Source organism: Festucalex cinctus, chromosome 15, assembly GCF_051991245.1.
Source record: "Festucalex cinctus isolate MCC-2025b chromosome 15, RoL_Fcin_1.0, whole genome shotgun sequence".
Taxonomy (NCBI): domain Eukaryota; kingdom Metazoa; phylum Chordata; class Actinopteri; order Syngnathiformes; family Syngnathidae; genus Festucalex; species Festucalex cinctus.
Genome location: NC_135425.1, coordinates 10,364,068 through 10,485,963, shown reverse-complemented (window position 1 = coordinate 10,485,963; position 121,896 = coordinate 10,364,068). Strand labels below are relative to the sequence as shown.

The following is a 121,896-nucleotide window of genomic DNA, read 5'->3' as shown; positions in this document are numbered from 1 at the left end:
TCCTAAAATCCTAAATTTGTCGCTCTTTTACTGACAACTTAAAAATTTGGACTCTAGCAATGTTTGAACGTTTAATTAATCTTTCTTTTTTTTTCTTTGTTTTTTGTTTGTCAAAATCATCAATTAATTGAAGAAATATTTTACCTAAAAAAATAAAACTAAGTATGTCAAAGAAAATTATTAATTTCTATTATTATTATTATTATTATTATTATTTTTTTTTTTTTTTTTTTTTTATTTTTTTTTTTAATTTAATTTTAAGACATCCACAGGGAGTCACAGGAGAGGGACTATAGAGTCTGGCCTGGCGATATGAAGATTGCCAACACCCTGAAACTGAGCTGCAGCAAGTGGCCAAAAGCGTCTAGTGCCTTAGCAGAACAGGATACACTCAGAACAGGCCTCGCCATGGTCGGCCAAAGAAGGTGAGTGCACGTCCAGAGGTTGTCTTTGGAAAATAGACATATGAGTGCTGCCAGCATTGCTGCAGAGGTTGAAGGAGTGTCTGTTGGGCTGTTTTGTCGGCCTGTCAATGCCGCACACTCCTTCAAATTGGTCTGCATGGCTGTCGTCCCAGAAGGAAGTCTCCTTCGAAAGATGATGCACAAAAAAAGCCTGCAAGCAGTTTCCTAAAGACAAGCAGACGGATTACTGGAACCATGTCAGTGGCCAGTATAGTGATGTGCAATAAATGTAGCATTCTGTTTGCCAGACTATCTTCTTCGGAGGGAGAAAGACCACTATAAATAGGATACAGACAACAGAGCTGATGATGAGAGAAGCTTTCTGCATCTTGGGTAAATCCCCCTTAGTCTCGTCCTATGGCAGCATAAGGGATGATTTAGGTCAAGCCTAAGACAACTCTAAGCATAATTTGTCTGCTTAAAGTAGATTTATTATCAAAATCCAAAGTAAATTCCATGGCCTTTTAATTTCCACTGAAGCTACAGACTCACTTTTAAACTGAACACAGTTAATTAGAGGTCCTGTGGAATGGCAAGAAAACAAGTTTTGGTTGTATGGCGTGGTGTCTGCCTTATTATTGACACGCAACCATTCCAGTATTAGCTCACCCGCTATAGAAAATGGATGGATAGATGCACTGCCAGCTGCAGAACAGATTTTTCCTTGAGGGGCAACAAAAGTTCAAAACTGGCGGTCGTGATTACATTTTTTTTTTTTTCAAACTGCAATGAAAGAAAGCTTCACAAGTTATGCTCAAACCAAACTTTGCTCTATTTAGAATGACAGTGATGTCACGGAGGTTAAATATGCTTCTAAATCACACTTCAGCTCTGTCTTTCAAATTTATCACAGCAACTTTGCAAGTCTTGACTCGCATCAATGCATCTCGTTGGCCTCCTCTGCACTTTTTCTTGTCTTCCTCCATCCTCCATCATTTGTTTCCACCCATTCACTCCCCTCCTCTTCACTCGGCCGCGCTGTCCACACACCCACTTCCACACTCGGGACAGTCAGCAGTGTGCTGCCAGTCTGTGAGCTGGAGAGACACTCAGACGACAGTCTGCAAAGCTGAAGCGGAAACTTTATTCTTTTTTTTTTTCTGTTTTTCTTATCTTATCAGAGATTCCAACTACAGATGATTGCAATGCTTCCGTTCTACCTTTTGGCACTAGTTGGTGAGTACTTTTCAATGGTGGTGCCAGTGCTGATGCATGGGGATATATTTGTTTAATGCCAATTTGTGTGATTCATACTTGCCGTTCAGTCTGTTTTCTCGCTTTCCTCCCCTCTCCCCTCAAGCCGCTGTCCAGGCCCACAAGCAGTTGTTGCCGGGATCCTGCAACTTTGAGGCCAACACCTGCGGTTACATGTCAGATGCAGACTTTAGTAGCTGGACTCTACACAAAGATGGTAATTGGGCTGGTTTTATGTTATCCTCTGTGCTCCTATTTGTCATTTTTACAAGTTTACACACACACAAAAAAAGCAGGGTCCTTTGGCATGCTGAATGTTGCATTTGTCAATGGAGATGGCTCACACTTTTCATGCTGGTGAGAGGAACCACATCTGGTCTCCATTGACTCCAACATCCTTGAACATCTGGACTCTGTGCAAGAGCACATTTCGGCATTCTCATTGGGTCGGGCTCTGCAGTCCGCACAAGAGAAGAGAGCTGTGAACAATCACATCGTGACGTCTCTGTTTATTTCAAGCGATCAAAGCTTGCTGATGAATGATTATCAGATTATTTATTCAGCGGCGGAAACAAATGACTTATTGTTGACTTAGCTATAATTCTCATTCAGTATTTGCACATGAGAATCTGAGCAATTGGATACGGTCATTAAAACAGTGATTCTGGTGCATGCTAGTTATTTTTTATGTAATCATACTTACCAAAATGTCCTTTTTCATGTGTGTGACAGCTAAAAAAAAATGTGAATAGTGGATGTGTCTTTTCTTTGTGATACTCGGCCTTATTTTAAGGTATCGGTACTTGTGACGACAGCCAACTCCAGTATTGAGCGCCGTCTTGTTCTGATTAGGAATTACAGATTAGAAGGATTGGGATAAACCATTTTTAAAACTTTGTCATTGTTTTTTTTTTTGTTAGGTTTTTTTTTTTTAGGGGGTGAAATTTTATCAATCTAGAGTTATCGATACCTTGGTATCATCAAATTTATTGCATTCATTTTGAGTTAATTTTTCTTTTTTTTTTATCATAAATTACGTCATGTTAAAGATTAGCTCTTAATATGAAAATAAAAATGCACTGAGCTGTCACCAACGTCTTACAAATGCAATTCTGCCATCTAGTGGCAGAAAAATAACCTCAACACAAATCAATATCACACTTGTTTTTTGTTTTTTTTACAGTACAGTACATTTTTTTCATTTTAACTGAATTTTATGAATTATCATGATATTACTGTATCAATCAATTTCTATTAGTTTGACATTTTTTGTCCACTTTTATGTTAACACAAGCATGAAAATTTAGAAAGAAAAAAAATCATTGTGCATTTTATTGTATATTTAGACCAGATATAAAAACTGAGATTACGGTAATCATGAGTTAATTATTGCAATTAATTATGATAAAACATTTTTTTTTTAGATATATTCCATATATTTATATTTTTTCTTGCAGGCCGATTCATCGCTGTGGACGCTGCTGTGAACGATGACCACGACGTAGACACGCCCGCAGATTTCACGGGGGTCTTGTTGAGTCCGGTTCTGGAGCAGAGTGAGTGGAGCTGCCTGAGGTTGGTCTACCAGATCAGCGGCACAGGAAGTCTGCAAGTCTTGCAGCGCACAGAAGGACGAAGCTTTGACAGGCCGCTGTGGAGCAGCCAAATGCCGTCAGACAGCTGGGTCATTGCAAGCATGGACCTGTCCAACAGCACTGAGACCGCGAGGGTAAAAGACATTTTTAGTTCATATATGTTTGGAGTTTACATTTACTAAATGATATGATAAGTTGTTTATTACCTTTTCCTCGAATGTTAAACTCAATTTTTATGCTGCAATCACTGTTGCTTCTAATTATTTCTGATGAGGTACCTCCAAACCATACAAGTCCCACAGCTATTAAGTGGCAAACCTTCTAAGTCAAAACAGCTGCATTGGTCGTGAAACATGTCATGTGGTGAAAGGAAAGCAGAAGTAGGTCGACATTACACACGCAGGCCCTAATTGAGCTCGATACAAAGAGTGTGGCAAACTACTAATGTAAACACTGTGTGGGAACAGTGGAGCATATGTGTATGTTGAAGGCAGGCGGCTCTGATTCTGACAAGGTCACGACCTACACGAGGGTGAGCCACTATACATGTAGGCTTCTAAGCACATAAACAGATTTGAGACCAGATCTGAGGGGAAGGAATATGACAAGTGGGACTATCTATCTTGAAATCTTGCATCATCTTAAACCAAACTAGGTAGATAGGTTTGTGTTTAAATTCTATGAACATATAATCTGGTTTGTAGTTTAAAGGAAAGATATCATTTTCTTGACCTAATTTGGTCCTGGCTTTCTAGTCACGAACAGCTCTCTAACAGTACAGTCTTAAAGGGGAAGTCAACTTTTATCATTTCTTGACAATAATATGTTACATGTGACCTCACTAGTCTAAACATGACATTCTGATTAATATTACATTTGTGAAATAAGAGTTATGCAGCAAAAATCCAGCCGTTTTTGTCCATTTCAGGGGGCGGCCATTTTGCCACTTGCTGTTGACTAAAGATGACATCACAGTTACTCAGTGCTCATGCAATGACCAATCGCAGCTCACTTGTTTTCTGAAGCAGAGCTGTGATTGGTTGTTACCTGAGCTGCTGTGATGTCATATTCACTTGACAGCAAGTGGGAAAATGGCCACCTTCTAATATTGATAAAAAACATTAATGGATTTTGCTGCTTAACTCATATTCCACTAACATAATATTAACCTAAATCCCGTATTTGCACTAGTGGGGCAGCATAGAACATATTATTGTCACAAATTTTTGGGGGGGTTGACTTCCACTTTAAGGTTTGAAGGCACTTGTAAAATTGGTCAGCTCCAGTAAAGATGTTAATTTTCCAAAATTAGTTCACCAGTTGCCCATTACTGGGCTATATAGTTAGGTCATTGTTTTATTGGGGGTTTTTTTCTAAACGTAAACATTCTCATAATTTTTGTTTTGATAGATCAATTTGAACCTCTACACCTTTAAAGCGGAAGTCAAGTCAAAAATGTTCTTCACAACAGTCACGGAATACTTTGTAGTTACAGCTTCCCTTATTGAATCATAACTATTTAAACATCAAATTATTACATATACACACCAAATTGATGGCTTGCCGGTTTTGAAATCAGAAGCAAAAGATAGTTTGTTGAATTATTGTTCAAGTTCAAGCCGAGACTTCTGTCACATTCAGGCAAGTGGCAAAATGGCCGCCCCCTGAGATGGATAAAAAGTTGTTTTTTGTTGCTTAATTCATATTCCAAAAATGTACTTAATTGTAATTATCTGAATATGTGGTATTTTGAGGTATTAATCATTAATCAAATTAATGGATCGCTCGTACTGTAATTTGTTTTAATCCTGTCTTCCAACGCTATGACTTTTTGAAAGAATATTTTGCATTTATATCTGACATCACAGCATGGTAACTCACATTTACTCGCCATGTGTTGTCTGTTAGATCGTGATCGAAGGGATACCTGGGCGGACGTCTGGGAGCAGCGTGGCCATTTTTGAGATGCACATTAGCCCCGGATACTGCCTGGGTCGGTGATGTCACCGCTTCACTCGCACAATATGAATTCAGTCCATCAATCAAACTGAATTTAAAAGGATTTCCATCAATGTGTTGCACATATGACCTGACCAGCGCACTTCCTTTCGGACTTCGGCGCTAATCAGTATGACAGGTGTCGTGTGTTCTCGCCATATGGTTCTGCTCAGCTCTCAGCTGGTGCTCATTTACAAGACTTTTGGGTGGACCACATACTGTATGAAACTTGAACGTGGTCCTCGAGTCATCAAGGATAGCTGTGGAAAAACATGGGCAGGAGAGTTTGGATTCATTTAACAGATGCAGACAAACAATCGCAAACACAGACTCTAAAATATCCGCTCGCTCTCTTCTCACTCTCGTGCTTGTAGATTGCGACTTTGAGGAGTCTCACCTGTGCGGGTACAATAACCAGTGGAATGCTAATGTCAACTGGTTCGTGGGTGGCGGTGGTGGAGGCCAGCTGCTTCACAACAACCTGCCAGATGATCACACACACAACAACAGGACAGGTCAGTGACAAATGACTTTAAACTAGGGGCGTCAAAATTACTGTGTTCACTTTGAGTTCATTTAAAGTTCTTTTAACGCCACTAATTTTTTTTTAACACGCGATTAATGACTCATTTCACAGCCATTTTCACAGAAGCAATCCCGTTTTTGACTGATTTTGGAAGGCCCACAGAATATTGTGTTCTCTTGTTATAAAAACATGGAACCTATGAAAAGAAAGATTAAAGTCTCTTCTTTCATCAAGAAAAAGAAAGTATATTTCTAGCTGTTTCCGTTTTGCAACAATTAGCATTGGAATATAGCTGAGTTTAATCAATTTCCACAAATCTATTTAGAATTGTGAGTAATTGAGCTTGTTTTTGATCTCCTTTGCTCTGCTGCCACCTGCTGGCCGTTTGTGCAATAACTACCAATTCTGCAACCGTTCTTTGTAGTTCAGAGGCTGTAACAAAGCTAGCATAAAATAAATAAATAAATAAATAAATAAATAAATAAAAAAAAATAAAAAAAAACATAAATGTTTTTTCTGTTTATAAATGTTTGAAGTGTCCCAAAGACGTATTTATAAGTTATTGGGAGCAAATGAGTTGTTAATGACCGCCCCTTACTTGGAAAGCTTGTACTGGGGCAATGTAAAAGACACGCCCACGTCAAAATTTAGCAGTAATAAATTTAATAATAATGCATATATTTGTGGAGACTAGGGTCGAGTTGTATTTTCCAATATTACAAATGTGCAGAATTTCACAAGTTACTTCATGTTAAAGATTAGATAGCTGGTAATATGAAAAGAAAATACACTGAGCTGTCACCAATATCTTTACAATGCAATAATGCCATCTAGTGGCAGAAGTTACCTCAACACAAATCAATATCACGCTAAAAACATTTTTATAGTACAGTTCATCTTTTAATTTTAACTTAATTTTATGAATTATTATGAAATTACTGCATCAATCACAAAAAGATGCAGCCTTATTTCTATTAGTTTAACATTTTTCCTTCTCACTTTTATGTTAACAAGTGTATGAAACTTGAAGAAAAAAAAATTGAACAGATAGAAAATGTATTGAAGTGATGTGATTAATTACAAATATAAATTTTAATCGCCTGACACCCCTACTTTAAACATTTAAAAATGTCGCTTTGTTGTTGTTTTTTAAATACCTCCTGCATCTTTCATTCAATTTGTTCCAGAAGTATTTTGACAATGAGAGCGTTTTAGCATTTTCATGATTTTTCTTCATATGTAAACATTTTGGTACTGTCATGCTTGTGGGACTAACTTCTATGGTCAGTGGTCCCAGTTTTTCATTCTTCAGTGAGACCAACTTTCTTAATATGGAAAACTTGATGGAGCACCAACGAGCAATGTTGGCGACATACTAGGAAAACTGTGCTCTCGCTTACTGTCTGGAGTACGTTTTTTTTCAATATTCCATTTTTTTTCTTCCAATGGCAATGTTGAAAATCCCACACACAACAACAAAATCCTGAGTGACTGATTCATTATATAACTGCAATATGTAACATGTAATGTAGCTCAGCAGCATTTCTATCGACTGCATATGTTTCGGCACTGCCCTGCAAGCACAATAAGAGCAGTATAGCAATAACCACAACATGAGATTTCCACTGCCCAGGCTCGTTCACCAATATTCCATCAGCAAGTGCAACATCCAAATTATTGTGAAACTGCTGCTTTACCACACACTGTGGATTTAATGAACTACATTTGTTGGAATTGTCTAAGAAATGACATGATACGTTTCCTTTCAGGGTCATTTAGCTCAAATTTTACTGACAGCGAATTGAGTTTTCATAGGCCTGGCAGCCTATGTGTTTTCAAAGTGTTTTCAAATATGACTCACATGATTTGATTTGCTTTTTGGCCAACATCTGTCAGTTCTGAATAGCCGAAACAAACTTCTGAGGATGTCAGGTTCAGAGCAACTGGAAATTTTCTCCAGTTTTCTCAAATCGGTAAACAAAACAAAACGTGGTAATAGCAATTATCAAAATGTACAAATAATAATAATAATAAAAGGGCAATCCACAATGTCAAAGCTCACCAGTATGTGTCTCAACATTATGATTGCATTCCACATGTTGCTCTAGTCTGCATGCACTAAATTCACTTGAGGCCTCTTCTGTTGTTAATAATGTCACCATATACATTCCAATGTGGATCAAAGTAGAGGACAAAACATCTGAGAGCTCCATGATGCAATAGCATTTGCCTAATTGTGAGAATGCTGAAGCATTCCCACATATTTTATTGTGATTTGTATTCTCAACACTTGTTTGCCGTGTAACAACTCCTATATAATACTTCCAATTTACATTGTTCAAATTTCAACTAGCTTAAAAAATTCACACCTCCCGGGGTCTATATTGTTTGATTCCACATTACTTACAGTATTTGCACAATTTAACATTTAATATAAACTTTTTTCCCATTCATTTTCAATGGGACAGACATTGAACTTTTTCTAAGTATCACTTTGCATGCCCACTTCCATACATATAACTTATCATTACCAGGTGTCTGAAACTGCTCGGTGGTACAGTTGGTATTGTCCAGTAACCAGGAGGTTATAATTTCAATTTCATCTCAATTTACTTCCTAAGCATTCCACATGCATTCAAATCTTAGCATTCAGCTTTCAGCATTCCCACGCAATTTCTCAGAAATTGCACTTAGTCTAGTTAAAAAAAGGTTCTGGTTCAAATATACTGTATGAGGTTTGTATTTCAAGTTCTACCAATAACATGAAACATGGTTCTTAGGTCATTTTATGTATGTGGACTCCATCTACTCCAAAATGTTCAAAGAAGTGGCCAAACTGGTGTCTCCCATGACCATGGTGCCCATGTCTGGCTGCCTGACGTTCCACTATCAGCGCAGTGACGAGGGAGGCAACCTCTTCTCTGTTTACACCCGCGATCCACTCGGTCAGTACCAAGAGCTGTGGAGGGCCGAGTCAGAAACGTCGAGTGACTGGAGTGGGACGACGTACGGAGAGTGGACACCTGTGCAGGTGGACGTGAAAGCTCCGTATTCTGTGCAGGTCAGAATCAAACAAGGAATGTAAATTGCAAGCACTCATTTTGTGTATTTTTTTTTTTTACATGTTATTATTTGAGATTAATTAATTTATTTACTTTTTTGGGGGGGGGGGGGGGGGGGGCACTTGTGGTCCTTAACTCATTCACTCCCAGCCATTTTCATGTTCTATTGCTATAAAAACATGGAACCTAACAATAGAAAAATGTCTCTTCTTTCATCAGGAAAAAAAGAACACGGTATATTTTTTTATCTGTTAGAATTAGCGTTAGAATTAGCGTTAGAATTAGCTAAGTTTCACCATTATTCACAAACCTGTTGAAAATACTTGGTAATAACTACCATCGCTTTAAGCGACCACTTCAGGTCAGAAACTGCATCAAAGCCTTCATACAAAAACTCTAGCAAACAAAAAACCTAAAAAACGTATAAATACGTTTTTGGGAGTGAATGAGTTAATATATCCTGCATCAAGTAATCAATGAATGTACATAATGTTATCTATGCAAGACACACCAACAACAACAAAAAAAAAGGCCCATATATACAAAGAAAAAGCTTCTTCACTGTGTCAAGTGTGGTGTGTGCATGTGTCATACCCCTCAGGTGGTTTTCGAGGTGGCCTTCAATAGTCCAAGAGGCGGCCACGTTGCAGTTGATGATATTTCATTTTCGCCTGAGTTCTGCAGCTCAGACACAGGTGAGCCATAGTGAATTTTAATGACTCAAGGCTGTCAGATTTTGATCAACTGCTGCATGTTAATGTATCTTATTTCAATATTTACTCATGTTTCTGTGAAATAATTAGCTCTTCCGAATCATAACACTTTTAAATATTCATACTTTATCATTTTAACCATACATTATGGCTCACTATAAGTAACGCTCGTCTCTAGACGGGACAGATGCATGATAAACATACCGTGATGCTGCCTCTGTAATAAGCCAATAATCATTTTTCACAGAGCCAACTTTTGATGCCTCCATTGCCAACTGTGACTTTGAGTCAGATTTGTGCCAATACACTCAAGACCAGGCAAAAGGATCATTGTGGAGGAGAGTGTCTGTCAAACCCAATATCTTTAGGAACGGCGACCACACATCCGGAGCAGGTAGGATACGTAAATTCCTGGATCAAGCTGTTGCAGCAGAACTCAATCGCTGCCTTTCGACTTCAATGTCTCCATTAAGACGTATGCATCATAGTCCTTAAACTACAGTATGCTGATGCAGTAATTAGCAAAAATATCAGTTATTTGCATGAAAAATATTTTAGGTCAGAAAAAAAAAAAAATGCATCAAATTATGAGACGAGGAGATGAAGGCGAGTTGTCTCATTGGGTTGTGCTGCCAAAATTCAGTCAAGGCATTTGTGGTGTGGTGTGAATTGAATATAGCTGCCTGGCTACCTCCACTCTAAGTGTCGTGTTTAAGGTGTGGTTGTGGACCAAAATGCAGGAAAGCAGGACGAGGAGGCAGAGGTGAAGTAAAAAAAAAGAAGTTTAATTAAACAAAACAAACGCAAACTCCAAAAGACAAACGTAGCAAGACACTGGCAGCATGAAGAGGAAAACAACAATGAATCAACACAGACAGAGCGGAGACAAGAGACTAAATAGACACCCACACACAAATTGACACAACGAGACACACTTGGGCTAGACACAAGTGGCAGAAGGTGCTGATAGGTTGACACATGAGGAAGTCAGGCAAACACAGGTGGGCAGGACAATGCTTGACGAGACAATGGGAGACACACAAGGAAAGCAGAACAAAAGAGATCATAAGAGAAACTTAAAGGGATACTTCACTTATTTAGCCCATTATAGCAATAAAAGTTAATATTTTGTCTATAATTAATTTGATACTTTCATTATTTTTCATGTACAAATAGTACCTTTAAAAACACATTTTGCAATCGACTGAAAATGACATCACAAGGGCTCAGGTAACCAATCACATCTCACCTGTTTTTTTTAGCTTTAGTCATGTGACATTCACAAGCTGATCTGTGATTTTTGATTTCTGTGGTTACCCGAGCCCTTGTGATGTCATTTCAGTCGACAGCAAGTTGCAAAATGTGTTTTGAAAGGTACTAATTGTACGTGAAAAATAATGAAAATGTCAAATTTATTATAGGCAAAATATTAATGTTTGACTACCAAAAATGGCGAAATAAGTAAAGTATCAATTTAAAAGGAACATGATGACAAACTCAAACAAAACCCACTCAAAACTAGAACCTTGACAAAAGCAGAAAATAAAAAAAATTAAAAAATTAAAAAACACCCAAACCATGACACTGAGAAGGTACGGCAGATCCGTTTTTGCTACTGTTGCGTCCTGATTAGGGATGTAACGATATCCAACATCATGATACAATATCACAATATGAACGTTATGATATGATAATTATCACGATATTGTGGCGAGGTTGGCGATACAAATAAAAGTTTTGTAAAAACAAATTGTACAAAATTAGCTCATCCTAAAAAAAAAAACCAACAACACAATATTGCACTTTTGTACATTGCAGCAATGCATCTAAACACCGACAATCTCTAATAACACTTAATATTGAGACACTTACTTGCTAATATAAGCACATATTGAGTTCCTCCACATATTGACTCTGTTCACAAGCACATTTCGTTCCCCTTCGTCTGACCATTAGCATGGATTTTAAACAAAAAGGGCCAAAACATGCCTTGTGAAAATTCAACTGCACTAACAAAGTAGCCACCAGAGGGTGCTAGAACTGCACAAATGGAAATCAACCCGACTCTTTTTTTTTTAACAGATATGCTGCTTTTAATATCGTGACATGATGACGACGATATATTGTGGCAGTTTTAATATCGCGATATCACGATATTGTTGTTATAGTTATGATCACGTCGGGGTCACCAATTTAGGATGAGACAAGGACACAAAGGACAGTTGTCTCTTTTCCTGTCTGTTGGCTAAACTAGATGTATTGTGTTTGCTGTTATCATTTCTATTAGCTCTCCAAATGGAAAATCCAAATAACACCCTTATAGAGGTTGTCAGCCATGTCTTGTTTCCTTTCAGCTGGAAAAACTGTGACCTTAGAAGATCCAATTGACATATTTCCTACTTTCTGACTGCACAAGTGCTATTTGGTTAAATCGCATTCACTGACAAAATATTGTTTGCTACCACGTGATACTGTTCCCTTTATGGGATTTAGGTGATCGCGCTTTAAAACTCAAATGCAAATACGTTCTTCTCACAAAACAGTAAAATATTGTCTGCTTTCTTTTTCTTTCAGGGACTTTCTTGTTGGCTCACTCCCAGCTGAGCACACAGTCCAGCTACATGAGTCGCTTAGTCAGCCCGACACTGGCTGCAAACATGAAGTACTGCCTACGATTTTACTTCTCTTTGAGAGGTGAGTGACATTTAGTTGACTTTTTGGCAACTCTACGAATGCATATATTCAAGTGACTCACCACCCAAGGAAAACTGCAGGATTCAACCAGACGGACCAGGCCCTTGCCGTGTATCTGCAACAGGGCAGCAGCCTGGAGAAGATCTGGACTCAGGGGGAGAAGTCCAGAGGGATCTGGATAGCAGCTGACGTGACCTTCCAGACATCCCAGCCCGCCAAGGTCAGGAGGGAGAGTGGAAATGTTGTTTTATGAGGTAGTGTGGGCAATAAATGTGCGTCCTTCCGAAAGAACTGAAGAAAATCTGCACAGTCATTTAAAGTTGCAGAACAGTGAATCCCCTTTATCATGGCGGATACGTTTCAGAAGCACCCACAATTGTGAAAATCTGAGATTCCCATCCCTGAGCATTCACATAATCATGGTGAAGGGGTTTATGTGTCCCAAGAATCCGAGGGGCTAAATCAGGGGTGTCCACACTTTTTCATGTGAGGGCCACATACAGAAAATCAGAAGGACGCAAGGGCCACATAATGTTATGAAGAGAAATTGTGTTTAGTCCTAAAAATTGTACAGATAATTTATTTGTGCTTTTGCATATTTAGAAAAATGCTACAGTGTACCAATATACAGTAAACCAATTTGTAATATGGCAGTCAGGTTATTATTGGAATTTTTCATTTTAGTTTTTATTTTGGTTTGAGTTTTGTTTTTTTAAATTTAGTTTTAATTATTTTTCAGGATGGTTCTGTTAGTTTTTTATTAGTTTTTGTTCTTTAATAAATGCTTAGTTTTAGTTTAGTTCGTTTCAGTATTAGTTTTAGGTTTTTTTTTATGTGTATTACTCGTGCGCAACATTTAAAAAACACGATGGGCACGACGTCATTATTCCAGTTTATATCAAACTAAATCTACTAAAAATTACATTTAAAATCATCCCCAAAGGCTCATGTATTAAATTAATTACCAAAGACTAAAATGAAGGACATTTTTGCTATAATTCTAGTTTTATTTTAGTTAGTTTTGTAAACCTAAAATGTAGTTTCAGTTAGTTTTCTTTTTTTTTAAAGTATCTTCGTTTTTGTTTTATTTCGTTAACGAAATTGTTTTTTGAATTTTAGTTTTTTCGTTAGTTTTAATTAACTAAAATAGCCTTTAATAGCACCTGTGTTTTTCGACGCCCTCCCTTCTTACTTTGACCATCTCCAAACATTTTTGTTTTTATTTTATTTGAACTGAGTCAAATGCCATTTTTAGCATATGTCGCGGGCCACTGAAAAATGGACGGCGGGCCGCAAATGGCCCCCGGGCCGTAGTTTGGACACAACTGGGCTAAATTGTTGGGGGGCAAACACGTGCAAGGTGACAAAACATGGCTCAAAGACCTCCTATGATGAAAGATACGTATGGATGCCATTTTCCCTCACTCAGACGCAGGTCACCGTGGCCCTTTTCTGGAACTCGTTGACGAACACCTGGTGCACCTATGGAACAGCCCAAAGAGGCAAAGTGGGTCTAAAGAAGACCACGTGGGTCGGGTGCAAAGTGAGCTGAGTGGCGGCTATAGAAGTTGGCCATAGAGATGTGGAATGTCACCTCTTTGGCAGGGAAGGAGCTCAACTTGGTGAGGACGTTGAGAAAGTCCAACTCGATATAGTCGAGCTGGCCTCCACACAAATTAGGCTATGATAGTCCTCTTGAGACTTTCTTAGACTGGAGTTGCCCATGGTGGGAGGTGCGGAACGATGGGCATACTTATTGCCCTCGGGATTGGCACTTGTACGTTGAGGTTCAATCCTGTGTACGACTTTGCCCATATCCATTATGACCTCCATTGTTGAGCCAAACAGTTCTGTGGTCATAGGGTGGTTGTGCCCGTCGGGGTAGCAATCTTCGAACCCGTTGATAGACTCCGGCAGTGAGGGATGCCATCATCAAGCTGAATAAGGAGTCCTATCAGGCCTTTTTGGGCTGTGGAACGCCGGAGGCAGCTGATGGGTACCGGCTGGCCAAGCTTTGGCAAAAACCTCAGGCGGAGGAGGAGTTGGAAGAGGCCATTATGAAAGACTTGTGGATGGCTTTGAAGAAATTCTGGTCTACCATCCGGCATCTTGCGAGCAGGAAGCAGTGCACAATCAACACTACGTATAATGGGGACGGGATTTGTTTTTAAACATTGTAATGTAGCGCTAATCCATTTGGGCTCTTGCTCTGATGAATTGCATTTGTGACTATGAGAGCTTTGAAAAGGATCATGTGACTCCTTAGTATGTCAAGCAGCTGCTGTCAGAGGACACATTCCACTTACTCTTTGTTCAGCATTGAAAACATTTCTTCACCCAGATGAAGAAAAGATCAATGTCTCCTCCCTCATGGGGGTCAAAGAGTCTTGCAGAACCGAAAGGGAAGTGATGCAAGCGAGGAGGCTCAAAATGTGTCTTTGCTGTTCAGGTTGTTTTTGTCAGCACCTGCCGGAGTCTGTGGGACTGCGGCTCTGTGGCTCTTGATGACATCACCATGAGTCTGGGAGACTGTGAGTTGGCGACAGGTAAAATTTATTCCAGAGATGTCTTTTTAAACAAACCAAGCTGGGAATATATTTTTCTTTTCAGTAACTCAAGACTTTTTTGAACCAAGGCTTTTGACGGGAAGCAGCAGTACAGAAAAACAAACCAACTGGGCTTTTTTTTTTTTTTTTTTTTTATGTTTTCTTGCTGCAGGAATGTCCTCATCCCTTCCAGGTTGCTGTGACTTTGCAACGGGCCTTTGTGGTTACACTCAGGACAAGCAGAGTGATGCTGCTGACTGGGAATGGAGGAGAGGTCCCACCCCAACTTCGTACACTGGACCCAGAGGCGATCACACTAGTGGACTGGGTGAGAGTCTACCTACTCATCTGCTCACTGTAGCTGCCCCCCAAAAACACAGTTTTGTTTTTTTAAAATCGATGGCTATAGAGCTTCGTTGCTGTAGGAAGCCCGTGAGCCATGGAGGTCCGTAAATTTTCGTGCAGATTAAGATCCGCCAAATATACGGGGTTAGTCGGCTCACAGTTTTATTTATTGCGTTGCTCATGGGGCTCTAAGACCTTTGGAAAAGAATTTAGGAAGATGACATGTGGCTATTTTGTCCATCTCTATGACTCCCTCTGGATCTCTAAAAAAAAAAAAAAAAAAAAATAGTAGGAATTTATGTAATATTTTACATATATATATATATTTATTTAGCTAAAATATCCTTTAAATGAATTCATGATTACATAAAAAAAACGTAAAAAATAATGGAATATTCCAAAAAATGTCATCGTCCAAATTTTTAAGCTGTTAGAAAAAGGGAAACAAAGGTGGATAAAAAAGTTTTAAAGATGGCCTAAAAACGTCTAAAACATGACCATAAAATGCACTGTAAAATAAATAAATAAATTGTACTTTAATAGATTTTACTTTTTTATTTACAGTTTTTTTCCCTGTATTTTAAAAATACCATTTAACTGACAAAAATAAACTCTAATTTTACATGTCAAATGTAAAATAACATGAAATCACTGTAACTGTAAAACTTCTGTGTATCCAAAAAGAGGAAAAGCAGAAAATTGCCATAAAATGTCAGAGAATTGATTTAAAAGGGCAAAAAAACGTTCAAAAACTATAACATTTCCAAAAACAAAATAAATCCCAAAGATGACCATAGAATGTTCACAAAATTGCTAAAAATGTCAGAAATTTAAAAGCAAAAAAAAAAAAAAAAAAAGCCATAAAATGTCTCAAAAAAAAAGGAGGCAGCAATTTACCATAATATGCCATAAAATTGCCAAAAAATGTCAGGGAATAAAGTCTAAAAATATATATATATGAAAAATGAAGTATGACAAATTACACATAAAAAAAGAAGGGGGGAAAAGAAAATCCAAAAACCGAAGACGAAAGGTAGAAGAACGAGTGGATGCTGCATATTTTTCTGTTATGGTGCAGCTCTTAGGCCCTCTGTACATTAGACTCATACTACACAATGTTCAAATGTTTTCTGGCTTTTTTTTTTTGTTATTTATTTGGCCTAAAATGGTTCTTTTTGACAGGAAATGTTGCTGACCCCTGATATCCACTATATGACCGATGTCTTTTGCTTGACAGGATATTACCTGTACATGGAAGCATCTCCCATGCTGCCCGGCCAGAATGTTCGCCTGCTGTCCCGCTCTCTCAGGGGCTCGAGGGGACCTCAGTGTCTGCGCTTCTACTACCACATGTACGGCTCGAGTACGGGCCAGCTCAGTGTTCGCCTCCAAAAAGACGGGGGAGACATTTTGTTGTGGCAACGAAGTGGCGAGCAGAGCATCGCCTGGCTGAGGGCCACGGTGGAATACCAGAGTGACAGCCAACATCAGGCAAGGCGGGAAAATACAGCTTTCATATTTCAACTTGTTTTCACAGAATTCATCCTGAAGTTTTCAATGCCGCTGTGCAAGTCCACTCTTAAAACCGAAACAATCTTCAATTGAGGCAAAAGGATTTTTCTTTTTTCGTTGAAGTCGTTTGACCTTGAATTGAAAAGGCCTTTTCAGTTCAAAATGTTTGAAATGTATCTTCCATATTTATCTGGATGACTTGAGGCGCTACACAGATAAATAAACGTGTTCTTGCCTTTTTCTATTCTGTCCCAGATAATGTTTGAAGCAACCAGAGGTTCATCCGTCAGGAGTGACATCGCCATTGATGACATCACATTGGAGGGTGGGCCTTGTCCAGGTAAACATTGTGCTCCGTGAAATTTTGAAGAAGCAGTAAGTTGTGAGTCTTCCATTGGTTAATTATTGCAAGGATCACTATACTATGGATCTTTTCGTGCTTATGTGGGTTTAATGGCTTCCTCTCACGATGAAATAGTTATGTATGGAAGTGTATTGCATTCACTTGAAGAAAAAAAAACTCCTGTTTTTGTGACTAATTTTCTCTTTTTTTCTTCTTCTTTTTTTTCTGTTGGGGAAAAAAAAATCCAGAAAAAAAACGGGAAAAACATTTTAAAAACAAAACAAAACAAAAAAACAGAAAATTATTCCAAAATAACTGAATTTTTTTTTTTCCAAAAAACAGAGCACCAACTTCTGTTTTTCAGAGTAATTTTTCTGATTATTTTTTCCCAGTTCACAAGTGCTCCCCCCTTATAGGAGCATTGTATGTGGCTGTCCCCATGTGACAAATCGGGGCACTGCTTGGCAACCCGCCAGGCTTCCCATTGTGTTTCAATCCATTGGTCGTAGATTCCATTCCATTCCAATTGGTATAGAAAATGGATGGATATTCTACATTGTGACCCTTGTTGAATCAGTAAAAAAAAAAAAAAAAATCAAGTTAGAGATGATTTGAGGTACTAAAAGTTAGGTTATTATTACCATCTAATGCAACAATAAAACGTTAAAATAGGTTAGACGTAAACATCTTCAAAAAGTATGTATTTGGGAAAAGGTTTTGCAGAAGATGACTTGTTAACCTTGAGGGTGCAATGAAATAGTGAACGGAGTATAAAAACTGGACTCTGGAGCAAATGGAACAAGATCATGTGGTCTGATGAGTCCTGACTCAGTTTGAGGGACACAATGGTCTTTGTGTGCTGCAACAAAAATACATTTTTTATGGATGTGTTTATTGGCTGACCAGCGTATTTTCTAAATATGCTGTAAGAATGTTATTGATCTAAGAAGAATACAGGAATTAACATCTGGTGCGTCATCCTGATGATCGTTGTCCTCTTTGCAGCAACACAGAGCAAGGCCCCCGTGGCGACATCCAACGAGATCGAGTAGATGGAAACGGCAGCATCAGGCAGGATGCATGCTTTTTTTTTTTTTTTTTTTTTTGGCACATTTCAGTGGACTCTAAAGGCTTTTTAACTGCCCACTCAAACACTCGGTCACATTCATGTAGGTCTCTTTTGATAGAGCGTCATTGTGCTTTACACTCTTGCACTGTATCAAAAGAGTGCTGTATTTTTCTTCACATTTATATGCATTAGATTAATGCTCATTGCTCAAATAAAGCTGGGGGGTGTGGTTTTGAAAAGTTTCTCTTTTTCCTTCTCTATTTATGACCAAAATGTTGAATTTTGTGGCAAAGACTATTCAAGGTTAATAGGAACGAACACTGACTAGGATGACGAATCAGGGAAAATTTTGCCCGAGTACATATAAAAATGACTATATTCTGATTTATTCAAAACACATACACTGTACATTTCCATTGAAAAACAATTGGAATTAACACAATTTCAATTGGTCCCAAATGGACATTACATGATACACGTGCCATCATTCAGATGTTTCATGGACTCCATCTGCTGCGTCAGCGCCAAAACATCCTGAAATCCGGTGCTGAGGCCAGACATGTGCTGGAAGTACGCGTCCTTCTCCACCTGCACCGACAGATTATTTACTCCCGCATCTTTCAAGATGGCCGTCACCTGCAAGACAGCACACAATCACACCAATTACCGAAGTCTGTAATCGTAATTACTCTCCAATAAACACACAAGCAGTCTTCTCTCAAGTCTGCTGGGAAATCAACGAAGAGGTTGCACCTGCTGAATAATGCGCTGCTCCACCACTTCTGACATGATCTGGAGGTGGATGGTCCCTGCGACCATGTTGGCGGAATGTCTCCAGAAATGAGGGTCTCTGAATGACAAAACTCCTTCAATCTTCTCAATCTGGGAACAGAACCGAGAAAGAAGCACACAACTTCATCCTGTTGACTTCATTTATACTAAACAATCCTCGACATTGTCTACAGCTCTTCCATCTATAGCCACAACACTGTAAACATATTTTTGCACCAAAGGCTGTGACATTTGCAATATGTATATACAGTGAATCCCTGCTACATTCTAATTTATAGTTCATACTTCCGCTGTGTTGTAGATGTTAAGTGTTACATAGTAATAGTACCCTATGCCTCAGTCCATTCACTTTTCACTGTCTACTTTTCTGACTTTTGACAACGCCATACTTCATCATATTTGTTGTAAGAATGCATGTACCCCCAAAAAACTAAACAAAAAGTTTGAGAGCTTACCGGACACCGGCTGTCAAAGGACCCCGGCTCAAGAATAGCTGCCCTTGCGCACGCCTATTCAAAAATCATCTAGCGCTAAAACTGAATATATTTCCCCCCAGTTCTTGGAGGTTGGGATGAAAGGGTCTTGGGGTCCGGATCTGGACCGCGGTCCACCATTTGGTGACCCCTGATGTAGTGGAACTTTGCTGGACAAAATTATATGGTTTGGCTGGACATACGTTTGATTCTCTTCAAGTTTTATGCGTCAGTTTTACAGTAAACTTCAAATGGGAGCTTTGCCCTTTATTTGGAAAACTGTGCCCACGAGAGAGCGAGAACAGTAGTTTAGGGTTACTTTTTAAGTTTAACTGTTTATAAAAGGAAGTCGGACAAGGAAGTTTGTATATGGTTTCTGGATATGGCAGATTTCATCTATTCCAAGTTGGGGCTTGAACTCCACAATAAACGAGAGTTCACTGCAGTCTCCTCACCTTCTGCAGAGCGTTGTTCAGTTCCTTCTCATGCTCCGGGGGAATTCTCAGCAGAAGAACCTCACAAGCGTCCTTAAGCAGAGGTATGACACTGAGGAAGATGAGGGTGGCGATGAAGAGCGAGCAAATAGGGTCCGCGATCAACCAGCCAAACTGTCGAATGAGGATTGTGGAAATGATCACGCCGACGCTGCCCAATGTGTCAGCCAGGACGTGAAGGAAAACACCTGTGAAGAAGACGGGATGACGACATCCGGTCTCTCAAAATATGACGGCCATTTGTTTTTTATTATGCGCACCTCTCATGTTGGCATTCATGCCTCCGCCCCCGGAGCCGTGCGAATGCCCGTGTCCGCCATGACCGTGTCCGCCGTGAGAGTGGCCATGACCTCCGTGGCTGTGGTCGCCGTGGGAGTGGCCGTGGTGGGAGTGGCCGTGGTCGTGCCCCGAGCAACTTTTGCCGCCGTGGGAATGGGCGTGGCTGAAAGCGCAGATTCCCACCAGGTTGACCAATAAGCCGCCAACAGACACCGGCTGCAGGAGACACCAAGTAGTTACTTACAGGAAGTCCTCAACTTTGGTTGTTTGTAAGTTGAATCACATTAAGTTTTGTTTCAAAGCTAAATTTTATTAAATTATTTTTAAATGAAATAATAAAAATTTGTAAAAATAAATAAATAATAATAAGTAAATTATATACAGTACTGTCTATACCAGGGATGGGCAATCTCGGTCCTCGAGGGCCGGTGTCCCTGCAGGTTTTTGAGGTTTCCGTTTTCCAACACAAGCTGATTCCAATCAACGAGATCGTTATCCCTCTTATGCAGAGCTTGCTGATGAGCTGATCATATATCAGCTGTGTTGGAAAACGGAAGCCTCAAAAACCTGCAGGGACACCGGCCCTCGAGGACCGAGATTGCCCATCCCTGGTCTATACAGTACATTAATTAAATAAAACAAACAAAATGTATTATATTTTTTTATTACAGCAAGTTAAATGCAATTTTTACACAGTGCAACGCAATAAAAACAAAATGAATATGCGGAGGAGTTATTGAGTTGAGAGTTTATGTGAGGCTGCTGAGGTGAATTGCATTGTAACGTTCTCAAGAGAGTACGTTTTCCAACCGGTCCCTGAAGTGCACAATGTGATCGGTGCATATGTCGATTCAAGATGGCGACCACCGAGTCAGATTCAAGTGATCTTGAACGGGAAGAGATATTGTTGTATATTTTGCGACACCGCTGATAAAGAAGACAACTGAGGGTGGCCTCGTGAATCAACATAGGAAAGGCAGGTAGATGAAATGTTAAATATAAATTTGTGAGCAAAATACGGCTTTTATGGACATCAATCAGCCTTTGTTTGTATGTGTGAAGCGTTCCAACTTTGAATGTTCGTAACTCGAGGACTAACTGTAATTTTATAGAATAGAGATTTGCTGATATTGCAGATAGAAGCATAATATAAATTAATACATTTTTAGTCATCCAAGCCTTGCTTGTGTTTTAAATTTGTTACCATTACAATAAATATATGCTTCCTCATACAATTCATTGCAAATATAAAACAAAAACATTGAAATTCTTTAGAAGAGCCACATAAAAAAAAAAGCTACATTCAATTTGAGTTACTTAATGTTTACGTTCACTGAAAAAGATTGAATGTGAACGAAACACATGAATACCTCAAAATGGGTAGTCTTAAAAAAAAAAAAGAAACACCTAAAAGGCACAAAAGCTGATGTAACAAAAACGATGCCCATAAAAGGCCAAGCTATTAGCCTGGAGGATGGATCTTTAAATAGTGTCTTTGCGACTGCCTACTGAGTGCCCATTTCTTTGTAACACTAACTTTTTGTCTGACGTTTGCAGACTGCACGTCCTGATGTTCTTGACTTGGTTTATGTTCTCAGAGTGGACACTCACACATTTGCACAACAATCTGACTGCTTTTAATGGCCTAGAAAGTATTTGAAAATGAAGATTTAGCTCAATAGAAAATGAGTGTATAGACATTTGATAAATGCTTCGATAAAACATCGGCTTAACTGCGGAACAAGTTATTACAAGAAAAAAAAAAGGGGGGGGGGGACTTTACTCACAGTCAGCATGTCTGTGTCTATGTTGGGAGGGTCCATTAAACGGGTAACTGACTCAATGAAGACAAAGAAAGCGATGACCATCAGGAACAGTCCATTGATGAACCCAGAGAGGATTTCAACACGGCCATAACTGGGAAGAGCCCCACATGTTCATTTTAAAGACACGACTGAATTTCTAATATATTATTAAAATATCTCATTCCTGCTCAATTTTACCCATAGGAGAAGATCCTGGTAGCTTTCCAGCGGGTCATGAGTGCGGCAAACAGGCCGAGGACCAAAGCTGAGCAGTCAAACAGCATGTGGAAGCCATCCGAGATCAGTCCCAGGCTGTTCGTCCAAACACCATAAAAGAGCTCAACAAAGGTGAAAGCCTGGAACACATAAACGTCGTTTGACAAACGGAGACCGTGAACTGCAATTAACATGAGCAAACAGTGATAACCATGACAGGAGACAGGAGAGCTCGACGTTATGGCATCAAATCTCATATTTTCTTACACAAAAATACAATTTCTGACTTGAAATTGACATTATCATATTATATTCAAAACAAGTTCATGTTTTTGTTTTGGTTCTTTTCCAGGAAGCTTTCAGACTTCTACTAAGAACTAACTTGCATCAACTTCCACAGAAATAATAGATGTAAATGTTATTCCGTTACAGATTATGTGAAAAATATATATTTAAAAAATGACCACTTTTTTCCCCCAAAACATCTAAGCATGTAGGCAGAATGTTGGCATCACTCTATTAAAAAAAGAAAGAAAAGAGGAAAACCCACAGTAGTCACAAAAATAAAATGAATCGAACAAAAAGTAAATCCTTTCTAATGAAATTAACCAATCAAACCAAATCAGACATTACTTTTGAATTGTGGTTCAAGTTGAATTATTTTTGTTAAACTCATCAAACCGGTCGGAACAAAAACGCTTGTCTATAATGTTCTTTATAATCTGTTGAGACAACTCGCTCCTTTTCTTCCTCGGATCGATGTTAACCTTTAATAACCTTAAAGGGTTAAGTGTGGTGCATTGTCCAACTGATTGATTACAAGTTTGAAGACACCTTTCCTGTGATGCTAATCAGAGGGCACAACCTTGGTTGAACGTGTCGCGGTGGTCAAATTATTTTCACTTTTCTAGGGGTATCACCATTTTTGTCCAAGCAAATTTCATAAGTTTTTTTTTTTTTTTTTATATATATAATTATTTGAACTACAATTCAAAACCAACGTCAAATATTCATTGTTATTTTTCATTACATTTTTATTTAGTATTACTTTTGTCCGGTTGAGGTTTATGTTTTACTCAGGAGACCCCAAGGCCCATGAACCAATACTGCAGTGCACATACCAGGTTGAGACACAGGAAGTAGAAGATCTGTCTCGAGTCGTACTCCTCCAAGATTTGTTTCAAGGAATCTTTAATGAACCGCGGCAGGGACTGAGATGTGTGCTGCAAGGCGTCTCCCATGAAGTTGTACAAAGGAGTCCCTTCAGGTGAGTAACCAACCAGGGTGCCCTTTTGACCTTTCTTTGACGGGGATGAGAGGATGCTGGAGGCTGCAGAGTTAGAGTGAAGACTGTAAAAAAGCTTGCACGTGTGTCAATGACGTCCATACTTAACTTATATGCTCCCAAAAACGTATAAATACGTTCTATTTTAAATCTTCTAAGTGTCCCAAAGATGTATACGTTTTTTTTTTCGTTTGTTTATGCTAGAGCATATAAAAGGCTTTGATGCAGCCTCTGAACTGCAGAGAACGGGTGAAGCAATGGTAGTATTTGCAAAAACGTCCAGCAGGTGGCAGCAGAGTATAAGAGATCAACCAGGGCCATGTTTAAAACGAGCTGATTTCCCCACAGTCCTAAACAGATTTGTGAATAATGATTAAAATTAGATATATTCTAATGCTAATTTTTGCAAATCGGAAACATACAAATATACTTTTTTCCTGATGAAAGAAGAGACTAAATTTTCTTTCTGTAGTTTCCATATTTTTATAGCAATAGAGCACAATATTCTGTTGGCCTTGCAAAATCAGTCAAACTCCAGTAAAACAAAGGGGGGTGAAGGGGTTGCTTCAGTGAAAATGGCTGCGAGTGAACGAGTTAAAGGGAACATATTAAAACTGACTGTGAGAAATGGACATTTCTATCCAATCATTTTAGAATACAGAATGAATTGTTTGTTTTTCTCAATGTGCCCTGCAATTGGCTGCTCAGGGTGTAGCCCACCTCTCACCCGAAGTCAACAAGGATAGACTCTAATGACAACCAAATGAGGATGAAGCAATAGTATAGATAACAGATGTATGGATGCAAGAATATTAGTTTCACAGGTCTTTGCGAGCTTTTGTTACTTTCTGCACTTTTATGCTTATGGATGATGAACTAACTGAAATCACAAAAGCTCGAGTTGAGCAGAAAAGTATAGTCTAAAAGGAATGTCTGTTTCATCATTTCCAGATTTCCTGCACACTTTACACTTATTTCCATCCACACCCCTAATATTTACATTATAGCAGTTTACTAGTTCCGCTTTCTCATTTTTAAAAATGTTATATTGTTCATATTTGAACCAAGGGAGATTACTACTTCGGGTTAGTGGTGGCTTCACACACGCACCATTCTTCTGAAGTTTGGACAAAAAGCAGTGAACATCTCCTGCTCAGCAGAAGTCTCCAAGAAGACCACAAAAAGTTCCTACATTCATCACTTTTTTTTTTTCTTAAATTGTCGGTCGGGAGGTCGGAAAAGTCTCTAAATATAGCGACAAAGACGCTTTGTTGGAAACACTGAGTAGATGCGCTTCTTCTCATATCCTCACTCCGCCACCGGTTGTCATGGTAGTAAAAGCTGTACTAAAGGCATGCCTCAATTAAATTCTGAAAAAGTGCATACTGCTGGCGTTGGGCCGAAACCTCATAAGTCACAGTTTGGTGAATTCCTTCTTTTTTTTTTCAGAAATCTGTCAGTCTGGTTAGTCCCCATGTGTGGGTGCAATTTTTTCTATATATATAAATTATTGATTTGTATTTATTTATTACTATTATTTTTTGTTATTATTTACAAATTATTGTTAGAAATTATACAAATTATTACTTTTTGCTCTCACTCAGCTTTATGTGCATCATACTTACACATAATGAAGAAAATGGCACTGACGAGTACCCCTCCGGAGAGCACATGCTCCGTACTGCCCTGCTGTGGTGGTTTACTCATAGAGCGCAACTGGTCGGTCAGCGGGTGAGTCCAGAAGTTGGCGAGCAGCAGGGCGCTGGAGAAGAGAGCGATGGCGCCGTATCGGGCGCACCGCTGTACCTCCATCTTTGCATTGCAGATGGCCTCCACGTAAAACTCGAGGATCATCACAGAGAAGATGATCATGGCAAAAGGAAGGATGAGAGCAGACCATGACTCCACCTTACTCTGTGGGGAAACAGTGAAAAACATGTGAACACCTGAGTGTGAGTGAAGAGGAAAAATAACTGTGTCAACTGTTAATTATGTCGCTCTATGCTCCCTGAAATTGCTGGGGATAAATCAAGTTTGGCATGACTTCTTCATCTGACTACTTCTTCCTCGTCTTGAAGACTTGAAGAACTAGTCGTCATGGCAACAAATGTGCCGCATAGTTTGCTAGCTCCATGAGCGGAGGTATTCCCAAATACACCCACTGTCAGAAGGGTTACAATTTACTATGGTTTTGTAAATTTATTTTGCAAACGAAAAGCCTTGGCGGAAGTGAGTGCATTATCTCACTTGATATGATGAAATACAACAAAAATTGCTTTCCACGTAATAACATCTCAACTCTTTAAAAAAAAAAAAAAAAAAAAAAAAGGCTACATGCATGCACGTAACAATCATTTTACACATACTTCCGTGGTGGCAGACAGCACTATGACCCAGGGCAGCAGTACCACAGCAGACACCAGGTTGTCCAGGGCGTACAGGCGCTTGGCTCCGCCAAGTTCCACTGAAAGTTTCCTGGAGGCTGCGTGGAAGCCAACCTTCAGGAACAGGGAGACCACTATCAGCACAACACCACCCTGATAAAGAAGAGCAGGATAATGCGGTCATTAGTTGGCTTGGGTACGAAATATATAGCTACACGGTGCCTTTCAGATTTATTTTATTTTTTTTAAATAAATAAAATGTCATTTCTACATAATGATTGAACTGAGTAACGGAGAGAACAAACACAAACTTATCTGGACCTAACTGAAAAGGTACTGTAAAGTAATTGCCCCTTGGTTAAACCTAATTGGTACCACCCTTGACAGCAAAATAAAAATTGAGGAATTTTGGTTCAGCCTTCTTCACTGGATTGTTTTAAACTCAGACATATTAGAGTGTTTTAAAGCATGAACTGCCTGTTTAAAGTCAGACCACAGCATCTCGTTTAGATTTAAAGTCCAGACTGTGACTTGTCTACTCCAAAAACTTGATTTGTTTTTATTTATTTAATTTTTAATGGGCCAAAGGTGGAGTAGCTGATATGTTTTGGGTCATTTGTTGTGCTATGTAACCCAAGATTGCACATTTGATGGCAAGAACTGATGGCCACATGTCGCCTACAGGATTTTATAGCAGACAGCAGAACGCATTGTTCCATTAATCACAGCAAACGGCCAAAGTCCTACACCACCACTGCTGCATGATTTTCTTTTAACCATGATGTTTGTTGTCAATTATGTTTCTCTTACCATTGTGAGGAATAAGCGGTCAAGAAAATGGATGGATGGATATTTCTCTTTTCGTTTTCACAATAGATATAAGGAGCTACTAACATTCTAAAAAGTTTTGTCTCGTCAGTGCACTGCATGTTTATGCAAGTCTTGGGTATAATGAAGATGTTTATTGGCAAAATTCAGATGAGTCTCTCTGTGTTTGTTTATTTATTTATTTTTATTTTTTTAATTTTGCCAGTTACCGCCGTACATCATGTTTTTCATTTGTTTCATACTCATGGCCTGGAACTGTTTGTTTTTTTGTATATTTATTAGGGGTGTTAAAAAAAAATCGATTCGGCAATATATCGCGATACTACAGCACGCAATTCTCGAATCGATTCAATAGGCAGCCGAATCGATTTTTTTAACATCCATTTTTGATGGAAATATATTCAACAAAACGTCTAACTTTCACACTTTTAGCATGGAAGAATGTTATATTAATGGAACATTAAGCCTGAATATTTTATTTCAATTCCTGTTTGTTACATACAGTGGCTCACAGTTATAAAACTGAAGTTTCAGATCAATAAATAATAAAATTTCATACAAATCTTACAGGGTACATGTACAAGTTTACTGAAAGGTATCTTCTAAATTGAGTAAAAAAAAAAATTAAAAAAAATCGCAACAATCGACTTGTAAATTCATATAGGGATTAATCGGTATTGAATCGAATCGTGACCTATGAATCGTGATACGGATTGAATCGTCAGGTACAAGGCAATTCACACCCCTAATATTTATAGTAAGACTTCTCTATTGCATTAGCGTAGACTACAAAATACATTTTGATTCATGTATAAATTCAGATTACGTCACCACTATTTGAATAAAAAAAACAACTCTTTTGTAAATTGAGGACTTGCGTTACTTACTTTGTGATCTGCAACACCCAAAAATGAGATGACGGTGTACAGGAAGTGGGTAAGTGCACTGTCATGATGTCCCTCAGCTAATTACAAGAGAGGTTAAGGCTCACGTGCAGGAAACAGGGAACTTTGATACATATTTAAAAAAAAAAAAAAAAAAAAGTCTAATATAACTATTAAGGATACGATGCTCTGCCATTTTTGCCATGAGATCATCATTGTCGAAGAGGAGTAGGCAGATCACTGCGATGATGAAGAGAGCAGCACCTCTGGTCTGGAAGACAGATGTGTACAAGATCAGTTGAGAATATAAGGGAATCTTAGGAGTTGGAGGAAAAAGCAACATCCCTTCACTTCATTTGTCAATTGATAACGCATTACAACAGAGAGAGCAACGATGAGTTCATGTGCCATATGTGTTGTCCACAATAATGTGGACAAAGGAAATGGGAATACAGTACAATATGACACATAATAATTGCAGATCTATTAGTACAATATATGGGAGAGTGGATGCCGGTTGGTTAATCTCACACAATGGAGAGCTGTTGTATACACAGTACATCATACAAACAGTATATGTTCAAATAATTGCTACCACTCTAATGTAGGCTAAATCTAATTCATTTGCATTGACCAAACAGACAGCAGCGCGTCTAGCTCCCATTCAGAAGCAATTCAAAAAATGAAGTCCTCCTTATTTAATAATAAAAAATAAAAAAATAGTAATCCAGGTCAATAAATATTCAACCATATTTATTATTCAAGGAACGACAGCTGGATATGACACCAACACTTTCAACAACAATTACTGTTGCAAATTTTGTAAATGTGAACCGTTTACCTTTGCTGGCCCGCCTCCAGAGCTGGTGAAGAGGACACCAAGGAGAGCAATCACCACCACATCACTGTGCTCAAAAAGCAGTAATGTCCTGTGAAAGACACAAGAAAAACACTCATGTATTATTGCATTCAAGCATCAAATTATGTCATATAATGCACATTTACCTCAGCGGTCCACAGAGAGTGAGACCAAAAAAGCCTAGTAGGGATATGATACAGCTGAAAACACTGTGCTTGAGTAACTTTATCCACTAGAAAGAATTAAAGGGAAATGGATTAATCAACATACCACAATATAAATGCGACACAAAAAAAATATTTTTTTGCTATGGAATGATGGATTCTAATACAAATGAAATGGAAGAAAAAATCAACATACTGTACCTGTCTTTTGGAGATGATTTTTCCAGAGGAAAAGGGCTTTTGAAAGACGAGTAAAACAACAGCAGACCTGAGAATAATGAAATAACGTCAAATTCAGTCTTCTTTATTGATTGAAGACATTTCTACTCTATTCAAATGACTTAGTGTTCCTTTTTTTATCATGAGGTTCCCCCAAACCAGATTCTATTGTATTACTTCTTGTCATTTTCATTGTGGTGAATGACTTGTGAGACATGTTAAGACACAAAAAATATCAATCAACGTAGATGCTCCTCAGTGTGTGCACGGCAATAGCACAAGATTCAGTTTGTGTTCGAACGAAAAATTATGGGGTATGTGGCTTGGTCATTTCTAGGACTGACCACTCTCATCAGAATTTGTAATCATAAATATTGAACTAGTTCAATATTTACGATTGTCAGCAGTTGGGCAGGGGAGGAGAAAAAAAAAAAAGACTTACACCTCATACCACAGGATTATTACCCAATATATATTTTTTTATAGAGATGTCCACGATTTGGGGCATTTTCTGTTTTTTATCAAAACGGGGGCATTTTCAAATTTGGCCCGAGTGTTTGCCCTGATTTTTGCAGCGATTTACAAAGGAGGAAATATCTATTCAAATAAATGAAACATCAACTACTAACAGACTTCATAATACTCACCCTAACTTTAATATGAAGATGAACTGCACAATGTGAACAACTTTCAGGATGTCATATGATTCAAATATCCCCAAAGCCTTCAAGATCTTTGAGATGATCAGTAGCACTATGTACCTGGTTAACCTGTAGATGAAAAGTACAAGGATGCAATACGACATGTTGTTGCAGGAGTACTTAATGAAGGCTGAACAACGTTACCATCAATACACATTTTACCTGGAATTGGGAACTTCAACCATGCCAAGTTGCCCTCCAGAAAGGACGTTGTTGCTGTATTTCTCGTCCATTTTCAGCCGGCCGGCTTAATGATGTCCCTCGTATCCTTATAGCATTTCTGCTACCTAAGTGAATTTAACTTGCAGCTCATTGAGCAGCGAAGTGCAGCTACAGCTTTCGCTTTGCTTATATTTAAAATGCTGCCATCATTTCACATTATAAACACGTCTCGTTAGCATACAAAACGCAGAAAAGCAGCTTTCTGCCGAAGTTAGCTACGCGTTAGCTAGCCAGCTGGAATAACATTAACAGCGTCCGCGTATACGCCTGACCACGTTGTAACGAGTCTTTTATAACTGTATACATGAACCGTAACAATTTAAGACATACAGATGGCGTTTGTTCCAAAAAGAGTTGAAAAAATTCTTCGAGACTGAGCCAAATTGAGCCAGAGTCACTTCCGGACACGATAAACAATCCACGTCATGTACGGCTTCAAGAGATTCACTGCTGCGCGGTTAAAGTGCAGTAAACCATTTCAGCTCGTGAGATGCGCGATTGCGTCTTCTCGCAGGAATGTTTATAAAAAAATAAAAATAAATAAATAAATAAAAAATCACAGAATTGTAAAAATTAAAAACGTAGCATCGACGTTTGAATGTATTTTGAGTTATATAAAGAAGATAATGAAAACAGTATGAGTTTGTCGGGTGCCATGTTGTTTAAATGCACCAATTTCTTCAATCTTATTCCGGGACGTCTTGGTTGGCACACCTAATTCTTACGGGTTTGAATCATGCTGTCCACGCGTGGTTTATCCCCGGCGTCCCTAAAAACATGCTACCCGTGGGCAAGAACAGCCCTTGGGGATAGAAATTGTTTTTAATTTTGTCCATTAGAGGGCGCACTAACGACCACTTATGATATTCTGAAATTGGCTACTACTCATCATGGTCTGACATCTGATGTTGATGTATTTGTGAAGGTACCACGTTTCCGTAGCAAGGTAATCCTATTTCAAAGAAAATACTGTGCCACTTTTTCACTGTGAAAAATACAATTCTGTTAAAATTAAAATTTACTGTAAAAATATTTCAAGACATATTGCAAAATGTCAGACAATAGCTTCCTTTAAACTTTAAAGTTTAAAGAGATTACCTTGGCTGTAATGCTTTCCCCCCTTGCATTCCTACAGCTTGTATGGATTAGATATATTATTTTTATTTGTTGCGGTTTATGTTTTATGTTCAAGCAAATGTGTTGCACTTACAACTTGTTGTTAAAGCACTCAATTAATAAAGTTGAGTTGAGATCACTTTACATGTAATACATATTGCATATGGTTTGGTTGCGAAGTGGTGAATGTTCTCAACAAATTACCAGCGCAGAAAATATTCTTTTGCCAGGTGTCACAAAAGAGTAGCCAATCAACATCAGCCACCTGTTCCATGACTTAGCCCCTCCCCCACTAAAACAGTCAGTTTGGCTTTTCCTCAGCATTATTCAGCCTTATCGGGCTTTTCAATGTGCTAACACACAAGTAGATAAGTGGAAATAAAAAGTCTCCTCACCACTTTTTATACGTCAGCTTTCTTTTTCCACCATTAATGTGTCATATTACCTGAGCAGCGCCATTTACCTTTTTTTTGTCTCTTTTCCAGAGAGTAAGTTAAACATAAAGAACTGAAATAATGTGGTTGCACAACTATGCACATCCTATTATAACTGCGATCAATCAAAACTAATCAAAAACAATCAACTCAAGCATTTTATTTAGGTGAAAGAAACCCAAAATGTTTACTTTAAAGCATCTTTGAAACAATTGTTAATCCTTTCATATTCTTAATAAACATACAATATGGTGTCTGCTGGTTATCCACTTTGCTAGGACATCAACTAAATAAAATACACTGATCATGTCATGTCTAGTAATAGAAAGGTATTAGACCCTTGACTCAAATTCCAGTGAAGCGGTTTAGTGGGGTCCACACAGTCTAAGAAGGATGTCCTCAAAATGATGCTTTGTGTCTTTCTGCGAAACACAATCAAAGAAATGCAAATGTTATGGTTATCAGTGAATTGCAACTTTGCTTCTCCAGTTAAATTGCATCTTTGATTTTACCAGAATGTCTTCCTGTAGCGTTCTGTCATACATGGCCCTGTATTCTTCCAAGATCTTCTTCAGGTCGACCTCAGAGCGGCTCACCAGCACACGGATCAATGTGTCTTCACACGTGCCGTGGCGCTGTGGCAACACGCACATTAGTCATCCAAAAAGATTGTTCAAGCAGAGGGCTAAGCTAATGGACCAGCCCACCCAGGTGACAGTATTAAAAACCAAGCAAGTCTATTGTTGTGTTCATTCATACCTCCATAGCTCGATGGAGCTTTTCAGCAAAGAACGCAGGTGTGCTCCATGCACATTTCACTTGACAGAAAAGAAACAAAATATTGTAGTTTTAGATTACATCCATTCATAAATTTTTGGGTTATCGAGCGTTCTTATCTGATGTGTTTTACCAATTCATCCAGACAATTGGAAAACGGTTGGTATAGTACAAGGGTCAGCAACCTTTTGCTGTCAAAAGATCCATTTTAGGCCAAATAAATAAACAAAAATGTATTTTGAGCTGCAAAACATTTGAAGATTGGGATTAATGAAACAGATGTTTGTACTAAGGAAATAAGAGCTGCACCCACCTCAACACAAAAATATGCAGCATCTTCTACCTTTCGTCTTTAGTTTTTGGATACGTACGTTGGATACATACGTCTTTTTTTTTCTTTTTTTTTTGGACACTTTTCTACCTTTCTGTTAAATTTCTGACATTTTTTGGCAATTTTATGGACATATGTTCATTTTCCACCTCTATTTGTCCTTTTTTGACATTTTAGACCTTTTTTTTTTAAACATTTCTTTCTGCCTTTTTTGCAAGCAAATTTCTGACATGTTTGTCGATTTTGTGTACGTTTTATGGTAATTTTTGGAATTTTTTCTTTTGTTTCTGAATGTCTGCGATTGGCTGGCAACCAGTCCAGGGTGTCCCCCGCCTACTGCCCAGAGCCAGCTGAGATAGGCGCCAGCACCCCCCGCGACCCTTGTGAGGAATAAGCGGTCAAGAAAATGGATGGATGGATGGATGTTTCTGAATGTTTTATAGTTACTTTTTAAACATTTTTCTTATCTGTCTTTTTTCTTTCTTTATTTTTTTTAATAAATTTTGTGACTTTTTTGGCAATTTCACAAATATGTAATGTAATTTTCTGACATTTTGGTTTACTTTTTGAACATTTTCCTTACTAACTTTTTTTTTTTTTTTTTTTTTAGTCAATTCTCTGACATTGTTGGCAATTTTCTGGACATTTTATGGTAAATTTCTGCCTTTCATCTTCTTTTTTGGGGGGGAAATTTTATTATCAATTTTTTTAGTCAATTCTCTGACATTGTTGGCAATTTTCTGGACATTTTATGGTAAATTTCTGCCTTTCATCTTCTTTTTTGGGATGGAAATTTTATTATCAATTTTTTTTAGTCAATTCTCTGACATTGTTGGCAATTTTCTGGACATTTTATGGTAAATTTCTGCCTTTCATCTTCTTTTTTTGGAAATGTTCTGATCAATTTTTACACATTTTTAGGTAATTAAAAAAAACAATCTTTTTTTTCCTGACAACTTAAAAATTTGTATTGACAAATTTTGGAATACTTAATTATTGTTCGTTTTTTTTTTTTTTTTTTTGTCTCAATCATGAATTAATTTGAAGAATATATTTAAAAAAAAACACAAGTAAATGCATAATATACTGGTATATATATTAATTTCTATCTATCTATCTATCTATCTATCTATCTATCTATCTATCTATCCATCCATCCATCCATCCATCCATCCATCCATCCATCCATCCATTTTGTTTTAATCTAAAAGGAGCCACGGGACAGACACTTCTTTCAATGTGTCTTTGTATTGAATAGAAGTGCGACTGAGTGCATGCTCACCTATGTCAAGGAGACAATCTTCAATATCTCCCCGCAGCTCCATGTTCAAAGCTTTAGGTAGTGTTATGTCACTGGCACAGGCGTACCTCTGGAACGCTATCAGGCAAAAGGTCACACAGTCAAATATGAAATATTGTTTTTGCCACACAGTTAGTTAACTTTGAAGTAACTGCGCATTTGCATTGCGCTCTAATTTGTAAGTAGTTCCACCTGTTACACAAGGTGTGTGTGGTTGTACCTGTTTGTTCACTGTGAGTCAAGCTCAACAGTTGAAGCATTCTCATACTTTTCAGTCACACACCTTTTGGGGCACAAACTTACTTTTGGAGAGTTGAGGTCCGCTGCGTGTAGTCAAGATGTCTATAATGGTCGAGATTTGGCCTTTTGTATTCTCACCAGCTTCTAACAATGTCTGTCAGGGGCATAACACAATTTGAATACTGGTAACAAATGTGGAATTGATGCAAAAATTAAAGGAGGTGTTTATCTAATTTGACCTCAGCATCCTTTTGGGCCAGAGCCATGTCAACTTCTGTGTTCTCATCTTTGTTTGCCTTCAACATAGCCAGAAGGGCTGTGGTGAAATCACCCCTGGTTTCATCCTTTATAACATCCTCCAGGTCATCTCCATACACTGAGGGAAAACAGTGTTGAAATGCTGAATCGATTAGACAAATATAATCTTCAAAATGCCATTTGTGGGTGGCCACCATTTTGTAACGACCCGAGACAAGATAACATTCGACATGGCCCGCAATGTTATTTAAAAATGGTTGCGGTGGGTGTCGAAAAGATCGTCAAAACCTTCTTTATAGACCGTCTTCAACTGTCTGATCTCTTCATTTGACCTGGTTGCCAAAACCTCCACGAGGACATCTTCATCTGTGCCCAGTCTCTGTTGCAATAAAATGAAATGTTATTGTGACCAGATTTTCAGAAATGATGTTGGTGATACATTGAAAACATTAGACTAAAAAAATATTAATAAAATAAGACAAATATTAGATTTTCAGAGTAAAACATTGACATTTACCTTTGTTGCATCTCTGATCAGGTAGGCATCAAAGTGGGCTGGCGGCTTCAATAAGGCCACACAGATGTCCTCTAAATCTGACCTGAGCGCACGCTTCAGCGCTCGCTCCAACGGCTGCAACACGTTGACGGAACAACAGTTCACTTTACAGCAAGTAAAATCAGCACACAAACGACAATTCTATTCATTTAGTCTAGATTTTATTCATTTATTTTTCTCCACACTTTTCAACTCTTCCAACATTAACCATTGTTGACTGTTGATTTTCACCAAACTCAAGGGGTGGGTCATTTCGTGATCAAAATATTTTCACTATCTTGTAAATATATATTATTAATAGTAATATAAATAATTTATATTATATATAAACCAGGGGTGTCAAAATTATGTGTTAAATTAGAGTTAATTTAAAGTTTTTTTATTGCCACAATTTTATTAATTAATAAGATTAATTACCGCCCCTTACTTGGAAAGCCTGTACTGGGGGAATTCCAGACACGTCCACATCAAAATTTAGCCGCAATAAATGTAATAGTTGTATTTTACAGTTTTAAAAATGTGCAGAATTTCACAAGTTACATCATGTTAAAGATTGGATAGCTCTTAATATGAAAAGAAAAATGCACTGAGCTGTCACCAATGTCTTATATATGCAATAATGCCAACTAGTGGCAGAAAAATGGCCAACGCGAATCGATATTACACTTGTTTTTTACAGTACAGTACATCTTTTTAATTTTAACTCAATGTTATGAATTATGAAATTACTGTATCAATGATGCAGCCATATTTCTATTATTTTTTTCCACTTTTATGTTAATAAAACTTGTTGAAAAATGTTATTGTATACTTTATTGTACATTTAGAACAGATCTAAAATTTGTGATTAATCCTGAGTTAACTATGAAAGTCACGCCATTAATTAATATTACAAATTTTAACCATCTGACACCCCTATTATACACAAACCAATATTATATATGGTACATATTATATACTTATGTCAAAGGTAAAAGGCTAATGTAAACTTTCAAATCTAATATATTGCCATGCAAAATTAGACATTGCATTAGCAGCGCTATTATGATTCAGTAGATTTTTAACTCGTCACCTTGTTGCTACAAAGATTGGGTGGGTTTGTTTTTCTCCAGCTTCTTCACACATTTCAAATACATCCATGGTAGATTAATTGAAGATTCATAGGTGAAAATGTGATTCTGAATATGTGTAATATAATTATTTGATGAAAATGGCACTACCTGGTGAGTTTCAGCCTCATAAACAGCTTTGATCTTCTGTCGCTGCTCGTTGTTTCGTTTGACCAAAACCGAAATGATCACATCCTCCTCCACTCCTGCAAGAGAAAAAATGTACTCTTCTGTTATAACAAGGGTGAAGTAATCCTTTCAAGTTTTATCTTGAGCCCATTTCAGAGTGAGACGGTCTTTCTGACATTTCAAGAACGAATGAAGTCGTCTTGTACTGGCCATTAGAAAGACTGCAAGTTTCCGGAACTCAAATGAGCCAATAACGTATGTTTAGTTTCTTTAGACCAGTGGTGTCCAAACTACGGCCCGGGGGCCATTTGCGGCCCACCATCCATTTTTTGCGTGGCCCTCGACATGTGCTAAAAATGGCATTTGACTCAATTCAAATAAAATAAAAACAAAAATGTTTGGAGAACTAAGAAGGGAGGGTGTCGAAAAACACAGGTGCTATTAAAGGTTATTTTAGTTAACTAAAACTAATGAAATAAACAAAAATTCAAAAAACAATTTCGTGAACGAAAAAATAAAAATGAAAATGCTTTTTAAAAAACGAAAACTAACTGAAATTACATTTTAAGTTTACAAAACTAACTTGAACTATAATTACAGCAAAAATGTCCTTCGGTTTAGTCTTTGGTGTGATGTTTTTTTTTTTAGTAGATTTATTTTGATATCAACCGGAATAATGACATTGTATATCACAGAGACGTGACGTCATCTAGCAGCAGCCAATAGAAAAGCACCTTCAGATGACGTCACTACCACGGATTTTTAAATATTGCGCACAAGTAATACACAAAAAAACTAATACTAATACTAACTAAAACTAAACTAAAACTAATAAAAACAGAACCACCCTGAAAACTAAAAAAAAAAATAACTAAAATGAAAAATTCCAAAATTATAATAACCCTACTGCCATATTACAAATAAAATGGTTTATAGACTGTAGCATTTTTCTAAATATGCAAAAACACAAATAAATTATTTGTACAATTTTTAGGACGAAACACAATTTCTCTTCATAACATTATGTGGCCCTTGCGTCCTTCTGATTTTCTGAATGTGGCCCTCAAATTAAAAAGTTTGGACACCCCTGCTTTAGATAATAAATGAGCAATGGCTTATATCGTGCAACCATTGCATTAAGGCCTGACATTCAGTATGTTTCATTTTAATCAGACGTGCAGATTTGAAAGATGACACACACCTTTACTTTCAAGGGCAGTCTTCAGAACGGAAACATCGCTGCTTGCACTGAAGTTGGGGTACGGGGCCACTGTTCCGTGAAACACAGGCGTAACCTTTCCTTTCACCTAAACGAAAAGAAATGTTTGTTTTCACTATTTGCTATTCAGTCACTGAGCTCAACATCGGTGCTACTCACTTTAATGGTGTCATCGTCAGGGTTTCTGTCATGAATAATATTTTGGTAGAATTTCCTGAAGAAAGACATCTTTCCTGAGCAAGGTGGTCAAAAACTATCTGGGGGGGAAAAAAAAAAAAAAAAAAAGAGTGATTGAATGAAGGAATATGAATTATTCTTCATAAAGTTTTGAGAAACTTACCTGCGATATTAAAGACGGTCTCCACCCTGTACTTTGTAGATGAGACGGGTAAAGAAGTTTTGAAGTTCTAACTCCACCCATCAGATGATTATGCAGAAAAAAATCTGGCAGACTTTCCTGTCACCTGCACAAGATGAGCCAATCGTCCGCCGCCTCTCCGAACACGACACACCTTGACCTAACAATCAATAGGTTTTGACATCCCTGACAGGTTGGGTGACTTCTGTTCAGGCTTGTATTGTAAATAAACGCTTAACCCTCCAACCAAACAATTCGTAACTCACATGAACTTGCAATCCTGCAGGTAACACACAAAAAAAACAGTATGTTTACCCAACTTACTAATGCTAAGTAAAGGCTTCTCTGAGATGACCATAAAGACAATGTGCTGTTTGTATTACATGGCTGAACCTGATCATCTACATTTTTCTGCTCCGTCCACAGTCAGCAAAGTTAAATGGGCAAACACATTGAACACGAGTGAGGGAATGTTTCAAAAATAATCGTACCCTACTGAAAGCCTGGCAAAACTTTTTGAGCATGCAGTGCAGTTCCAAGCCAAATGGTACCATGTGCGTTACCAACCTGATCTTTGGCACCCACCACCAACATATATTGTTTAAAATATATTGAATTTTGAACAAATAAGAATATAGTCTCAGAAAGAACAAATACACTTGGGAAAACAAAAAGAGTTAAAAATAATAAAATAATAATAACAATAATAATAAAACCACATATTGCATGTTTTGCATGAGAAAAAAAATTGAAGAGAATCTTATTGCTTTCTTTCTTTATTCTTTTTTGCCTGATAGTTAAATCATCAATAAAGTCCTTGGCAATCTGCTGACTGCTCGCCCTATACTTGTGTATTTCTGCTACCCACCCTAAATCGCTTCTACAGAGTCCATAAGGGGCACGAATTCTCCATACAAACGCCAATGATTGTTGCCAGCCCATTATAAACAAAAAAGAACATTCCCCATTGCATTTTTACAAAACTTTGTAATGATATCTTGTGCAGGCCAAGGTTATTATAGTTAACCGAAATTAACGAAATCATTACAACTAAAATTGAAAAAAAAAAAAAAAAAAAAAAAAAAAACTTTTTTTTTTGTTAATGAAATAAAATGACAATGCTTTTTTAAAAAAAAAAAAGAAAAGGAAAAAAAACAAAAACTATATCTTGTGTTTATTAAGCTAGCTAAAACTAACTATAATTATAGCAAAAATGTCTTTTTGTTTTTGTTTTTGTCAATTAATATCATACATGAGCTTTCAGGGTTGATTTTAAAATAACAGTATTTATTTCGATTTTGATGTACACCCATACTACGCCATACACAAATAATAACAATGCACTAATAATAATAATAATAATAATAATAATAATAATAATAATAATAATAATAATAATAATAATAATAATAAAACTACAATGAAACATTTTGGGGGTGGGGGGTAACTAATATAAACTGACAACTGTGCTCCATAAAAACTAATTTAAATTAACTAAATTTAAAAAATAAAAAAAAGGCAAAAATAAAATAATAATTAACTGCTGTATAATGAAAAATCCATCCCTTAACTATAACATCCCTGGTGCAGCCACATATAATGCACATGCCAGAAATTGCCAGTAAAAACCTCGACAATGACGGGCAAAAAACAATTACAACGGATTGTTAAAATTATAACAAATCAAACTCATGACGCTTAAGCAGACTTAATTAGTCTGAAAGGATCCCCCACAAAATCCAACAACCCCATCCAGAAAACGCATCCTCTATTTTATTTTTTTTAATTCAATTTAAAAGTAGATATTTAATAAAGGAGGATATGTAAGAAAGGCCATGCATTTTAGTGGCAATTGTAGTAGTATTGGTGTAATATTTATATTTTGTTTACTCAATTACAACAAAAGGTATGGACCACCTCAGTGCCATCAAAATACATAAATTATACGTCTAATAATATAAATTGGACTGCAGTATTGGAGCTGAAAAGTGGATTACAACACAGATTTAAAGTAACAAGCCATCCCGTGAGTCAAATTCTATAGTTCATTATGAAAACTGAAAACTATGTCAAAGGATGGCCATGCTGTCCTTATCTCGGAGGTGGTCCTCTGCCACGTCCTCGCCCTCGGCCAGGTCCGGACATTGGTCCCGGACTTCTTGGTCCCGGCGGTCGAACTACTGGGCCTCGAGCGTCAGGATTGGATGCCGCAAGCGTCACATCTTTCTGAAGGTGAACACCTTTCCCAGCTGCCCCGGGTTTTGTCTTCATTGGCTTGGAATCTGATGTCTTGTTTTCTGTTTTTAACCACACAGTTATGGTAATATATCATCAATATCACCAATACAAAAAGTTAGCACTTGTCTGTACGTAATTGATCACTGACAACCAATCAAACGATTACTAACCAGGCTCTGGTGGTGGAGCAGGAGGGGCCAAAGAGCGGTTTGGCAGCAGATCCTCCAAGTCTTTCATAACCTCGTTAGTGCTGTCTGTGTTGTTCCGCCGGTTCTTTTCTTCATCGCGAGCCTAGTCATGGCGTGACAGAAAAACGGAAAATGATTGAATAAAAACAAAGAAGTGTGATGTAAAGTTGCAACAAAGTAATATTCTGATGATTGTGTTTAACAACAAGAAGATCCAATGTGTCTTCTCCATTTACCATCTGCATCTTCTTCTTCAGATCCAAGTTGGAGTTTTTGTACGCTTCGGAAACAGAGTTCAAATAGTAGATGGCCAGTCTGGACAGGAAAGTGAGACATTTTTGGTCCTTCTATGACAGCAAGGTAGGTGACCTATTTGAAGGTGTTCTTTAGGCTTTTTGGGTCTCTGTACTCACACCATGAGCAAAACAGCTGGTATGATGAGGCCTGGGTTGGCTACATAGCCAAACAACGTCCCGATGAAGGCTGGCAGGTCCAAGTCGATCGTCTCAATGATCACATCAAACATTTTTGCCTTCCCACTTCAGAAAAAAAAAAAAATCCTCAATATACAGTACATGAAAAATCCACAAATTTATCATATATGTTACCTGAAGGGTCCACAATCGAATGATGGCGGGAGGGTCATGATGGTGTAGACCACAGGCAACAAACTAAGGAAAAGGATGAGGAGCAGCAGACCCATGTAGAAGTTGTTGGATTTGGAGGCCTTGAAGACTCTCTCATGAGGGACGTTGGTGGCCATCACGGCCCAGCACTGATAGTACATGGAAGTAAGCAGGCGCAGCACGTTGATGCCGACCAGACCGGGCGCATAAAAGGCCCCCATCCTAAAATATTCCCACATGAAGTCAAATAAATCCATTCAAAGAGCCAACGTAGAAATGTGAGATTTTTTTTTTTTTCATTATTATTTTAATCCCTTCATACTAACTATGTCAAGCAAAAAAAGAAAGTGGTTGGACGATTGACGAATATGTGCAATATCAATTCACATGTAATGTATGGCATTCCAGAGGGTTCAATTCTGGGGCTGCTGCACATTCCATTGTACCTCTTTGAAAAAAATCAGGTAACTGGTGGGGTTTGGTACCTCCAACTCAGTAAAGAACCACTGATATAAGTCCAATCCATTTAATTTATGTAGGAGAGGTTCATGAAACTATTAGGCTGTCATCATGGACGTTTGTACTGCATATTAAACCAACTCTTTAAAGGCCATTCCTACTCACTGCAGTAATTACATATTCAAAGGTCCAACCGCAGGCAATTATAGTGCTATAGTACATTAGGTTACATTATTAGTATATCCCAAATACTGTAAGTAGGATCAGAAAAGTACATACCATATCATTCCTTGATTGAAGACAAGTCCCAAAACATTACCACTGATGTCAAACTCTCCATATGATGGCTAAATTGAAAAGAGACTATCATTATATGAACAGGTCTATAATGGTTAATCGACCAGTAAATAAGATAGAAACACGCAAAAAAACACTTAAAATGGACACAGTGTATGATCTTCTGGAACAGATTAAAAGTGATGTGGTATTGTTATGGTTATCTTATTCTGGAATATGAGGACCGGACATAATATAATCAAAACACGGTATGTACAGTATGTATGTACTCAATGCATTCCCAACACTGCAATCATAAAATAAACATGCCTGTGCCATGCTGTGTCAATCAAACTCTTCTAAAGCATGTACAGTACATAGCAGTGATAGGACAGCATACAGTATTGCCAAATCTTTGACAACATTGTTCACATGCTGCCATTGGTCTTATTTAGAGGATTAACAATGTCTAGTAAAAGCATCTCTCCAGTGAAAATGCAGTTTTTCGAAAAAGTATGTACTCTAAGCTATTTGAGTAGTCATTTTGTATATGAACCACTTTTAACCCTATAAAACCAAACATATCATATTAAATACAAGACATTTTGAGCCCTCTATTTCATGGGTATAAATTTTCCCCATTAAAACCCTGACGTATTTGATCTGACACATGCATTGCTCGGATAATCCATTAGAGGGCAGTATCACCCAGCTGATGGCTTTTCCAGCGACCTTGCAGGATTTCCCCAATTGAAAAAGGAGAGACACTGATACTTATTAATATTCTGATTTTTGGAAATACTAATGTTTGATATGTCAGTTTATTATTATATTTTTGACAGTTATAAAAGTACAAATTTAACCCCTTCAGACCCACATTTTTTTCTGCTGGGCAATTTTATTTTAAATTGTATGTATTTTTTTTTATTATTATTATTTTATTTTTTGACTGATTTTGACTCTTTTCCCACATAAGAACAACATGGAAAAAAATTGGAGGGGTTATCTCATGTTTTTATTTGTTATAGTGGACGCCAAACTTATCAAGCTATTATGTAACATTTTTTTAACATGAACATCATGCAAATCAACTTGCGATTGTGATTGGTTAGCTAGGATCCAATCATGAACCAGAAGTGTTGACATCATCCATCCAAATAATGCATTTTTATTGGTTTAGTCACGTGAATATGTCATGTCCACTGCAATCAACTATGGGTCTGAAGTATCGTGACCGGATGTATGCATATGTGGAAGTTGATTTTCATTTTTTTGTTGTTGTTGTTGTTATGGTTGTTGGACCAATAAATACTTTATTTACAAAGAATCAAAATTTTCTCTGGTTCATGCTTTATAGGGTTAAAGTCAAACATTGAGACTTACAAATCCAGCCTCAAGATCCCAGCACCAGCAGTAGTTGAGGAAACGCACAATGACAGCTCTGGCAAAGTCACCTATCAGGATCGTCAGGTAGGTGACTTGGATGTCCGACACGGTCAGCTTCACAAACTCCTACAACAAGCATTTTTTTTTTTTTAAATAACGACTAGGAAGTCTCAATATACACTAGGCTAATGTTTATTGATGATTAGAATCATATACGTTGTTGTCCTTTCTTAACACAAGTCCAAGAACTACTTTATTGCATGCTGTTTAATAGATTTAAGCGTAACCTGATGCTCAAATTGAAGTACCCAGTGAAGAAAATATCGATCCTTACTATGCCAACAGCAGTCTCCCAGCAGGGCCCTCTGATGACATCAGCGGGGTTCATCGGGGGTGGGGTGGCCTCTGTGTCGTTGACCAGGCGTGTGTAATTGGCGTAATATTCCTTTAGAGCCAATATGGTGGCGTTCTTTATGGATTGCTCTTCTTCAAGCTAAGGGTGAGGTAGGGCAAGTGAAACCGCATTGGAGCTGTTTGAGAACACGTGCGACTACTGAGGAATGCGAGGCAAAGGTCATGACGCACACCTTGGTGTTGACCTCATCAAAGAGGGCAAACAGGAACGTGTAGAGGTTTCCCAGTAAAAGAGCAAAGATGCGTCCCAGTTGCCACTTGAGGGCGATGCGAGGATGGTAGTCCTCCAGCTCAGCAATGGTCTCGAACAGAGGTGGACACAGAAGGCCAAGCAGAGACATGATGATCTCCAACTGGACAATGAGAATAAGGAATTAAGAAGGAACGACAGCCTACTGATGTACTTGAATCACTGGTTAGATTAGATTAGATTAGATTAGATTAGATTAGATTAGATTAGATTAGATTAGATTAGATTAGATTAGGAAAACGAGAATAAAGAACAAAGAAGGGTTACGAACGCGCAACACAGGGGCACAAAGTCGGAACCACAAGTATTTTGACGCAGCCCCCACTTCGCAAACCAAACCGGAACCAAACTGATGTACAAAAACAGTCCCGCCTCTTCCGTGGCATATACCCCATTGGTGTACTTGAATCACTGATTAGATTAGATTAGATTAGATTAGATTAGATTAGATTAGATTAGATTAGATTAGATTAGATTAGATTAGATTAGATTAGATTAGATTAGATTTGATTAGATTAGATTAGATTAGGAAAACGAGAATAAGGAACAAAGAAGGAAAGATAGCCAATGGGGTATATGCCACGGAAGAGGCGGGACGTGATTTTTCCCATCAGTTTGGTTCCGGTCCGGGTTACGAACGCGCAACACAGGGGCACAAAGTCGGAACCACAAGTATTTTGACGCAGCCCCCACTTCGCAAACCAAACCGGAACCAAACTGATGTGCAAAAACAGTCCCGCCTCTTCCGTGGCATATACCCCATTGGTGTACTTGAATCACTGATTAGATTAGATTAGATTAGATTAGATTAGATTAGATTAGATTAGATTAGATTAGATTAGATTAGATTAGATTAGATTAGATTAGATTAGATTTGGACAACGAGAATAAGGAACAAAGAAGGAACGATAGACTACTGGTGTACTTGAATCACTGGTTAGATTAAATTGGATTAGATTAGATTAGATTAGATTAGATTAGATTAGATTAGATTAGATTAGATTAGATTAGATTAGATTAGATTAGGATAATGAGAATAAGGAACTAAGAAGGAACAATAGCCTACTGGTGTACTTGAATCACTGGTTGGATTAGATTAGATTAGATTAGATTAGATTAGATTAGATTAGATTAGATTAGATTAGATTAGATTAGATTAGATCAGATCAGATCAGATCAGATTAGATTTATTGATCCCCGTAGGAAAATTTGTAATTTCACATCACACAACAACAACAACAACAACAAAAAACAGGACAACAATTGAAAACAATAAACCACATGAGACAAAGAAGATACAATAGCAGACTGGTCAGCGAGGCCTACTATTCAGGGTGACAATAGCCGCAGGGATTCCGAGGAGAGCACTTCTAAACTTGATTGTTCTGTACCTACACATGCAAAGGAACTAACATGGGCTCCACAACCATCTTATTTTGGCACTTTCTGAACCATGCGGATGTATGAAAACATTGTTGGCCAGACATTTTGTTGCTCCACAGAGCGACAGCGTCTGCAGCATGAAATAAATAAATATGAGAACAGCGCATTTTTTATTTATTGATTGACATTTAAATCTAGTTGTAATTAGTTTTGCATTATTTCTACATTTATTTTTAATTTTTATTTTTTTAATCTCATTTTTTATTTTTGCATTTATTTTTACTTGTATGTATATATTATATATACTATATTTTATTTCCGTGTACCGGTATATTTATTTTTGGAATTTAATTATTGAATTATATTTATATCCTATTTTCACTTGTATTCATTAATAAATTAATTAATTTAGTCCTCCATAGGCGACAAACAGGCGAGTCGAAAGTAAAATCACCCGAACGGAAGACGCCAAAAACATAATTAGCGATCAGTCGATTTATGACTTTAAATGTTGATGGTGAGTTGCAAAGTCGATTCTGCGACTAGTTGACTGTATAGTATGTGTCCATGTGAATGTGTTGTTTTTCTTGATATTACCTCATTTTTCTCATACCAGCTAAGATCGTTTCTATTGGCAAACTCTTGTGACCTCTTCACCACAAAGTAGATGAGGTATCCACTTCCTCCAAGGCTGCAGGTAATGAGGACATTAGCCAGCACCCTGAGGAACCTCCTCAAATGAATGTTCTCATCCTTCTGGTTCTCTTGCTCATCCACAATGGACTCCTGATCTTGCACAGGATTAGCAGAAAAGCACGTACATGTAGTTTCTTTATGTCACATTCATAAACGTGCTTTCCATGGTTACCTTGAAACTGGTGGTGATGGATGCGTACTTGTTGTCGGCGGTCTCTGCATTTCCGATAAGATAATCCCAGCTGGTGAACATTTTCCAAGCGAAGGTGAACTCACCATCTTCTCCATCACCACCACCGAGGTCGGCATTCTTTGCCATTCTGACCAATGAAACAATGACATGATTGTGAGGGTAAATGCAAATCAAACAGGTCTCAGTTATATAGTTTGAATAATGTGTTCATCTCTGTTTAGTTCACTCAATTCTAAGACAAATATGTTTATGACTCACGTGCGGATTACGACCATCAAACTGTAGCCAAATGTTCCAATCCCAACCATAAGGTAGGCCAAAGGCAGCCGGAATTTCAGCAAGCCGATGGTCCTCTGGCTGTTGTAATAGCCATAGAAAAGGACAGAATACTTGCAATATCCCTGAGGGGGAGGGAAATACTTTCATTACTCTTTCTTATAGATCGGTCTGTTTTCATTTTAGTCATAATCTTAAAGGGGAAGTCTTTTTTGACAATCATATATTCTATGCAGCCCCCACTAGTCTAAATATGGTATTCTGGTTAATATTGCGTAAGTGGAATGTGAGTTAAGCAGCAAAATCCAGCAGTTTTTATCAATATCAGAAGGCGGACATTTTGTCACTTGCTGTCAATTAAAAATTACATCACAGTTGCTGAGCTAACAACCAATAACAGTGCAGCTTCAGGAAACAAGTGAGTGTTGATTGGTCGGTGCCTTGGCCCTGAGTAACTGTGATGTCATCTTCAGTCGACAGCAAGTGGCAAAATGGCCGCCCCCTGGGCTGGATTTTGCTGAATAACTCATATCCCACAAATTTAATACAGGCATTAACCAGAATGTCCTGTTTAGACTAGTGATGTCACATATATTACGCAGATGATCCCAATGACAGGTCATCAGCAGGTTCTGGAGAAGCTCGATAACGATCTTCAGCTGTGATGCAAAACAAGCTGGGTAGTGTGCCACGAGGATCAGGGTTGAGAAACACTGATCTAAGAAAATCTTTTTCTACATTCTACATTGTCAATAAGTCAGGAACAGTACATCAGTACTGCACTTTAAATATTTAAACAGATGACATGTTTTCAAAATCCCATCTCAAACTTACATTGAAGTCCATAAGGACAGAGTAATCCTGAGCAGTTGCCTGTTCTGCTCTCGGAACAGTCTTCCTGGGAATGGATCCATAGGGAAGGCCCATCAGCACCTGCATTATCAAAGAAGAAAAATAATGCAATACAATATATTATTGTGGGCCTCTTTACAATACACATTTTGATACGCACGACACGTGTATCGCGACCCAGGTATCGTGATCTGCAAATTACGCATTGTATGGTGAGTTTGGCAAAAACGTCATTACATTGGCTGTCATCTCTCTCATGGTTGTACACTACTGTTACAGTATTGAAGTTGTGCTTCCATTAGAATTACATTGACTAAGCTTTATTATTACAACTGTACCTCAGGAATGACCACCAGTCCAAAAGTGAAACCGAACATAACGAGGTTCATCCCGTACATCCAGCGCAGGAAGATGAAGTAGGAAGCCACAGATGACCCAAAGTGACCTGATGACATTGAAAACAGTTTACTATCTGTCCACCAGTGGTCGCTGGTGATCTGTTTAAGCGCAAATTGGGCTGCAACGTAACTCACTTTCCACCTCTTTGATCTTCCTCTCCCAGGGAATACAGGCTGTTTTGAAATTTTCAAAGTCCCTCTGGAACTTAATCCATTTCTATGGAAAAAATATGAACAAGAATAGAGATGTTTCATTATGAGGCTAAACACATGCATGCAAACAGAGTAAATATTTGACTAACCTTTGTCATCATTACTTTATAGGCGTACCACTTTCTGCCTTTTCCTTTACCGAGAGCTCCTTCAAACTTATCCACAAACTCTTGAGCTTCCCTGTGAAGACACATAGAGGATGTTGAGGTCGGTTAACAATTACGTTTGAATTGGACCTTGCTAACTTAAATGTTTCCAAATACTGACGTAAGTTGGACATTACTTCAGGTGTGTGAGTCGCCTCTTCATCCTCCACGGTTTGTTCCTGATGGTGGATATCAGCTTCTTCTTCTCTTCCACCTCCTCCATTAGTAGGGCCATCTCTCCCTCGGACAAGGATTCCTCATCGTCATCGGAGCTTGAACTGGAGTCAGATGAACTGGGGGTGGGAGGGCACAAGAGGCAACAGGTTAGGATTGTGCAGCTTTCTAACTTTGGAAAATGGTGGATATTCAATTATACCTTTCTTCTTTCCTCTTCTTCTTTTTGTCTTTTCCTTTGTCATCTCCCTTCTTGCCTTTAATATCCTCCTCCTTTCCACCTTTCTTTCCTCCTCCTTTTTTTCCCTTCCTCCCTTTCTGCTCATCACTATCCTCTTTGTCACTATCCAAGGCTTTGCCTGCTTTTTTCTTACAGGCAGCTCCCCCTCGCTTCTTCTTCTTAGGGCCCCCATCCTCACTTTCATCGTCCTCATCATCGTCACCTGCGCGTTTCTTGGTCGGCTTCTTTGCATTTGCGCCTCTTTTTGTCCTAGGAGGCTCAGCCTCCTCTTCATCTTCCTCATCTTCACTGGCTGCTTTTTTGCCACGCGCTCTTCCCTTTGCAGCGGCTCTTCCACCTGCTTGCCTCCTGTTGCCTCGCCTCCGGGTGGCGCCGTCTATATTGAGAGTTGATATGTACAATGGTAGTCAATAGGTTTCAGACTCGTTTACATGAAATGGAATATTGTTACTTACCGTCACTGTCACTTGCGTCATCTTCTATATCAATCCCAACTGTGTGATAAGCATTTCCTTTTAAATGCTACAAATGCAAGCATGTATCTTTTTTTTTTTTTTCAGCACAACAAAGTTCTAATTTACTACTGTTATGTACACGCTACATTAGCAGTTAGCACTCTGCCTCACAGTTGAGATAATCCCCTAATAAAAACATTCTAGCATACAATATGGTCAAGTTCCCTATATATTGTGTTTAAAAAAAAAAAAGTATACATCAATCTTTGTTCAACATACATGACAGGAGAAATTTGATATTCTGTCTTCAAGTTGAACTAATGTTTGCCGTTCTTCACAGTTCAAAACAGTTTTAAATCAGCTGACATTCTAAGTGCAGAAATATTCACACACATTTATGAATCCACCTCACCTTCATCTGGTGACAAATCTCTTTTTCTCGGCATGATGAAAAACAAATGACTTTATGCGTCGTCTACAGTTGCTTCACCCGGCAGCCATTTAATTCTCCTCCGTCTCGGCTCTCCGCCAGCACCCAACTCAGGTATCTCACAATGCCGTCACTATGACGACAGCAGCATATGATCTGTTCACATCAGATGTTCTGGATGTGTGCAATGAAAATATATTTCCAAAGAGATTCATTCATAAAGCTTATATTTCCACTCAGATGTGCTGTTCGTTTTACAAGTATAGGCAAATAAAAGTTAACCATCGGTCATTGTTGTGGCTGCATCCAAAACTCATGACTATCTCCCATTTGCTTTACCTAAATGACCAAAACACTCCATTATCTTAAGTGCTGGACAGACTCTCTCTTGTTTTAGACTGCACACAAACGCATGAGCAACAGCCAGACACTTTTAAGATTTAATGAAGGTTTGGATTTCTAAAAGCGGAGACTTGAAAACTATAGGCGCCAGTAAATACCTCACCTTTTACACCTGACTGTTAATGGACGAAGTTCAGTATCACATTAGTCAACCTGAATCAGAGTACAACAGAGAAACATCACATTAAACAATACGGAACCATTTTTCACATCTAAAATTCATTCTTGAGGATACCTTTTCCTATATTCGAGCTGTGAGCTAAGTAATAGGTAACAGCAGTCATTTTGAGACATCAAATATTAAACAGCAGTTGACTTTTTATTTCTATATTTATATCTCAATTTTTGTAAAAAAAAATAAAAATAAAAAAAATAGAGAAAGAATTTCTAGAAAGTGAAGTATAAAGATATCCAATTTGGGTGAACAATTTAATTTAATTTAATAAACAAGATACAATTTATTAATATTTTAACAAACTTTTTCACTTCCTCATTCTTGTGGTTATGCTCCACTGTTTGTAATCCTGCATGAATAAAATAAAAAATACAAATATAAAAAAATTTTTTTTTTAAATCCTATTGTCTAACACAATGGTTAAATACAGTAACTAGTTCCACTTTTATTAATACTGTACACAATTATACCACATGCAGAGTTGCGGAATCCAGGTCCAGAAAGTAAAAAACCTTGAACAAAGGACAGCATTGCATTTTATGTTCACTGTAAATAATGTCTGTAGATTTAACAGCACATTTCGGTAAATCGTGACATTAAAAAAACTGTAAATATATTAATATGTTGTAAAACTCTGAAACAAAAACAGCTGTTGATTTGACAGTAAGAAAATTTAGAGAATTCACAAATTACTCTAATTTAAACACAGTAATTTAAACTGTAAAACCGAAAACATTGGGATACAGCTAAAATTACATAATTGAAGTGTTAAGAATATTTTTTTTGTCAGTATAGGTTCTTTGGCACATTTTGTTTATGCCAAAAGAAACATGCATTTCACAAATTCATATTACAGATTAGTATATTTGTATATATAGTAAAACCATGTGCAAAAATACTGTTTATTTTTACAGAAACAAAACTCGAAGCTGTGGTTACCAGAATAATTTTGTAATGTGATGGTGTCAAGGATTTATGAGCAAGGTAATCTAAGTACATTGGTTCCTAATGCTGTGTAATCAAAAGGTGCAATGAGTAGTCAAAATGTGAAGCACTTTGAGGGCATTGTAAGGTAGGAAAGTGCTTTATTACCATATTTTACCACAGAAATAGCAAATTTTTAAATGTAGATTTTCCAGTAAACATTTCTTAAAAACGTTTTTAACAGTTAAATCTTAGATTAAGTACATTTTATAATTGTAAAATCATCAGTGTCAATACAATTTTTTTTTTTACCGTAAATGTAGAAAATGTTTTACCGTAATTTAATGGTACACTTTCGGCAACCACAGCTGCCGGTATTTTACAGCATTTTTCTCTTTACAGTGTCGTAAAGCGATGTCCGAAACGTCATAAGTCATCATTTAGTAAAATTCACATTTTTTAATTCAAAAATCTATACTGTTAGTCCACATGGGTGTTAATTTATTTTTTACAAATGATCGACCAATGTAAAGTGTTGGAAACGGCTTGCTCTTTTTGATGATGTAATTCAGTATTGAACAACCATGCCATTAAAATGAATGCCATAAAATATGGAAGCTTCAAATGTTATAATTTTCTCATGCAAAGAGGAAGATGATTATTTTGGCAATTTGTAGGCCTATTTCCCATGTTTGTTAAGGGTGCTGTGTGCTTTGTACCACTCTGCTGTTGAAAGAGGGCACTCCAGCCGATCGGATCGGTACATCCAAACCTACGGTTTCATGGTGAGTTGTGGAAACGTGACCCCATGGACGCTCAATGCAAGAGATCCTGTTTCCACTCACGTGCAGACACCAGGCAATGACAGCATCTGCTTAATCAGTGTAACTGGATGTTGTAACACCCACACTTGGTGAAGGATCGGTTCACTTATCATTATCAACACGCATGTCATAGCTCAGAAGCAAATATGACATGAAGGTAGATGGAGTGAGTGCTCAAGTGGGGTCACAATTGGAAAACGTCAAAACTACTAATACCTGCTTTAATAGCAATGGAATAACAGAACTTGAGTGGCCAGAAAACTCACCTGACTTCAACCCCATTGAAAATTTTTGTTGTATTGCCAAGAGGAAGACGAGTGAACAGAAACCCTGACATGCAGACAATCTGAAGGCCGATATCAAAGCATCTTGGGCTATAACACCTAAAATGTGGCAAATGCCTCCATACCCCACTGCCTTGATGCTGTCAATGTAAAAGGAGCCTCAACAAAAGTACTGAGGGCATAGGACTTGAACATACTTTTCAGAAGGCCAACTTCTTTTTGAGATTCTCTTTTTTGGTCACATGAAATATTCTAATTTTATGAAAACATAAATATTATATATTCATCAATACTGAAACAAAAATTATTGAAATAAATGAATTTTTCCTCAATATTCTAATTTTCTGACCGGCACTATGTTATTTTCACTGCTCGTTTTCAGAAATCTGAAAATGGAGAGCCAAAAAAAAAAATCTTGCTGTAATTTTTGTGAACACGTTTTATTTACATCATACAACTGTATTATTGGAAGATTACGCACACTGCAGTATATAAATAAAGATGTTTGTACAAACTTGCAGCCAGACCCTCTTCCCACAAAAATGATCCATGAAAATCAAACACTATTCATCGCATATACTCAGTCAACAACCATTCACATATTTTCCCACAAAAAAAAAATGTCTGTTTCGATGAACATATTGTAACAATTCAACACTCCCAACATTGTGAACATCAACTCACGTTTAAACATCAGAAAACATTAAAAATAAAGTCAAAACAAAAATATTAGTGGGACCAAACCCTGTCAAAGGCAAACAACTTATTCAAGTTTCGGCTACTTGTCATATGACAACAAGCACACACACACTGGTGAAAAACAGTGGGGTAAAATGACAACACAAGAAACAGTCATGTTAATAAAGGACCTAAAGAGCATGAGGCAAATATGCCAACATTCATATCTTTTTCAAAAAACTCACATGGCTAAAGTTTTGTCATACTGTGTTAGCAACATGGAAGTGTGGAGGTGAATGGGGGGGTCCAGTGGCACAGACTTGCAAACACAGGATGCATTTATCTGACTATCTCAGACGGGTTCAATTTTGAACAGGGGGCCAAATTAACGAAGAAGATATTAGAAAATTCCAATATTCACTTTGCTACTCATGCCAGCAGAGAGCAAGCATGGTTGGGATGGCATCACGAGCCAACAGCAGTAACCGTCTCCAGTCCAGCACAAGCTTCTCATCTTTCCAAGCTCTCACTATAAAGGGGGTCATAATAGCCATCTGGCAACATTCAACACATTTGTATTAAATCACTTTTTCCAACAAGGACAGCAGTCTAGAAAACGGACGGATGAAAACCATGACATGGCCCCCATTAACCCTCTTAACCAATATCTACCACCTTCTAAAAATAAAATCACACAACGAACAATAGCTGGAGAAACGAATCAACGGAAAGAAAAACCACGACTGATGGTGACAGTTGGGGGCCATCAGTGAAGGTTGGGCTGAAGTCCATTTTGTGTACAAAGTTCTCATATTCTCTGGATCTTGTCGGCAACAACCACGGGGTTCTCTTTGCGAATCTTGGCCGCGGCTTCGGCTTTGTAGTCGTACGGGCAGTTGTGCTGGTCTGAGTAACGGTGAAAGCCACAGAACACGTTTCCACAGCGGCACTCGAAACCTGAAACGCCACAAGAAAACAGCTTGTCAAGAAAATGGATGGATGAATCTAGAATCAACAATTAGTAACGACAGTACCACTGGTATGCAAGTATAGTAAGAGACAGTGGGAAACAGAGGGTCATTTTTATTACAGAATACATTTCACATGGTAGCTCCTCTAGAATTAAAGTCAAAGTCAAAAGTCAAATTTTTTCTTTACAATAATGTTTCACCCATTCAGGCCGGGAGTGCATTAATGCATCCCTAGTAGATTAAACATGGCCTTCTGATTAATATTGAATTTGTGTAATATGAATTAAGGAGCAAAACCCACCAGTTTTCATCCATCTTAGCAGGCGGCCATTTTGTCACAGGCTGTCGACTGAAAATGACATCACATCGGGTAACAGCCAATCACGGCTCACCTGTTTTCTGCGTTTGGTCATTTGACATTCACAAACCAGATTGTCAGGTGCACAAGAGGCACGGCAGAAAGCCCAGCAAAGCGCAACACCATCCAAAATACGGTAAACTAACTGGCATTTGATTAATTTGTCTTTTTAAAAATTGACATTTTGAAAATAATATATCCAAATGCTATTGTGAACAACTGTAATTTTAAGTGGTAGAATGCTGGATGGGTGATTTACAAGACGTGTTAACAATAGTGCGCAAGGAATGTGACGTTTTTTGTTTTGTTTTTTGTCTTCTTAACTCTGCACAAGCAATGTGAATTTTTTTTTTTTTTTCGCACAAACTATGAATGTTAGGTTTACATTAAAACTAGGGATGGGCGAGGACCGTTACCAGGTATCGGTATCGGGCCGATACCAGCCTTTTTTCAAGTACTCGAGTTCTCGTGACGCAGACGAGTACCAGCGACCGATGGTAGAGGGGGAAGACGTTAAGTGAGTCCTCCTTGCCTGTACCCGGCGCTAGCTTGCAGCAGTTTTTCACCAAAACTTCACTGGTTTGAAAATACTTCAAAAATGTGAATCTTAAACTAAGAGAGCATTTTTGTGTTTTATTTTGAGCGTTAAGACTATTGAAAAGTGACTGTGCTTTTTTTTTTTTTTTTTGGTCAAAATTAAAGGAAATATATTTGTTTAAAAATATCTTTTAGCGATTTTTTTTTTTTATTTGTCAAAATGTACTACTGGTATCGGCAGTTGGTATCGGTGAGTATTGAGGGTCTGAGTATCGGTATCGGTCTGAGAAAAAGTAGTATCGAACATCCCTAATTAAAACAGATTTAAAATCATGAACATTTTGTCCAGGATTTATTTAAATAAATGTTTGTTGGGTGTATTACTTTGATTAAAATTGTAAAAAAAAATAAAATAAAAAAAAAATAAAAAAAAATAAAAAAAATAAAAATAAAATAAAAAAAATAAAAAATAAATAAATAAATAAATAAAAATTTGGGCCGTATCGCCCAGCCCTAGTCTAACCATACGTTTTGGAAAAGAGCTTTTTTCCCCCCCTATCGACTCACCTGTAAGGCCAACCTTTTTGCGGCACATAAAACAACGGTTCTTCTTGGGTTTGGGAGGTTCTGGGGCTCGAGACTCTTCACTGCCAGCAGTGGAGGGATGATTGGCTGTCATTGTGGTGTGATTTGCCACTGCAAACATGCAATTAAAACATTTACCGTAAAATCCCATGAATAAGATGTTTATTTATTTTTTAGATATATATTAGACACTGATTAATGAGAAAAACACAAAAACACTTTGCTAGACGTTACGCCACAGATACTTATATGTTGTAGAAAAAGGCGTACTTTCATTCCAACACATTATTTAATGTTTAACTCATTCAGTGCCATTGACAGCTATACACGTCAAAGTAGGGCTGTGCAATTAATCGAAATTCAATTATAATTTCAATTATTACACTCCACAATTACAAAATCAGCATAATCATAAACTAAAAAGACTATTGTGTTGTTTAAATTTATACATTTGCACCTTTTTTAAATTTTAAAATAACTAATTTGATATTTTTTTCATCTAAAAGGAACTTACATAAATATAGTGTTTCAAATAATTTTATTTGTCTTAATATTTTTTTATGTTTAAAAATGTTCTTGTTTTGTACCTACATATACATATGTATATATATATATATATATATATATATATATATATATATATATATATATACACATATATATATATATATATATATATATATATATATATACACACATATATATATATATATATATATATATATACACACATATATATATATATATATATATATATATATATATATATATATATATATATATATATATATATATATATATATATATATATATATACACATATATATATATATATACATATATATATATATGTTGCCCTACTGCACAGTGCATATGCTGCAGCCCAACTTTCAAGTTTTTGCCAACATAAATAAATATATATTATCATAAATGATGTTTGGTCCAAAACTTAATTATAGTGTTTCTATTTTTTTCAAATTTGGTCCTAATATTTTTAAACGCTTACATATTTTCTCGTTTTGTGCCAAAACATAAATAACGGTTTGAATAATCGTGATTTCAACTTTTGCCAAAAATAATCATGATTATTATTTTTCACATAATCGAGCAGCCCTACGTCAAAGATCCATTTTTACTGGGCTGGCAGTGAATGAGTTAATGAAAAGTCTAAATTTGTCATTTACATTGCTCACATGGACACTATAGATAAAACTAATCAAGCCAGCAGCAGCAGCAACAATTGTTCATTCTCAACATGACGGAACACATAGCTAATGTGATGAGGCCAAATTCAAAATAAAATGTTTTCCAAATGCAGTAATACATTAGTACCTTGAGATACTTTCATTTTGAAGTTGCTACCGGCAGCGTGTTGCAGCAGCGTGTTGCAGCAGCGTAAAGAGTAACATGGCTCGTTTTTTGAGTTGTGGCATCTCGCAAACTGTGCCTGAAATCAAGTTCAATCGCTAATTAGGGACGCTAAAAAACAAAAAATACTTAATTACGCTGAAATTGTATACAACACCTATTGTCAGCGTTTAGTGGCAGCTCCAGCGCTAGCGGCTAGCTCTAAGCCGCTAAGCAAGCAAGACGGCGAGAGACTGATTACTTTTGACAGTTTAATAGATAAAAATGACTGCACCCTTTGATGCTGACACAGTTGCCGTTCCTACTGATGACTTTTTAACAAACCAGGCTTACCATACACAAACGTGCTGCACAAGACAGCAAAATCTCTGTTAAATCTCACTAATATTTGGAGAGAGCACTTTTTTTTTTTTGCCATTGTGAAGAGCCAGCTTATTGTGTGTGGTTTTTTTTTTAATTATATTTCAACCTGATTCTAACCAGTTTAAACCTGCTAGAATGTGTGTTTTGAGGATTTGTCAACCCTGAAGGTGCTATTGTTTAAAGATTGAAAGGGCTGCTCGATTATAGAAAAAATAATGGGATCATTCTGCGATTGGTTGGCAACCGGTCCAGTAGGGGTGTGAATTGCCTAGTACCTGACGATTCGATTCGTATCACGATTCACAGGTCACGATTCGATTCGATACCGATTAATCCCGATACGAATGGTCACGATTCGATACCGATTAATCCCGATACGAATTTATAAGTCGATTGTTGCGATTTTTTTCCATTCAAATTTAGAAAATACTATCAGTAAATTTGTACATGTACACTGTAAGATTTGTATGAATATATTTATCTAAAACTTGAGGCTTATAACCGTGAGCCACTGTACACAAACAGTTTGCAATCTGTTTCACATTTGAACAGCATTAAAATAAAAATATTAAGGCTTAATGTGCCGTTCATATAACATTCTTCCATGCTCAAGGTGTGAATCCTAAAAAAAAAAAAAAAAAAAAAAAAAAAAAAAATCGATTCTGCCGATTATTGAATCGATTCGAGAATCGCGCGATGTAGTATCGCGATATATCGCCGAATCGATTTTTTTTAACACCCCTACGGCCCAGGGTGTCCCCCGCCTACTGCCCACAGCCAGCTGAGATAGGCGCCAGCACCCCCTGCGACCCTTGTGAGGAGTAAAGCCTAATTTATGCCTCCACGTTTGCTCGAGCGTTGATGAACGCCGTAGGTCACATGATCGACGCGAGCCATGAATTTTAAGTGCCGTGTCGCTCGTGGCCGGCTGCGGTGCACACGTCGCCAATCCTTGAACGCCGTAGATGGCGGGGCGTAGCTCGCTTCTGACTGGTCCGTTCGATGGCGTTTTTTTTTTTTTTTTTTTCTCTCTCCCCGCCCCCCGCCCAGATAGTTTCCGTGAAGGCAACTAGCGACGCAAATCGACTTCCTGCTCGGAGACCACGGCTGTGCATGTGGATATGCCCCTGGGACGAGAGGCGGAAAACAACAATAACTTAAAAAAAAAAACTGTGTTCGCTAAGCGCATGGCTGTTGTGTTTTGGCGAGTTTACGGCCGACACCGGTGCAAATTGGCAATAATTAATTGCCACGGTGATGAACTTACTCTCCCCCCGGCTTTGTTTCGTGTTTCTGAATTAAATTGAACTTCCTGAATCCGTCATAAAATGCCGAGGAATCGCCACTCTGTGGCGTCCCAGCCATAGCGGCAGCGGGACTTGGTGTGAAACTCCAGCAGACACATGTGTATTGCGCACAAGTCGGAAGGCAAACGCACGAGCGGAGCTCCGACGTGACGCCTCCACGCGAGCCTCTCGCAGAAGCATACTGAGGCCTTTAGCGGTCAAGAAAATGGATGGATGGATAATGGGATCATTTTGGCAATAATTGAAATCATGATTACTCAAATGATTATTTTTTTGGTAAAAAACAAAATGTATAAGTATTTAAAAATATTAAGATCAACTTTAAAAATAGCACTATAATTATGTAAGTTCCTTTTGGACCAAACAGAATTTAAAATAATATTTTTTTCTGTATTTATTTATTTATTTAGTCAAAAACTTGAAGTTGGAGTGCAGCATGTGTACTGTGCAGTAGGACGATCATTTATTTTTTTTGGTACAAAACAAGAAAATGTTTAAACGTAAAAACTAAAAATATTCAGAAAAATACAATTCTTTGAAACACTATAATTATGGAAGTTCCTTTTGGATTAAAGAAAATATATTATATTAGTTATTGTACAATTAAAAAAGGTGCAAATGTATAAATTTAAACTAAACAATTATTATTAATAAACTTTTTTGCAATTATGTTGATTTTTTAATTTTGGAGTGTAAAAATTGAAATTGTAATTGAATTTTGATGAATTGCAGCCCCCTAAAACATACCCAATCGATGTGAAAGAAGAAGCATCAATTCAGGCTCATTATTCAATCATGTTTGTCCTAAATGTGTGCTTTGACATTAAAGACTATGTTCACTTTTTTTTTTTAACAGGCAGTTGTGTTTTAGAAACTTTATTGATCTTCCTAAAGCTATGGCAAAAACAAACCAAAAAAATTTGATACCCACCAGGTTCTGTGAGTTCTGTTTTGCTCCCCGATACTCCTTTGTCCTCTGACGAGAGACTCATCTCTGACATCGTTTGTGTTATAGAAACAGTTGTTGACATCCCACTTCAAAATAGAAACACATTTAGATGAAGTACATGACGACCATCAAACCACATTGCATGTATCACATTCATCTAAGGAAACACTGAAAACGGTGCCATTACTATTTAAACATTTTAATAGAGTTTTGTTTCTATAACAGATCTCACCTGAGAATTTCATTTGCAGCAGCCTTGGCTGAAGCTGCTGCCTCAGCTGCACCCTCTGCTGCAGCCACTGCCGCTGCTGCAGCATTATTCAAGGTGGCCTCTAACCTCTGGATTGCTGAAGCCTCGACTGTGGGTCCACTGCTGCTGCCTGGCAGACAGGATGTATGACAAATCAATCACACAACATATCCAAATATATAGCTGTCAACTTGTATTCATGGACACCTAGCTGCTTGCTTAGTATAGACAGAAAAAACTGGAAATGATGTGTAAAGTAAACCTGTTGTAATAATCCATGTCATTTGGACATTTAAATGTTTTGAAAGGTTGATGTTTGGTTTGATTTACAGACACCAAAAGCAGACACTAAATTGCATGTTCACTCCCTATAACAAATTGCAGGCACAGTAGGCAACAGATGTAAAATTGGCCAAAACAACCGTAGCTATGACTATGTAGCATTCCACTACCTAACATTTAATTCAAATCACAGACATGAATCAAAAAACATGTTCATGTCAGGTGAGGACAACATGCACCTTAGTGCAAGCACTTTTGTCCATATGCAAACAAAAAAACACACACAGTAGGTCTTACCCACAGCACTCAAAGAACTGACTCCTCCATTGTTTTGTCGTGACAGGTGCTCCTTGTGGCAAACAGAGCACATGCCATTAGTCCTCGGGTTGCCATAGAAACCACAGCCGGTAGCACAGAGCATAGGAGTTGGGCTCTGATTGGTCTCCTGGGTCTCCATAGTGGTGTCTGGTGAACTGACCTGAAGACGAAAAAATATATAGATTTTGAAGCATTGTGTGCACACTATTTAAAATTGCAATGAAATTGAACAAATCTAAGGAAATTTTTGTCAAAGACAAAGCCTTATTTTAAGCAACAAAAAATTTTTTTTGCTTGGGTTCTTTCATTTCTATTCTTATTTTCCTGGCAGTTAGATGCCCCATGGCAAAAAAATAAAATAAAAACAAAAAAATATTTTTTTTTAAATTGCTGTCTTTCACAGGTCAGTCTTGCTAATACATCAGACTTCAGGTTTGGGTCAGGAGACTCATGATTGTTGGTATAGATAACATTATGTTGGTTATGTTGTGTTAGTCATCAGTTATAGAACACTACACACCATAAGAGCAGGAAGAACTTGCATCCCGATTTTTACATTATCACTCTCAAGTTTTAAAAATTGGCAAAATGCATAAAATTAGGCATTCCTGTAACATGCTTTACTGGTTATAATCGGTTGATTATTGGTCTTCAATCATCGGCCAAAACAATCAGTCAAGTGTAACTGTTAATACACAATGTTAAGAATTACATCCACTGTGTATTTAAACACAAAACATGCTTCGTTTTTAAAACATTGCCAGCCTAGTGCTAACAGGAAGTTAGAAAATGCTAACAGGAAGTTAGCATTGACTTCGGGAGTGTATTCCCTTCAAATAACAAATATCCACACACAAATATTGTAGAAAACCATACACAGATGAGGTAACACTACGCAAAGGCACTATTTTTTCCCAATGTGTGAAAAAGTAGTTATTTTAAAAGAATTCAATCACAACTTTCTTCTGTACTCACTTTAAATGTGGATGCCATGGATGCACGGCACCACACTGCCCCCAAGAGGCCAAAACACACAGGAACGGTCATTATTTGTTCTGGGGTTTTTTCAGTTGCTATTATTTGAGTTTATTCTATTCTTATTTCACTTAACTCATTTGCTCCCAATAACGTGTAAATACATTTTTTTCTTTACGGTTCAAGTGTCCCAAAGATGTATTTATACGTTTTTTGTTTTTTATGCTAGAGCATACAGAAGGCTTTGATGCAGCCTCTCAACTGCAAAGAACGGTTGCAGAAATAGTAGTTATTACACAAATGGCCAGCAGGTGGCAGCAGAGCAAAAGAGATCAACCAGGGCCATGTAGGGAAAAAAAAGCTCAATTACTTACAATTTTAAATAGATTTGTGAAAACTGATGAAACTTAGCTCTCTTCTAATGCTAATTGCTGCAAAACTGAAACAGATAGAAACATACTTTGTTTTCCTGACGAAAGAAGAGACTTTAATCTTTCTTTTGATAGATTCCATGCTTTATAGCAATAGAACACAATATTCTGTGGGCCTTGCAAAATCAGTCAAAATCCAGTAAAACAGTCGGGAGCGAACGGGATTGCTTCTGTGAAAATGGCTGCTTAACACACATTTCCACATGACATGGCACGAAACACAAACCGAGGTTCCAGGTTAGCCTAGTGAGTGAGTCCCAAGACTTGTGAAAATAACACAAGATAAAAATATATATATATAAAATAAATTGTAAATGCTCCTTTTAATCCATTGGGTTTAAGAGAATTTGGTCCACCCTTGTGCAGCTATATGAGATTCAACTCTTCTGTAAAGGAAAGTGTGAAATTGCCCAAAATATTGGCCCCCCAGTTCCAGTGAAAGGAACTCTACAGGTTTCAGCACACCAAGAAATTTTAGACAAAGCCATGCTCCACACTTCGAGGGAACAGTTTGGGGGTGGCTTCTTCATCTTTACATGACTGCGTTCCTTCAGTAAAACCATAATGCACCCCAAAATGTATATAACCTACGGATATTCCTCAAATAAACAATATACTTGTACAAAGCATGCTTACCACAACGAGACTAAGGCTACCACCCCACCAAATGTTAATGAATTAGTAACCTGAAAACGTTTCCAACGCAGCCTGCTAACAACACCCAAAAATATAATTGGGGTATCTACCTGGTTAGCTTCTACGGAGTTGAACAATAGACAAATAAACACGTTTGCAATCACCAGTCCTTCCGAACAGGCCACAATCGTGTCACTTGAGGAAATCCACTGAGTCATGCTAGCACGCTAATGACTGTCGCCAACAGTTACTTTTTCGTATTAAATCGCTTTTTAACATTCGCTTTTTATCGCGAACAATACATAGTACGAATTCAACCTAGCGTCAAGTACGAAAACAAATGGTTTAATGTATCTCGAGACAACTTTGTGTCCAGTAGCTAATAGGCTAACTATAGCCAAATACATTGCGTGAGGGGCTTCTCATGATTTTGCTAATATTAGCTCGTGGTGAAGTTAGCAGGAAAACCCTTGGCTTGATTTTTGTCGTTTTTATGCCAACATATCATAACAAACAAATTCTAAAAGTACAAACAAAACGGGCAAAAGCTCGAAGAATTTACTCGTACACTGTTGAAAATCGCGCTTGTTCGTTCTGGCTTAACTAACGTCACTAAAACACCTTAAACATTGTATTATATTCATTTTAGAAATGTCGGTGAATATATAAGGAAAAAACATCCACAATTAGCCTGCTGCAAGTATTTATCGACATCATCAATTTGCAATTCAATTTACAAGTTTATGACTACACAACTTTAAGACACGTTAAGATTTCTGTGTCGTCTAAGACGATGCAATTTAATTCATTTTACATCTAATTTCAAAATAGTACAGGTCGATGAGGTTAAGTAACCTCACAAACAGCGAGCAATGCTAGCTTGCTCACGTGAAGTTGACTAACCTCCTATGTCAGATGACTGTTGGTTTACTCCGAATAAACGGAACAACAAATTTGATGTTAGAACACAACTAGGGCCGTCTATATTGTTTTTCTCGTCGTCTGTCCCACGATTGGACTTACGCCGGTGTTGTGCCGCAAATGGCATCCCGCCTGAAAATGCATCCCCTCTCGCGGGAGCGCGCTTACATCACTCGCTTACGTCACCCTAACCGTACTTCGATTTAAAGTCATAGCGCCATGAAATTCACCCAGGTTACAGGAGCCACTTTTGTTTATACTTTAGCGTTGGTGGGGTGTTAGCGGGGGGGGGATGATATATTTTGTACTTTTGTACTTTTGCGCTTTTGCGTGTGTGTGTGTGTGTGTGTGTGTGTGTGTGGAGGGGGGGTGGGGGGGGGGGGGGGGTAGTGTGGGGTCGTGAGAAGACAGGGAGGGGGAAGCTTTGGTTTTTAATATATTTTATAGTTTTTGGAGACAGTGTTATTCCTGTGACAGTGATATGCCTACACGTCATACGAATTGAGGGGGGGGGAGAACTGTGCATTGACGAGGGGTTAATTATTATTATTATTATTATTATTATTATTATTATTTCCAGGTTTAATGCTTATAATGCGGCGAAATGAGCAAGGTTTTTCTTATGGATCTAAGTATAAAATGCATGCTTTTAATGAGATGATTCTTTGATTCTTTATAAATGGGTCGGAAACAATTGCGTTTTGATTTGGAATATAAACTGTCGCGAAAACAATATGTGTTTTTAACTGAAAAGTATGTTCTGCTTGAAAGAATTATTATTTTCTATTTTATTTTTATTATTATTTATTCAATCTCTGGTGTAATAGCCTTATTTATTGATTGATTTAATTATTTATTTTATTATTTTATTATCTGTTCTCATTGCTGCTGGACATGTAAATTTCCCAAAGGGAGCCATCCCAAAGGGATCAATAAAGTCAAGTCTAAAGCTTATACCCAAGTACTGTGCATTGCTTTGCAACGGGACAAGACAAGAAACAAGTGTTTTCTGCTCATCTTCTAAGGACGTACATGTCACCATTTAAAACGTCATCCATCCAACCATCTTCACCCTTATCCTTGCTTGGGTCAATACCTGTGCTTTTATGACCATGTGGGGATGCAGTCCAGCAGGCATATTTAACATTCACCTTGCCTGGAATTGCATCCCCATGGCATATCTGGTTAGGATGCTCATGGGGACTTCAATTTTCACCCCACTTACTCTTGCTCGTCCCTTGGCCTCCCCTGAAAAGCATGTGAGGATTGGACAAACAGAAATTGTTTTAGGGGGGGGATGCATTATCAGGCAAAGCTGGGAAAAACGCATTGCCTGGAATTGCATCCCCATGCATATCTGGTTAGGATGCTCATAGACTTATAGCCTATTGGTCGTAATAATAATAATAATAATAATAATAATAATAATTAATCCTTGTCAATGCACAGTTCACCCCCCCACCCCTCAATTCGTATGACGTGTAGGCATATCACTGTCACAGGAATAACACTGTCTCCAAAAACTACAAAATATATTAAAAAACAAAGCTCCCCCCTCCCTGTCTTCTCACGACCCCACACTACCCCCCCCCCCCCCCACACACACACACACGCTAAAGCACACACAAAAGTGGCTCGTCTCAGGCATATCACTGTCTCAAAAAAACTACAAAATCTATCACCCCCCAGCGTCTTATCACGACCCAAACGCTGCCCCCCATCCCCCACCCCCACGCTAAAGCACACACAAAATGTGGTTCGTCTCAGGCGTAAAAGCTGTTTCAAAAAAGTACAAAATATATCACACCTTTGGGTGCACACCTCAAGAAAAGACTTGAAAATGATGAAAGAGTTGAAAGAGAATCGCTCGTTGCTTGATTTGTAACAATTAGTTTTGTAGGGAGAGTAAAATGAGTCTCAACTCGACCATTTACAAAATAAATAAATAGACAAATAAATAAATAACATGTAAATTTAAAATGAACAAAAGTATTATTTATTTATTTCGCCAATTATGTACATGCATATAAGGGGATTCGGGGTTTCCGCATTTCCCACAATGCTTTGCCAGCAGCCATGATGAGGGCTGCATTCTGATGCTTTCAATTGTTTGACCATTCACACAATGCCTACTTACGTGTCAAATGCTACAATCGTGGTGGAAAGGGCAAAAATCTTTTTTCTTCTTCTTTTTTTCCCCACATTCCAAAAGGTTATTTTTGGATATGGGAGAGCAGCAAAATCACTAATACTAAATGCTATTTTCGTTGTCAGTTCTACAACACTAAACAATGCCAATGTCACTCACTGTTATCCAAGCTTCTTTGCTCTTTGCCAACAAGCTGACCGTGCTGGTCACCTCACCGCCAGTCAGCTTGTACGTACAATAGGACTACATTTCCCCAGATTCTTAGATGTGAAAGCAGGAAGTAGTTCGAGTTCTGGTCAATACATATTGCCTGCTACTGATTAGATGTGGATGACAAAGCAAACGTGAATTTGGAAGTAAATAGAAAGGAATTTAACAGTAAAATTCAATTTTAATGGGGTTATCTTGTGATAACTGTGTGACTGACATACACATTGGGGGGGGGGGACTGACACCGGGACGTTATCTGCCCGTTAATCGGGACAAAACAATGAAGCTTGGGAAATCCAGCAAGACTCAAGGCTCAAAAACAGTAATGTCCGGCCAAAAAATAATGTATGGTTCGTGGTCACTCTAACATCAGCCTAATCCACTAAGAATGCAAAATGCACTGATAGCGCCATAAATTGAGCTTCATTTGAATCCGGAGTTTGGGCTCCCTCTAAATAAAGGATATTGCTCTAATTTTACAAAGCTGCAAACACCTACAAAGTTTTACAGTTGAGAGCAGTTTGCACGAGATGCATTTTGTTTGGCTGCTCTGTTAGTGATGCATATGACCATCCGTGCATTGCTTTGTGGATTAGACGCTCTTGGATTGCTGCATTTATACCGGTTAGTGCCAATGCAAAAGCCACACAAACCTTACGTGGATTCGGCCCAGAGTGTCTACTTGATTTACATCACAAGTCATCACAAGCTTACAAAACAAATCGGTCATAGCTTTCTAGACTTTATAGTTCTGTGTAAAATGGTCTGGGGGAAAAAAAAAAAATCAGATAACGTCCACTAATTCGGGATAGATTACATGTGAGATGGCAATTAAGCGCTATTATGAACATAAGATTCTCGGTAAATGCAGCCTCTCACTATGGACGACCACATGGGATTGTGGGATATGTTAGTATTTCTAAAACAAAGGTTGAACCCCTCTATACAGGAAATTTGACCACTTCATAGCAAACTCACAACTGTATAGTGGGCCTTGACTCAATGTTGACAAACAGTTATTGATGAGCAAACTCAATGTTAGAATTTTAGCTAACAAAATAGCTAACAAAATGTTCCACAAAGGGGAAATCTTCCTCTTCCTAGCTGACTTGACCTTCTTCTTTATCCTTCTCTTATTCCTCTCCAAAATATTCCATCTCTGTTACAACAAGAGTAAAACTCAAACATAGTTCCGCAGTAGTTGTTGGGGACAGTTTTGGATAAAAACAGGTGAGCTGAAGTTGGAACACAGTTCAATGACAAATGCAGACCAAGAGTCTCTGTAAGGGCCTGAACATGTAACGTTCCACAAACAATTCCCTGGTAGCACAACTTGAAAACTCATTATGCACAAAACTCAACAGACACCAGGACAGAGAAACGGAAAGCAAGAAGAGCTAAGGCATTGGAGATACAACAAACACCAGTTTGTTGTTCGATTTCCACACTTTTTAAGCGCTAGAGTATAATACATCACACCGCTAGGGTGACACACAGTGTGATCCTACGACAACAAAAAGTAGTGCCAATTTGGTTGAGATTTTCTGTGGTTTTTCTGAAGGTAAAAAAAAAATAAAAATAATAATAATAATAATAATAATAAAGAATACTCCTTGATTTTTTTTAAGTCATATGTCCATAGGATTTTGACACAATTGAAAGTTAGGTTGATGTGATTAACTATTATTGTTATTGTTCTATTTGAAATTTGACCATCAGTTTGCACTCTGCATGGACATGAATGAGGTTGCGTACGTTCATAAATACTGTATTTAAATAAATAAATAAATAAATAAATAAATAAATAATACAAAAAAAATCCCTACACAGGATCCACAGTGGGCGCGTTAATTACCCATACAAACGGGAGAAATTCAAGGTTTTTTGTCACAAATTTCATGCTGATTTACATAGATTTTTGGACACGGCAATTTGGGCCCTTTCATTAAATAAAAAGTGAAACGAAATCCTTAACCCTTATTTTTTAAATTATTTTTTAACTCAGGCTCATTTCTAGTTTATTTTTTTTGTGCGTGCGTAACGTACTTACGTCAATACGTCACGGTAAACCAGGAAAAGGAAGTCACGAAAAGGAGGCCACGTGACAACCGGAGTCCAAAGACTATATATGTGTGTATATATATATATTTTGTAATATATGATATATGTGTGTGTGTGTATATATATATATATATATATATATATATATATATATATATATATATATATATATATATATATATATATATATATATATATATATATATATATATATATATATATTTATATTTGATGTTTATGATACCAGGATAAGAGGTTGTATTTATTTATGTTTTTATTTTTATTTTTTTTCTGATTGGGAGCGCATTTAGAGCAGATGCGTTTGACCAATCAGGTGCTCCGACAGTTTGAGCCAGCCAATCAGCTAGCACTGTGCAAGGATTTAAACCAAGACAAGCAGTTCGCTGTTGTACCATCAGTGCTTGCTTTGCAGTCTATCGAACGCTGTAGCCGAGAAACAACGGGCAAGGATGGCATTTCGTGTTACAAGAGTAAGTAAATTTACACTTCATAAAGAATGCTTTTAAGTATATGGCGTGGAAGCCTCGTCAATGTTGAACTTTCTTTTGATCTTAACATCTTAGTGCTGGTGATATAAGCTTCTGTTCATGTTCACTCATTACTTTTCGTTATATTTGACGGTAACCTCTAAAATGATTAACTTTTGTTTTTGTTTTTCTTTTTCTTTTTTATTTTCATTTGTCTTTAGAACCGCTTGGCTTCCACCAGGACTGACCTCGCTGGAAAAAAGACGTGCCCGGCCACTGGGTCCACACTTAAAAGTCGAGCTGCTCTTGGGGACCTTGGTAACGTCCAAATTAACAAAGAACCCCAGAAGAAGGTAACGTTCTATTTTTTTTTTCTCCAAATACTGTAATCTAGCTTTAATAAGCCATCAACTGCTCATCAAAAGTACTTTTTTTTTACATTTTTTTGTAGCCATATTTTGTAACTGCCATGATCAAAACCTGGCAGCCATCTTAAAATGCCCCCTTTGCTAGAAATTTCATAGCGTGCCACAGTTGAGAAACAAGGCTTTTAAGTGTAGTAAATGTCTGTTGCTTAGCTACATGTTGGCTTCCATATTACATATGTTGAGTACATATTAGTCACTGTAATTTTATTTATGGTGTCCACTTTTAGGTAGTAAAGGGCCAGGCTGTTAAAAAGGCCAAACCTTCTGTTGTGACTGAAAAGGCTGAGCCCAAACCAGAAAATGTTTCTGTGGCACAGGTAAATTGTAATGGCAGTAAATCAAAGGTTGTTGACTTGCAGCAATTTAACTGCAAAATCACCTCGTCATGGCTGTTTTAGGTTGAGCCGCTGGTACCAGAGTCTGTGTCCCCAACTCCAATGGAGACTTCAGGCTGTGAACCGGCCGACTTGTGTCAGGCATTTTCTGATGTCATTCTGCACAGTGGTGTCAGGGATGTGGATGCCGATGATGGTGACAACCCTATGCTCTGCAGTGAATATGTAAAGGATATATACCAGTACCTGCGCCAGCTGGAGGTGGGGAATGAATGAATGAATGGGATGTGGTGAGGTGTTTTATACTTTGCAAAGGGGTGACGTTTTTCTTCCCTCCCCTTCAGGCTGAGCAGAATGTCCGAGCCAATTATCTTAAAGGCCAGGAAGTGACCGGGAACATGCGGGCCATACTTATCGACTGGTTGGCCCAAGTAGCCATGAAGTTCCGCTTGCTCCAGGAGACGATGTACATGACTGTGGGGCTAATTGACCGCTTTCTTCAGGTAAATCTTTAAGGACTGCTTGCTTTGTGAAACGTCAAATGTGACTAACAAATTTTTGTTTTGACTTTGAAAGGACAATCCAGTCACAAAGAAGCAGTTGCAGCTTGTTGGCGTGTCTGCCATGTTCCTTGCTTCAAAGTATGAGGAGATGTATCCACCAGAGATCATGGACTTCGCTTTAGTGACAGACCAGGCGTACACGACTGCCCAAATCCGAGAGATGGAAAGGTCGATCCTGCGTGTGCTGAAATTTCAACTCGGTCGCCCTCTTCCCCTGCACTTCCTCAGGAGGGCTTCAAAGATTTATGAAGTTTGTTTCAGATTTTTTTTTTTTAATGTATTTTTTTTGTAAGCTTGCTAAGATGACTGTCGTCTTCAAAGGTGACTGCAGAGCAACACACCTTAGCGAAATACTTGCTAGAGCTAACCATGGTTGACTATGAAATGGTTCATTACCCGCCTTCAATGACTGCAAGTGCTGCTTTGGCTCTCACACTGAAGCTCTTGGATGCCGGTGAATGGGTGAGTGTCATTTTTCACAATCAGGATTTCTGGGGCCAATCGCAAAACCTTGTCACTTTTTGTACTGAATGGGTGTATTTTCATCTTTGCCAACGTTTGGCTACATTAAGCACAGCTGATTTTCAAAAGTGGTCCATTAAATTCCACCTCCTCCGGCAAAAATGGTCCGCATGTTGAGAATCAACCTAGATATATGGCTATTAGACAGTTGAACTTTTTCCACTTTGATATTTCGCCACAAATGGTATCGATTCATTTCAAAGCAGCTCAAAAGTCAAAATGCATTGGGCCATACGAACATAGTACTGCCACATGTTGGCAATGTACTTATTTGAGACTGCCAATGGAAACTACAATTCCCCACACTTTGATATTAGAGATTTCATTGCAGAAGAGCTGATTAGCTAAACTTTTTTTTTTTTTTTTTTTTTTAAATTATAAATGGATAATTTCCCACTGGTGAAAATTGCATGAGCGAAGTGAGACTGCATGTCAATTATGTGAATTCTCTTCAGGATGCGACGCTGCAGCACTACATGGACTACACCTTGGACAGTTTGGTTCCAGTCATGGCCCACATTGCCAAAAATGTTGTGAAAGTGAATGAAGGACAAACTAAGCATATGGTAAGAGGGTGAATTTTCTTCTTCTCTTTCTCTCCCCCCTCCACTTCAATTACAGAATGTATGAAAAAGTTTCTCTGAATTCACAGGCGGTCAAAGAAAAGTACTCTTCCTCAAAACAGATGAGGATAGCAACCATCTCCCATCTGAAGAGTTCTGTTGTGAAAGAGCTTGCAATGCAACTTGTAAAGTGAATTTCAACTTGTTTTGTACAGATTTGTCAATTCCCCCAGTTTTTTTTAACTTTATATCCCTTTTATGCTGCTTTTAATCCCCTTTTTAACTGTAAGAGTAAAGATTGACTTGGAGAGTTTCTTGTTCCTGATTTTTACACATGTATGACATTATGCAGTTAAATGATATTCAATCACAGGTTTTTACTCACATTTGCCCCGAAACACTTCTGACTTATTTACAAATAGTCATGTTTATGCTGTTCATATACTGCTGTTTCAAATTAAATGTTTTGACCACAAGTTTGATTCTTGTAATTTTGTTCACCACTAGAGGTTGCTGTTGGCTCAACTACATATGACTGTCGGCTAGTTCACATGTGGTACTGCACTTTGACTTTCCTACCAGCGGATGGTACTCTTACTTTAAATTCCCCTGAAGCGTGTCAATTTGTCTTGAGCTGTAATTTGTTATGCAATAGCGTTTCCTAATACCCAACCCTTTCCCGGGTTGACACAATCAAGCTCACTTTGCGTTTAATGTGGAGAATTATTATAGACAGTCTTCTAACTGCAATATAAAAATAGTTGTCCAGTGTTTTAAACCGTCAAGCTGCAATTTCTGCTTTATGAGACTAGGCTGGAATTTTATTTTTAATTTTTTTTTTTTTTTTTTAATTTGCACAAATAGACAGTGAACATGGTGGCCACACTCGCAGCTGAGACCCTGGAGGTATCATTTGACCCCAATCCATCATACATTCCCTAGAGGCGTACAGAGAGCCTTTCTGAGCAGCATCTGTCGACATGAGCTAAATCACTTCATCAGGTTCACAAGAACGTCACTCTTGTAAGGTCTCCTACTAATGGCAGTTTTGGTTGAGACCTGCTCCTGACCTTTGTTTAGTTGCGCTCTTGTCATGCCCAAAAGGACATCAGTGTATTGATCAAATTTAGAACGTGTTTTGAAACTGCCTCCACACTGCCCCTGTTAAAAACTATCATTGAGCCTGTTACATTGCTGCATGTATCATTTGTCTTATTAGTTGGAGGCTAGGTCATAACTGTGCAGATTTATCCGTTTACAAAATTCCTCCTTAGTTGGTCTCCAAACCATACATTTGTAGTTTCCTGGAACCCACATTTTCCTGCTCACTTAATGTTTACGTCATGTGGCATTTATCATTCAGAAATGCATGTGCAGCTGTGCAATTCAAATGCTGTTATGCTAACTATGAAATGTTTTGCAGTGCATCTCATACAAAAACAGCAACTCCTGCATCACAAAAGCAAGACCCCAACCCTGTTCCACCTTAGGCTGGATACAGAGCGTTTAAGTAACCAACTTCAGTTTGTTACAGGCCATCAGCATTAGAGATGTAACGATATCCAAACATCACGATACAATATCATGAAAGATCACAATATTGTAAAAAAAAAAACTAAATAAAAAGCTCATACTAAAAAAAAGCACAATATAATGCTTTTGTACATAACAGCAATGCATTATAAACCACCTAAAATCTAATATTGAGGCATTTACTTGCTAATGCAAGCACACATTGATCGCTTCACAAGCAAATTAGGTTCCCCTTTATCTGACAATTAGCATAGATTTTAAACAGAAGGCCAAAACATGTCTAATGAAAATTAAATTGCACTAATAAAGTAGCCACTAAAGGGTGCTAGAACTGCACAAATGGAAATCAACCTGACTTTTTTTTTTTTTTTTTTAACAGATGTGTTCCTTTTAAATATTGTGAACATGACAATATTGTGGCAGTTTTATCACAATATCATGATATTGCCCTTACCGTTACATCCCTAATCAGCATGGGGCTCCCACTACAGTGGTGTAGTAGGACCCTAACCCAGCAATAGCCAGATTGATTGTGATGCACTAGAGTTCTCCACAATGTCAATCTGGGGCTGCTCCGTGATGATTTGCGTGGGAAAAGCGGGTCACTCTGTTGACATTCTGTACAATACTGATTGGACGATGCAGCATCTTTTTCACGTTTTGTTTTGACCAATCACGGTAACGGATGAAAACATCTTCGGTCTCGTCTTGAGGGGGAGGGCTCTCTTTTTCGGGGTGGAATGAAGATCTTTACCAGATAAAAATGCACAAAGCGCCGCTATTCAACAAGGAAATGGTGAGCAATTCTACAAGAACAGAATTAATTGCGTCCATTCACGGGAGCATCAAACTGAAAAGATACCTCGCCTATAAATAACTGTTACATTTATATGTAAACTTATGAGCACACTGTATGGTGAGTAAAAGGCTTATATTGCGCATGAAATCCAAATGGCTGGCAATTATTTCTGACATTTTCCGAGGTTGAAGTTGACAAGGAGAGGTGCACATGTGATTAAGCGACATTTAGCTTGTGTACATTTAAAGTTGTGCTCATAAGTTTACATACCCCAAGGGTAAGTAAACTTTCAAGTACAACTCTAAGTTGAAATGTAGTATAGTCTCACACCAACACAGTAGTTAAAGCTGAAAACATCAATTTTCTCTGCAGTTTATTCACATTCAGGTCACAGCCAGGGGACATGAAGTAAATCCATAGCTGACTGGGCAAGAGGTGAGATAAATTGCATCTTTACACTTTAAAAATTGTATTCTATATATTAAAAAGGATCTAAAAATATTGACATTGATGTGTAATGATACATTCATAACAACGATACACCTAGTCCATACTGTATACAGTATCTAGCCAAATATTCTTGGCCCTGTGCCCTCCTACTGTGCATGAAATAAAAATGTTGCTAACATTAAGACCTCTGTTATTTTTGCTGGTCTCTTTTCTTTTTTTTTTTCTTTTTTTTTTTCTTTTTTCTTTTTTCTCTAGAGAGGTTGGAAAAGTTGTTAAGTTAGCAAAACTGCAGATATAAATCGTAGCTCCTGCTCGCTAATTCACACGTAAACTAAAAGCACAAATTTCAAAACAAAAGCATATTGCATATTTTTTTTTATATTTGTCTTTGACTTCATGGTCACTGTGAGTTCCGATTAAATACTGTCGGCGGGCTGGATGTGGCCCCCAGGCCTGTCTTTGGCAAAACACGGAAGTTGTCATTGTCTTCTTGAGAGTAGCCGAGTCCTTTTTTTTCCCCTTTTAAAGGTTTAAGCTCTCATTCCGAGAATTTGCGAGTCAGCACTGAAGTGCACCAAGAATAAAATTCTTGGTCTCAAACACTTCTCAAATTCCAGCAACTCAGAGATCAGTCTCAAACATTTGAATCATCCCCCCCCCCAGTCTAAACATGGCCTGAAATGGCCGAGCTATCTAACAAATGAACCGTTCACAAGGAGCACATTGACCTGTCCATCATTTCTGTATCTTAATTCATGAATGACAAAGTCAAACAAACGGGCAGTACTGTTAGCATTTCTGTGGGCTGCTAATATGTTGGCAGCAGGCAAAATGCATGGAATGAAGTCTCACAGAGTGGAGTGGAATCTGGCATAACACAGATAAACACAAGGGCATTTATTTTGACAGCGTATAGATTTTCAAGTAAATTCCATATGCCTCCTCAACTTTTGGAACATTTTACTTGTCTGTGTCTTGAGAGAAACAAAGAACCCATTGTGGCTTATTACAGCAGAGTGCTTACTTCCAGGCTTCTCTCCAGACCTCTTAAGCCTCTTCATGTTTGGGTTCATGCAAACAGAAACTTATCTTTTAATATTAAGGTTAAGCTAACATTTGTTGGAACTGTCTGGAAGGAGGGGCATTGTTAAAGGGTGTCCAAATGTATTTCACGATAAACAAAAATGGGTTTTATTTTGCTCCTGGGTGCTCCCACACTTATACTGTACTTAACTTTTGGAGAAACAAAAATAAATGTTGTGTTTTACAACAATACTTAACTGTATTTATCATTTATGTATCTAAGAATAAAATATATAGGCTCACTGTTCAGAGGGCCAATTAATCAAATTTCTCCCCATGCGCTGCTATGAGTTGCCAATGCTTGGTAAAATCTAATTTACAATGATAGTAAGACACAAGATGCCCCCAGCACGAAATGCTAAGATATCGCCAACTACCAATCAGAGGAAAGAGGTTTCCTATATTCAAATCAAGGAGAACAGAGATCCAATCAGAGCAAATCTGATTTACATGTCAAATCGTAATGAAAAGTCCAACAGTTCTTGATGCCAGGTTGTTTTGACCATCTAGAATTGCTTGAAGAAGGACTTCCTGAGCATTTCCAACCCAAATTATTATTTGTTTATTTCAAATTTCCTGGTTTTTGATAGTAAAATGGACAACAGACCTCCTGACAAAATGGACACCCCTGGCATTTTAGATTCATCCTGAAATTCCAGCCGAACCAATATCCCTAACTTTTTGTGCAAGATAGCAAAACAATAGCATTCATTAAAGTAGCCTACCATATACAGTATCACTTGTACAAAAAAGTACAATACTTCAACGGCACAAGTGAAATGAACCTTATACGTGCAGCGTATAATGGAACATCTATCAGTCTGTCGGAAATTTGTGGTTCTCTTGGAAACGTCATGACATTCCAAATTTTATGACTTTAGGTGCATTCCAGTTTGAAGGTTGTTTTGTCCAACTTTCTGGGTTGCTTCCATCATGTTGGCAGAACGTTGATAAAGTATTTTGCCTCCAGGTTGTGTCTGCTGCTGATTGATGTATCTGTGACTTGAAATTCTCCTCTTGCTATTCCACAATTACGTGTTGATTTCTTTATGTGTGGACAGGACGAGATATTGTTTCTTTGTTGTTGTTGACGTCATTTCTCAGACAAGAACTCAATGAAAATGCATTTGGAGATTACAATCAATTTCACAAATACGAATGTGCCAGGTCTAAGCAGCCAATTTTCTTATTCAATCAACACAACAGCAGCTGCCAGCTGGGCTGACAGTAATTAAACAAGGCTTTTTAATTGTATTTTAACCAACCTAAACGTGAGGTAGCTACTTGAATGTGCCATTTGGACCACAAAACTGAAAATGGTCCTCCTGTAGGAAAAGACATTCCCAGCTAATGTAGTTATTCCTATTATTGCGGTCTCAAATGTATTTCTGGTCAATTTGAAGTTGTTGTAAGTGAATAAGTGTGAGTAAATTTTCAAGCAGAAATATGGAAATCAGTGCAAATATAGTTTTTAAGCAGTGTAGGCTACTGCAATTAATAAGAAGCACTGCCCAGTTTTTCTGGTTTTTTTTTTTGTCTATTTCTTTTGGACCCTAATAAATGGGACTTTCCAGAGGAACTCTGTCAACAATAGGAGCCTTAAAACAACTGTTACTGACCATTCATTTCTGTTGAGATTTTCACACCACAAAAGAATGGGGTTTGTAATAACACAATACACTCGGAGCACAATAACAACATTGACAGTTTCGATGGTTCTCATTACTTCACACGTCTGCATGCACAGATGGTATCAAAATGTTATCTATATCTTATAACAAACATAATACCAGCCTGTTATGCTCATATGTTATGTGTTGTGACTGTGTGTTTGTATTGTGATTATCATCAGTTTGGCTAAAGAGAATCATTTGATGCAGGATATTTAAATGATAGCAGCATATCTGGATCATTAAGCACTTGGTGACAGTTTTAAGGGTTAAGGTAATGAACACTCATCGACTGAAAGTATCTCGCTGGTATCTTTAATGTGCTGTAATCTGACCTGAGCAGGCACGCCAGACTGCCAAACAGACATGAATCCTGAGTGGCCATAAATCCTACGATGGTTTGGAGGAAGGGAGAGAAGATGCTGACACACTGTAAATCAACTTCTTGTGCCGTCTGGCCATCTTCACTCTTGTCTGTATGAGACACGAGGCTTGACGGAGCCAATGGATCTTCTATGCGGTGTGCCACATATCTTCTTGTTCCAGAGATTTTAAGCCAATCCATATACAGTGAAATGAGTATGGTTTCCTCTTTACCTGCATCTAATGCCCTCAAAATCATACAATTCTAAATTCAAACACCAGACTAATATTCTGCTAAAGTTGCTCACAATCGATTCTCTTCAGCCCCAGAGGTTCCACTGCAACAAGAGTTACTCAGCATATTGATTCAGTAATTTATAGATGCCGATGAGTATACATGGAAATAGCGGCTCCGTCCTCAATTACGTTAAAGGGAAAGTCAAGTCAAAAATGTTATTTGCAATCTTATGTTCCACACTAGTCTAAACGTGACATCCTGATTGATATTGGTTTAATGTTTTTATCCATCTCAGGGGGCAGCCATTTTGCCACTTGCTGTCGACTGGAAATGACATCATAAGTTGCTCAGGTCTCAGGTAACAACCAATCATGGCTTAGTTTGTGAAAATCACATGACCAAACAGGTGAACCGTGATTGGTCGTTGTCTGAGTGATAACACCTGTGATGTCATTTTCAGTCGACATGTGGCAACATGGCCGCTCCTCTGGGTGGATGAGTGGAACTATCACTTGACTTCGGTGCCGGTTGGCGTGGGTTCGCTTCCCCACCTGGGAGACCATGTTGGTTTGTGTGCGTGTTTGTGTGCGTGAGTGAAAAAAAGTCAAAACATGGCCACCCGCTGAGATGGTGCAAATATATTATATTCCACAAGCGTAATATTATGTGTATATTATGTGTTTAGTTTAGTTGGGGTACATATAATATTTTGTTTAAAAGATAATTTTTGACCGAACTTCCCTTTTAACACTTCATTACAGTGACTGCAAATAGACAGATGGATGCTAAATGGTTGATAACATATTTTTGTCTTTTTGGTTTGAATAAATAATAGCAGTAATAACAGTTTATCGCTTTTGGAGAAATGAAAAGTGATATTGTTTTCAGCATAAAACAGTCTGAAAATATTCATCATATCTTGTTCATCATCTCTGCAATGTGTCTGGAAAGTCAAAAGATTAAACACAGTGTGGTCCAATTTTTTTTTAAATTTTTTATTCAATGTTTACCACACAAACAGTAACACATTATTATCATGAACTCTAAATGCTTTTACCCTCTCAAAGGCATTCATTCGATTGAGATGATATTTCTCCTTCCCTTTTACATTGATTATGCACCTGTGGTCATGCTTGCTCCTCCTATCATCTACAAGCAGGCCTCAGATCTTGACCAGCTCTATTATTAAATGCATGCATCTTCAGATCTTATTGTTTGATTAACCTGCAGATATTATTAAATCCCTATTATTAAATGTTTGTGCTAGTTGAACCACCCACTGTAGTGTGCTGCACTTCAATATAACAGATATTAAACTTAGGATCGTAGCTCAATATTAATAATTCTCTGGGTAAAATATTCCTTTGGAGTCACTTTTCTTATTTTTTTCTCATTAAGGATTTCTGTAAATTTAGGAGTTCATTGGACACGTACTCGCGCACTCCGGGGACAAAACGGGCAACAGAAGCACAGTTATTGATTGTATTGGTCAATAAAAAACAGTTTCCTCTTGGGCTGTTGTACTAATGCACTTAGGGTGAATGTCACAGCAAGCATTGCAGCCCAGGTTATAAAGTGCACCCAAGTGCCTTAATTATTCACAAGGCCTCCCCAACAGCTCTGGCCCTCCATTAGAGGCAGAAGGGGGTACAGGAAGATGATGTCACTTTTCCCCACTGAGACCAGCAAGAGCACCTGGGACTGAATGACGAACCCATGGTCATGAATCACAGCATAAGGGATAAAAAGAATGGACATTTCTAGAAATGAATTAAGAGACATGACAGCTATTAGTCTTAAAAGTTCTGTACAGATTTCCGTGCTGTCAACAAATAGTCATCATATAAATGACGAGCAACTACATTGTCGACCATTAGAAGTTGAACATCAGTATGACCACCAGTTAGCTTAAAATACATACAGTATTGTCACTTACTGTGGTTTTGTATACTTTCCAACACCCCACTTATAAAGTATGCTTATGCTGATAATCTTAAAAGCATACACAACGGAGGCCATGTTTTTCTTCAATGTTGTGTGACGTCTTCCTACTCTCTTGCTGGAATGACGTCTGGTTCATTTCTGGGAAGTTTTGCTGTAGTACGTGAAGCAAAAACACTGGAAATTCAACACCGTTCACAACAAAGACACGAGAGAGGTACACTGCCGGGAAGCAGCTCATGGCTGGAAAAATAAATAAATAAAAAGCTTCCAATGCCTGTCACATGTTTGAGGTGCACAAAAAAAATGCATTGCTCGGGATGTAGCTACTAATGGCTGTATTTTGAGTTATTATGAGGGCAAAATAAATTTACACCTGTATATAAGATGTGCACTGAGTCCTTTCATTGTGTCAATTAGGAGTGTGACGATATATCGATATCGCGATAAATTGCGATACTTTGTCTACCAATAGATTATCGATACGTCTACGCAAGTATCACAATATTCGTAGTTAATATTCAGGCATTATAACGACTCCATGTTCATGACTTATTGAGCAATTACTTGATGGGCCACTAGGGGGAGCGGCTCATAAGAGTGGCAGGAAAATGGATGGAAGTTTTCAGGCGAAGAAGACTTGTGAGCTTAGTTTTATTATTATTATTATTATTATTATTATTATTATTATTATTATTATTATTATTATTATTATTGTTATTATTATTATTATTTAGTATTATTATTATTATTTATTTATTAAAAAAATTATTGTTATTATTGTTTGTTTCTTTGTTTGTTTTATTGAACATATATAAACACGTAAACAAAAAAGTAGAAAAAGAAAGTTAAAAGTAAAATCAAATAAAAAAAACATAAACTCAATGGCAATTTACATGTTCAAAGGGAGGAGGAAGAAGTTGAAAACTTATCTAGTTTATATATATATATATATATATATATATATATATATATATATATATATATATATATATATATATATAAATTATGTATTTTTATTTATGTTATTTTTATTACTATAATATGAATTATTATGTTATTTTTATTATTTATTGACTGATTATTTATTTATTTTATTATGTATTATTATTATTATTATTATTTATGATATTGTCATGATATTTCTTCAGTGTTGACCCGTGAAAAGATTTATTTACTGATTATTTATGTATTTTATTCTTATTATTATTATTATTATTATTATTATTATTATTATTATTATTATTATTATTATTATTATATGATTGGTTTCATCGTAGATTAGCGTGGATTTATTACCTGAGCAATATATCAATAATTGCGGTATCGTCATATCGTGAGATACTCGTTATAGTAAGCCTTGTATCGCATATCGTATCGTATTGTGAGGTACGGTTCCCATCCCTACAGTCAATGTGATATTTCATCAGTGTTGACCCGTGAAAAGATATACATTAATTAAATATCTGCAAAATTGAGTACTGTACTTTTGTGCGATACTGTATATGCTACATGCATAAAGCCAAGCCAAGACTTTCCCAGTGTGCGAAAGAGAAGTAGGCATAAAAGTGCGATCAAATGTGTAAGTGTATTTCAAAATGAATGTCACAAAGACAATGTGATTATTTGAACACGTCTTGCTCCATCAGATTGGATCCTTTTTTTGTTTCCATAGAGCTGCCACCAATCAGATTCAACACGTTGAGCTCTACACTGATCATTTAAACCGACTGGTTGGGATTCAATTAGTAATGGACATCGGAGACCCCTTTGGCGCCAGATGCCACAAAACCGTTTGACCAAGCTATATTAGATTCATCCTGTGAGAGGACACACACAAAAAAAAGAGAGGGTTGTAATTAGGTTGTAGAATCAGATTTCATCCAGTGAGTGCCAGTCATTGTCACTGCACTAAATGCAATAACAATTAGACACGCTTTATTGCTTGAGACAGATGGGGGGAGTTCACTTTTAAATAAATTGGACACCATTAAAATTGTCCATTCTCCCATGCACCTCATTTGACTCTGCTAGCAAAGCTATTCATGTTTAAAATTGTCGTTACTTAAGCCTTTGTAGACTGTAAAATAAAAAATATTTTGTGATTTATCCTCCTCTTAAAAACGTTAGGGGCCATAACCATAAATTTATTTATCATTTATGATGGCAAATCCTTGCATGAGGTCAAAATCGAGACCAGACTTATTTCATTGTGATATGAAGCAGAGTTATAGCCGTATGGAAAATTCCAAACATCCTGACATTTCTGATACGTGCGCAATGCAATCGCCCTTTCACGGTGAAAACAAAACGGCGTTATGTATTGCTTTTGCCTCTGACTAGCATACAAAGCTCTCAGAAATCATGCCTAAAAGTTGTCGTGAGATTGGATGTTCCAGCCATAACATGATGGGGAGTAAATTATTATTCCACATTTTTCCCATGCATCCTGTACATTGGTGAAAATGTGTAAAAGCAGTGAAAGAATGGAACCGAATGGTTCAAAATGGATGTTAACCAAGACCGTAATGCTTTGTAGTGAGCACTAAGTGGTAAGAATCGATTTGTGGCATGATAAAAAGTATTATTTTGTTTTCTACATGTTTTAGGTGTCAAACAGCTTCTATCATTATCTATATCTGCGGTCCTCAGAGTGATTTTCGTAGCAACAGGAGGGCAAACATATGGGTTAAATACATTAAAAAAAAAAACAGGCAAAACATCACTCTGAATTGTCCAAATTGCTGAAATTATTGACGCAAATGCTTTGTATCGAATATTAAAAGAGTGTAGACTGGCTAACAGGCTAACTCAACCTGAGTTCAAACCACCACCGCTCTGTGCTAGCTAGTGAGCCATATGCTAGTCTTTTGAAATCTTTTAGCTTGCACGTCGCACATTTTAGATTTCTATGGAACAATTTTGACGTATTAGCATAATGTATAATATTAAGATGATCAAAGAACAAAATTGTATACATAAAGTTTTGATTCTGTAGCCTACTTGGTTGTTTGTAGCCTAAGGGTATCCATCTAATGTTATACCAATTAGGTCCAATTTCTGTTCATATCGCATTTTTGCCTCTGCAGGCAGATTTTTTTTTCATAGTCAAACGACATTTCATCACATTTTGAAATCAAAATAATTCTCACAAATCAAATTACAACTAGCTAATGTCCAATTTTTTTCAATGAGTGGAGAGCTTGTCTTCACCCAGTAAGACCGCCATTTTGACCTGAGATTTAATTGTGATGTAACCACGGAATTGTTTACAGGAACCAGATATTCACAAAAATAAGTTAATAAATAAATAAAATACATTTTTCTTGAGCCACTGTATTATCTCTCCTGTCATCCTCATAAAACAAAATGAAAAGAAAGTGAGTTTGCACGAGTCACAATGTTGTTGTTCAAAGAGATATTAGTGTTTTCTTTCATGTTCTTTCATATTAGTGTCAAAGTCACTGTTGTGCAGAAAATGTATCTTTTCACTAAACACTTGTATTCTCCTTATCTTTTTCTATTTTCGCTTATGCCACTCAAATTACCGGTACCTATTTCCAAATGGTGATTACTAAAGAACGAAATAAGGCAGAAACATACTTTTTTCTTTTCTAATGAAAGAATGGAATCCAATCTTTCATGTAGTATCCAACATGTTTATGTAGTGATCGCACACAATATTCTGTTTACCTTGAAAGATGAGTGAAAATGCTCAAATTCGGCTGGCACTGTCGGGGTTGTTGTTCAGATAATGTTTGGCAGTCAAAGTTAGCAAAGTATATTTCCAGTTTGCCTGTCTGATTTAGCAAACTAAACATGAAGTACACAAGGCATAAATCAGACTACAATAGGTTTTAATCTCAAATGTGCAAACAAGTGAATATGGACACATCATTCTGCAATATATTACAATTCAGCCCAAGGCAGTAAAGGATCCTGTCCAAAGTGTCCTCAGACCTCCCAGCATGGCCGGTACACTCGTCCCACCATGCACCTCATGGTGTCCCGCCTCAGGATGGGGATGCTCAGGTCCTGGCCGGTATTTCTGTGCTCGATGACCTGGCTGTTGTCATCAGCTCGTCGCTTGTAGAGCGGCAGTCCGCTGTGCAGCATTCGCATGTCGTGCCAAAGGCTGGGATCGGCGACGACGATGACCCTCTGCCCTCTCGTTTTGCCGTCGGCGATGGGATCTGCCTCGCCCCGCTTGTTTTCTGTCATCTCCTCGCTCAGCAAGGAGGTGAATGCAGCCTGCTCCAAGGAGCCGTCTTCAGCCAGGTCCACGGGCGACGCAAGAGAAGAGTGCAGCAAAAGCGCTGCGGCAAACATGATGCACACGAGGGACTGTCTCATGGTGGAGATCGTTATCAAGACTGCCTGGACGAATCGTTCTGCAGATTTGTCAGTTTCTTGTTGTGACTTAAAGATCCTGAGATGGTCATTTATACCATTTGGGATACACAGGATTGACCATGTTGGCTTTTGTCCTGAACGTCGTCATAGCTTCTCCCATTGTGCTCCGAAAATTAGCTGAAAGTATGAGTAGAATTATTGCACTGTTGAAGTGCGTTATCTTCACACAAGTTAATTAAAGTCCTGCAGCGGATGACTTTGGACCATTGAAAACGAAACAGTCGGAATTCTTTGAGTGGCTGAAAGCAAGAAGACTTTAATCCAAAATGAGTGACCTTTAAAATAATGGAGTTGGATTAACCACCCATAGGAGCATTGTGGCTTCATATTTTCTGATGAAGGCTAACCACGTTTTCTTATTGTTCCCTCTTGTTTTTACAGCAGTGACCAAATAGGATTAGTGAGACAATCTGAGTGTTTGTTTGTCGTGTTGGCAGTTTGAAGTTTAAAGATAATCCTAAAGGAGAATGTTGCGACAAATCTGCCAGCATGGATCTCTTCCGTCAATTATGGCTTTTGGTAACGAGGAGCAACATGCACCTGCACTTGTTCACGACTATCAATTTCTTTATAAAAATAAAATAAATAATTTAAAAGAATTTTTTAAAACAGAGTTTCTAAAACTGTTGATGACCAACGCTCAGAGGCTCAGGATCAGACTTGTGGCCTCACAGGTGAAATGCAAACATCAAATTCAGTTTAAAAAAATAAATTAATAAAATAAAAAAAATAAAAAAAAAATAAAAAAAAACAGAATTTGAAAAGACCTCAATCAAAAGCAAGAATCACAGAAACAACAGACAAGATAAGGCACGACTGACCAGGGCACACAAGGAGCAGAGGAAGGCTAACAGAGCAGGTAGAACTAATAAGTGACAGACACAATAAAGGTTAACACAATTATCATAAATCCAGAAACTGTCCAAAATCTTCCAACTAAGAAGTAAAGCCATCTGCCACACAATGCAAACAATTTGACAAAGTTAATACAAGCGTTGCAAACAACTTTTGAACACCAAGTTAATCGTAACCTATGCTAACGGTTTAGCTAGCACTAGCAGAGATTGGAAACCAACAAATGTCACATGACTGACAGTTATTTGATGGCCAAAACACCAAAATTGCAATTTGATCAAATACACCTTTTTGAGAAAGAAAAAAAAAATTCAGAATGCTATCTGTCAAGCTAATATATGCTAACCAATAAGCCTACAGATATATAGATTTTGCGGTGTATTTAATTCCCACTCTTGCTTGATGTACAACTTTTGAAAGATTTCAAAGATTTTCAACAGGAGACAGATTTGGACTCCTGGAAGGCCAGTCTTGTAGCATGTGCATGATGTGGCTTGGCGTTGTCTTGCTGTTGTTTCTCAGAAGGCAGCATACGAGTATGTTGCCACAAAAATTGTATATACCTCTTAGCATTAATAACAGATGCTGTCTTCTGAACTCTGCGCTGATCATAACCCGCATGGTCCTTTGTCTCTTTCAGATGACGTCCATGATTTACAAAATCAATTTGAAGACTCGTCAGACCACAGCACACTTTTCCACTTTGCGTCAATCCATTTCAGATGAGCTCAGGCCCAGAAAATTGAATTGAATATCGTTGAAAGGGATTTACAAATCATTAAACTGTTTTTATTTACATTTTACACAACATAGCATCTTCATTGAATGAGCCTATGTGTTTTTGACTAAAAACAGTGTTTGGAAAAGGGAGACTTAGCGGCTTTCATCAAGGGAAAAAAAATGCTTGACTAACCTGCAGTCCTGCTGCACTGAGATTGTAAAAATGGATGAAGATTGGCTCGATCAATAATTGGATGTAATTAGAGTCCCGCCAGTAGGTGAAATGACAGGAGTGATTTGTACTTTCAGTTTTTCTCAGCTAATTTGCTAATTTTCACCATAGATGACAAAGTAGGTTTTTTTGTTGTTTTTTTTTAGCTGCTTTTCTTCCTCTGCGCTTGTCTGGAAGAATGGGAGCAAGATTGCTCACTAGAGAAGGGACCACTTAAGTCATTTTTAATTGGGGCTGTCATGGACAAAACTTTTTTTTTTTCCTCTTTCTTTTCATGTTGTTAATTAGGCTGTATAAAGACTGTTTTATATATGCTCAAATAGTACGTCTAATGGGAGCCAATGCAAGCACTAGCCAAAATTCTGCTAAATGTTTATTTAATGATGTGATTGTGGATGACTGTTATTGATGTGGTAGTATTTTGAAGTGGTGTCCATCTTTTCTAAGGCAGAATTTCTGTTGCACAGCTCTTGTATTGGCTCTCTTTAGATTGTCACTTGCAGTATAAACTACATTGTAAGATTGCGAGGCACATTGTGAGGCAGGCAGGCACTGACCAAAGGCTTTTTGCAAAAATCAAATCCCTGTTCAAGGAAAGCTCAAACAAACACACAAAGCTAGTACCATTTTAGTTGGCGCTCTTCTGCAACCTGAACAACTAGGGGGCATTCTAGTGAAAGATAACTCACGGAACACGGGAACCAGCAAAAACTAAAAGAGACGGGGGGAAAAAAAAGTAACGTTGCTGTTTGCGAAGACCTGAAGAGCACCCTGGAATGTTGAACCGACTAATGATGGAAAACAACAGAAACTCCTAAGAGTGCGAAGACGAAAGCCAAACATTGCTCTCAGCAGTTATTTGAAGCTTGTGTCGGTAATAGGAGCTGGTACAAGGTCAGGAAAAAGATGAAAGCAAGGAGAGGAAAGATGACCATCGATCTGTTGCTATGGAATGGTAGAAGCCTAAAATAGTTCCTGAAAAGGCAGACACAAAAAGAAAAGAAAGAAAGAAAGAAAGAAAGAAAGAAAGAAAGAAAGAAAGAAAGAAAGAAAGAAAGAAAGAAAGAAAGTTCATTCGTCCTGTCACTTGCAAGATACTGTAGTCGACAGACATGTCTTGTGTTAACATATTTTTGTGGTTACCTTACCTGTTTATTTCCCTCTCGAACAGGCGGTGGGCAAACACGGTCCTCGAGGGCCGGAGTCCTGCAGGTTTTGGATGTTTCGCTTCTCCAACACAGCTGATATATGATCAGCTCATCAGCAAGCTCCGCATAAGCATGATAGCGATCCTGTTGATTGGAATCAGCTGTGTTGGAGTCGGGAAAAACCACTGCTCGATGCCGTTCGATGTCTATTTTGCGTAAAAAACAAACAAACAAAAAACTCCAGAGAACCGAAACAAGCTCATACCTTCTGTCAGTTTGTACAAAAACCGTCAACACAACAAGATGGCATAATCTAAATTAATTAAAAAATGAGACAAATCATGATGCACAGTACAGCTAGCAGGTAACAATATGGCTGTCATATTTGACTGCTGTGAAGATTTTAGGTACATAATTAAAAAAAATAAAAAATAAATCATGAAAATGCTCATGTATTGATTAGAGCAACCGTTCATTTTGGTGTGCATATTATATCGTTTAATACCAACAAATTAAGATGTGTCCCAGACACTTTTAGTCACAAGAACATAATGATAGTTTCTATTGTGGTATGTATGAGACTATTTAATACAAGCTAATGTCTGCTTTTTGGTGGACCCATTAGAATGTAATAGTAGGTCTAAAATAATCCACCATGGGAAGTGTCTGAATCACTCTTCCTTTCTACTGTCTAACAGTGAGGGACTGAGTCTTTGCCGATGTTCATGTTGCCATGGAGACCAGTTGTTGAGCAGATCGCACGCAACCTTGCCCACACAGGTCAGATTCAGCATACTGACTTCTGGGTGTACACCTAAAGTACATGCGCACGAAGGAACGGCTGTCTCCTTTTGATTCAATACCTTAGATTAGCTATTTGCTCCCAAAAATATGAAATAGAAAATAATAAAACAGGATGAAGGCATTCATCAGACACTTTCATAGGTACACCTACACTATCTAAAAATATATTTTTCAAATGATGGATCATTGAGTTTGACAAAGGTAATATTCACTATCTTTAATGACTTTGTTGCATTGCTGTAGATCGGGGATATATAATATCCTTACTCCCATACACGCACAGCCTACAAAATGTCTGCTCACAATATGAACACCTGGAAACCTATGAGTAGGAGCGTTGAGCCCAGTTTGATAGTTTGGAGAGTTCTGACGGGGCTTTCATGCTGAGCTGGCAGCCTGTTCCAGACATACTGGCTGCCTGACAGTCAAAACTCTGCCGCAGAGTCTCAGCAACAAGCGCTGTGGTTTTCGTTTGGTTTCATATCCACTGTAACAGGACCAGGGTGTTATATATAGCAGGGTCTGCATCGCTTTCAATAAAGGCGAGGGGGATGTGATGTGAAGTGGATTGGCATGTTTGTGTCATAAATACTCATAATCACAGTATTTTATCATTCAAAAGCATATTATGTGTATAAAAAATTACCTTTTCACAGAAGTCATTCAGACATGCTCATAAATAATACAGGTGTAAAATCGGGTCAAATCAATACTTTTATAGTTGTTATTTAAGCTTTGGAAAGGGTAACACAGTAGGGTTTCCTGGCGAACATGTGTCTGAGTTTAACCCTGATGTTACAATGAAGATCCGGTGGATCAATGATTGGACGTAATTAAATGTCTAACAGGTGGCCAAATGACAGGAGCACATTTTTTTTCTTTCCCTTAATTGCGCCTCAAGGGAAAAAGTTGTTAGCTAAAGCCTTGCAATCTTCCTCAGTAGACACATGAAGGAATGTGAGGAAGATGAGTCACCCTTCATCCTCCACAGAGAGGAGATGATCAAGTCAATTGTTTTTTTTTTTAATTAAATATAATATAAACAAAGTATAGCTGGAATGGGGAGTAATTACAAATATGAAAAATAAGTTGCTCAAAAAAGTATTAGATTTAATTTAGGAAGTGGAGAAGGCAACAAATACGATTTATTAAAATAGTTTAATGTAAACATTTCAGTTTGTTTACATGCAACGAGACCCCAATACATGCAGTAATGAATGGCTTCGACAATTAGAATGACGTCACATTCGCCTGCAACGTGCCTCATTTCTTCAAGGGTTTAACGTCTTGTGTGTTTACCGTTACTATGGAGACACTTCCGTCGCAGGGACCCGATTTTTGCATGCGGTACCTTAGGTCGTTTACTTACACCTGACCTAACTCTTGGTTTAAGCGATATAGTTTCCTAAATTTGCTGAAATGGCGGACGGCGCAGTTGATGTAAGTCAACAAAATGACGGCCCCGAAGTGGTGAGTCTGCGACGTGCGGTTGTGGTGCCACTTTGTGTAATTCTTCTCTGTACACATCGGAGGTAATGAAGAACTGAGCAGAGCTTGTTGTTTGTTCAGATGAAACACCATGTGTTACAAGATTTGCAGAAAACGTCGATTTGAGATTTGACAATACATTATACATTACTCGACGGTACGAACTTCCGGGCGCGTCACGCTCAAAAGTCTGTTTCAAAATAAAAGTAATGAATATAAACGGTTTGTTTCTCAATGGGTTGCCATACCTTCATAGAGCCAAAGTACATTTTACTTTTGAAAAATAAAATGTCACACACACCACAAAACAAACATGGATAAACCGGTTTTGCTCGTTTAGAATGACCAATTTAAATAAATGGAAAGAAAAACAAACTTTTGTTTGAAATGCAAATTAGATTTAGATAAATTTAGATGAACGAAAATGAGATATAGATTAACCCTTTGGGTTGGTCATTAATCAAACTGTAAATGTTGATTAATTTCAAAAAAGCAAATCAGTCACCTGCAATTATGGGAGGAAAATAGTGCGGCATAAGCAACTGCAATCTCATGGTCACATTTTCATAATTAGGACATCTGATTTGAGTCATTCTGTTTAATAATCAATCAAAACCCACAAGTCACTGGTGGTTAAGTGGTGCACTTAAATAATATATTGTTTTGACATTTTGTCCAACTCCCAAGCAAACAAGAGCGCAAATCCTGAGACATGGTCACAAGGGACTCATCACCATGAACACGGGAGCGAAGATGGAAAGTATCACCACCCTGAAATCGGCATTTGCTCCTCCAAAGGCTCCAGGGGTGAGGCTGCAGGGTATGTGGAGTTTTCATTTTGGCAGGCCACACACGCTAAGGGACTGTCCCAATTCAACAGTCACATGGTCGAAGCAATTTTCTACAATCATTGCACTACTTCTCACTTGATTTTTTTTTTCATGTGCTTCATCATTTCTTCAGGCCTCAGGACTGAGCTTTTGGAAAGAAGAATTGCCCAAATAATAAGGTAGGGATTCATATTATATCTTTAACTTTGTTGTACCTTTTACAAGGATGCTCAATCAGGTTCTCATTTGGGTTGAAGTCAGGTGGATGATTGTGGTCAAGCCATGAATTTACTTTCCTTCATACAGCAGCTTTTGCATGGGAATTATTTCACTCCAGAAGGCAAAGCTCCTTTTATAGGATAGCAGGAAAATGTTAACCTTTTTTTTAGGGCTGTCAAAGTTAAAGCGATAATAGATTAATTAATCACAATAAATTATCGCATTAATCATTGTATTACCACAGATTAATCACACTATTAATTTTGACCGCAGATGATCCTGTTTTAGCCAACAGAGGATGGTTACGTTAAAGGTAGCTGTTGGAGTTTGAGCAATAAACATAACTACATGCATTAAAGTAAAGCATTTAATAAATGTTTACATATGCCGGAAGTCATTTTTTTCCCATTTTAAATTATGCAAATAATTAATTGATTCGAAAAAGCAGGATGAGAGTGTGCAGTGGATATAAATTTTTGAAGATATTCTCATAACATTAAATGTTGAAAAAATTAACACATAACAAGTGCGCTTCAAATTTAATGGGCAAAATAAGTTGGGGGGAAAAAAGCCTTTTTAAGTCAGTGATTAATCATGATTAATCAAAATTCTAAGATGTGATTAATCTGATTAAAAAATTTAATCGTTTGACAGCTCTACTTTTTTTTTGTAATTTTTGTTCGTCCAGATATTCAGATATTTAAACAAACCAGGGATAGTCAAACTCAAATGTTATTTAACATAACCGTCCTATCCAATAGCAGTGCAGTCAGGATTCCGTCAAAAACAGAAACATTAGCAACACTAAAAGAACATAAATGTAGATGTGAATATTTAGTTATGCAATAATTGTTTGATGATGTTTTTTGCAGAGACAAGATTCATGCAGAACGGAACCCGCCGCTTCCCCAAACCGACTTCTCCTCCGTAACTCAGAGGGATTTTCGCGTTGAGGGATTTGTACCCCGGACGACTAAAGTCAACCGCGTATGTATCCTTGCATACAACTTGAGTGTTACGTTCTGTGAGTTTGAGTGTTAATAATGGCACTCATGTCGGTTCCACATTCGTCTTTCCGATTCCTGCAAATCCAAATTTTATTTTATTTTTTCCCTGGCCATCTTTGTTTTTAATTTACTATAACACGATGGCTTTAAGTAAATAAGACTTTACTTTTATGAGTCTAGAAGCAACAACATAGTTTATCTTTAACAAGACTGTCATTTATGACAAATATGGCAGACACCCCAAACAAATTGAAGCCTATAAAATAACCAGCACATTTTGCACTTTGACTGTTTTTAGAAATGCAAAGTCATCGTAAAATTTGTATTTCATGTCAATTCCTGAAGTAAAATCACCTATATTATATAAAAGGTACGATGTACACAGTGGTTTATTGATAAATATGAATGACTGTTTTTTTTTCCCCTCCATTTTGTTGATTCTATTTCTAGATTCATGATTATAAAACTGAGCAGGCCATCAGCTATTGGAGTGAAAATTACCAACGGATACAGGTGAGTCACAATTGTTGATGGAATATGAAATATGCTGTTTATTTTTTATTTCATCATCTTTTTTGGTACAAAATATGTATTTGTGTTTTTTCCCTGTGAAAGCGTGCAGTCCTTCTTTTCCCTTACAAATGGTACCATCCAATTTGTGAGAAATAAATAATAACCGCACAAGCTCCATGAATGAAATGTTTGCGCACCAAGGTCAACAGGAAGATGATTAGAGACTCTGGTGGAAGATTTCTCCTCCCAATTATTCTCTTTTTGCAGATTCTGCAGCCTCTCTGAATTCTGAACAGAACCCACAGCCCGTCGAGTTCAGGATGCATTGAAAAAAATAAAATAATGTTTTTTATTATGTCTTACAGGGTGTGAGCCCGGCAGAGTGCCCGAACACACCCTTTCGAAAATCGGCCCATTTTTCCACACCCATCGGTGAGAAGCGGGACGACATTGAAGACGCCTTCATTTCATAATCGTCCAAATGAATGCTTCTTCAATCAATTCATATTTTCCTTGTATGCTTTTGCTGCTGACTAGCTTTCATTATTGATTTTTCTAAACTGCATGTAGAGACGCTGACACTCATTTTTCCTTCAATATGCTAAACTAACAGTGTCAAACTCATAGTTATGGCTTACATTTAAAGACCCTGCAAAATGATATCAGTGATTTGCTTCTAAATAAAAAATGGACTTCGACTAATTTGGGAAACGACTCGTCCTTTACAGACGATAAATACTTTTTTTGTGGGCTCAAAACCAATACCGTATAAAATTATTGTAAATAAATAATAAGAAACTCAAAAGTTTAAAAATCTCTCCAAACTTAGTTCGCTGGTACTGATAATGTGGATCTGGTGGCGTTCATGAGCTATAATATTAGCGCTTCCTTTGCGATTAGATGCCGTAGATAAGGCCTTACATATGTACCAAAAATTTCATATTCAAGAGACATGTACACAACTACCGCTTGAGTAAACAGCCATCGCGCTTAGGAGTGACGATGCTAAGCTAATGTCCAGGACAATCGCATGTTAACATGGCCACCACACATTATGTACATGCATTGCTTTTGATGCGAAAGCCGCCCCTTCCAACATGGCCGCTGCATTGGCACACTTTTACACCCGTTTACTGAGAGTCAAACGGAGAATTGCGCTCAATGACAGACTTTGAAATGTACCACTGTGCCTTAAATATGTTTGAAGTTAAGTGCCTGAAATGTGTGCTAAGCCGCACAACAATTCCGTATCGAAGTGTTGTGATGGAGCGTTAAAATATTTTTCGCCATTTCAGTTCTCAGTATTTTTTTTTTTGGCCCAAGTACGTGCTTGGGCTTTCTGGCACAAGCTTCCCATTCGCTCACTATTTTATGCTGACTCACACATGACACAAAATGGAGTAAGGTGGTGACTTATTGGACGACGCCCACTGTCTCAATTGGTTGGGTCCACATGTTCAATAAACATAGAGGGACATGTTTTTCATGTGCGATTCACATCGAGGAATGTATTTGAGTGACAGTTAAGATTCTATCGGGGCTATATTTTCCACCATTTTGGAGGCTCAAATACTTTATTTTATTTTTGTTTATTTTCACTTGATAGGGACTTTACGAGCTCTTATGACAAAAAAAAAAAAATCATGATGTATAAACGCTTCATCATACTATATTACACAAACACAATTGCGCCCACATTTCTTTGTTATTGTGATAATATAGTTTTTTTTTTTTTTATCAGCAAATTGAATTTAAAATGGACATTGATACGTGCAATAAATCTTGTTTGTTTTGAGTGTGTCTGCTGTTTTTCAGTTTTTGGTTTCAAGAGTATGACAGTTTATACAGCCTCTGTCAGACAGAGGAGTTTGTTTTACATAATTGACTTAACCATTTGTGTGAACTAAACGCTGCAACTATTTAAGAGCTTCAAAAGCCTCACAAAAGCCTCCTATAGCAAGTATCATCAAATTATCTTTGTGCAAGAACGTTGAGAAAGCCAAAGACATGCATCTACAGTATATGCAGATGGTGAAACACAGCGATGTGCGCTGGGAAATCAAACAGGACTTTACAACTGAATCTTATATGTGTTCTGTCAATCACAATGCTGGGAGATGTTGATCCTTTCTGAGCATTCAGTAAAGATTAGTGGGCGGTAGCTATGGCGACAAGTAATTTTAGCTTTTGTGTATGCAGATTTTTATGTCAGAACATTAGATGATAACAGAAAGGCTTGGAGAGGATTTGTACTTGTCATTTTCGATGTCATGTTATACATCAATTTTCTTTTCTCCTCCTTATTTGTGTCTCTTCTGTGTCACGTTATTTTGGGGGAGGCGCACACGAAGAACAAAGACTGAAACATCTGCATCTGAATGCACAATTTTCTGAAGAGATCAATCAAGATTAAAAGAATCCATTCCGGCGCCACTATTTCATTTTGTCATATTTCAGTCTTTATATTTTATGTTCAACATGTAAAAGAATTTACAAACATCTATCTATTGTTTTGTCACCGCCTATTCTCAAACATTTTTCGATTGTAAATAAATCTGAGTTTTTACATTGCTTTATGAGTGATAAAAAGTTGCTGTAGGAATTTTATTATTATTATTATTATTATTATTATTATTATTATTTGCAATGGTCCATTGAGAAGTCGTTTTCCCATGCAGATAAACTTGACATCATTACAATCCTTATACAATATTGTCCATCCATCCATTCTTGACCGCTTATTCCTCACAGGGGTCGCGGGGGTGCTGGAGCCTATCTCAGCCGGCTTTGGGCAGCAGGCGGGGGACACCCAGGACTGGTTGCCAGCCAGTCGCAGTATACAGTATTGTGAAAAAGTATTTTCTCTGCAGTTTCCCCACTTTAATGTTTAATATGATCAAACACATGTAAATTATCAGAGGACTTAAGTAAACATTGAATGCAGTTTTTAAATATTATGGGGGAAAAAAAACATTCAAAGCTACATGATAGGGATGTAACGATATCCAAACATTACGATACGATATTATCACGATATGAAGGTCACGATACGATAATTATCACGATATTGTGGGGGCATTGGCGATATTTAAAAAAAGATCACAATATTGTAAAAAAAAAGAGCTCATACTAAAAAAAAGCACAATATTGTGCTTTTGTACTTAACAGCAATGCATATAAACCACCTACAATCACTAATAATATTGAGGCACTTACTTGCTAATGCAAGCACACATTGGTCGCTTCACAAGCAAATTAGGTTCCCCTTTATCTGACAATTAGCATAGATTTTAAACATAGAAGGCCAAAAGATCCCTAATGAAAATTAAATTGCACTAACAAAATAGCCACTAGAGGGTGCTAGATCTGCACAAATTTAAATCAACCTGACTTTTTTTAACAGATGTGTTCCTTTTAAATATTGTAAACATGACGACGAAAATATTGTGGCAGTTTTAATATCACGATATCACGATATTGCCCTTATCGCTGACATCCCTACGACATGACCCTCTGTGGGAAAAAAGTACTTGACCCCCTTGTTAAATCATAAATTAACTGTGGCTAATCAAATACATATTTCTGAACAGTCTTGGCATGGCCACCCAAGGTAAACTGTATATTTGTTTTTTTGCCTAAAATGGCCACCACCTCCCCACAATGCAATGCAAAAGCTGCTCTCCATTATGGGAGGCGGTGGCCATTCCAGATAGCACTAATGTAAACATGACTGTACCCAAAACAGCTACAGTAAGACACTGCACAGTGATTTGCACGCAACCCACTTATTATTATTATTACATCATCATAATAAATTGCTTTCACATTGCATAATATATTCATTCATGTATTCATTTTTAACCATGCGTTTAGAATAAAGTAAATATACCGGTAACATCATTCTGCGGCTAGAACAGACTAAATTGCATTTCCAAAACATTACCTCAGTTTGAGTACGTTTCCATTTGAGAATCTGGACAAGCAACATATTAGATTCATAACCTGAAGTTCCACTGTAACTGATATTATTTGTATGGTTACAAAGCCATTCCTAAAGCTTTCGGTCACAAATGGAGACAACATAGAACGGCTGTAAATTTTGTGTGAGTGACCAGCCAACAGAAATGACTCAAGAGCAGAATAACGACTCAAAGGAGGTCACAAAGGAACCCAGGACCACATCTCAAGAACTCAAGGCCTTTCTCGCCTCAATTGTGGTGGTGGTTGGGGCTGGTGGTGGGGCTGCTTTGTTCCTTCAGGACCGGGACGACTTGAATGTTTGTGGCCTAAAACTGAAATGCACTTTCTGCAGAGGGACAATGAGCCAAAACATGAGCAAGTGAGTACTTTAGTGTATTTTTTTTTTTTTTTTAAACAAATACAAGTGTCTTCTTAACAGAGACCACTTTCTGTGAACAAATTTTCTGAAACACTATATTCATGCAACAAGTTAGTTACGTAGTCAATTGTTTCATTTTATAAACTGTGACCCATTTTTTTTTGTGTGTAACATTGCAAAAGTAAATAAATAAATGGAATTACTTAAATATTAAATCCAATTAAATCAATATTAATAAGTGCTTCGAAAAGTCGAAACATAAAATCTGTTTTAAAATATTAAAATTGAAGATATAATACACCTTTTTCATAGAAACATGCAAAACGGAGTCAGTTGCTGGACAGATAAGTGTCTTACACAAGTAAATGTAATCTCATGAGTCTTCTTTGATTTAAGACTTCCGTACATTCCCCCGCCACTCTTATGAGGCACTCCCCCTAGCGGCCTGGCAAGTAATTGTTCAATAAATAATGATCAATGGAGCCGTTATAGTGGATATATATTAACTAGTACAAATATCGCAATACTTGCATACATTTGTTGGTTATTATCATAGTTAGTCAACTCACCCCAGTTTTATTTAATCCATTTTTATTGACTATAAATCTAGCATTTTATTCTAGTTTTGGTCAACAATAACTCACCATTTTAGTCTAGTTTTAGTCATGACAATGATTTTACCACTGCATATTTTTTGTAAGCAGATGATGTTGAACATTTCGGATCTAAAACTATACATAAAAAAAATTGTCATCGTTTTGATGAAAAACAACTTGGCACACAATTACAATATATCAACAAGAGGCTACTATGGCTCAATGCTAAGCTAGTAAGTTAGTTAGCATTAGTTAGCGGTTGTATTAACATGATTGTTGGAACGTTATAGCCATTGGATTAATTAATGTTACATTATAACTATAATTTACTATAATATACTATATTATATATATATATATATATATATATATATATATATATATATATATATATATATATATATATATATATATATATAATTTATTTATAATTAACTTTTTTTTTTTTTAACCCCTTCAGGGTGAATCCACCTCCTGTTTGTCCCGTGTGCTTGTGCATGTTGCACTTGCTAGCTGCAGATTTGAAAGGGGGTGTGTCACTGTGTGTCACATGACAGATTAGCAGAGACAAGATTTTACAACATCATATCATTTTCGCCTTGTTTTTGTTCATGAACTAATATGCCCATAGATTTTAGTCCATTTTTATTAAGTATATTTCAGTCTCGTCTTCATTCGTCAAAAAAATGCATTCTGATTTATTCTCAGTTATTGTTTATTAATGAGGGTTTTAGTCCAGTCTAGTCTAGTTTTAGTCGGGTGGAAAATGTGTGTTGACAAAATTATTTTCGTTTGGTTTCCGTTGACGAAATTGACACTACATCATGATTTATCACAATATTGATATATCATCCCACTCCTATCCCTGAGCCACGCAGCTTCTGTTGTGTGTTAGTATTGCTAATGTCAGCTGGAATCTTCCAAACTATGTTTTTGGTCTCTTGGAGACACACAAACAGTAGGAGGGTGACAGCTCAGGTGGTAGTGTGGTAATCTCCCAAGCTGAAGGTCATGAGTTCGTGCCTCAACCCTTGAGTGACTTTTATTTTTTTTTCTTCAATTCTATATTTTTACTCTCTTCCAAGTGTAAATATTAGCCTACTCTAAAACTGAGTCTACTTAGTCCAGGCATGGGTTATTCATCCGATTTCCTACCTCGGGAAAGTTGCAAATATCAAGACGATGGACAGCCAGGCCACTTGTGTGAAGTTAGCAGGCAAACGCGTGGCTCAGCGGAGAAACTCACTGATGCTCTCTCTTGCTCTGCCTCTAACAGGCATCGGTTACCAGGAGGAAGTGGGCGGTAATTACATTCACGCAGTAGGGGAAGATGGTCTCCAGCAGAGACACATGCACATACACAGAGTCCAAGTGCCACAGCTGATAATGAGCATCTAATGAGCAGTGATGTCACGACAACACAGATGCTTGCTGCCGCAAACACTACATGACAGTAAAATGTGAAACTGAAAAATGCTCATGAGATACTATTTGGAAAATAATGATTGAAAAACATGTTTTAATGAGTTTATTGAACAAAATATTTTACAGTATCTTGGATATACATATATACAAATGCATTGTCCTGTATAGCACTATTAAAGCCTGCCAGCAGTGTACATTAACACTGTCTCCAAAGGATGTTCCAAGGAAATATTAATACATCGTTGACTTCAAAACACATTATACAAATCTAAATATATAAAGCACAAAAAATAAGATATTTTCCGTGAAAAGTACTCACTCCGAGGACAGAAAATTTGTTCATACAAAAACACCTTTGTTTTTTTGTTTTGCAGTTGCAGCATTCAGGTCATAAAATTACCTGGAATTTCCTCTGTTTTTGGTGTACGGTTTATGTTCCTCTGCATGGAAATCTCACACAAAAGACTTATTCTAGAACAAATAAAGCAGTGGCTCCGCCACCGGATCTTCTGATGTCGTCGCCGCCTCTCAGATAACATACACATCAGACTTCTCCCCGAGTAGCCAATAGGTTCTCATTTTACCTTTGCCCTGAAACACACAAATCAATAAGTTCATCAAGAGGACCGGAGGGCGATGTTGCATCCTCAATTTGCTTTCCTTTCTTGAAGGTGATCACAGAAGATCACATTTCACCACATCATTTTGCCAAATTTGAGAAAGTTTACTCTCTTCACTTTGTCTCATTGTACTACATAAATGAAATCTGCTCACATGTTAATACTGACAGATGCATGCCAAACACAAAAATATTTCATCTGAACCCCGATAGTATATAAGGCCCATCAAGATGGCGAAAAAAAATAAAAGGTAAAAAAAATAACAAGCATCAAATCTAGTAACTATTATGTTACAAAATGGCTACATAAAAAAAAGAAACTGGGAAAGTAATTTAAAGCACTCAATAATTGTGTAACCGTATGAAGGATATAAAGATCTTACTTTCATTTCAACATCTCCTCGTAACTGTAGATCAAAGTAGCCGAACTCATCCAGCACTTCTTTGGTAGCTGATGATACGTGGATCTTCAGGGCTGTAATACACACATTATAATTTGTTTTCAAAAAAAATAAAATTACAACCAAATCTTTACCATCAACGATATTATTCTGAGCAGTTGCTGCACATTCAGGCGCTGATCTTGACTGCGGCTTCAGGCTGCAGTTTATCGCTGGCTAAGGGCCCCTACACTTTAAGTGCTATCAATTATTTACCAGAACACAGGAAGCGCCTTAGCAGCTAATCAATATGCCCAATGACTTGCTCCAGTGATAGCCCACCACACTTTCAGAATATGACTTCCTGTCATTGCAGGTTAAGAATAGAAGCATCGGTATAAAAGGTTTGTTTGGCATGTATTACAAAGGGGATGATGAAGGAAAATTAAATTCAGTTAGTTTTTATTTTATTCTTAAATTTAGTTTTCATTTAGTTTGAGTTTTCAGGGTAGTTCTATAAATTTTTTATTATTTTAGTTATTCAAAAAAATGCTTAGTTTTAGTTTAGCATCAGTATTAATTTTCTTTAAAAAAAAAAAAAAAAAAAGTGTATTACTTGCGCGCAACAACACCATGGTAAAATGAAAAAAGCAACACATTTCTTACCTAAAGGTTGCATTTCGGCTGAGTTAAATGAAAAAGCAGTGGGTCACTTCTGTGAGACATACTGTCAAACATCCTTATTCAGGTTAATATTGAAATAATAAATACAGGGAGTCCTCGAGTTAAGGCGCACTCGACCTCGGGCGTTTTGACGGTTATTTCCGGTCCGCAATTTTGGCCTCATTCACCATTTTGGCTCCTCCTTCGCCATATAGCCCGCAATGTTTTCTATTTAGCCCTTAGCTCGTGCTAGCGCTTGTGCACTTGTGGGAGTATATTTGGCTTTTTCGCCCTCTTTTTCCCACACCATGGCGCCAAAGAAGAAGAAACTATCAATGTTGGTCCAGCCAAAGGAAAAGCAATTACCATGGAAACGAAGCTATTCATTATAAAAAGATCGCAGAAAGGAGACACCGCCGAACGTCGGCAAAGACTTGGGCTTCAGTCGGACAGTCGTACAGCATCTTATTATTTAAAAAAAAATGTATTCTAGATTTTTTATGCAAATTATTGTGATGTAAATATTGACTTTAATGGGGAAAGTCGATTTAAGCAAAAATTCGGGTTACATCGCTAGTGTAGGAATGGAACGCCGATGTAACTCGAGGACTCCATGTATACTTAATTAAAATCACATTTCAAATAATTCCCAAAGGTCATGCCTAAAATTATTAATTGTAGGCTACCAAAGATGCAAAGGAAGGACATTTTTGCTGTAATTATAGTTAGCTTTAGTTACTTTTGTTAACATAAAATGTAGCTTCAGTTAGTTTTCTTTTTTTTTTTTTTAAAGCATTTTCATTTTTATTTTATTTCATCCATCCATCCATCCCTCCATTTTCTTGACCGCTTATTCCTCACAAGGGTCGTGGGGGGTGCTGGAGCCTATCTCAGCTGGCTCTGGGCAGGAGGCGGGGGACACCCTGGACTGGTTGCCAGCCAATCGCAAAGCACACAGAGACGAACAACCATCCACACTCACACGCACACCTAGGGACAATTCGGAGCGCCCAATTAACCTGCCATGCATGTCTTTGGAAGACCCACGCAGGCACGGGGAGAACATGCAAACTCCACCCAGGAAGGCCGGAGCCTGGACTCGAACCCGAGTCCTCAGAACTGGGAGGCGGACGTATCGTGTTAATTAAATTAGTCTTTGAATTTTAGTTTGAGTTTTTTCATTAGTTTTTTGTTAACTAAACCTTGGTGGTGGATACGAACCGAGAATGGTCTCCATCTTAAATGCAATCCCAATGAAGAAAAGCAGTATAAAAATACATTGATCGATTCGTGACATGAAAAAATTGGGTGTTTCGGGGAAAATGCTTTCATACTGGCACCTCGTGGCAAAGAAATCACTGACGACTGAAGAAATATTTTCGTTGTTCTCAACAAAGATGGCCTTGATTATAAAAAGATAGGCAGCATGCTGAAATAAGTGAAGATGGATGAGGGAGTCGGGTGTCTAAACACCACCAGCTACGTAATGTCATCAAGGAGGAGTGGAAGAGGATTCCCGTAAGAACCTGTGCACTTCCAGAGATTCCAGGCCTAAAAGGGTTAATGCAAGGCCGGATGGAGTGGGGAAAAAAAGGTGCTCACACAAACTACCGGTACTGACAGTTTGGACAGAAATTGGACATGTTCACTGCATGGTGTTCTTGCCAATGATTTAGACAGTAATGACTGTCTCTTATTTTTAGAGATGGTACTTGTATGCTGACTTCTACTCTAAAATATATATCTAACTTTCACTCTAAAGTCATATTCCTCAAGAAGATATACTACAATAATAATGTAACGTGTATTCATGTTTTACCAATAAGCCACTTAATTTTAAAGTGGCAAGGTTTGTCATTTTCCTTTTCCTTGATTGCCTCATTTAGCAAAACCATAAATTGACTGCATTAATATTAATCTGAGATGTGTTTAGCTTTGGTCTTTTAAAAGACACGAATAAGAAACACACAGAATGGAAACACTTAACCAAAAATGTAACCTTTTCAATTACTTTATAAAAGTCGCTTAAGAAACATTAGGGAAAGCAAGCCTTAATTATCACCAGTAGGAGATTTGTGTAAAATGTTTAAAAGCCAGACGTGTGAAAAGACTTGTGGGGAGGTTCTAAGAAAAACACTAACAAAGGATGCTGATGCTCACCCTCGCCGTTTGACTCCATTCGAGATGCCGTGTTGACAGTATCGCCAAACAAACAGTATCTGGGCATTTTCAAACCAACCACCCCAGCACAGACTGGACCTAAAAATAAATAAATAAATAAATAAATAAATAAATAAATAAATAAATAAATACATAAATAGATAAATGAATAAATAAAGTTTTATTACATATTGTAATGGAATGTTATGCATTTAGACAAATTACAACAGCTGGCTAGCTAGTTAGCTGGCTAGCTAGTTAGCTGGCTGGCTAGTTAGCTAGCTAGCTAGCTAGCTAGCTAGATAGATAGATAGATAGTAGGGGTGTGAATTGCCTAGTACCTGACGATTCGATTCGTATCACGATTCACAGGTCACGATTCGATTCGATACCGATTAATCCCGTTACGAATTTATAAGTCGATTGTTGCGATTTTTTTTCATTCAAATTTAGAAAATACTAATCAGTAAGCTTGTAGAGTGTAAGATTTATATGAAAATGTATTATTTATTTATCTGAAATTTCAGTCTTATAGAGGTTGTAATCTGTTTCATGTTTGAACAGCATTAAAATAAAATATTAAGGCTTAATGTTCCGTTCATATAACATTCTTCCATGCTCAAGGTGTGAATCCTAAAAAAAAATAATAAAAAAAAATAATAAAAAAATAAAAAAAAAAATACAAAAATCGATTCTGCTGATTATTGAATCGATTCGAGAATCGCGCGATGTAGTATCGCGATATATCGCCGAATCAATTTTTTTTAAACACCCCTAATAGATAGATAGATAGATAGATAGATAGATAGATAGATAGATAGATAGATAGACTTGCATGCTTTGTATCCCCTGTAGGAGAAATGGATGGATATTGGGTGGTACATTGCCTTCCTCCAAGTAAGTTTTTTTTTTTTCAGTGTGTGTCACCGATGTGTGGGTGAACTGAAAAGCAGCTACAAGGCTTTACAAATATTTTGACAATGGTGAGTACAGCGCCAACACTTGCTGGTTTATTGCGACATGTCAGGACGTGAGTCAGAATGTAAAATGTCATTGATCATTTGTAAGTCACGTTGTGGTTAATGCTGCCCTGTATCTTATTATAATGAATGATTATAATATAGTATTTGAAAATTAATTTGTGTGTGGCATGTGGCACATGATTTACAAAGATTGTGATTTCTTAACCAAGGTCCCAAGTAACACATGCTAAATTGTATATGCACGCTAACTTATTTGGTGTACTGATGGCAACAGGTGTAAAAGTGGAGGAGACTGCCTTATTTAAAAGAGGTCTTTGTGCTGTAGGTAACTATGATGGTTTTGACCAAACATTTAGGGAAAAGAAATGATCACTTTGATAATTTTGGTGACATTGTGTTCAAAACTTGGGGCAGCACACCCAAAAAATTGATCTGGTATCATATTCCCAGTACCAACCATTTAGACAAAAACTGGTTTATTAAAGCGCAAACATTTTACGATATAAGGTGAAGAACTGCATTCTCTTTGGCAAACTGTTCATCCATATGACCACCCATACAGTCTCACCTGTGTGGATGCCTATCCTGAGTCTCAGCTGGTCATTGGGTCTGTGTCGGATCTTGAATGTTTTCACTTGTTCTAACAATGCCAGTGACATCCCGGCGATTTCTCTGGCATGGAGTTTCCCATTCCGCACCGGTAGCCCTGACACCACCATGTAGGCGTCACCAATGGTCTCCACCTCAGGGGTAAATAGGAAGTGCCATTCATTTCAGATGCTTTTATTTAGTCATGGTTAGAGCTCAGGACCGAGACTCGGACTTACTTTGTAAACATCAAAGTTATCAATGATGGCGTCAAAACAGGTGTATAGGTCATTGAGCAGCGTGACCACCTGGAGAGGAACAGAGCAGCTTCTGAATATTGATAACATTCATGTCTACCTGTATGTCAACCCCCCCCCCCCCCCCTTTTTTTTTTTTAAACATATCCAAGGACTGTTTGCCAGATGGACAAACAGAATCAAGTTTGCTCCTTCGTCTTGGCAGCAGCAAGACAGCAATTTTAAGTACCTACTGCAGGTTTTCATATAGCCTCATAATGCATCGTGTATCAGAAAAATATAAATAAGGCAATTCCCTGAGGATACAAGCGTAAGCTTATCCAAACATTAATTTGTGACCCTCTGATTCTGTTTGGGCATCATAACAGTGTTTACCTGCAAAGTAACCTCTTCAATCGGAGGTCGTGATTGTGGTTGAATTATGACTCAACTCTGCGTCAGTGTACTCTGACTGTTGTACTATTTTGAGTTGCAGTTAGTGTGTGGGAACACTCACACTCGGAAGTGTAAGTCCTACTGCAGTTAGGAATGATGAAGCATTGGTCAAAAGAATTCAGTGTTTAAAGTTGAATTCGTTTGGCAGATGTTTAAAGAAGTCAAAGACGAATGAGTACCTGAAGCGGCGTACTTTCCGCAGACATGGACGTGAAGCCAACAATGTCGCTGAAGTAAATAGTGACGCTGTCAAAGGCTTCTGCCTGGACCGTCTCCCCTCGTTTTAGCTGCTCTGCTACAGAACTGTGGGCACAGAGAGACGAGTTCAAAACTTAAACACACAGCAAATAAGACGCTGGCAGACGCTGGCACTGTTTGTTTGTTGCTGTTACATGAGTAAAGTCTAGCTAAAAGTCTCTCTTAAAACAGATTGGCTGCTAGGCTAGGCTAATTAAATGCTAGTTTATCTTTGCTCATTCTTCTCATGTTTCTCAACAACAGAACCAAAGACTGTGAGAGAGGACACTAATGTGAAGCAAATGACGGGGAAAGTAATATATGTCCTTTCTCTCAAGCTCATCTCTTGCTGACTGGGTGCCTTTGCGCGAGCGAGGGAGCATTTTTCCAACGGAAAATGGGTAGAATATTCAAGAAAGATGGGATTTCCTAGTGATGACTTTCCCAGGCTGCTAAGCCCCACTAGCTGCTCTTCATGTTCATTAGTAGGTCACCTGTCAGGCCTTTCTGTTCCCTTTCATCTACTGTGAGATTGCGCCACAGAGAAAAGTTTAAATGTGGTGTTGAGGAGGATAACGGTTCTTTCATTAATACAGGGTTTTACCACAGTTGACTAAATGACTGTTGAGTGCCACTGGAAAGATTGACACGATTTGCTGAGTTCATACTCCAGTTGTACTGTTTACACTTGCCTTGATTTTACTATTGATTAGTGCTGACAAAGTAAAAGTTAACTCACTGGTTAATCACAAAAAAAATTGCATTAATCATGTGGTAATGCAAATTAAAAGCACTACTAATTTTGACCACAGATTATCCTTTAGCTTGACAGCAGATGGTTATGCTAAAGGTAGCACAGGTTTACATTTAGAATATTTGTTCATGTCAAACTACTGGGGTCATTTTTTTTTCATTTTACATTATGAAAGTAATGAGAGATTTAAGTGGATCAAAAAATGTTTAAGACGTCCTCATAGCATTAAATGTCAAAAGAATTAACACATAAGTGCCTATAAAATTTGCCGGGCAAAAAATGTTGATTAAAAATCCTTTTTTTTAAATTAAGTAATTAATCAAAATTCTAAGATGAGATTAATATGATTAAAAAATTTAATCGTTTGACAGCTCTACTTTTAATACATAAAATTCCCTCGCCCGCCCGCCCCCCCAATACAAAAACAAACAAACAAATAAACAAACAAACAAACAAACAAACAAACAACTAATTGTAAAGAAAGACCTATTTATCCAAATATAGCATTTTTCCTTAAAACTGCATGAAATTAATGTGAATTCTCTATTCTTCTAATTCCTAGTTCCGGATCATAAAATGGCCACAAGGGGGCGGCTGAAGTAAGGCCTGACACTGATACGTGGTATCGGTACTCGCCAATTCCAAAATACGATCCAATATTTTTCACCCATGCATCATAGCAGCGCAAGCAATAGAAAAATAAATAAGACTTCATGCACCGATTGATGACATGTTCCTGAGATTGAAAAAAAAAAAGCATCAATTATTGCAATATAGTCAGTATCACTCTATATATAAAGAAGCAGTGACAACATCTTATTTTGACTGTGCTTTGGGTTGGGCCATGGGGTCATTGTTGTTATGCTTTGGTATTTGCCCCTTGTTATGATTATGATGATGATGATTATGTCAGTTGCTATGTCAGTTGCTATGTCCCTTGTGGTGATGTAGTCAGTTGTTATGGTCCTGTTTTAGTCATTCTTATTTTGCCAAATTCCGACATGTTCCTGCTCTAGCAGTGGCAAGGTTCTTCCTCAAAGTTTCTCCATCAAGTGTTTTCTTTGAGGCCATCTGAATCCAGCCCTGATCAATGTTGTTAATTTGTATATTTGCATATAAACACTCTCTGTTACCCAACTTCAGAGTCTTCTGCATTTGGGTCCTAACTCCGTAAAGAGTGACAGCATCAACAAGAATAAAGCTACTTTGCTACTTATCATAAATAGCTGTAAGGCACCGATGCTCAGTGCATATAATAATTCCCGCCTATAAAACATGAATTGAAAGTATTAGTGTTGTATGCGTAATGTGAAAAGACACTTTCTATTGCTTTTCCTTTCATCCCTTACTCTACAAAGGACCCATTTTTTTATTTTCCTCTCTCTGATGCTGCTCTGAATAAACAGGTCCAAGGACATAAAACATTTATCTTGCCTGATATCCAAGTCCTGCATTTTGAGTGTGTGGACATGTCGGTTGTTGTATATAAGCACTACGTGTATATGGGTCAATTTAAAGTAAATATAAACTGACAATCCTTTTCTTCTTACTGTGGTAAAATTTGATAGAGAAGATTTTCCGCTTTCCTCTTCTCCTCCAGGTAGGCTTGCGTTCGCTCCTCCACCAGATTCTCCAGATTGTTAGCGTACTGCTCCATTCTGGACAGCAGGTTGTTAAGAATACTGGTGCTGCCTTCCCTGCGGAAAATACACCCACAGTGCACAATTAGTCAACTGTTGCCAGTTTGGCGTAGGAAACGCAAGTCGTGCACGGACTGGACTTTTGACCTCTGCAATATCAAGCATCTAAGGATTAAAATGGATCTCACCTTGTAGGCTTTGTGCAACTCTCACTGGTAGTAAGATGGGGAACAAAAAAAACAAAAAAAAAGAGATGTCTTCCCCTAAACTACCCTCATTTTGCATACAGGAAAATAATGGTTTTATTTAAACCAATTTACACTTAGGATGCTGTCATCACAGTTCAGTTGTGATTTATAGAGACAAACCTTATCATCACGATTAGAACAGCTCCCATACTTCTGCAATTACCTAGTGTATGTTTTGTGTCATGTGACTTCTCAGGAGATGTCTGCATTAATATGCACACATACTGTACACACACAAAGACTGCATCTCCGTGAATTTACTCCAACGGAGAAAGATTGTGAGTCACATGCACCGCATCGGTGGTTGAAAGTATCAATGTCTGGCTTCCTGCCATATTTCTTGTGTGTCACGCATCCTACAAACACCCGCACGTTGTTTAAGTTTAAAGAACAATTCTGAGACATCAAACGCACATCATCACGCTGTGTGCAATCACACTGTTTTGTCTTGATTTTGTTTGCCATCATTCATCTGAATTTATAGAAAACTGGAGACGTGCGCTTTCCACAATTTAATCATTAGAGCGACTCAATCGGTTTTCATGTCAACAAAACATTATTTAAATTTGTTTTAAAATAGGCAATGTTAGATTAGGACTTTTAATGATTAGATGACTTGAGCTAGGCCGCTGTGTCTTGGTTATTTGTCCTTGCTTGGCGCCCTGCTTGGCGCATTTTTACCTGTCTGCATTCTGACATACGTATCCAGTACAAACCAGTTAAGGCCATCAGGTCACACATTCACACATGGGGAGGCTGAGCCATTCGCCCATGTGGGCGGACGGCCTAGACAGTATAAGTGCAGGGACGATTTTGAATACATCAGTTCCTCTTCCGCATACTAATAGAAGAGGGCTCCGCAGCTGTGTACTCGAACTTTCTGGCATTCAGTAAATATTTCAACTGAGAACATGCAGTCTTCTGGTTGTTAATGTTAGTATAATATCGTGAGATTTAAGATACAAGGACCAGTGGAAGTTCCCACCCAAAACTTTACAGCAATACTACTACTACTACTACTACTACTATAATACTACTAATAATAATAATATAATAAAAATAATAATAATAATTGAAAGATAAACTGTTACAATGTTGCCAAGTTAGATTTTAGTTTCACAAATAAAATGTTTCGGCACATCAACACCATCATCAACAGTAAATGTGATTGTAAATATTTGAGCCAGTTTCTAAGAATTCACTGAAATCACCCTTTGTTTGAACATCTAACCAGACAAATATTTAATGAGATTAGCCAGTAAATGTGTGTCAGTTCCCCAGATAAAGAAGGCGCCTGCGTCTCAGAATGTTGTTTTTGCGTTTGTCTTGTAATTTTGACGTTGCAAAATCAATGTTTGCCTTTATAATCAGTTATTTTCCCTCCAGAGTTGCCCATAATACTCCCTTGTACAACTTAAAGGCACATAAAATCCAAGTTTCCAATTTTGTCTACAAGGGGACGGCACAGCTCCTTGATATAAAATCTAATGTCACGCTTTTCCCACATGAGATTTGGATCATTTAATGAAAACATCAGGTCCAGTCACAATGTTTAATGAGTATTATTAAGCAGTTCTAGATCAAGATGCAGATCTAGCTAAATAAGTATCAGATGTAGTAAACGGTGCAGTTTGGTGGAGACTGCCCGAGTGCTTTCTTGTTTACAAACTAGTTAAACGTACTTGTTGCAGTATCAAGCAAATAGTATATACACATAGTTGGACTTTCACAGTGTGAGTTCAGTGCCCTTCAAGCCCAAGCTCATGAGCAGACCAAATATAACAGCACGTTCATCACATCACGTCAATGACATACATTTACTTCATGAAAATAACCAGCAAACTGTGTGTTAGCTTGCTGCCTTGCGCAATGAAGGGCTTGATGCATTATCAATCACACAGAGCTCTCTTACTCCAGGCCTCTCCAAATGGAAAGCTTTACATCATTAGGATAATTGAGGTCATACAAGTGGCAAAACACAATAAATGTTGTTGCAAATTGAAAACCAAAGCACCGCAATTTCTGTTAGGACACAAACAAAAAAAACTAACAAGAACATAACGGGCGGAGTTAACTGGTGGCCATGGCCACCTTTGGCCAATCTCCAGCCACCCCCACGTCTAGGAAAAGATTTTGATAAACACGATTCTGTGGTGGAGAAAAATTAGCCCCTGCTGTTTCCACAGAGTCGCATTACACTGAGTCACTTGTATGCTTTGCCGCCATACAACTTACGCCATACAACAACAACAACAACAACAAAAACAAACAAAACAAAAAACAAAACAAAAAAAAGTCATAACAGTGAAGTATTTCTTGTCTAGTGAGCAATAGCGTTAATTAAGATGTTTACTTCAGCGCACAATCAACATGGCCGAGAAGTCATTTGTCTATCATACCATCCACAGTAAAATGGTGTGACAAGTCATCACTCTGATTGGGTGTTAGCAAGTGAGTCAGTGCATGACGCTTAGTAGCCCCTTGATTAATTTCCCCTCCACCTCCAAGTCTTTTTTGTATTTTGAAAACTTTTTGTTTAATTAATACACACCAATCACCCCCCCCCCCCCCCCCTTACTTTTACGTTCTAAAATCACCAATCACCACTTGCAAATATAGCTTAGTTACCTTTAGACCATTACTCTCTTATACAAGTAGACCCTTCCAGCTGACGTCACCGCTTAGCTCCCGGGCGCGGGTAGTACACAAGGAAGAGGGAAGTATTGATAAGGGTCACACAAAGAAAACAGTTGGACATTAGGGTCGAATCACAAAGGGGAAAACACGACGAAACGAACTATACCCCACAACACGAACTGGAGCCTGATCACTCCCGAATGTCGGGAGACTCTCCCGACCTTCCAGCTATCCTAGTGCAACATCGAATGGGTAATGGATAATTAAACGAATGGACGAATTTATGGCGAAGTAATACGAATGAATTATGGAATGAATAACCAGACAAACTTATGGCTAAAATTGAACTAAACACGAAGGACAGTGGAACAAACACAAAAGCGGTATAGGGGCTGGCTACAAAATAAACGAAGGAGGGAGGGAAAACAAACGAAGTGGGCAAACACACACAACGAGCCACACACAAAGCCAGTCCCCCTACCAGCCTGACCACCAGCCTTTTAAGCTGTGACCAATCAAGACCACAGGTGAAACTGATGCAGCAATCAAGCCTCCTCTCTTGTCCCGATTGGTGGACCAAGCCAGGGAAAAAAGGTCCACCAATCAGGAACAAAACAAACGGCCACGAAATAATGTGGGACGTAACAATAGCGTCCTGTTTTGCAATTTTGAAAATAGCCACCCCAGTTTAGTACATATCGCTCATATATTTTGGTGATTTCCTGTGAAAGAAACTCATAAAGCTTGTAAACAATGGTGGAAGAGATTGGAATACAAGCACACATTTGTATTAAGCAGCTAGCAGTGTTAACATTCATACTCGGTGAACGGATTAGTGAGTAATTGATGTGAAATATTTTGAATAAAAAAACTTTGACATTGCTTGCCCTTTTCTAAAGTGATTTTATCAGCCCTTTCCCAGATGCATTTGTGAATCAACATTATGACAAAGAGACCATCTGCTTGTGTCAGGTTAGCTCTTTCTGGCAGATCTGCCTGCTCAGGGGAACAATATCGTCTTGGATCATTAAACCAAAATATTCAAACGACTGCTTTTTTTGGTGTAGCACGGGAACTTTAAATGAACATACTAATTATAATTATGAGGGCAGACAGTAGATAAATTTATATTGAAATGACACTAATTGTTTTGGAGAATGGAATTAATTAAGATTTTAACCGCAAGATGTCTTACTTATTGAGTTTGGCCATGTAGATCTTGATGTGGCCAAAGTCTGGCCTCTCCGCAGGTTCCTCGGCCCAGCAGCCGTCCATCAGGATGGTCAGCTCCTCTGAGTGACATCTCGTATCCGTTGTTGGCCGAAAGTACGGCTTCTGGCCGTTTCGGACCTTCTGCATAATCTCTGAGGTGGAGAGGAAAGGCTTTTAGCATGTGCAGTTAAGTCAACGCAAATCTCCATTTGGTAGTTTTGGAAACATTGCACTCAAAAGGTTATCACCACTTCCTCTTCTTTGCTTTTATTAGTATTTGGAAAGAACTGTAATTGTGTTTTAAGATTCTGCTGTTATTTTAAACCATTTTATCAGCCCTCGGAAAAGGTGCAGGCTCCTCGAGCCTGTTAATGGATTAGTGGCACTTGTACAATCACCACTGAGCATGACTGTGAATAAACACCTAACAAACGTCATCCAGCGAGGAAAATCCCCCAAGGGGATGTTAAATATCCATTGTGGTTATGTAAAGGTTGAGCGCTTGCTGTGGAATTGCTTTCAAGGTTTCCATTTCCCACTGAGTCGTTGTCATCGCCTGATAACCAACACTTGGCTCTGATTTAGACTTGAATGCAAACAAAAGCATTGTGTTTTATACGCAGAGAAAACTACAGTAAATGTTCTTTAAAAACTATATACTATAATAATGTTGGGTTCAAGTATAAATGTTATACTTATCAGAACTGTGGTAAGAGCACAACCCCCTTCTTTTTTTTCTTTCTGTTTTTACTTTTGATATATGCCAGATGACAAAATCCCACCGGACCAGTTTTTCAACTACATTTATTGTTCGTCCTTTTTTTGAACTCATGTTACCAATCAGCTTTAATACACCGAGCCGCAAGTTCCATTTCTAAAAATGAGCACCAGTGTGAGACAGCAGACAGGCCTTGACCGACCTTCCTGATGCCTCAAAACAAAAAACGTTGTCAAGCTTATGTGGTCATGGGCCCCTCAGCTCCGGAATGTCCTGCCTGAGGCTCAGAAAATGACCTCTCAAAATATCTGAACACTTTGTAGCTGTAATTAAAACAGGAATCATTTAGTGTTTGTTTCAAGGTATTGACAAACTGAACTGCAATTTTGCAGTCTTGTGCCCAACTAAATGATTTTTTGATTATACAGTACCAGTACTTTTAATTTCTAAATACTCATCAGAGTGACTTCATTGCAAGCACAATTATACACTATCAGTATTTTGCAACTTTGTTAAAAAAAAAGTACATAAATATACTAGAAAAAGTGCAATTTCTGGAGAAATTGCGAGTGAATGCTGAAAGCTGAATGCGGATAAAGGCTGAATAGAGTTCCTATCGACACGTGACTTTCTCTGAACATGCCCCAAAGTGGCAGGAAATTATTTTAATTTAGATGTTTATTTTATTTGATTTTAAAGATTTTTCCTATATTTTTAAAATATTGTTTATTTTTTCAAAAATACTGTGATCTTACATGTTGAATGTAAAATAACATTAAATCACTGTAACTGTGAAAACACAATATTTCTATTCTTCAGGAAACACATTAGAAATACATACATTTATTGTTTAAATATGTTCACAAACAGGCCCGGACTTGTTCATCAGCAGCGGGACAAATCCTGGTGGGCCGCAGGATTGTTTCAAAATCGCGCTAGGCAGCAGCCTGCATATCCGTTTTGAAATCGGTAAATATAGAGCGTCCACATCATATTAACTCATTTGCTCCCAATAACGTGTAAATACGTTTTTTAATGTTCTAAGTGTCCCAAAGACGTATTTATACGTTGTTTTTGTTTTGTTTTTTGTTTTTTGCTAGAGCATCCAGAAGGCTTTGTTGCAGCCTCTCAACTGAAAAGACTTTAATCTTTCTTTTGACAGGTTCCATGCTTTTATAGCAATAGAACATAATATTCTGTGGGCTTTGCAAAATCAGTCAAAATCTAGTAAAACAGTCGGGAGCAAACGGGATTGTTTCTGTGAAAATGACTGGGAGTGAATGAATCGACACCTTGACTTTCTCATTGTCAATTAACTGTAATTTAATGCATCTGACATATGCCATTACATTATATGCAGCGCTGACTGCCTGCCTTCCTTACAAAGGCACACTTTCAAATGTAAGACACAACTTAATGAATTTCCCATTTTGCAAATCTGTGTTTCTGATTTATCAAACTTTATCCCAAAAATACTTCCCTTCAACTTTCCATTAATTACGCTTAACATTTTAGTTGAAAACAAAACATTTAGTCAATCAAGTGAGCAACAGGTTGTAGTTTACCTTTAGGGCTGAGGTCCATGCCTTCCACATAGAAAGGGCCATTTCTTAAGGCTATTTCCTGCAGGATGATGCCAAAACTGTACACATCACCCTTTTGTGTCCCCTGAGGAGGATGGTGGTCGTATATGAGCAGCTCCGGAGCTGTCCACAGTTTCTCTAAAAAGTGAGTATACTGTCAAATTTGAGGCAAGAATATTGGAAATCCATCGGATCCGCACAACGGCAACTTACTCGCATAGAGCGCATGCGAGTCATCGTTTTCGCAGGATGAGCGAAAGCTGGCCAATCCATAATCGGTGATTTTCAACACAAATCGGCTGTCCACCACACAATTAGATGACTTCAGATTTCCATGGCAGCCAAAATAGCTGTTGTGCAGATAGTTCATGCCCTGGAGAGCAGAGGCGCATTCATTCATGCATCAAAGCAGTCTTTTTTTTTTCCTTTTGCCCTCAACATGAGGACACATACACAAACTCTGCACATATGGAAACAATAAACTTTGACAAGTGGATGTATGTTGAGGGTTTTGAAACGAGGCCATGTTTCAAGGACGTCACAGTCTTGGGGGAATTTTAGTGAAATTGCTGCTAATTCCTGTGGGAAGGGGGCAGTGGAGATGGACTCATGTTCAATATTTTATGGAAAGTTGAGTCGGTTTGTGGAAACATCCCTCAAAGCTTCAGCAGTGTCTCCTCTCTCCTGGGCTCTGCTATCTGTATGGCGCGATTCAGCTGAAGCGCTTCATTATGCATGCAGCTCAATATTGAACCTTTCCAAAGGTCGGATCTTGTGACAAAAAGCATCTGTGTTGTAAGGTTTGAGCAGATATTTTGAAATCCAATCAAACTATTTATATAGCGCTTTCCATACAAAAAAATGCAACTTAAAGCACTGTGTACTTTGTAATTAAAACATCCATAGTGCAATATAAAAAGAAAAACACCACCTCTCCTCAACATTCCCGTGAGCACGCCCACAGACACACACATACAACCTGAAAATTATTAAAAAAAAAAAAAAAAAAAAAAATAGTGGGCACAGAGAAACCATGTGAGGAAAATCACCCAAGGAGGGACAGCAGATAAATAAAAAGTGGTAACAGCTAAAAGACATCAAAATACAAGACATAAAGTGATATTCAAAGATAATTCGAGAAAAACACAAAAGACAGTAAGATTAATACATCATAACAGTAAAAGATATCACTCAAAGCCAAACTAAAAAGGTGTGTGTTGAGCCACCACTGAAAGGGGAAGTAAAAAAAAAAAAAAAAAAAAGCGCAACAAAAATATGTTCTATGCAGCCCCACTAGCCTAAATACGTTATTTTGGTTCATATTAATGAAATATGAGTTAATCAGCAAAATCCAGCCGTTTTTATCCATCTCAGTGGGCAGCCATTTTGTCACTTGCTGTCGAGTGAAAATGACATCACAGCTGCTCAGGTCTCAGGTAACGACCAATCACAGCTCTGCTTCAGAAAACAGGTGAACTGTGATTGGTCGTTGCCTGAGCAGCTGTGATGTCATCTTCATTCGATAGCAAGTGGCAAAATGGCTGCCACCTGAGAGAGATAAAAACAGCTGGATTTTAAACATAGGCCAAAACATCCCTAATGAAAATTAAATTGTACTAATAAACTAGCCACTAGAGGGTGCTAGAACTGCACAAATGGAAATCAACCAGACTTTTTTAACAGATGTGTTCCTTTTAAATATTGTGAACATGACGACGACAATATTGCGGCAATTTTAATATCCCAATATCACGGTTTTGCCCTTATTGTGACATTCCTACTCCAGAGGGATAACAAGTCGTTGTAAGCACAAATATATTTAACTATAGAGCCAAGGCCGCAGTTCCATATAGTTACATGAGAAATGGCCGTTCCCCTTGGCAACGAGCAATCGAGAGACATACGGCGCACGTCGTCGTTGAAATTCGTTTTATCCTTCCGCACCATAACACGAGTTGTAAGCACACTCACACACAGCACAAACGCCAAATGCCCAATCCCGCCCGATGAGGTGAAAGAGACATTTTTAGTAGTAATCTTAACAACGGCGGGTGACCGCCTTCCTTTCGGTGAGCGCCTCCTACAGAACTACAAGATCTTGCGTGACGGGACATTACGAGAATTGCGCCTCTGAAGCGAAACACTCTTCAATGGAAACACCTACAAGTCGAAATTGTACTCTATCGAATAGTACAATATCGCTTTTATTTTTGCGAAAAACTGTAATAGAAACGCAGCTATGTTTAGTGCTGTGTATCGACAATATTATGCTGTATTGTGCCAAAGCATCTTTTTGTCCAGTTGAAAATGCCTTTGTTTCTTCACCCCTCCCACCCATGTACCTTCACGATGTCATTGATCAGTGAGTAGCGGAACATCCAGTCCAGGTTGATGCTCTCATTCTCCAGAATGTCCTGCAAAGTATCAGACAAGTGCATCATTACCAGAAAGCAATAAACATTTAAAAAGAAAAAGAAAACATCTATTTTCCGAGCATCTCTTCGGTTATAGATTATTTCAGAGTTTATTTTTGGAGAGAAAACACCTTTAGGCCAGACCTCTTGCATTCTTTCATATGCTCTGGGCCCCACATGGCAACCCACATGATGCTAATGACCCGGCCAGTTAGTGGAATCAGACTACACAGTTGTCATCCAGTCACATCCTAACAGTTGCTCCCATCAACACACAGAAATACTTCGCAAGAGTATGTGAGTGATAAAGCCCGCGGTTCAGTTCCACATCATTCCCCAGCTCGTCCGTTTTAATAAGCTGCTGGAAGAGAGGAGACAGGCCAAAAATAAGATGCCTGAAAGCATCCTGCACTGCATTTCTTCAAGACAAAGACACACATGTGTCAAACTCAACTCGCTTGGGGTCGAATAGTTTCATTTCTATACTTTTGGTCCAGGCCAGATTTGAGCATTAGTTACTGCCAGTAATAGCGGCTCACTTACAGATTCTATTGGTGATACTTTTCATACAGCCATACGGCATACTTGCCAAAAAACAAAATTCCAGCCAACCCTCACGTTCAACATCCTGTCAGAGGTTTTTTGTCAATGCACCACATGTCCCAAGTCCCTCATCCCGATCATCAAACTTTCAGCAGCTATTTTTTCTTGCCAAGTAAGAAACCAATAATGAAAGAAGACATCACTTTGTCGTGTTCTTTGTATGCATGTATTAAAAGGAATAAAAGAACAGAATAGATTTTGAACAATATTTGTCATCTGACAAACTATACGCAGATTATTTCTCTTTTCATGTGACTTTCTCCAGGAAATAGTTTATCATTAAGGACTAAACCAGATGTGAACTCAATCCCTAGAGGGGAAATTCCAAGTTGACCAGTTTTACTTTCTGTGTTCATTGCTGGGATAGATCTGAATTGCCAGTTACCTCAAACTGGAACAAAAGCGGTTTTTACATTACAATTTTATTATCTAAGGATGGGTGAGGACAGATTCCAGGTAACAATATCATACAGAAGCCTGGAACTGCCAATGTGAAGGAACGATTTTTGACCGGCGAGTACGTTTGAACGTACTTGCAAATAAGTTCAAACATACTCACAAGTACGTTTGAACTTAAGTCACAAACACAAACTTACGTGCAAACAGTTCCAACACACTCACAAATATGTTTGAATGTACTTGGAGGCTAAATGCTACAAAGATAGCATATTATTTCCAATAATGTTACGGGGCATTACCTTTGCATGCACAAGTCTGCATTACGGGGGGGAAAAAGCTAAACCTAAATCATGCACTACGGACATAATAATAATAAATCATAAAAGCTAAGAATAAACTTAAATGTACTTAAATTTTTAACATATTGGCATAATATACAGCAATGTGTGTCACATGCTTAAAAAAGTGTGCAAGTAATATGTGGAATTATGGGAAAATATGTCTGTAGCATTTAGCCTACAAGTATGTACAAATATACTCGTATTTGTGAGTAAATACATTCAAACGTACTTGGCAGTTAAAAATGTTGACTCCACACTGGCAGTTCTACACTTCCATAGTATCAGACTGATACAAGGTATCGGTACTTGCGACGGTAGCTGATACTTGTTGCTGTTTTACGATCAGTAACTAGAAATTCTGAATTATAGGAGTAGAAACTTGCCATTAATTTCACACAATTTTTAGGAAAATGCTATTGGGATATATAGGTCGTTCCTTTTAATGTGTCAAAAATACTAGTGGTATCCGTATTGAGTACTACTAAAAATTGAGTACTCGTACTGGTATCGATCTGGAAAAAAAATAAGTGGTATTGAACTTTTTTAATATTAGCATATCTTAAAATATTCTTCAAATAGTTGACATTACCTGAAGACTGCCTCTGGGGCAGTACTCCGTTATAATGCATATGTTGGGAGGGTCGATGCAGGCTCCAATGAAGCGGGTGAGATGGTTAAACTGGACATCTCTCATCTGAAAATAACACAAACACCGTGTAACTTTGCAAACATCACATTTCTCAAACCCCGTGGAAACAGAGGATAGTGGAAAGGACTGGCGCTTCATTTATATTCAGACTCGGGATTACCCCTGCCAGCATTTCATCAAAATCTCATACTTGCAGTCAGTTAGTTGGCACGTCTATTTCTGCATGCTGAGACAGATTCGTACACAAGGCACCTAGTTGAAACGTGCAAGTGCATAATTTGCTCTTGGTTGGTTATGAATGAGGCAGTGTAGTGTTGAGAGGACGAACAAGCAGGAGCACACCAGCCAAGCAGAATCTCAACTCAATTTGCCTGGTGTGGTGGACTTATGATTTAAAATAGTCTAGAAAAAAACAAGAATGATAAAAACAGTTTTTTGTGTAGTTTAGATCATTGATTGTGGGACTTTGCTTTTAGGTTTTCCTGGTGCACGCCTTTCTCACACCCAAGCAACCAACCAAGCAGCACTAACCAAATACATAGCTGAAGTCAGCAGGAGAAAACCGTGTTTGTTACTTTTCTGCCTCGAAGTCCATGACTGACATCAAAACTCAGGAGTCGCTCGCTCCTGTTTTACAACCCGGGAGGTGTTAGCCTACCCTTTGGCCTACATAATTCCGCCTACTGACTGGTGAGTGGGTCGGGGGGATGTGTGTCTGTGTGTGTGTGTGTGTGTGTGTGTGTGTGTGTGTGTGTGTGGGAGGGGGGGAGTGGTTAAGTTTCCACCAGCGACCCCCATCTGGTTGACTTTTTCATGAGCTGAGGTCTGACGGGCGACGGGGCCTCTGGGAGGTCTGAGAAGTTGCCAGTTCAGACAGAAGCCCCTTTCCCATGTGGCCTGCTGACTGACTGAGAGGCCATGCAGATTTCCAGGAAGCCCTAACTGATCTTCTCGAACTGGTTGTGAATCACGTGGCAAGTCAAAAAAAATATACACACAGAGCTGAGACACACAATTTGAATATGGGACTAGATAGATTTTAAATTTCCCAAATGGAGCCATCCCAAAGGGATCAATAAAGTCTAAGTCTAAGTCTAGATGTTCCATTCCAAACTGTGTTTTATAATGACAGGCCAGGTAAGTAATCTCTTAAGCTCTGTTTTGCTAGAAAAGCTCAAAATATGGAGGACTAAAACTGCCAAAATTCAAAATAAATAAATAAATAAATGACTAAAAGTGAAAAGAAAAACAGATATAAAACATCCATCCATCCATTTTCTTGACCGCTTATTCCTCACAAGGGTCGCGGCGGGTGCTGGAGCCTATCTCAGCTGGCTCTGGACAGTAGGCGGGGGACACCCTGAATTGGTTGCCAGCCAATCGCAGGGCACACAGAGACGAACAACCATCCACACTCACAAGCACACCTAGGGACAATTCAGAGCATCCAATTAACCTGCCATGCATGTCTTTGGAATGTGGGAGGAGACCGGAGTACCCGGAGAAGACCCACGCGGGCACGGGGAGAACATGCCAACTCCACCCAGGAAGGCCGGAGCCTGGACTCGAACCGGAGTCCTCAGAACTGGGAGGCGGACGTGCTAGATATAAAACATATGATTTGTAAATTATATCCCATACAATAAATATAAATGGAAATAAAAAGAACAAAATATAAATAAATACATTTGTATTTAATTTTTGAATTGTATTTTTTATTTAGTTTTTTATTTTCACTTAAATGTATTTATTTATATATATATTTATATTTTTGTTCTTTTTATTTCCATTTTTTTTAAAATATTTTTTTATATAATTTTCGAATTATACTTTTTTATGTTTGTTTTTATTTTCACTTTGAGTCATTTATTTAGTCAATTATTTACTTTGAATTTTGGCAGTTTTGGTCCTCCATACAAGAATGGACAGTTAGGTTCATACAATGTCAACTATATCCATTATTTTCACAGCATAGCAAGCAAACAACATGGCAGAGACGTTATTGTTTATCATACCATCCACAATCATGGTTTCATGAAATAAAATGCACACATATCCAGAACCTTGCTCACTTATTCTTAATTCAAGCAGGAATAACAAAATAACGTATGAAAAGCAGCATTTTGAATTGTGAAGGATTATGACAAAGAATGATGTGTCAGTTAATGAGGGGGTTGCGAGCACACGTAGGTGCGCGCGTGTGCGGGCTTCTGAGCCGGCCGTCAAAATGCCAGGGTTGATTTTCTTTGTGCCAGTCCAACCTTGCTGCAAGATATATATCATTTTTTACTTTCGCTGTGAAGTTTTTACAATTTATTGCACAGACTGTAGGTTTTATTTCTATGGTACTGTGCCAAAGAAAGAAAGAAAGAAAGAAAAAGAAAGGACCAAATGAAGGAACAAAGGAAGGAACAAAGGAAGAAAGAGCAGACAACAAACCAGACATAGTACATAGACACGAGTACATAGGTTGGTAAACCATCCATTTTTTCCATTTAAATACATAAATGGAATGAATACGATCCAAATATCATCGCAAAGTATTTTTTGTACCCTATAGTTAATATTATTTATCTATCAGGAAAAAATACTCAGTTCAGTGACTCTTATTTGCGACAAATATATTATATTTTTCATTATTTGTACAAGTAAAAAAAGTCATTTCAGAGTAAGATTATTTTCATTAACAAAAATAAACAAAGAATTATATTTTTATTATATTTGTCATTTGTACAAGTAAAAAAAAAAGTCATTGCTGAATAAGATTATTTTCATTAACAAAAATAAACAAAGAATTATATTTTTATTGTATTTGTCATTATTTGTAGAAGTAAAAAAAAAAAAAAAAAAAGTCATTACTGAGTAAGATTATTTTGGTTAACGAAAATAAACCAAGAATGAAAACTAAAATTAAAAGAAAATTGCTTCTGAAATAAAATGAGCGTTTGCAAAAATGACAACTAACTGAAACATCATTTCTGTTTCTGCAAAAGTAATTGAAACAAATCATAATTATAATAGAAAAATCATCTTTGTCATTTAATTTGATATTTAAGCTTTTGGGTTCATTTTTAATGTATTAATTTCAGCTGTAGTAATTGGCAAAATTATGTTAACTTACAACTTTGTGTTGCCCAGAAGTGACATCATCGAGCAGCACCGTTGTATCAATATTGACATGATTACTGGAGTAACTCCAATAATTTGATGACAAAAAAAGGTGAAGCGAAACCTCTGCCATGTGTCCGTTTCAGCTGCATTATGTGGACTGTTACAGCGGACGCACATTTTAGAAATGTTGGCACAAAAAGAGACAAGAAGTCATACGTAAAAAAGACAAAGAATGTCCAAAATTTGGGCTTATTTCATAGAGCACATCTAAAATCATCCAACATGGAACACCGACATTGTTAGCTAATTTAATATAGTCTAGCAGCATTGCTAATTCTAACATATTTATGGTGTTTGTGTGGTGTGGCTGTAGCCTGACGGGTATGACCAGATATTAGAGATGGGCGAGTACCGATACCAGGTATCGGTATCGGGCCGATACCAGCCTTTTTTCAAGTACTCGAGTACTTGTGACGCAGACGAGTCCAAGCGACCGATGGCAGAGGGGGAAGACGTTAAGTGAGTCCTCCTTGCCTGTAACTGGCGCTAGCTTGCAGCAGTTTTTCACCAAAACTTCACCGGTTTGGAAATACTTCAAAATTGTGAATCTTAAACTAAAAGAGCATTTTTGTGTTTTGTGTTTGTGTTAAGACTATTGAAGAGTGACTGTGTTGTTGTTTTTTGTCAAAATTAAAGGAAATATATTTGTTTAAAAATATCTTTGAGTGATTTTTTTTATTTGTCAAAATGTACTACTGGTATCGGCAGTTGGTATCGGTATCGGTGAGTACTGAGGGTCTGAGTATCGTATCGGTCTGAAAAAAAGTGGTATCGAACATCCCTACCAGATATTATATTAACATGTGAAAAGTGAAAAACTAATTCACGTTAAATGACAAGAAATAGCCTACACCAATTAATTCAATTTCATGTACTCACAAACAAATACCCCATAATTAAAAAATAAAATAACACTAATGAAACTAAACTGAAATGAAGTTATTTCAAAAAAATAAAAATGAATAGAAACTCTCACTTTGAATTGTATTATATTTTTCCAGTTTGTAGTTTTTTGAATGACGAGGACAGATCATTTAACCTTTTGTGAATGTCTTGTACCTGCATTGGGAAAACAAGTACAATCATGTCACTTCATGGTTGTTCATTTCACAGATGGAATCGAACATTTTGGTGAATATGTAGGGGCTTGTTTAGAACTCAACACCCAAGGCTGTCTTCAAACTGAAAGCACAAGCCAACGGTTTTCTCGCTTGGAGTTTAAGGGGTGGACGCGTGAATTCAGGGCTTTCAAATGGCTGACATTGTACCGGCCTACTTCCTGTTAACTGATCTGTTAACAGCAAACACATTACCTTGAAATCAACCATTTCCAGCTGAAATGTCCACACCTACTAAATGGCATATCCAGTAAATATTGATCCTTGTTACTGTTATTAGGTAGCTGTTCATACTTGCTGAAATGGTCCCTTTATTGGTTGAAATTAAGTTTTCTGCAAACTTTTTGTTGTTGTTGTCAAAAACGCTATATGGATTAAAATAGAGCAGAATTAAGCAATAAACAATTCTAAATAAAAACAAAATAATGACCTAAAATACTCCAGAATCCAGAAAGATCCGCAAATGAAATTGATTATATGTCAAAAACTTTGTGTTTTTCAAGAGGAAACCTAAAATACAATACAATATTGGGAAGTTAATCTAAGGATTAGCCTGCAATGTTGTTACTGTATTTTCCACACTATGAGGCGCACCTAAAAGCCTTCAATTGTTTCAAAAGCCGACCATGCGCCTTATAATCCAGTGCGCCTTTTATATGGATCAATCTTGAGCCGCAACAGGTCTCGCTGTCAAGACGCTATCGGTGACCCTGCACGATCGGTGACGCGCATGCGCAGAAGATGCCGCCATCTTGGATCGCTAGCTAATACTAATACTTTACCTGAGAGAAAATAATAAAACAGCTGTTTATTCATTTTGGGAGTGAATTGAGTTGTCAGAAAGCTGGTTTGTAATCTATTAATAAAGTTTCATTGACCTATCTGACTGTTTTGTTGACATTCCCTTTAGCGCAGCACCATCTAATGGATGCATAACCGAACCCCAGCCTCTACTGTAGTGCCTTATATATGGAAAAAGTTTTAAAATATGTCATTCATTGAAGGTGCGCCTTATAATGCGGTGTGCCTTATAGTGCGGAAAATACAGTATTTATTATTCTGTTGTTCAAAACCAGATACAAATAAAATACATAAATTAATCTGAATGATGCAGCAGTTGCTTTTTGAATCGATGACTAATAGTTGTTTCCTGTACAAATTTATTTTAATGCATTGTTTTGCAGTGACTCTATGAATAATTCACTCCAAAAGTGACCGTCCTGAAACAATCAAGAACAACGACCAAATGAATCACTCATGGTCAAATCTTTTATATAACCAACACTTACATGTTTGAGTTCCAATAAAACTTGTCTGGTGAGCTCGATTCTCTTCTTGTTGACATGTTTGATAGCCACCAGGTTGCCCTGCAATCAAGACACAGTGACAGCATACATTATTATGATGTCAATGTGTGATGAGATTTCTGCCAATTGAAGACTCACAACCGCACAAATTACCCATAAAAATGAAGAGAGGAAATCCAGGCACCCATTAAAACAAAAATGTAAGGTAATTTTATCCAACCATATCATCCTCCCAATCAGCTTGATGGTACACTTGCTTCTAATGCAAAGGCTTAGGACCTTATTGCCATGGCAACACATCACACACGTATTAACACTAGCATCTGTATAATATTACCGCGCTACAAACTTTGTCACAGAGCAAATGGATCAGACTATTCTTCGCATTTCAATTTCTAACAGTTTAGAATTCCTCCATGTTGGATATCCAACACTGTTAGCCACTCAGCAAATTATTAATGAATGCAAGA

At 37.8% G+C, this 121,896-nt stretch overlaps 9 protein-coding genes across 12 annotated transcripts in view; 3 read left to right on the top strand and 6 right to left on the bottom strand.

Annotated features, from left to right (window-relative positions):
- Positions 1-275: 275 nt before the first annotated feature.
- Positions 276-18,300, top strand: LOC144002575 (MAM domain-containing protein 2-like). 2 transcript variants are annotated; one of them, XM_077497929.1, is made up of 16 exons: positions 276-425; positions 1,586-1,640; positions 1,765-1,875; positions 3,116-3,387; positions 5,162-5,246; positions 5,626-5,766; positions 8,558-8,838; positions 9,441-9,534; positions 9,800-9,946; positions 12,127-12,246; positions 12,327-12,466; positions 14,696-14,792; positions 14,965-15,120; positions 16,375-16,628; positions 16,905-16,989; positions 17,998-18,300. In XM_077497929.1, exons 2-16 carry the CDS (start codon positions 1,601-1,603, stop codon positions 18,042-18,044), a joined length of 2,070 nt encoding a protein of 689 aa, XP_077354055.1. In that variant the 5' UTR covers positions 276-425; positions 1,586-1,600; the 3' UTR covers positions 18,045-18,300. The 2 variants fall into 2 exon arrangements, with proteins under 2 accessions (XP_077354055.1, XP_077354054.1); XM_077497928.1 differs by lacking the exon at positions 276-425 and having other exon boundaries at positions 1,499-1,640.
- A 119-nt stretch (positions 18,301-18,419) lies between these two features.
- slc30a5 (solute carrier family 30 member 5) lies at positions 18,420-30,148 on the bottom strand. The gene is made up of 16 exons (XM_077497926.1): positions 29,607-30,148; positions 29,391-29,513; positions 28,726-28,792; positions 28,507-28,592; positions 28,343-28,430; positions 27,685-27,772; positions 27,505-27,581; positions 25,772-25,942; positions 25,031-25,319; positions 23,242-23,450; positions 22,103-22,260; positions 21,887-22,016; positions 20,081-20,315; positions 19,782-20,008; positions 18,815-18,943; positions 18,420-18,697 (listed from the first exon to the last, which is right to left on the bottom strand). Exons 1-16 carry the CDS (start codon positions 29,675-29,677, stop codon positions 18,527-18,529), a joined length of 2,319 nt encoding a protein of 772 aa, XP_077354052.1. The 5' UTR covers positions 29,678-30,148; the 3' UTR covers positions 18,420-18,526.
- Positions 30,149-31,356: 1,208 nt separating this feature from the next.
- Positions 31,357-37,585, bottom strand: LOC144002710 (annexin A1-like). Its single transcript, XM_077498160.1, has 12 exons — positions 37,476-37,585; positions 37,295-37,392; positions 37,118-37,223; positions 35,899-35,993; positions 34,640-34,753; positions 34,411-34,501; positions 34,104-34,240; positions 33,928-34,018; positions 33,607-33,702; positions 31,976-32,034; positions 31,729-31,851; positions 31,357-31,638 (listed from the first exon to the last, which is right to left on the bottom strand). The coding sequence occupies exons 2-12, from the start codon at positions 37,361-37,363 to the stop codon at positions 31,582-31,584; spliced, it is 1,038 nt and encodes a 345-aa protein (XP_077354286.1). The 5' UTR covers positions 37,364-37,392; positions 37,476-37,585; the 3' UTR covers positions 31,357-31,581.
- A 1,239-nt stretch (positions 37,586-38,824) lies between these two features.
- Positions 38,825-48,838, bottom strand: tmc2a (transmembrane channel-like 2a). The gene is made up of 20 exons (XM_077497476.1): positions 48,770-48,838; positions 48,358-48,396; positions 47,864-48,278; positions 47,625-47,780; positions 47,431-47,521; positions 47,264-47,345; positions 47,069-47,175; positions 46,713-46,811; positions 45,861-46,003; positions 45,582-45,729; positions 45,311-45,499; positions 43,254-43,433; positions 43,001-43,159; positions 42,664-42,792; positions 41,284-41,351; positions 40,528-40,767; positions 40,333-40,458; positions 40,156-40,234; positions 39,902-40,022; positions 38,825-39,790 (listed from the first exon to the last, which is right to left on the bottom strand). Exons 1-20 carry the CDS (start codon positions 48,801-48,803, stop codon positions 39,585-39,587), a joined length of 2,811 nt encoding a protein of 936 aa, XP_077353602.1. The 5' UTR covers positions 48,804-48,838; the 3' UTR covers positions 38,825-39,584.
- A 2,979-nt stretch (positions 48,839-51,817) lies between these two features.
- On the bottom strand, positions 51,818-62,492 carry LOC144002541 (AN1-type zinc finger protein 5-like). Of its 3 annotated transcripts, none has more exons than XM_077497857.1 (6): positions 62,428-62,492; positions 59,342-59,522; positions 58,745-58,892; positions 58,495-58,598; positions 54,508-54,636; positions 51,818-53,031 (listed from the first exon to the last, which is right to left on the bottom strand). In XM_077497857.1, the coding sequence occupies exons 1-6, from the start codon at positions 62,467-62,469 to the stop codon at positions 52,883-52,885; spliced, it is 753 nt and encodes a 250-aa protein (XP_077353983.1). In that variant the 5' UTR covers positions 62,470-62,492; the 3' UTR covers positions 51,818-52,882. The 3 variants fall into 3 exon arrangements, with proteins under 3 accessions (XP_077353983.1, XP_077353984.1, XP_077353982.1); XM_077497858.1 differs by having other exon boundaries at positions 62,308-62,481; XM_077497856.1 differs by lacking the exon at positions 62,428-62,492 and adding an exon at positions 61,515-61,791.
- A 4,579-nt stretch (positions 62,493-67,071) lies between these two features.
- ccnb1 (cyclin B1) lies at positions 67,072-70,120 on the top strand. The gene is made up of 9 exons (XM_077498065.1): positions 67,072-67,236; positions 67,455-67,586; positions 67,889-67,978; positions 68,060-68,257; positions 68,341-68,499; positions 68,573-68,809; positions 68,881-69,021; positions 69,537-69,647; positions 69,734-70,120. Exons 1-9 carry the CDS (start codon positions 67,216-67,218, stop codon positions 69,836-69,838), a joined length of 1,194 nt encoding a protein of 397 aa, XP_077354191.1. The 5' UTR covers positions 67,072-67,215; the 3' UTR covers positions 69,839-70,120.
- Positions 70,121-81,582: 11,462 nt separating this feature from the next.
- pmchl (pro-melanin-concentrating hormone, like) lies at positions 81,583-85,153 on the bottom strand. The gene is made up of 2 exons (XM_077497706.1): positions 85,090-85,153; positions 81,583-82,251 (listed from the first exon to the last, which is right to left on the bottom strand). Exon 2 carries the CDS (start codon positions 82,072-82,074, stop codon positions 81,676-81,678), a length of 399 nt encoding a protein of 132 aa, XP_077353832.1. The 5' UTR covers positions 82,075-82,251; positions 85,090-85,153; the 3' UTR covers positions 81,583-81,675.
- Positions 85,154-87,187: 2,034 nt separating this feature from the next.
- On the top strand, positions 87,188-90,652 carry spag8 (sperm associated antigen 8). Its single transcript, XM_077497708.1, has 6 exons — positions 87,188-87,363; positions 88,069-88,201; positions 88,345-88,390; positions 89,303-89,417; positions 89,888-89,950; positions 90,316-90,652. The coding sequence occupies exons 1-6, from the start codon at positions 87,313-87,315 to the stop codon at positions 90,421-90,423; spliced, it is 516 nt and encodes a 171-aa protein (XP_077353834.1). The 5' UTR covers positions 87,188-87,312; the 3' UTR covers positions 90,424-90,652.
- A 5,746-nt stretch (positions 90,653-96,398) lies between these two features.
- npr2 (natriuretic peptide receptor 2) overlaps positions 96,399-121,896 on the bottom strand; it is a 69,457-nt gene continuing 43,959 nt past the window's right edge. The window contains exons 11-23 of the mRNA XM_077497722.1: positions 121,409-121,486; positions 115,771-115,875; positions 113,767-113,838; positions 111,638-111,797; positions 111,407-111,562; positions 109,107-109,275; positions 104,937-105,083; positions 102,575-102,698; positions 101,943-102,011; positions 101,684-101,858; positions 100,133-100,231; positions 97,313-97,404; positions 96,399-96,901 (exon numbers count right to left, since the gene is read on the bottom strand). Of these exons, the coding sequence (XP_077353848.1) occupies positions 96,839-96,901; positions 97,313-97,404; positions 100,133-100,231; positions 101,684-101,858; positions 101,943-102,011; positions 102,575-102,698; positions 104,937-105,083; positions 109,107-109,275; positions 111,407-111,562; positions 111,638-111,797; positions 113,767-113,838; positions 115,771-115,875; positions 121,409-121,486 (1,509 nt within the window). The 3' untranslated portion in view covers positions 96,399-96,838. The remainder of the gene's footprint in view (positions 96,902-97,312; positions 97,405-100,132; positions 100,232-101,683; positions 101,859-101,942; positions 102,012-102,574; positions 102,699-104,936; positions 105,084-109,106; positions 109,276-111,406; positions 111,563-111,637; positions 111,798-113,766; positions 113,839-115,770; positions 115,876-121,408; positions 121,487-121,896) is intronic.

Bases quoted from the DNA above. Each gene is read 5' to 3' on its own strand.
- spag8 (XM_077497708.1), top strand. From the start codon at position 87,313: ATGGCGGACGGCGCAGTTGATGTAAGTCAACAAAATGACGGCCCCGAA. The intron at 88,391-89,302 runs GTAGGGATTCAT...TGTTTTTTGCAG, and splicing joins AGAATTGCCCAAATAATAAG to AGACAAGATTCATGCAGAAC. The intron at 89,418-89,887 runs GTATGTATCCTT...TTCTATTTCTAG, and splicing joins GGACGACTAAAGTCAACCGC to ATTCATGATTATAAAACTGA.
- ccnb1 (XM_077498065.1), top strand. From the start codon at position 67,216: ATGGCATTTCGTGTTACAAGA. The intron at 68,810-68,880 runs GTTTGTTTCAGA...TCGTCTTCAAAG, and splicing joins GGGCTTCAAAGATTTATGAA to GTGACTGCAGAGCAACACAC. The intron at 69,022-69,536 runs GTGAGTGTCATT...AATTCTCTTCAG, and splicing joins TCTTGGATGCCGGTGAATGG to GATGCGACGCTGCAGCACTA.
- LOC144002575 (XM_077497929.1), top strand. From the start codon at position 1,601: ATGATTGCAATGCTTCCGTTCTACCTTTTGGCACTAGTTG. The intron at 1,641-1,764 runs GTGAGTACTTTT...TCTCCCCTCAAG, and splicing joins CTACCTTTTGGCACTAGTTG to CCGCTGTCCAGGCCCACAAG. The intron at 1,876-3,115 runs GTAATTGGGCTG...TTTTTCTTGCAG, and splicing joins CTGGACTCTACACAAAGATG to GCCGATTCATCGCTGTGGAC.
- pmchl (XM_077497706.1), bottom strand. From the start codon at position 82,074: ATGAGACAGTCCCTCGTGTGCATCATGTTTGCCGCAGCGCTTTTGCTG.
- tmc2a (XM_077497476.1), bottom strand. From the start codon at position 48,803: ATGCCGAGAAAAAGAGATTTGTCACCAGATGAAG. The intron at 47,346-47,430 runs GTTAGTCAAATA...TTTTTTCCATAG, and splicing joins ATAAAGTAATGATGACAAAG to AAATGGATTAAGTTCCAGAG. The intron at 47,176-47,263 runs GTGAGTTACGTT...CAATGTCATCAG, and splicing joins GAAGATCAAAGAGGTGGAAA to GTCACTTTGGGTCATCTGTG.
- LOC144002541 (XM_077497856.1), bottom strand. From the start codon at position 61,622: ATGACTCAGTGGATTTCCTCAAGTGACACGATTGTGGCCTGTTCGGAA. The intron at 54,637-58,494 runs GTGGGTATCAAA...GCATGTTTGCAG, and splicing joins AACAGAACTCACAGAACCTG to TGGCAAATCACACCACAATG. The intron at 53,032-54,507 runs GTGAGTCGATAG...GTGGCGTTTCAG, and splicing joins CAAAAAGGTTGGCCTTACAG to GTTTCGAGTGCCGCTGTGGA.
- slc30a5 (XM_077497926.1), bottom strand. From the start codon at position 29,677: ATGGACGAGAAATACAGCAACAACGTCCTTTCTGGAGGGCAACTTGGC. The intron at 20,316-21,886 runs GTGAGTAAAGTC...TGTCTCCTGCAG, and splicing joins TAGACACAGACATGCTGACT to CCGGTGTCTGTTGGCGGCTT. The intron at 18,944-19,781 runs GTGAGGAGACTG...TTCTGTTCCCAG, and splicing joins TGAACAACGCTCTGCAGAAG to ATTGAGAAGATTGAAGGAGT.
- LOC144002710 (XM_077498160.1), bottom strand. From the start codon at position 37,363: ATGTCTTTCTTCAGGAAATTCTACCAAAATATTATTCATGACAGAAAC. The intron at 31,852-31,975 runs GTATGAATGAAC...GTGTTGCCACAG, and splicing joins AGCTCCATCGAGCTATGGAG to CGCCACGGCACGTGTGAAGA. The intron at 31,639-31,728 runs GTAAAATCAAAG...TGTGTTTCGCAG, and splicing joins CGCTACAGGAAGACATTCTG to AAAGACACAAAGCATCATTT.